Source organism: Ranitomeya variabilis, chromosome 4 (assembly GCF_051348905.1).
Source record: "Ranitomeya variabilis isolate aRanVar5 chromosome 4, aRanVar5.hap1, whole genome shotgun sequence".
NCBI classification, from domain to species: Eukaryota; Metazoa; Chordata; class Amphibia; order Anura; family Dendrobatidae; genus Ranitomeya; species Ranitomeya variabilis.
This window is the reverse complement of record NC_135235.1, coordinates 423,484,978-423,629,156: the sequence shown is the minus strand read 5'-3', so window position 1 is coordinate 423,629,156 and position 144,179 is coordinate 423,484,978.

Genomic DNA, 144,179 nt, shown 5'->3' with positions numbered 1-144,179 from the left:
AATTGTTGCTAAAAATCATTTTTGTGACTAAAAAGTTAAATGTTCATTTTTTCCTTCCATGTTGCTTCTGCTGCTGTGAAACACCTGAAGGGTTAACAAACTTCTTGAATGTGGTTTTGAGCACCTTGAGGGGTGTAGTTTTTAGAATGGTGTCAATTTTGGGTATTTTCAGCCATATAGAACCCTCAAACTTTCTTCAAATGTGAGGTGGTCCCTAAAAAAAATGGTTTTGTAAATTTTGTTGTAAAAATGAGAAATCACTGGTCAAATTTTAACCCTTATAACTTCCTAGCAAAATAAAATTTTGTTTCCAAAATTGTGCTGATGTAAAGTAGACATGTGGAAAATGTTATTTATTAACTATTTTGTGTCACATAACTCTCTGGTTTAACAGAATAAAAATTCAAAATGTGAAAATTGCGAAATTTTCAAAATTTTTGCCAAATTTCCATTTTTTTCACAAATAAACTCAGAAATTATCGACCTAAATTTACCACTATCATGAAGCCCAATATTTCACGAAAAAACAATCTCAGAACCGCTAGGATCCGTTGAAGCTTTCCTGAGTTATTACCTCATAAAGGGACACTGGTCAGAATTGAAAAAAACGGCCAGGTCATTAAGGTCAAAATAGACTGGGTCATGAAGGGGTTAAAAATATTTCCAACATTTCTACTTTACATAAGTGCATTTTTTTAAATAAAAAAATCTTAGGAGGTTATAAGGATTAAAAGTTGACCAGCAATTTCTCATTTTTGCAACAAAATTTGCAAAACCATTTTTTTTAGGGACAACCTAACATTAGAAGTCACTTTGAGGGGTCCATATGACCTAAAATGCCACTCTAGACTGCAACCCTCAAGGTGCTCAAAACCACATTCACATACACATTAATAGTGATGAGCGAATTAGTTCAGAAAACGATTACCAAACATAAATTCGGCAAGAATATGGCACATTCGGATTTGTGAAACCCTATCAAAATTTTAGAAAATCGGTAACATTCGGTAAAAGTGGGGCAAAATATTTGCCTTGCCACAAAAATATTTTCAGCTGTTTATCAACGATAATGATGGTGCATCATGAGCGTTTGGCACGTGTTTGATGAGGAGAGGGGGTTTTCAGAACCCAGAGGTGTGACGTTCTTGTAAGCACAGCAGTAATTTCTTTCCCTAACTTTATGTGTGTACATTGCGGCTAGCCAATCAGGGAGCAGGAAACTCCCACAATGTCCTGACACAAAGGCGTGTGTCATTGAATCATTAGAAAGGTACCAGTGAAAATAACCATATCCAATTATTTAGAATCACTCATGCACAAATTACATAAGAAGGAGAACAAAGAGTTTACTAAATATGCTATTTATTACATCCAAAGGAATTTACATATTAGAAATGGATATTTAATATCGAGTACATATTGTGTGAACTACCCAGGTGAGTAAAATTGACCATTGGTCCACACAGGAAACCAAATGAAATAGGCTAATGCAACATATAAGTAACAGGGGCAGCAACTCAGTGTGATTTCTATCATTGAAACCTATCACTAAACACCCAGTACTCCGTCACTGAACTACCCACCGTTGTATGCCAATCATGTTAAATGCATCAGCCCATATACATATCAAGAGTTAGTAGTGATAATTACCCATTGTTAGTTTTCAGTTTCTGTGGGGACCACGATTCATTTGGTTTCCTGTGTGGACCAATGGTCAATTTTACTCACCTGGGTAGTTCACGCAATATGTACTCGATATTAAATATCCATTTCTAATATGTAAATTCCTTTGGATGTAATAAATAGCATATTTAGTAAACTCTTTGTTCTCCTTCTTATGTGGCTTGTGTCATTGGCTGCTGAAATCATATGTCCCTCTTCATATAAATAGCGGATATGCTGTTTTATTGCCATTTTGACACTGTAACAGCACAGAGGCTGTTCCTGCCACTGCCACTGTTAACAGCAAGATTTCAGCTAGTTAGATAGGCAGTTGTATATCAGTCAGATAGTGTCAGGCTGCTGCAGTGCAGTACAGCGCAACCTCCACCAGAGGGGGCTTGGGAGGAAAGTAAGACTGCACTCACAGGACAGCAGAACAGACGCCACCAAGTGGCGAGAGAGTGGTCAGACAAGCCGAGTCAAAAAAACACTAGATAGCACGACAGTATAATAGGATTAGACAGATGGATAGTCAGAACATAGCCAGAGATCAGTAAACCAGAATGGGCAAATACGGTACAAAAGGGACAAACAGCAACTAAGTAAATAACCAAGCCAGAAGATCAGAACCGGAGAATCAAGCAGACAAACAGACAGAGAAATACTGGGAAAAGGGCAGACAGAGGGAGTTAACAAACACATGACAAGTCAGGGTTCACAGCAGGGCAAATCAAGAGCTACCAGCAGGGTCAGGTTAACACGCCGAAGTACTATAACTGACACTGCCAACAAGATTCATGGGAACTAAATAGCAAACCTGAACCCAGAATGAGGCAGAGCAATGTTAACCCTTGACATGATTCGTCCAGAAAAAAGGGCAGACACTAATAAACCCTGGAATGGATCATGACAGATAGTGTAGCTAGCTAGTGTTCAGTGTGGCTGTAAAATTTACCTTACGGAATTTTTTTGGGGGGGGCATTACTGAAATTCACACACAAAGCCAGCAGGGCACATGTCCTACAAGTGTGTTGTGCACTGCTTCTATTGTGCTCCATGCACAAGTATAGCATTCTAAACAATATTTTTTCAGTAGCTAAATGTGAAGAAGCCTTTTGTATCCCACATTTTAGCTAGTTAGATAGGTGGTTGCATATCAGTCAGATAGTGTAGCGAGCTACTGTCCAGTGTTGTTGTTAAATTTATCTTTCAGCACTGAGGTGCACAAAGAAAGCCAGCAGGGCACGTGTTGTGCACTGCTTCTATTTTGATCCATGCACAAGTATAGCATTCTAATTCAAATGTACCTAGTGAAAAAATATTAAGCAGCCTGCTGTATCCCACATTGTAATTTAGTGCTGTGGTGATATAAAACTGTTTGCAGACCTAAGGTACATTGAAAAAAGTTATAATTTTTTCTGCTGCTAAATGTGAAACAGCCTGCTGTATCCCTTGTTGTCATTTTGTGGCGATGATATGAACCTGACTGCAGACCTAAAGCACATTAAAAAAAAGTTGCAAAAAGTTGCAACCCGCCGTATTACACTTTGTCATTTGTTTGGGTTGAAATTAAGCTGTAGAGGCCTGTTCCAGAAAAATATTTGGCTATTGACGTCATACAGTAAGGGACCTTAAAAATAGTTTGTAGAATCTAGTCTGTTATAGAGGCCTGATCCATAGGCCACAAACAAATTATTCTGTTATTAACATCATACAGTAAGGGACCTGACTTAAAAGTATGAATTTGATACGGTGTGACTACATTAGAAATTTATACCTGTGATTGTGTGTAATAGGGTTGGATCTGCAATAATAGTTTATATGGTTGTATTCACATCGCCAGTACTGTATAGGCTGTGATACCCATTTAACTTATGTATATACTGTCACCCACGGCTGTGCACCCTTGCATTTCTTACATGTGCAACATGGCATGAACTCTGTTTCTCTATGCTCCTTATCCTGGTAATATTTAATAAAGTTTTTTCATTTTTTGTAAATTTTGGGTGTTGTTTGATTGCTTTTTGCTGCAGTTTGTGTATTTATGAGTTGTGATTACCCCAATATAGTTTTTTGATATAACCCATAATATAATATGGAATTTTTCCCTATGGTTGAAAATAGCTGATATGGTATGTGTTCTATGAAGTTGTTATGGTATATTTTTACTGTGTTCTGCACAGGTGTTGTGTTCTTCTGGGACATGGACTTTCGGGCCAAAGACATGGCTTGGCTCGGCCAAATTGACCAGGTATTTGGAGCTGGTGGAGCAGGTTCTCAACCACCAGTGGATCAAACTGTTGAAAACCAGGCCCTTGATATTGAAAGACTGTTGATCAAAAGAACCAGACTCTGGTGGAACCGTGCCTTTCTGGAGAGATACATTTCAAGCAGGTTGATCCCGAGAGATTTGAGGGTACGGGTTACCCCGGCCTTTCCTGTAGAGGATGGCGATTTCATTTCTAAATGGGAGGAGGCATGTGGCACATGTTCGTTTACTCTGATGCAGTTATTGGTGGATCTTAATACCAAGTCTATTTTGGACTTGGATAAAAAGATCGATGAAGTGGAACAAAATTTTAAGGCTAAATGCCCAGTCGATAAAATTAGTGGCTATGAATCTAGGATTGAGATAAGCTTGGATCTATGTGTTAGGAAAATCCATGATGTACTGGCCTCTAAACTAAAGAGAGATACAATGGACTTTGCAAATAGGAGTGTATATTATTGGAGGAAGAATAATCCCCAGGGTTCCAGATTAGTGGGTGCACCCTCAGAAAGTTCGCTCTCTAATGTAAGTGACTCATCTGAGTGGTCAACTTCCTACATGATGACAAGATCTGGATCAAGGACAAAGAGAACAAGAGATACTAATTTCCATCCATATAAACGGACCCAAGCTAGGTCACCAGAATGTAAAAGAAAAACAATCAGGTAATCAATTTGAGCTCTCATATTTTAACTGATACATATTTGTCATTACTAAGCAGGGGCCTTACTTTCTCTCCGACATCAGGGTTCAATACTTTTACGGCAATTAAGGATTTACATCTGTTTGCCAGGACCCTGATGTTCAAGAGACATTTTTTGATCCTCACTTGCAAACTTTTTTTCCTACAGAGGAGGAACAATTAGCGTTACAAGGTTTGGAGGATCTGGCCATGGAGCACAGACTTGGTGAGGGAGGTAAGATCCTTTCATCAATAAGAGTCAAGTAAAAAAAAAATTCCTCTACTATCTACATGTACACCAATTGACCTGTTTGTACAGGTTGTTACTAAAGAATTTATGAATATTCCCAGGGGCATGACTAGAGACAATCTTACCAGGGCTGAACGAGATAGGTTGGAGGTCCTGCAGGGGCTTCCTGATGTAGTGCTGAAGCCAGCCGATAAAGGGGGCAACATTGTAATTTGGCCAAAGTCCCTTTATGAAAAAGAAGCATTTAGACAGTTGAATAACAAAATATGCTATAAGCGCCTTGCCTTTAATCCATTATCATCATTTATGGGCCAACTACTTAAAATCCTAAATGTTGCTGTTCAAAATGAGGTAATTACGAAGGAACTGGCTTCAGCGCTACAAGTACAGGATCCTACAATCTCCACTATGTATCTTTTACCCAAGATACATAAGAATATTGAGGCCCCCCCAGGACGTCCAATCATCTCCGGCTCGTGTAATTATCTTGAAAAAGTCAACTGTTGGATTGACTCCAAACTGCAGCCCCTGGTTGAAAGCCTTCCTTCATTTCTTTCAGATACAGGGGAGTTCCTCAAAAGGGTGGATGGTCTCCACATTGGATCTGAGACCATGTTGGTGACAGGTGTTGTTGAATCCCTGTACACCAACATTAAACATGCAGATGGTCTAGCAGCTACTAAATACTTCTTGGATATGTCAAATGTATCAGTGGAGATCAGTAACCTGATTCTTGAACTCCTAGAATTTTCCCTTACGCACAATTTTTTTACTTTCAAGGGGTCCTTCTTCCTACAGCTCCAGGGCACAGCCATGGGGGCCTCTTTTGCCCCTCCTTATGCCAACCTGTTCCTGGGGCTGTGGGAGAGAGACCTCCCCCTGTCAGATCGGGGTGTGACGATGGACCGCATCCCCTTCTGGGTGCAGTACATCGACAACGTTTTCCTGATCTGGCAGGGGAATTCCATACAACTAATGGAGTTTATGGAAGAGATCAACCTTAATGATAAGAACATTCACATTACTTATCATTGTGATGCCAATAGGGTTGATTTCCTTGACGTGAAAGTATGGAGGGATTCAGAGGATATCCTACAGACAACGATTTTTAGGAAGGAAACCTCTACCAACATGTTGCTACACACCTCCTCCGCCCACCCCAAGCCTCTAATTGACTCTATCCCTATCGGACAGTTCCTGCGTCTGCGCAGGATCTGTTCGAATGATGGTGAATTTAAACGAAATACACAGGATCTCTTTGAAAGATTTCGTGAAAGGGGATATAGCAGACGGGTAGTCAAAAGAGCCTATAATAGAGCTAGATACTCATCAGGTCAATCTCTATTGTACAAAAATAAGGTTCAAAAAACGGATCAAAAAATAAGATTCATTACCAGCTACCATGCACAATTCTCACGAATGAAAGGTTGTCTTCAGATGGCATGGCCCATCCTTCGGACTAATTCTGTTTTGAATCAATTGCTTTCCCCTACACCAAATATTACGATTAGACGGGCCAAGAACCTCAGAGACCATCTTGTGCACAGCCACTACCAGTGTGAACCCAGGCCTACTTTTCTTGATGATAGACGTCCTAGGCGTGGTTGTGTTCCTTGTGGTCGGTGCGTCACCTGCCCCAATATCGACCGTACTATGACATTCTTTAATTCAGCGGATACGAGAGTCTATGAGATTAGGAAACATATCTCATGTACGTCTCGATATGTGATCTATTTTGCCTTGTGTCCTTGCAGACTAATTTACATTGGGATGACCACTCGCCAATTGAAAGTACGTGTTCGAGAACACATATTGGGGATCCAGGCGGCGGCCGACCATGATGAAGAAACCACGCTTAGGACACTACCGCGGCATTTTAAGCAATTCCATGGATGTGATAGTTCCCTACTTATGATAAGAGGGATTGATATGATTGACCCTGGCATCTGCTGTGGTAACCTGGGACAAAAATTGGTGCACTGTGAAACGAGATGGATCTGGGCATTGGATACCATCCATCCAAATGGGCTAAATGAAACAATAAGCTTTGTTCCATTTCTATAGGAATACTTGATTCTCCTTTGTCATTGGTTGTTTGCACATGTTTGTTTTTTATTGTTTTAATTGTATTTATTTATTTTATTTAGTTACCACTCACCTCTCGTTTTTTCTCTTTGAGCTCTGCACCATGGTAATGGGGGAGATGGATATGAAGCCATACGGATTGAGGGATGACCTTATGTTCCAGCATTGCATCATTCTAATGAATTGGAAGTGTCCAGATGAATAGTGATGCCTTTTTATATGTATTTATATGGGAGTAAGATAATTTAATGTGATCTAGGCATTTGTTATTTTGGATAGGACGTTTTATCTAGGTAAACGAGATACGTGAATCCGATATTTTTAAGTGCCATTCCTCTTATTATATATGGTGATTCCATGTCTTCCGTTTGATTACTGCTGATGGTATCTTGCTCTTAATGACAATCGCAGTGTTTCATTGTTTTGGACATTTACATTAATTGTAGGTATATACATACATGATATACTATGTATTTTCTGTATTGTTATCGATAATTGTGTGAAGTTGAATCATGGTCATCCGTGAATGTGGACGTATATTAGATCACTACATGTGACACGTGCACCGGTTATGGGTAAAACCATTTACTTACTTCATGTTGAGTGATATAGCCTATTGTAGAATCATTTTCCACCTGTACGCATGCGCGCTGTGGATCTCGGCTCGCTGGGCGGCTTCCGGTGTCTGTATCGCCATGGTGATTTCCTTCGCCTGGCACTTGACGACGGCGCCGCCTTGCGTCCTATGTTGCAGCGGTGACGCATGCGTCATATGAGGTGGACCCAGCGCGATGTGATTACATGGCCGGCAGTATCACATGACAGCGTCATGTGTCTATGACGGAGGTAGGAAGTATATGTACCAAGATTTACGGATGACTTCTGGTATAATCTTATTGGTGTAAAAAACCAGATGATTACATTGCGACATATGATTGGTGGCTGGTTTCTTTTTATACCCGCACCTTCCCCTTTCCCATCACCCCTTGAAAAAGGCCATCACGCCGAAACGCGCGTCGGGGCGGGTGCACTCAGTGGTGTGGTTGATTCCGTAACCTACTCAGGTAATTATTCACTTAAAAGTATGAATTTGATACGGTGTGACTACATTAGAAATTTATACCTGTGATTGTGTGTAATAGGGTTGGATCTGCAATAATAGTTTACATGGTTGTATTCACATCGCCAGTACTGTATAGGCTGTGATACATTTAACTTATGTATATACTGTCACCCATGGCTGTGCACCCTTGCGTTTCTTACATGTGCAACATGGCATGAACTCTGTTTCCCTATGCTCCTTATCCTGGTAATATTTAATAACGTTTTTTCATTTTTTTGCAAATTTTGCGTGTTGTTTGATCGCTTTTTGCTGCGGTTTGTGTATTTAAGAATAGTTTGAAGCATCTAGTGCACTATAGAGTTCTGATCCACACTCATACAATTCTTTCTTTTCAGACTAACATGATATAGCACACCATATTAAGCTGAAATTTAGCTATTTGCAGACGTGGTGGAGAGTTTAAAATCTAATTTTTGGTTTCTAATACTATGCTTCTACCACACTATCTGAGCAACATGACTGGGAAAAAATGAGACAGTGGTGGAAGGGGAATTAGGCTTGTTGTTCAAGGTGTACGTGGGGTAGGTGGTAATGTATGTCAAAGCACTAAAGAAGCCACATCACATCCTATGCAAAAGACAACTGACAACTTATGTTACTGGACAGGCTACACCACTACCTATTTTTGGCAGATGCACAGCTGTGTATCTTGTCGATGATGCTTAGAAAGAGCATGTACTCGAGTGGATGGCAAATGAAGCTTTAAGTGGCCTCCACCGCAACATCATACCCAGTACAGTCCACAAATGTGGCACCCAAATTCCCCTTGCCTCCTCCCACATCCCATCTATCCAACCAACCATTCAACTTACTATATGGAACCACGGATGGGTGTATTTCAAGAGCTGTTCACACATTCTATGCCATGTTCATCAGAGGTGTACTCAAAAGCTTTGCAGAGTCAAAATGAGGAAATTGCATCGATGCCCAAAGTTTTTTTTTTTAGCTTGGATCCGGGGCAGGAAGAAGTATGGTCTGAACAGCATTGTGACCCTTGTCATCAGACGTTAACCCTTGGGGGGAGATGATCCTGATGAGACTCAGATATCTGAAGCTCACACGGACTGTACTGTGCTGTCAGTGCAAGAAGAGGAGGAGGGTGACTCCAAAGAAGAGAAAAGTGATAACACAGAGGATGATGATGAGGTGTTAGATTCCAGTTGGCGTGAACATAGAAGCACACAGTTGAGTCAGTCATCTGAGGAGGAAGATTTGAAGGTGATGTTGCGCCATCCGTCGCAGACATGTGGTGATGCAGCCATGAAGAGCGATGCATCCTCAGCCACAACTATGCCTCTGACCAGCATCATTCTGGGTCTGCAGCTTGCTGGGGTGGTAAGGGTTGCCTATCCTGGGCCTTTCTTGACACTGCAAAGGATGAGCCAGCTCACGTAATAATAATAATCTTTATTTTTATATAATGCTAACATATTCTGCAGCGCTTTACAGTTTGCACACATTATCTGCCAACTTTGCAAAAAAACTTGAGTCGAGGTAAGAAGTGCAATAATTTGACTACTACATGTATGAACCTTCACATGCACAATCAACATGCTTTACTGTGGGAGTCCCACTGCAAAACAATGCAAACCAGCGGAACTCAACAACCATTAGCTGCCACATCAATCGCATCTGCTGCTTATTCCTCCTCCTCTGTTACCATGCCAACTACTGAGACGCAGGTCTTTAACCGCAGAACCTCAGGTTCATTTTCTGCTCGAGTGACACAGTAACATCTCCGCCTGCACCACTCTCACAATCCAGCAATTTGTCCGATTCACCATTCTCTGCCCCCTCACAGCACTGCAGGAGCCCACGGTTCTTCAGTTGTGGTCATGGAAAAAATTGTTTCCTCCTACGCATGACAAAGCTCAGAGGATGAACTCCACCATTTCCAATTTGTTGGCCACGGAAATGCTGCCTTTCTGCCTGGTGGATACAGATGGTTTTTGAAATCTGATGGTAGTCGCAGTCCCTTGGTATCAATTACCCAGTCATCATTACTTTTCTAAGGCTAGGTTCACATTAGCGTTTGGCTGAGTTGCGGAGGGCTGTGTGCTTCCTCTGTTAAGCTCTGCCTACTTCTGCTTAGCTCCACCTACTTCTGCATGCATCCTGCTATCTTTAACATTTGGTATGCAGGACATGTGGATGTATGCGGATGCGTCGTTTTGACTGCTTAATTTCAACCCAACAAATTGTAATATGGCGGGCTGTCTAATGTTTTGCAACTGAAAATTTTTTAATGTGTGCTAGGTCTGCAGACAGCTTCATTTCACCACTGAACGAATTGATAAGGTGGCATACAGCAGGCTGTTTCACATTTAGCTAGTGAAAAAATATTATTTAGAATTTGTGATGAGTGAGTGTACTCGTTGCTCGGGTTTTCCCGAGCGTGCTCGGGTGACCTCCGAGTATTTGTTATTGTTCGGAGATATAGTTTTCATCGCCTCAGTTGCATGATGTATGGCTTCCAGATATGCTAAATACATGTGGGAATTCCCTAATAAACAGGCATTCCTCACATGTATTCAGCATATCTGGAAGCCGTAAATCATACAACTGAGGCGATGAAAACTATATCTCCGAGCAATAACAAATACTCGGAGGTCCCCCGAGCACGCTCGGGAAAACCCGAGCAACAAGTATACTCACTCATCACTAATTCTAAATAATATTTTTTCACTAGCTGAATGTGCGTGCGGGAAAACCCGATCAACGAGTACACTAGCCCATCACTATTTAGAATGCTTTACTTGTGCATGGAGCACAATAGAAGCAGTGAAAAACACACTTGTAGGACATGTGACCTGCTGGCTTTGTCTGTGGACCTAGGTAATGGCCAAAAAATAAATTCTGGATGGTAAATTTAACAGCCACACTGGACACTAGCTAGCTATACTATATGACTGACATGTAACCGCCTAACTAACTAGCTAAAATCTTGCGCAAATAACAGTGCACACACCAAGAAATACAATGTGAAAAAGGCTTTATTAGAGACACTGAGTGCACAAAAAAAAACACATTAAAAACATTTAAAAGCCATATACACTCACCGGCCTCTTTATTAGGTACACCTGTCCAACCTCTTGTTAACACTTAATTTCTAATCAGCCAATCACATGGCGGCAACTCAGTGCATTTAGGTATGTAGACATGGTCAAGACAATCTCCTGCAGTTCAAACTGAGCATCAGTATGGGGAAGAAAGGTGATTTGAGTGCCTTTGAACGTGGCATGGTTGTTGGTGCCAGAAGGGCTGGTCTGAGTATTTCAGAAACTGCTGATCTACTGGGATTTTCACGCACAACCATCTCTAGGGTTTACAGAGAATGGTCCGAAAAAGAAAAAAAATCCAGTGAGCGGCAGTTCTGTGGGCGGAAATGCCTTGTTGATGCCAGAGGTCAGAGGAGAATGGGCAGACTGGTTCGAGCTGATAGAAAGGCAACAGTGACTCAAATCGCCACCCGTTACAACCAAGGTAGGCCTAAGAGCATCTCTGAATGCACAGTGCGTCGAACTTTGAGGCAGATGGGCTACAGCAGCAGAAGACCACACCGGGTACCACTCCTTTCAGCTAAGAACAGGAAACTGAGGCTACAATTTGTACAAGCTCATCGAAATTGGACAGTAGAAGATTGGAAAAACGTTGCTTGGTCTGATGAGTCTCGATTTCTGCTGCGACATTCGGATGGTAGGGTCAGAATTTGGCGTAAACAACATGAAAGCATGGATCCATCCTGCCTTGTATGGAGCATCTTTGGGATGTGCAGCCGACAAATCTGCGGCAACTGTGTGATGCCATCATGTCAATATGGACCAAAATCTCTGAGGAATGCTTCCAGCACCTTGTTGAAGCTATGCCACGAAGAATTGAGGCAGTTCTGAAGGCAAAAGGGGGTCCAACCCGTTACTAGCATGGTGTACCTAATAAAGTGGCCGGTGAGTGTACATGAAGGCACTCACTATAGGAGCATGCATAAACAGACCAAAAGGGTCCAATAAACCCTACGATAGATAAAACATACTCTACTACATGTGGACACCAATTGACATGCAATAAGTATGTAACAGAATATAAATATGACACCAACAATCCTCAGATACCAGCAATGTGATCCGAGGAATGTGAGCTGTGTTATAATGATATAGATAATAAGAGGCACTTTAATATGGTAATGGTGATATGACAAGACATGGATAAAGTGCATAGTGTAAAGAACATATCTTATGAACATCCATATTAGAAAATGCATATAAAATGGTATAGTTAAACAGCAGCCCATCCATCACACATACATGCCACCATGTGGAGTTCAAAAAGGCCTGATAGTCCCGTCCCAACGCATGTCGCTAGCCCATGTAGATTTGTCAGGGTAAGTCATAATGTGGTCTGTCATGTCAAACTTATATACTAGTAAGTGCACTTACTAATGAACCCGTAATCGCCATGGTCACAGTACATTAATCGAGCCTGTCAAGGCACTACAATCTGCGCAGTAAACTGAATATGCATTCTATGTACAGGGGCAGTAAGTAGGGTTGAGCAACTTTTCATTTTTTGAGATCGAGTCGGATTTCACGAAACCCGACTTTCTCAAAAGTCGGGTCGAGTGAAATCAGCCGATCTTATTGAAAAGTCGGGGTCGGGGATTGGCCAAAACACGAAACCCAATGTAATTCAATGGGGAAGCATACTTTTTTAATATTTGCTTCAGCGCGATAATGTTGAAAAGCCGGTAATTCAATTGCCGGCTTTTCATTTCTCCTGCCTAAACCCGACATGATATGAGACATGGTTTACATACAGTAAACCATGTCATATCCCCCTTTTTTTTGCATATTCCACACTACTAATGTTAGTAGTGTGTATGTGCAAAATTTTGGCGCCGTAGCTATTAAATTTAAGGGTTAAATCGCAGAAAAAATTGGCGTGGGCTCCCGCGCAATTTTCTCCGCCAGAGTGGTAGAGCCAGTGACTGAGGGCAGATATTAATAGCCTAGAGAGGGTCCATGGTTATTGGCCCCCCCTGGCTACAAACATCTGCCCCCAGCCACCCCAGAAAAGGCACATCTGGAAGATGCGCCAATTCTGGCACTTGGCCACTCTCTTCCCACTCCCGTGTAGTGGTGGGATATGGGGTAATGAAGGGTTAATGCCACCTTGCTATTGTAAGGTGACATTAAGCCAGATTAATAATGGAGAGGCGTCAATTCTGACACCTATCCATTATTAATCCAATTGTATGAAAGGGTTAAAAAACACACACACGCATGATTAAAAAGTATTTTAATGAAATAAACACACAGGTTGTTTTAATATTTAATTGCTCTCTCAATCCACCTGAAGACCCTCGCTTGGAAAAATAATAAACCAACAATATAAATACCCTCTGATGAACTGTCACGTCCCACGAGGTAAATCCATCTGAAGGGGTTAAAATAGTTTACAGGCAGGAGCTCTGCTATAATGCAGCTGTGCTCGTGCCTGTAAACCCCGGCGAATGAAGGAAATGTAGGTCAATGACCTATAGTTACCTTCAGTCGCGGTGATGCGCCCCCTGGTGGATGTCCTCATATGACCTGGAGCGTGGGAAAAAGTTCCCAGGCTGCAGTTCATGAGGACATCCAGCAGAGAGCGCATCACTGCGACTGAAGGTAACTACAGGTCATTGACCTACATTACCTTCATTCATTCGCCGGGGTTTACAGGCAGCAGCGAGTGCATTAGCACAGCTCCTGCCTGTAAAATATTTTAACCCCTTCAGAAGGATTTACATCGTGGGACCTGACAGATCCTCGGATGGTATGTATATTGTTGGTTTATTATTTTTAGAGCGAGGGTCTTCAGGTGGATTGAGAGAGCAATAAAATATTACAACAACCTGTGTGTTTATTTCATTAAAATACTTTTTAATAATGTGTGTGTTTTTTTTAACCCTTTCATACAATTGGATTAATAATGGATAGGTGTCATAATTGACGCCTCTCCATTATTAATCTGGCTTAATGTCACCTTACAATAGCAAGGTGGCATTAACCCTTCATTACCCCATATCCCACCACTACACAGGAGTGGGAAGAGAGTGGCCAAGTGCCAGAATAGGCGCATCTTCCAGATGTGCCTTTTCTGGGGTGGCTGGGTGCAGATGTTTTTAGCCACGGGGGCCAATAACCATGGACCCTCTCTAGGCTATTAATATCTGCCCTCAGTCACTGGCTTTACCACTCTGGCGGAGAAAATTGCGCGGGAGCCCACGCCAATTTTGTCCGCGATTTAACCCTTAAATTTAATAGCTACAGTGCCGAAATTTTGCACATACACACTACTAACATTAGTAGTGTGGAATATGCAAAAAAAAGCGGGATATGACATGGTTTACTGTATGTAAACCATGTCTCATATCATGTCGGGTTTAGGCAGGAGAAATGAAAAGCCGGCAATTGAATTACCGGCTTTTCAACATTATCGCGCTGAAGTAAATATAAATATATACAGTATATATGTGTCTCTATGATATATATATATCGATATATATATATCGACTTTGGATTACAGATCGTGTACCGCCGACCCGATCCCAGAGTGGGATCGAGTCAGGTTTCACGAAACCCGACTTTGCTAAAAGTCGGCGACTTTTGAAAAGTGCCGATCTCTTTCGCTCAACCCTAGCAGTAAGTGCTATGCGTGCTGCCGAATGGAAATCATCACCGTGCCTGTGCAATAGGCTACTGTGCGTTCCACATGAACAGGAAGTGGACACATGCATTACACCGACCGGAAATCAATGCCACAGCTGCGCACTTTGCAGATATTTGAAGACACAAAAGAGCACAGTAAAACCAAAAATACTCCGTTGCCAAAAAAATCACAGTAATCATCAAGTGCTAGTAAAAAGATGTAAAAAACAGGGTATTTGGTTGATATGTTTTTTGCAAAAAATGTATACTAAGCTGCGAACATGTGAACATGTTCCTAGAAACTTGTTCACTGTGCACGTAGCCCATGTGTTTCTGTTTCCTGCACTTTGCAGATATGCATTCAACGCCACGAGGTAAATGAATGTGCTCCACCCCACAAAAAGGGGACTCAGAGAACTGGATTACAGCAAAAACAAAGAAAACATTTTCACAAAAGAAAATAATAGATATATGGGCTCAAAGCAAACACGACATCAATATAGATGAAAAAAAGAGGGACAGATATTAAAGATCCTTATTACAGGCAAAAATAAAAAAGGTATTTTATAGAAAGTCATAAAGTCCAGGGAACAAGAAACCTGAGTGAGGCAGGGTGGTGAAGAAATCGCAACACCGCCCCATTCAGGATGAACAAGGTCCCGGGACTTAGATTTAAAGATGTAAACACTGATAAATGTTTACATCTTCAAATCTATGTCCTGGGACCTAGTTAAATCCCTTCAGGCTTTCCATTAGCTACAGAACAGTGTTGCCACCACCTTGCCGGTTATGGTCTTCATCTGCTAGATTGGCTGTAGAGGTAGCGGCGTCTTTCCCCAATAAGCTAGTTCTACTCCATTGCAATTGATGCCACTTTGTTGGTGTCTGACATTAATTTTTGTAACTGTGTATACTTCTGATTGGGTTTCCTTCATGTGTGTTGCCTGTAGCAGGAGGCCTCTGAGACCAGCAGGCCTCCACTTCCTTTGAGTCAACTACCCGTGTTACTATCCTTACATTTTTCTGACAATAGTAGCCTACAAAACTAATATTTGTGCCACCTGAGTATGGCTGAGCATAAAAGCAGGTTGAGCTGTTACATGTGGTATCAGAGCACCCAGCACAGCAGACCTACACCGATGTATCGCCACCTCGTGTTATTTTGAAATTCAATTCAAAGCTATAAATGCAGTTGGAGCGCCCCCAGACGCAGGGCCGCGGGGCACTCGGCACCGGGCCTCTCTGTCTCAGTTCTGGGGTTGTCACGGTGGCTAGACCCGGTCCGTGACCCTGCTAAGGGGCGTCCAATGAAAGTTGTAAGTGGTGGTGCATGGTGAAAGTCGCGATGAATAATGAGGACACAGGGTTGCAGTCTCTTTACCTCTTTACTGAAGGCTTCAAGGTCCTCAATCTAGAGTACGGTTAACAGGGCTGCAAGAGACCGGCAGGTCCGATGGCACCTCCAGAGTTCCCTTTGCAGGTGGAAATCTGTGCCTACCTTCTAGCGCCTGTGTGTTGTAGTATTTCCCTGCTGGTCACCATGGGATAGTCCTCACAACTGCTGTGTCTGTTTCTGATGTTATTTCCCACAACTTATGTCTGTTCTGATCTTCTTCTCCATCCCCCAGATGATATGGATAGGACGCACCCGTATGACGGGAAGGCCTGGAGTTCTTCCGGGACCCTAGCGTCGCCCCTCTCCCACAGTTGCCCCCTATGTCTTCTTAGGTGATTTTGGTGAGACAGCCAACCTAAAATCAACTGTCCTGCCTCTGTTTGAAGTATTGCTTGGAGTCTAATACTTCCTCGGCGTTCTGGCCAACGGCTACGCGCCTAAATAGGATGTTGCCTAGATCTTACAGCACGACTCCTACTGGTGTTATCTCCTTTTTGGCTTTGATCTCGTTTCTCACTCTCCACAATAAACCTCGCTTCTTGTCCTTTCTTGAGATACCGCCGCGATGTAGTGCAGGCGCGTTTCCTTAACGTTCTTTCCTGTTTGCTAGGCCTCTGTCAGGATCCCACCCCTGACAGGGACCCCCCTGAATCTTCCCCTGCAACACCCTCTGCCACAGGATGTTGCTTGGTTCCAACCCAGTCAGCTTTCTGTCTAACTTTCTATCCAACCCCCAGTTTTACCAGATTGTGAGGAGTGGCCTAATACATAGCGCCCTTAGCTCCCCCTGGAGGCCAGACTATGAAGTGTATTGGTGTCTGTGATACCTGGTCTGGTGAACTCCTTCAGTGCCATCAGACGTGCCATCACTCCCCTTAGCGGCGGAGCATCAGTACTGCAACGACCAGGACTCTGGGGCGCTGCACAGTCCTGGACCCAGATATCTCATGTATGGCTGATTGCTGTTGTGCTATTCTAAAATTTGTACTGTGTGTGAGTTGAGGCCACTTTCCTGGTTTCTGCCCCTAATTTGATGTGTTTTGGCAGCTTTTGGGCCCGTTTGAAGGTGTTGGGTATGCATTTGTTTTTGCCTCCCATTGACTCCAATGACGATCGTCAAATATTCGAAGAATAAATCGGTGTATATTGCAAAATCAGCAATCATAATCCAAGGGGAACATTGAAATATTCGCTCATCTCTAGCCCTGACCACAGGAATGATGATCACAAAGAGAGCAATGTGGTAATTGGAGTCAAGGTAAAAAAGAAATCAGTAGTTATTGAAGTATGGCTTGGAACAGATCAACATCACAGGAGAGATCTAAGTGATAAATACACCATCCACAAATAAAAAAAAAATATAGATTACATAATCAATCCAGCCATAATGCAGCATCCCATAGCTGTATATGACCAAGTAATATCAGGCGGGAGCAAGAGTCTGTTATTACCCACACACATTTCGTTTTTACTTGGTACATGTCATGGACTGTTTAAATATTTTCTTTTTGTTTATTATATTAAAATAGAATTAACATACTGTATATTGTAAAGAAATCCATATCTATCAAAGTTTCACAATACCAAGTACAAGGACTACTGCTATGCTCTTCTATCTAAGCTATGCACTGCAAACACATCATCAGTATTTAGCAGTTCACTGGTTAGGAGCAGCAGGAAAGTGGTTTGTGAGCCCATTACAATCTATCCAAATTAAGTGCCTGCTGCTGGGGCCTTGAAGTGCTAAAAACTAGCTTACTTTCTAGAATTATGCTTAACATTATGCATCACAACATGAGTAAACGAAAACGAAAAGGGATGACATTTGATGGTCTACGATCACCCTGGAACAGATTATCCACCATCAATTCAACTTTAAGGAATACAACATTTTACATAGGAATGTGATCACAATGTTTCAGGTTATTTTCCGTTGCCCAGTAGACCTTATAATTTGCTTAACATATTTTGCATGCAAGGACACAGGGGCTTGCAGATGTATCATAGCTTCATTAAAGAGGACTTATCACTTTCACACATATTATGGTATATTGCAGTAACCAGACTGTAGATATAAATTAACATAAAATAAATTACTTTTAGAAGAATTAATAAAAATTACATGAATTATGAAATGAGAAAATCACAATTTACAGTCCCCTCTACTGCATGTCTCACGGCTGTTCAACATCTGCAACACAATCAGTGGTTGCCAAGCAGGCAATCTCTGCATGTGTTGCAGCTGTCGAACAGCTGCGAGACATGCAGCCGCAGGGACTCAAACATAATTTTTGAGCATTCTTAAGACACTCAGCACAAGTTCATGCTTAGAAAACACATTATCCAAGCACTTTTGCTCATCACTATTATGGTGAAGTAGTGAGGTATGGTGAAGATAGATCAAAAAATGTTATATGCCCAAAAATGGTACCAATAAAAACATCAACTGATTCCAGAAAAAACAAGCCCTCACATGACTGTTAGCAGAAATATGGAAAAATTATAGCTTTCAAAATATGGGGATGCAAAAACTATTTTTTGAAATAAAAAGTGTCTTTATTGTGTGACAGCAACCAAACATAAAAATCCAATATGAATATGGTATCGCTGTAATCTCACTGTGCCTCAAAAGTACTTTTCAACCACATATCGGGTATCAGTGAACTCAGGAAAAATTGCACAACAAACTTTGGGGTCCATTTTCTCCTGTTACCATTGTGAAAATACAAAATTTGGGGCTGAAATACATTTTTGTGGGAAAAGTAGGATTCTTTTTATTTTCATGGCTCAACATTATACAGTTGTACTCAAAAATTTACATACCCCGGCAGAATTTTTGCTTTCTTGGACTTTTTGTCAGAGAATATGAATAACACAAAAACTTTTTCTCCACACATGGTTAGTGGTTGGGTGAAGTCATTTATTGTCAAACTGTGTTTTCTCTTTTTAACTCAAAATGACAACCAAAACATCCAAATGACCCTGATCAAAAATTCACATACCCCTTTTGTTAATACAGTGCATTGCCCCCTCTAACATCAATGACAGCTTGAAGTCTTTTGTGGTAGTTGTGGATGAGGTTCTTTATTTTCTCAGATGGTAAAGCTGCCCACTCTTCTTGGCAGAAAGCCTTCAGTTCCTGTAAATTCCTGGGCTGTCTAGCAAGAAACACGCACTTGAGATCTCCTCAGAGTGGCTCAATGATATTGAGGTCAGGAGACTGAGATGGCCACTCCAAAACCTTCACTATGTACTGCTGTACCCAATGACATGTCGACTTGGCCTTGTGTTTTGGATGTTTGTCATGTTGGAACGTCCAAGTACATCCCATGGCCAGCTTCCAGGCTGATGAGTGCAAATTTGCCTCCAGTATTTGCTGATAACAAGGAATGGTGTTCCTTTCATCATATGCCTTGTTGACCTCTCTCCAAATGTAACGTTTATGGTTGTGGCTAAAAAGTTCATTTTTTGGTCTCATCACTCCAAATTAACTTGTTCCAGAAGTTTTGATGCTTATTTCTGTGCTGCATTGTATATTGTACGCGAGATACTTTGTGGCATTTGTGCAGTTATGGCTTTCTTCCGGTGACTCGACCATGCAGCCCATTTTTCTTCAAGTGCCTCCTTATTGTGCATCTTGAAACAGCCACACTGCTAGATTTCAGAGAGTCCTGTATTTCAGCTGATGTTATTTGTGGGTTTTTCTTTGCATCCTAAAAAATTTTCCTAGCAGTTGTGAATGACATTTTTGTTGGTCTACCTGACCATTGTTTTGTTTTGGCATAGCCCCTGATTTACCATTTGTTAACCAAAGTTTGAATGCTGGTGACTGGCATTATCAATTCCTTGGATATTTTTTGCATCCTTTATACAGTTCAAATACCATTTCCCATAAATCCTTTGACAATTATTTTGCTTTCCCTATGACTCATATTTCAGATACATCAGTGGCTGGATGAAAGATGCAAGAGCCTGTCTCATTCTCATCAAGAGAATGCCAAGAGTGTGCAATAGTCTTAGGCAAAATGAAGACCGCGCTCACGGGATATATTTAAAATGGTTTATTTTAGCCTACGCGTTTCAAGAGCGTTCCTGCTCTCTTCCTCAGGGCATGTAATACATAACACAATATGGAGTATATTTATAGAAAAGAAAGGAAGGGGAGGGGCGACCATGCCCCTATATTATAGTACTTGAACAGGTTAAAAACATATATATATGGTAATACAAAGGCAATACACATTAATATCAATAACCTAAAACGAAAATTTATTAAAAAAAACAAACAAACAGAAACATGAAAAAATGAAAAAAATTATTAAAATGAATAAAAAATAAACTGGGAGCTGAGTATAAAAAGGCAGGGATCTCAGGTAGCACAACAAGTATTCGAACCGGGGACCCTTGTATGGTAATTCTATTATTTAAGCTCCTCAAGTCATTGTGCCACCGGTTCCTGATAGGTTCTTCAGTTCAAGATTTTGTTAGGTTAGAGGATATCTGCTATTACATTTAGCCCTTCAGGTTCAAGGGAATTCAAGGTATATATCCAAAAAATTTCTTTCCTATTAAGTGACTGTGTACGATTAGAAACATGTGCAGGAACGTGATCAATGGGGTGAACACGAAATAATAAAGGATTACAATTATGTGCGATATTGAAATGTCTAGAAAGACCATGTTTAAGATAACCTGTTTTAATATTGTGTCGGTGTGAGTTCATACGGAGGTGGAGTGGTTGTGTAGTCCTACCAACATATATCTTGTTGCAAGGACAAGTGATAATGTAAATAACAAAGGAAGTGGTGCAGGTGAAGACATGACTGATTGGAAAAGAATAAGGAAAGGAAGGATGTTTGAATCCTGTACTGGTATGGGCTATAATACCACAACATAGACATTTTTTGTGAAAACATTTAAAAATCCCTGGTTTTTGTGCAACAAATGATTTTTTTTCTTTCATCAAGAAGTCTGCTGGGAGCCAATTTGTTTTTCAGGCTTGGTGCTCTCCTAAAAATAATTTTAGGATGTTGTGGCACCAGTTTACCAAGTATATTATCCTCTCTTACTATATAAAACATTAATCAAAGCATAAGGTGGCTACTTTGAAGAACCTAGAATATAAGACATAATTTCAATTGTTTCACACTTTGTTGTTAGGTATTTAATTCCATATGAGTTAATTCATAGTTTTGATGCCTTCAGTGTGAATGTACAATTTTCATAGTCATGAAAATAAAGAAAAATCTTTAAATGAGAAGGTGTGTCCAAACGTTTGGTCGGTACTGTATATACATATATATATATATATACTAGACTGTGGCCCGATTCTAACGCATCGGGTATTCTAGAATATGTATGTCCCCGTAGTATATGGACAATGATGATTCCAGAATTCACGGCAGACTGTGCCCGTCGCTGATTGGTCGAGGCAACCTTTATGACATCATCGTCGCCATGGCAACCATTATGACATCTACGTCGATACTGTGCCCGTCGCTGATTGGTCGAGGCCTGGCGGCCTCGACCAATCAGAGACGCGGGTTTTCCATTATGACATCATCGTCGCCATGCTGTGCCCGTCGCTGATTGGTCGAGGCCTGGCGGCCTCGACCAATCAGAGACGCGGGATTTCCAGGACAGACAGACAGACAGACAGACGGAAAAACCCTTAGACAATTATATATATATAGATATATATACATATATATATATATATATATATATATATATATATATATATATATATATATATATACACATATACATATATGTACAGTATATATGCCAGTGACACACACCTATATATATGCAGCGCCTCAGAATCCTGGTCATTGCAGTGATGTCATTCTTCCACCAGGGGGAGTGATATTACGTCTGATGGCAATAAAGGAGATCTTCCTACCAGGTATCACAAACCATACACCACACTTCACACTCCAGACCACCAGGGGGAGCCTTGCTCCTATCTACTAGGGCACGCCTCACAGAAGGGTAAAACTGGTGGGCTGGATAGAAAGTTAGAGAGAAGCTGACTGGGCTTTGCCCAGGCAATACCTGTCAGGCAGACAGGGGGAAAGGAGGAACATCGGAGCTGCAGACAGAGGGTTCCTGACAGGGGAGGGATCCTGTCGGAGACCTAGCAAGACAGAACAACATGAAGCTGCGCCTGCCCCACATGTGGCAGCATCCTAAGAAAGGACACGAAGAGAATTGTGTTGTAGAGGGTGAGACACGAAGTTATAGCACAAGGAGATAACACCAGAAGGAGTTCTGCCCTGTAATAGGCTGCCTCCTTCTGAGGTGTGTAGCTGGTGGCCGGAACACCGAGGAAGCAATCGTCTCCAAGCCTTGCTTCAGAGACTGGCAGGACAGTTAATTCCACGTTGGCTGCCCGACCATATACCCAGGAAGCACGGTGGCAACTGTGGGGGCCGGGGCGTCTCTAGGGTCCCTATAAAAAGCCTCAGGCCATCAGTCATACGGGTTTGTCCTATCCATACCATCTGGGGGACAGAGAGGAAGACATAACATCTAGAACATCTGCAACAGTTGTGAGGACCTCACCGAGAAGCTCAGCAGGGAGGTACTACAACACACAGGCGCTAGAGGAAGGCTACTAATTTCCACCTGGATAAGGGGACTCTGGATTTGCCTTCAGACCGACCAGAGTCTGTCTGCCCTGTCATCTGGCGCTCTGGGCAGAGGAAGCCATCTGAAGTCTTCAGTAAACAAGGTAAAAGACTTCAAACCCGTCTCCTCGTTCTTTACTGCACCTTGCCCATATATAAACTCTTTTACTGGACACCCCTGAGGGCCACGGACCGGGTCTGCCACCGTGACATCCCTACCAAACCGAAGGACCCAGTACCGAGTACCCAATTGCCCTTACGTGGGGGCGCTCCATATATATGTATTACATAGATACAGTGCCTTGTGAAAGTATTCGGTTCCCTGGAACTTTTCAACCTTTTCCGATTAGAAATACTACGCCATTTTTCCCATGCTGTCTCACAATTTAGGAAACACCAGCCTTTGTACTGTATATGTTCGGTTATATTCGGCAACTTTGGTGATCGTGAGCTGAACCGAACATTGAAATATTTGTGTTGTGAACTCTATTTCTGGGCTCCCTCTAGTGGTCACAAGCGGTACTGTGTAGTGTTGTCCTTCTGCAGGTTGGCTTCATCAGCTGGTTCGTTATCCTTGATTGGTTTTCTATTTAGCCCACCTGGATACTCAGTTCCTTGCCTGCTATCAATGTATTCAGTGCTCTTCAGATTCCGTGTGTCTACCTTGCTCCCAGTCTCTCCAAGACAAGCTAAGTTTTTGTTTGATCATTTTTTGATTATCAGTGTTCATTATATTTTTAGTCCAGCTCGCTAAAATGTGATTTCTTTGCTTACTGGTTGCTCTAGGGGACTGAGTTTCTCCCCCCACACCGTTAGTTGGTGTGGGGGTTCTTGAAATCTCAGAGTGGATATTTTGTAAGGGTTTTTTACTGACCGCATAGATTCCCTTTTCTATTTTCTGCTATCTAGTATTAGTGGGCCTCATTTGCTGAATCTGCTTTCACCCCTGTGTATGTGCCTTCCTCTTACCTCACCGTTATTATTTGTTGGGGGCTTCTATATCTTTGGGGATTATTTCTCTGGAGGCAAGAGAGGTCTTTCTTTCTCTCTAGGGGTAGTTAGTTCCTTAGGCTCCTTAGTTCGAGACGTCTAGGAATTCAGGCACGTTCACTGGCGACTTCTAGTGTGTTTGGTTAGGTTCAGATTTGCGGTCAGTCCAGCTTGCCACCTCCCTAGAGCTTGTCCTATGTTTGTTACTTAGCTGGAGTAATTTGTGATCCTCAACCACTAAGGATCATAACAGTATAGCAGGCCAAAAAGTGTTTAATGCATCGCAGAAGTGGGATAAAAAGAAGACCTGAGTACATTTTTTTTTTCTTTCTCCTCCCGCTTTTCCTTTTCTGCAGTCTGTTTAGCTTCTTTCATCCCCTTGAACTCTGGGTGGTTTTGAGCTCAGCTGCAGACATGGATGTTCAGACTCTGACTTCTAGTGTGGATCATCTTGCTGCACGGGTGCAAAGTATTCAGGATTTTGTTATTCATAGCCCTATGTCAGAACCAAAGATACCCATTCCTGAGTTGTTTTCTGGAGATAGATCTAGGTTTCAGAATTTTAAGAATAATTGTAAGTTATTTCTATCTCTGAGACCTCGTTCCTCTTGTGATTCCGCTCGGCAAGTAAAGATTGTTATCTCCTTGTTACGTGGCGACCCTCAGGATTGGGCCTTCTCTCTGGCGCCAGGAGTTCCTGCATTGCTTAATGTGGATGCGTTTTTTCTGGCTCTTGGACTGCTTTATGAGGAGCCTAATCTTGAGAATCAGGCAGAAAAAGCATTGCTGGCCCTTTCTCAAGGGCAGGATGAAGCAGAGGTGTATTGTCAAAAATTTCGGAAATGGTCAGTGCTTACTCAATGGAATGAGTGTGCCCTGGCTGCAAATTTCAGAGAAGGTCTTTCTGAAGCCATTAAGGATGTTATGGTGGGGTTCCCCACCCCTACAAGTCTGAGTGATTCTATGGCTTTAGCCATTCAGGTTGATCGGCATTTGCGGGAGCGCAGATCTGCTCATCCTTTGGCGGTATTTTCTGAACAGAGACCTGAGTCTATGCAATGTGATCGAACTCTGACCAGAATTGAGCGACAAAGTCATAGACGTCAAAATGGGTTGTGCTTTTACTGTGGTGATTCTGCTCATGTCATCTCAGCATGCTCTAAACGCTTAAAAAAGGTCGCTAAACCTGTCACCATTGGTACTATACAGTCTAAGTTTATTTTGTCTGTTACTTTGATTTGTTCTTTGTCGTCCTACTCGGTTATGGCCTTTCTGGATTCGGGTGCTGCCCTGAATCTGATGGATTTGTCATTTGCCAGGCACTGTGGTTTTGTCCTGGAGCCTTTGGAATTTCCTATTCCTCTGAGGGGAATTGATGCTACGCCATTGGCTGAGAATAAACCTCAGTATTGGACGCAAATGACCATGTGCATGACTCCCGTTCATCAGGAGGTGATTCGCTTTCTTGTTCTGCATAATTTACATGATGTTGTCGTTTTGGGTCTGCCATGGTTGCAGGCTCATAATCCAGTTTTAGATTGGAAAGCTATGTCTGTGTCTAGTTGGGGTTGTCAGGGAATTCATGGCGATACTCCATTGGTGTCTATTGCTTCTTCCACTCCTTCTGAGGTCCCTGAGTTTTTGTCTGACTACCAGGATGTATTTGATGAGCCCAGGTCCGGTGCCCTGCCCCCTCATAGGGATTGTGACTGTGCTATAAATTTAATTCCTGGTAGTAAATTCCCTAAGGAATGACTTTTTAATTTGTCTATACCAGAGCATGCCACGATGCGGAGTTATATAAAGGAGTCTCTGGAGAAGGGACATATTCGCCCATCCTCTTCCCCTCTTGGTGCAGGATTCTTTTTTGTGGCCAAGAAGGACGGTTCTTTGAGACCATGTATAGATTATCGCCTTCTGAATAAAATTACAGTCAAATTTCAGTATCCTTTGCCACTATTATCTGATTTGCTCGGATTAAGGGTGCCAGTTGGTTCACCAAGATAGATCTCCATGGTGCGTATAATCTTGTGCGCATTACGCAGGGAGATGAATGGAAAACAGCATTTAATACGCCCAAAGGCCATTTTGAGTACTTGGTGATGCCTTTTGGACTCTCTAATGCTCCTTCTGTGTTTCAGTCCTTCATGCATGACATTTTCCATGAATATCTGGATAAATTTATGATTGTTTATCTGGATGACATTTTGGTCTTTTCTGATGATTGGGAGTCCCATGTGAAGCAGGTCAGGATGGTGTTTCAGGTCCTGCGTGCCAATGCTTTATTTGTGATGGCTCAAAATGCCTCTTCGGAGTACAGAAGGTCTCCTTTTTGGGTTTTATTTTTTCTCCTTCTGCTGTGGAGATGGACCCAGTCAAGGTCCAGGCTATTCATGACTGGACTAAGCCCACGTCTGTTAAGAGTCTTCAGAAGTTCTTGGGTTTTGCTAATTTTTACCGTCGTTTCATCGCTAATTTTTCTAGCGTGGTTAAACCTTTGACGGATTTGACCAGGAAGGGCTCTGATGTGACTAATTGGTCTCCTGCGGCCGTGGAGGCCTTTCGGGAGCTTAAGCACCGGTTTTCTTCAGCTCCAGTCTTATGTCAGCCAGATGTCTCTCTCCCCTTTCAGGTCGAGGTTGATGCTTCCGAGATTGGAGCAGGGGCAGTTTTGTCACAGAGAAGTTCTGAGGGCTCTGTGATGAAGCCGTGTGCTTTCTTTTCAAGAAAGTTTTCGCCTGCCGAGTGAAATTATGATGTTGGTAATTGGGAGTTGTTGGCTATGAAGTGGGCATTTGAGGAGTGGCGTCATTGGCTCGAGGGAGCTAGACATCGTGTGGTGGTCCTGACTGATCACAAAAATCTGATTTACCTCGAGTCGGCCAAGCGCCTTAATCCTAGACAGGCTTGTTGGTCGTTGTTTTTCTCCCGTTTCAACTTCGTGGTCTCATACCTGCCTGGTTCGAAGAACGTGAAAGCTGATGCACTTTCTAGGAGTTTTGTGCCTGACTCTCCGGGAGTTTCTGAGCCGGCTGGTATTCTTAGAGAGGGAGTGATTTTGTCTGCCATTTCTCCAGATTTGCGACGAATGCTGCAGAAATTTCAGGCGGATAGACCTGACCGTTGTCCACCAGAGAGACTGTTTGTCCCGGATAGATGGACCAGCAGAGTTATTTCCGAGGTTCATTCTTCAGTGTTGGCGGGTCATCCTGGGATTTTTGGTACCAGAGATTTGGTGGCTAGGTCCTTCTGGTGGCCTTCCTTGTCGTGGGATGTGCGTTCCTTTGTGCAGTCTTGTGGGATTTGTGCTCGGGCTAAGCCTTGCTGTTCTCGTGCCAGCGGGTTGCTTTTGCCTTTGCCTGTCCCGAAAAGGCCTTGGACGCACATCTCCATGGATTTTATTTCGGATCTGCCAGTATCTCAGAGAATGTCTGTCATCTGGGTGGTGTGTGATCGTTTTTTCCAAGATGGTCCATTTGGTGCCCTTGCCTAAGCTGCCTTCCTCCTCCGATTTGGTTCCTCTATTTTTTCAGAATGTTGTTCGCTTGCACGGCATTCCTGAAAATATTGTGTCTGATAGAGGATCCCAGTTTGTGTCCAGGTTTTGGCGAACTTTTTGTGCTAAGATGGGCATTGATTTGTCTTTTTCATCGGCCTTCCATCCTCAGACTAATGGCCAAACCGAGCGAACTAATCAGACGTTGGAGACTTATTTGAGATGTTTCGTTTCTGCTGATCAGGATGATTGGGTGACTTTTTTGCCATTGGCCGAGTTTGCCCTTAATAATCGGGCTAGTTCTGCTACCTTGGTTTAGCCTTTTTTCTGCAATTCTGGTTTCCATCCTCGTTTTTCCTCGGGTCAGGTTGAGTCTTCTGACTGTCCTGGGGTGGATTCTGTGGTGGATAGGTTGCAGCAGATTTGGAGCCATGTGGTGGACAATCTGAAATTGTCACAGGAGAGGGCTCAGCGCTTTGCCAACCGCCGCCGCGGTGTGGGTCCCCGACTTCGTGTTGGGGATTTGGTGTGGCTGTCTTCTCGGTATGTTCCTACGAAGGTCTCGTCTCCTAAGTTTAAGCTTCGCTTCATCGGTCCTTATAAGATCTTGGAAATCCTTAACCCGGTGTCTTTTCGTTTGGATCTCCCGGCATCGTTTGCCATCCATAATGTGTTCCATAGGTCTTTTTTGCTGAGGTATGTGGTACCTGTGGTTCCTTCTGTTGAGCCTCCTGCTCCGGTGCTGGTTGAGGGCGAATTGGAGTACGTGGTGGAGAAGATTTTGGATTCTCGTATCTCTAGACGGAGACTTCAGTATCTGGTTAAGTGGAAGGGCTATGGTCAGGAGGATAATTCCTGGGTTGTCGCCTCTGATGTTCATGCGGCCGATTTGGTTCGCGACTTCCACGCAGCTCGTCCTGATCGCCCTGGGGGTCTTGATGAGGGTTCGGTGACCCCTCCTCAAGGGGGGGGTACTGTTGTGAACTCTATTTCTGGGCTCCCTGTAGTGGTCACAAGCGGTACTGTGTAGTGTTGTCCTTCTGCAGGTTGGCTTCATCAGCTGGTTCGTTATCCTTGGTTGGTTTTCTATTTAGCCCACCTGGATACTCAGTTCCTTGCCTGCTATCAATGTATTCAGTGCTCTTCAGATTCCGTGTGTCTACCTTGCTCCCAGTCTCTCCAAGACAAGCTAAGTTTTTGTTTGATCATTTTTTGATTATCAGTAGTGTTGAGCGATACCGTCCGATACTTGAAAGTATCGGTATCGGAAAGTATCGGCCGATACCGGCAAAATATCGGATCCAATCCGATACCGATACCCGATACCAATACAAGTCAATGGGACTCAGGTATCGGACGGTATTCCTGATGGTTCCCAGGGTCTGAAGGAGAGGAAACTCTCCTTCAGGCCCTGGGAACCATATAAATGTGTAAAATAAAGAATTAAAATAAAAAAAATCGCTATACTCACCTGTCCGACGCAGCCGGGACCTCGGCGATTGTAAGCGGCAGCGTTGTTTCTTTAAAATTCGCGCTTTTACTTGCTTACGTGAATTCCCGGCTTCTGATTGGTCAGGGCGGCCATGTTGCCGGGACTCGGACCAATCACAGCAAGCCGTGACGAAATTACGTCACGGCTTGCTGTGATTGGTCCGCGTCCCGGCAATATGGCGCCGTGACCAATCACAAGCCGTGACGTCACGGGAGGCTGGACACGCGCGCTTTTCAAAATAAGCGCGTGTCCAGCCTCCCGTGACGTCACGGCTTGTGATTGGTTAATGGCGGCCATGTTCCTGGGACGCGGACCAATCACAGCAAGCCGTGACGTAATTTCGTCACGGCTTGCTGTGATTGGTCCGCATCCCGGCAATATGGCGCCGTGACCAATCACAAGCCGTGACGTCACGGGAGGCTGGACACGCGCGCTTTTCAAAATAAGCGCGTGTCCAGCCTCCCGTGACGTCACGGCTTGTGATTGGTTAATGGCGGCCATGTTCCTGGGACGCGGACCAATCACAGCAAGCCGTGACGTAATTTCGTCACGGCTTGCTGTGATTGGTCCGCATCCCGGCAATATGGCGCCGTGACCAATCACAAGCCGTGACGTCACGGGAGGCTGGACACGCGCGCTTTTCAAAATAAGCGCGTGTCCAGCCTCCCGTGACGTCACGGCTTGTGATTGGTTAATGGCGGCCATGTTGCCGGGACGCGGACCAATCACAGCAAGCCGTGACGTAATTTCGTCACGGCTTGCTGTGATTGGTCCGAGTCCCGGCAACATGGCCGCCCTGACCAATCAGAAGCCGGGAATTCACGTAAGCAAGTAAAAGCGCGAATTTTAAAGAAACAACGCTGCCGCTTACAATCGCCGAGGTCCCGGCTGCGTCGGACAGGTGAGTATAGCGATTTTTTTTATTTTAATTCTTTCTTTTACACCTTTTTACATTAATGTTGTTTCGATACCGATATCCGATATTACAAAAATATCGGATCTCGGTATCGGAAATTCCGATACAGCAAGTATCGGCCGATACCCGATACTTGCAGCATCGGAATGCTCAACACTAATTATCAGTGTTCATTATGTTTTTAGTCCAGCTCGCTAAAATGTGATTTCTTCGCTTGCTGGTTGCTCTAGGGGACTGAGTTTCTCCCCCCACACCAACTAACGGAGTGGATATTTTGTAAGGGTTTTTTAATGACCGCATAGATTCCCTTTTCTATTTTCTGCTATCTAGTATTAGTGGGCCTCATTTGCTGAATCTGCTTTCACCCCTGTGTATGTGCCTTCCTCTTACCTCACCGTTATTATTTGTTGGGGGCTTCTATATCTTTGGGGATTATTTCTCTGGAGGCAAGAGAGGTCTTTCTTTCTCTCTAGGGGTAGTTAGTTCCTTAGGCTGGCTCGAGACGTCTAGGAATTCAGGCACGTTCACCAGCTACTTCTAGTGTGTTTGGTTAGGTTCAGATTTGCGGTCAGTCCAGCTTGCCACCTCCCTAGAGCTTGTCCTATGTTTGTTACTTAGCTGGAGTAATTTGTGATCCTCAACCACTAAGGATCATAACATATTTGGCCATCTCTACTGGTGTCTATCAGAGCATATAATTATAGAGTGATATATTGAACAGATATAACACATCTCAAAAGTCATATTTGCGTCTCTTTGGCTACCACTAGATTTTGCCTCAAGCTGAATAAGATGTTGACCCGAAGATGCAGTCAAGATCATTTGTCAAATACCCCATTTGTGCTCTTCCCTTCAATGTATTAAAGGGAACCTGTCACCCCATTGTTTCCGTATGAGATAAAAATACTGTTAAATAGGGCCTGAGCTGTGCATTACAATAGTGTATTTTGTGGACCCCGATTCCCCACCTATGCTGCCAAAATACGTTACCAAAGTAGCCGTTTTCGCCTGTCAATCAGGCTGGTCTGGTCAGATGGGTGTGGTGTCTTCCCCCAGATCTTGCTTAGTTTTCCGTTGGTGGCGTAGTGGTGTGCGCATGCCCAAGTCCAGAATCCACTGCACAGGGGAGGGAAAAGAGTGCGATCTGCGCTATTCCCCTGGTGATCGGTGGGGGCGGCCATCTTCCTGTGGCTGCGCGTGCACAGATCGAGCGCTCTGCTGCCCGGGGCTTCAGGAAAATGGCCGCAGGATGCCACGCGTGCGCAGATGGAGATCACGGCGGCCATTTTCCTGAAGCAGAGATGCTTCAGTATTCAGTTGATGTTGATCTTTAAATAATTTTGTGGGGTTTACATATAATAGCTTAGTTTTTTATTTTAGTCTGCTCTTGCAAAGAAGGACATTTCTGAATTATTCTGTTTGTTTGATACCTTAATAACACAACAAGGATGTATGGAATGTCTAAAATTCAATGAGTTTTCAGGCATAAGCAATTTTTTCTATTAAATTATAACTACTGTAGTTGTCTACTATTTAGCAAATCAGCAACAGTGATATTAAAATCAAAATATGTGAGTAATAACAAGGTTAAAAAAGTCTAAAACAATGGAAAGGTTGTGGAAAAAAGCTGATGTGTTCTGAAGCTTTTTAAATGTTTGGCTGAATTACCCGGCTTATGTGTAAATCATTTAAATGAACTATGAGTCAGGGCCTTTAAGTAAAGGCAATCTCAATAAACCAATTATTCCTGCATTTTAATGTTGGAAATTCACTGACATTTTGTTTTTCATAAAACCTACTTGAATTTAAATGCAGGCACAGACTTGGCAGATGAATGATCCACAGTTAACTTAAACATTTTATGTTTATGAAAACTTTAAAAAAGTGTCAAAGGGGACTTCTTAATGAACAATCCCTATTTGACATTGAGTCAATTTGTATAATGCAGGGATTAGCTTTGGATGTCCCTGTTCTTAACATTTAAGACAATAACAAAGCACTTACATATTAGTTCTTGTCATTAATCAGTGCCCAAAGCAGATCAGAAACAGAGGTTTCTTTTCTACTGTATGCCTTGTGATGTGAAGTATAGGGTAGTAGAGTTTTGCAGCCTAGAATTAGGTCAGGTCACTCAGATCTTCATTACAGATAGGGATAGAAGGGTCAAAATTAAGAGTGTGACTGCAGCATTAAGAAAAAAGGATATAGGAGTGGTTGTCTTATTGGGAAAATATCTGGATTCATTTGAAGCTGATGTCAGTGGATTCAAATTGGGCAAGTTCCCAGTGACCCTATCCACAAAAAGACCCCCAGCAGAGGATGCCTCTATGGATACCATTTTTGCTTGCAAGTGCATTTTTTATTTAAAATCAGTCTCATGCATAGCATGAAACTGAATGTGCCAAAACCAAGTAAGAGTGAAGGCACAGAGCTGTAAGATAATTGCCATGATCCAAGACAGGAGATAGCTTTACTTATAAGCAGACATGCTGCACAGTGAGCTGGTCCTGTACGTTGAAAGTCTGGATTCTTTGGATTTAGTATCTATACTACAGAGACCCAGTGAACTTCAGAGAATTTGCTGAGAGTTCAGTTTCAGTAGTTTTTTTAAGTACAGTTGCTAATAAATCTACCATAAAAACAGTAAAGAAGACTAATCCACGATGGAGTGACTCGGCTATGCACATATCAGAGAAGTAGCACTTATTAGAGGGTCCAGGTGTGCTGCACACTGACTGACTACTGTCTAGCTTTATGTTGTTGTCTGAATAAACACTGATTCAGCTCATTATCAGTTATGGTTATGCAGCTTTACTCTGTGCTTCTTTTTCTATGTTGTGTATAACCAAAAACTGCCATATACATTTTAGATTGCTGTTGACTCAGGTTCATGGTTCAGTCTGCAGCCATCTCAAATGTATCTCTCAATCAAAAGAGGGGTCGTTCGGCGTTCCTGGCAACAGAGTGCTAGCTGATATGGTTAGAATCCTGAAAGTGGAAAATCAATGTAGTAAAATTTGTATTGCAATAAAAAAACAAGGGAAGGTTTCTTGTTCTTATGTAAGAAGGTTTGTCCACTACTGAGAATATTTTTGACAAGGGCAGTGTAAGTCACACTAACAAACTTCTCACCAACTTTTAATGCTTTAGAAAAAGTCCAAAAATGATCCCGCTTAGTATTTTGTGCTAAAACCCACCATTTAGTCATTGTAAGTCCATGAGAATGACTGAAATTTCCTGCAAGGTAGGTCAGCTAAGAATTCAGTTGTACAGATGTGACTTATTCAGTAGCGAATTTCATCACATTGTAATTTTGCAAATCAGCGAGTAGCATTGTAATCCTAGCAGACATGCTTTGCCAAGTAAGGATGGTTGCATGCCCAAACACTCATCTGACAATGAGCACACCCTTAATACAGCGGGTATATTTTTTTCTTAAAGTTTCATGATTAAATTGAGAGCATGTGAAGTTTTGTTAAAAAAAAAATAAAAAAAATCTCAAATAAGAATTGGATTAGTAAAAGAAATCTGGTGGATGCATAGCTTATAAAGCAAAATATATCCTCCCCCAGTGCTGGTCTCTGTACAAAATGAAAATCAGTCTCTTATAATGTGACAATCATTAAAATAAATTAATGCCCATATGCTCTTCTGAAGCTCGGACTGCGTTCATTTTTCTCAATGCCATTTAAAAGTGATGAGTGAATACCAAAGACATTGAAACACTATTATCCATGCAATTTAAAGTTATCTAGGCTGAGATATGGTAAAGTCATTGTACGGCATTTTAATAATTGATGTCTACCAATTCTCTGGAAAGTAATTTGAGAATTTTCTTTGTGTTCATTTATCTGTGTTTTCAGGCACCAATAAAATCAATTTGCATATTTCCGTATATGAGAAGACTTACTAAAAAATGCCCTAAAAGACTTATCTGAAATTGAAACCTATCATTTGTAGTCCCACATGTTTGCAATAAAAATGTAGCTTTGCCTAAATTTTATTTAAAAATTTAAATGAGAAGTTGTTGATTTTGACCATAACTGATTTAAAAAAATATGATGTCAAATAACGAAATATACCTGTACAGTAAAAATGTAAGAAAGTAGAGAAAATAGAGTAGAAAAAAAGGCCAATTAAGTCTAATGCTCTTTAGCCTTTTTGTGATGTTTTCATATGAGTTTTGGCAGTTTTCCTGATTATTGTCCTGGCATGCATGCAGGTGACATTCACAGTAAATATTCTTCCGATAGAATATTGATTATATAATCATGCATGTAAAATGTTTGTGACTACTCTATTATTGCTCTTTAGACTTGTTTAGGGTATGTGCACACGTTAAATATTTGCAGACAGAACTGCATAAAAACGCAACATAAAATTTAGCTTTTGTCACATTTTTTACTTGCGTTTTTAATGCATCTTTTACGCTTTTTCCCATTTATTGGAATGGGTAAAAGTGGATATAAAAATGGTGAAAAATCACATTCTGCAAAATTGAAACTGCATCAAATCTGCAAGGAAAAATAGGCAATGTTTGCACGAGATTTCAAAAATCTCAGGCAATGTGCACACGTTGAGTATTTGGTGTCTTTTTTACCTCAATATTTGTAAGCCAAAATCAGGAGTGGAACAATCAGAGGAAAAGTATAATAGAAACGAGTCACCACTAGTGTTGAGCGATACCTTCCGATATTCGAAAGTATCGGTATCGGATTGGATCGGCCGATACCGGCAAAATATCCAATCTCGCCGATACCGATACCCGATACCAATGCAAGTCAATGGGACACAAATATCGGAAGGTATCCTAGATGATTCCTAGGGTCTGAAGGAGAGGAAACTCTCCTTCAGGCCCTGGGATCCATATTCATGTAAAAAATAAACAATAAAAATAAAAAATATGGATATACTCACCCCTCCGGCAGCCCCTGGACCTTAGCGATGTAACCGGCAGCCTCCGTTCCTAAGAATGCATAGTAAAGGACCTTCGATGACGTCGCGGCTTGTGATTGGTCGCGTGACCGCTCATGTGACCGCTCATGCGACCAATCACAAGCCGCGACGTCATCGCAGGTCCTACACTCACTGCATTCTTAGGAACGGAGGCTGCCGGTTACAACGCTATGGTCCAGGGTCCGCCGGAGGGGTGAGTATATCCATATTTTTTATTTTTATTCTTTATTTTTTACATGAATATTGATCCCAGGGCCTGAAGGAGAGTCTCCTCTCCTCCAGACCCTGGGAACCATACACTGGGAACTTCTGATTCCGATATCACAAAAATATCGGAACTCGGTATCGGAATTCCGATACAGCAAATATCGGCCGATACCCAATACTTGCGGTATCGTAATGCTCAACACTAGTCACCACTTCTCTATTTTTCACCCACTCCTGGTTTTGTCTTAAAATACTGAAATAAAAAACTCAATAAACACTCAACATGTACACGTGGCCTCATTTAACTTTACAGGTACTAGGAAATGGAAATGCCTTAATATTTGTGGTAACATTGAGCAGAAAAAAGTGACAAATGCAGTAAATACCTAACGTGTACACACAGTCTCAGAGAGGCTAAAAAAGGAAAGGAAGCTCACCAGCGTAGCTAAATAAAAAATATTCACTAGAATAGTCCTAAATGGCAGGTATAGTATTCAGCTGGCAAATTTCAGTGGTAATAGACAATAGAAGTTCCGCACATCCATCCGTAGGTATTGTAAAAACATTTAGTCTACTGTTGGCTAATGAAGTTTAGAAAGCACATACAAAAAAATCCCATTAAAAACTGATTTGTTTCAAGCAGTGATCTGCTCTTAATCATAACTCCACTGATGTGTTCACCATTTGAAACGTGTCCGTTTTCAATGTTTTTCTTTTTTTTTGTGCTCTTCTAATGTTCATGGATTAGAACAATAAAATAATGTTATTATATTACCTACAGGTGGATGTGAGGAATTTCTCTTCTACTGTCCTTAGAGAGGCTGTTTGGCTATAAAAACAGTCAACTCTAAGGTTACAAATCCCCTAGATAACAATATTTTTAGTGAATAATAGTCATTTTCTTGAAAAAGTTGAAACCGCGAGTAAGGAAAAGAACTAAAAACAACAAACACATAAAATATGTACAATACCACAGCACGTGGAAGCATGTGGTGGGAAAAGACCCCTAGAAGCCGTGAACCCCTCTGACCAATAAGTAGTGATGCACAAACGGACTGTATAGAAATATTAATGCATATTAGTGCATGACCAGCAATAATGAAAGAAGCCCCTCAGGTTTAATGGTAAACGTACCTGTAGGTTTGTGTGTTTCACATGAAGAGGCTGTGAGTATGCCGGTGGATGTTGCTGTATAGCAAGGCAGAATCCAGACACCACAGTGCCAGGTACGGAGCTGAGCGTGGGGCTGTTAGGCAGAGTGCCCGGCGTCTGGTGTGTAGATGGGGTAGTGGGCAGGCGAATGCGGAAGTGCTGCCACACAGAGGCGCTGTGAGGAGGCTACGTAGAGCCAGGGAAAGCCCCGGCCGGTAGCGTCCCTGGATACGCGCACGAGGGAAGATGGCCGACAGGGAACTGAGCGTGTGACGTCACAGCTGGGGAGCTACGGAGCGGCACTGGGACAAGATTGCTACCAACGCGTTTCAAAGGAACAGCGTCCTTCTTCGTCAGGGTTACCAGATTGTCTATATCACAATCTGCAAGATTAGGAGGAGGAGAATGAAGAGGAGGAAAAAGACGAGAAGCAAGTGAAAGTGGAGAAGGACACAGACACTGAGGAGGCAGGGGATGAGGCAGACTGCAACAGCAAAAATGAAGATGACTATGATGCTGGCCATGAAAAGCACCAATTGCAGGGGGTTATGATAATGAAACAACTGAACCCCCCAGTCTTGCTGGTGAGTGTGTTGAAATGCTTGTAGGATGACAGGCATATTATTACTGTGATGCAAAGTGATAAATGTTGGATAGAAACTCTTTTATACCACTAAGGGCAAAATAGTGGAAGTGTTTTTAGATTCCGATAGATAGCCCAAATTGGCTTACTATCACGAAAAGCTGTGTTACCTGCTCTGTGAAGATTTTGAAAATGCCTGCTTCCCATATGACTGACCAGCAGACTCTGCTGCAGTCTATGCAGACACAAGGTTACCTAGCCTGTGCCACATTAGGGCTATAATAAGCAGTAGAGGCAACATCAGCAACACCTATATTATTTATGACATGGTGGATCACATGTTAGTTCAGCCAATGTGACAATGTAGTGCACTTCAGGAAACAATAACGCACTGTCTGGCAGCTAAACAGAAAAAAAAAAGAAATGAGCAAATACTGTGCTGTAAATCAATAGCAATAGTGCATGAAAATTAATTTAGGGGACAACTAATGATTAGTTAACCATTTGGGGGCTACAAAAATGGAATCATTTTTTTCACTTCTGGTTGAGAGGTCATTACTTCACATTCAAAACACTACATCTGTTTCATCTCCCTAATAGAGATAATGTTTGGACGGCTTATGAGAAAGCTATCGCTTTTTTCAATTAGCAAAGTGAAAACTTCTTTATACCTCCCGAACAGTGATATTTGTTGCACCCAACTGTGTGAAAATGCCACAGCTTCTTCAGTTTTTATGTCCTCTATAAACAAAGTCAATTCATGAATCTGTCTTCCTCTACCCCCAAAGGGATAATTTTTAGACCAATTATACTATGCATGTACTCTAAAAACACCATTACTACAGTAGTAGACTATTGGACACTCGACAGAGTTAAAAATCTGTTTTTTTCTGTTGCTAAATGTAATACAGCATGCCATATCCCACCTTGTCAGTTAGTGGCAATGAAATGTATCCTTGTGCATAGGGTTGAGCGAAACGGGTCGATCATTTTCAAAAGTCGCCGACTTTTGGCTAAGTCGGCGTCTCATGAAACCCGATCCGACCCCTGTGCTTGTCGGCCATGCGGTACGCGACTTTCGCGCCAAAGTCGCGTTTCAATGACGCGAAAAGCGCCATTTCTCAGCCAATGAAGGTGAACGCAGAGTGTGGGCAGCGTGATGACATAGATCCTGGTCCCCACCATCTTAGAGAAGGGCATTGCAGTGATTGGCTTGCTGTCTGCGGCGTCACAGGGGCTATAAAGGGGCGTTCCCGCCGACCGCCATCTTACTGCTGCTGATCTGAGCTTAGGGACAGGTTGCTGCCGCTTCGTCAGAAGCAGGGAGAGCGTTAGGCAGGGTCCACTAACCACCAAACCGCTTGTGCTGCAGCGATTTCCACTGTCCAACACCACCTTCGGTGTGCAGGGACTGTGGAAGCTATTTTTTTTTTTTTTTCCCCTCAGCGCTGTAGCTCATTGGGCTGCCCTAGAAGGCTCCGTGATAGCTGTATTGCTGTGTGTACGCCACTGTGGAAACCAACTGCTTTTTTCAAAGCACATATCCTCTTGTTCCTTCCTTTCTGCACAGCTATCTTTTTTGTTTGTCCACACTTTTTATTTAATTTGTGCATCAGTCCACTCCTATTGCTGCCTGCCATACCTGGCTTACATTACTGCAGGGAGATAGTAATTGTAGGACAGTTTTTTTTTTTTGTTTGTTTTTTGTGGGAGATTAAGATTGGCATTTCTGCTACAGTGCCATCCCTGTGTGTGCCATCTCTCACTGAGTGGGCCATAGAAAGCCTATTTATTTTTTCCGTGATTTGTGTTCTAAAATCTACCTCAACACAAAAACACTACATCAATCAGTGGGAGAAAAATATTGGCCTCAGTCAGGGCTTGTGTGCCACTGCTGTGTGTGCTATCTCTCATTCAGTGGGCTATAGCAAGCCTATTTTTTTTTTTTTTTTTTAATATTATTTGGTTTCTAAAGTCTCCCTGAAAAAAAAAAAAAACCTAAAAAAACAGTGGGAGAGTAATATTGCCCTTTCAGCTTGTGTGCCAGTCTTGACTCCTGGGTGTGCCACCTCTCTCCCTCTCATTCAGTGGGCCATAGAAAGCCTATTTATTTTTTTTTTTAAATATTATTGGGTTTCTAAAGTCTCCCTGAAAAAACAAAAAATACATAAAAAAACAGTGGGAGAGTAATATTGCCCTTTCAGCTTGTGTGCCAGTCTTGACTCCTGGGTGTGCCACCTCTCTCCCTTTCATTCAGTGGGCCATAGAAAGCCTATTTATTTTTTCCGTGATTTGTGTTCTAAATTCTACCTCAACACAAAAACACTACATCAATCAGTGGGAGAAAAATATTGGCCTCAGTCAGGGCTTGTGTGCCACTGCTGTGTGTGCTATCTCTCATTCAGTGGGCTATAGCAAGCCTATATTTTTTTTTTTTTTCTTTTTAATATTATTTGGTTTCTAAAGTCTCCCTGAAAAAAAAAAAAAAACCTAAAAAAACAGTGGGAGAGTAATATTGCCCTTTCAGCTTGTGTGCCAGTCTTGACTCCTGGGTGTGCCACCTCTCTCCCTCTCATTCAGTGGGCCATAGAAAGCCTATTTATTTATTTTTTTTAATATTATTTGGTTTCTAATTCTCCCTGAAAAAAAAAAAAAAAACCTAAAAAAACAGTGGGAGAATAATATTGCCCTTTCAGCTTGTGTGCCAGTCTTGACTCCTGGGTGTGCCACCTCTCTCCCTCTCATTCAGTGGGCCATAGAAAGCCTATTTATTTTTTTTTTTAAATATTATTGGGTTTCTAAAGTCTCCCTGAAAAAACAAAAAATACATAAAAAAACAGTGGGAGAGTAATATTGCCCTTTCAGCTTGTGTGCCAGTCTTGACTCCTGGGTGTGCCACCTCTCTCCCTTTCATTCAGTGGGCCATAGAAAGCCTATTTATTTTTTCCGTGATTTGTGTTCTAAATTCTACCTCAACACAAAAACACTACATCAATCAGTGGGAGAAAAATATTGGCCTCAGTCAGGGCTTGTGTGCCACTGCTGTGTGTGCTATCTCTCATTCAGTGGGCTATAGCAAGCCTATTTTTTTTTTTTTTTTTTTTTTTTTTTTTATATTATTTGGTTTCTAAAGTCTCCCTGAAAAAAAAAAAAAAACCTAAAAAAACAGTGGGAGAGTAATATTGCCCTTTCAGCTTGTGTGCCAGTCTTGACTCCTGGGTGTGCCACCTCTCTCCCTCTCATTCAGTGGGCCATAGAAAGCCTATTTATTTTTTTTTTTTTTAATATTATTTGGTTTCTAATTCTCCCTGAAAAAAAAAAAAAAACCTAAAAAAACAGTGGGAGAATAATATTGCCCTTTCAGCTTGTGTGCCAGTCTTGACTCCTGGGTGTGCCACCTCTCTCCCTCTCATTCAGTGGGCCATAGAAAGCCTATTTATTTTTTATTTAAATATTATTGGGTTTCTAAAGTCTCCCTGAAAAAACAAAAAATACATAAAAAAACAGTGGGAGAGTAATATTGCCCTTTCAGCTTGTGTGCCAGTCTTGACTCCTGGGTGTGCCACCTCTCTCCCTTTCATTCAGTGGGCCATAGAAAGCCTATTTATTTTTTCCGTGATTTGTGTTCTAAATTCTACCTCAACACAAAAACACTACATCAATCAGTGGGAGAAAAATATTGGCCTCAGTCAGGGCTTGTGTGCCACTGCTGTGTGTGCTATCTCTCATTCAGTGGGCTATAGCAAGCCTATTTTTTTTTTTTTTTTTTTTTTAATATTATTTGGTTTCTAAAGTCTCCCTGAAAAAAAAAAAAAACCTAAAAAAACAGTGGGAGAGTAATATTGCCCTTTCAGCTTGTGTGCCAGTCTTGACTCCTGGGTGTGCCACCTCTCTCCCTCTCATTCAGTGGGCCATAGAAAGCCTTTTTTTTTTTTGGTTTTTTTAATATTATTTGGTTTCTAAAGTCTCCCTGAAAAAAACAAAAAAAACATAAAAAACAGTGGGAGAGTAATATTGCCCTTTCAGCTTGTGCGCCAGTCTTGACTCCTGGTTGTGCCACCTCTCTCTCTCTAATTGTGGGCCATAGAAAGCCTTTTTTTTTTTTTTTTTTTAATATTATTTGGTTTCTAAAGTCTCCCTGAGAAAAAAAAATAAATAAATTAGGTGGGAGATTAATATTGACATTAGTGCTTGAGTGACAGTCCTGCGTGTGTGTCATCTCTGTGATTTTGTGCCACAGAAAACAGAGTGTGTAACATTGTGCCTGATTTTCCTTGTGGTCTCACCAACCTGTTAAGGGATATTGAAATCATACTGAAGTTATAGCTCACCGTGTAAGTTGTTTGACAGCAACAAATAAAGTTACTTTGGTTAAGATTTTAAAACAATGAGGAAGTCTGGTGCAAGAGGTCGTCGTGGGCGTTCATTGTCAGCTGGTAATGATGGTAGTGGTAGTGGAGCATCAGGTGGTCGTGGGGATAAAAATATTCCACCTAAGTCTGGAGCTGTGGAGCCAGTTTCGTCGTCAGGCTACACAAGGCCTCGAACGCTCTCTTTTCTGGGAGTAGGAAAACCGCTTTTAAAGGCGGAGCAGCAACAGCAAGTTTTGGCTTACATTGCAGACTCAGCCTCTAGCTCTTTTGCCTCCTCTTCCGAAACTGGTAAATGTAAAAGCAGCGCGTCGCTTGTGGATGTTCACGGTCAGGGACAAGTCGCTTCCTTGTCCTCCTCAGCAAAAACTACAACAAGAGAGAAGGATGCAGCAGGCGACACAACGGGTCACTCCATGGAGCTCTTTACACATACCGTCCCTGGCTTAGAAAGTGAAACATTTAACAGGCCATGCCCATTACAAGTATATTCTGACATGGAGTGCACTGATGCACAGCCACAGCCAGAGTACTATGCTGCTCCTTTGACTCAGACCACCACATTGCCCTCTCAGGGTACAGATCCACAATCAGACCCTGATGAGACTATGTTGCCCCGCCACGAACGCTATACCACCGACCGACACAGTGACACAGACGAAGTTGCACACGAGCTCGAAGAGGAGGTAATAGATGACCCAGTTATTGACCCCGATTGGCAGCCATTGGGGGAACAGGGTGCAGGCGGCAGTAGTTCAGAAGCGGAGGTGGAGGAGGGGCCGCAGCAGGCATCAACATCGCAACAGGTTCCATCTGCCGGGCCCGTATCTGGACCAAAACGCGTGTCAAAGCCAAAACCTGTTGGAGCACAGCGTTGCCATCCGGTTAAAGCTCAGTCTGCAATCCCTGAAAAGGGATCCGAGTCTAGGAAGAGTGCAGTCTGGCATTTTTTTAAACAACATCCAACTGATCAGCGCAAAGTCATCTGTCAAAAATGTTCAACTAGCTTAAGCAGAGGTCAGAATCTGAAAAGTCTAAATACTAGTTGCATGCATAGACACTTAACCACCATGCATTTTCAAGCCTGGACTAACTACCAAACGTCCCTCAAGGTTGTAGCACCCTCGGCCAATGAAGCTAGTCAGCAACGCAACATCCCTTCCGTCACTGTAAGGCCACCATTTTCCGCACCACCGGCAGTATCTGTGCAGGTTTCTTTGCCAGCCAAAAGCAGTCAGGGTCAGGGAATCACCAGTTTTGTAGGAGGAAATATTGCATCTAGGGCACCGGCGGAAACAATACCGTCTCCAACCGTCTCTCAGTCTGCCATGTACACCGGCACACCCGAAAGTTCCACGATCTCCAGCTCTCCAGTCCAGCTCACCCTACATGAGACTCTGGTTAGAAAAAGGAAGTACTTATCCTCGCATCCGCGTACACAGGGTTTTAACGCCCACATAGCTAGACTAATCTCGTTAGAGATGATGCCCTACCGGTTAGTTGAAAGCGAAGCTTTCAAAGCCCTGATGGAGTACGCTGAACCACGATACGAGCTACCCAGTCGACACTTTTTTTCCAGAAAAGCCATCCCAGCCCTGCACCAGCATGTTAAACAGCGCATCGTCCATGCACTCAGGCAATCTGTGAGTACAAAGGTGCACCTGACTACAGATGCATGGACCAGTAGGCATGGCCAGGGACGTTATGTGTCCATCACGGCACACTGGGTGAATGTGGTGGATGCAGGGTCCACAGGCGACATCAATTTAGGGACAGTTGTGCCTAGCCCACGGTCTAGGAAACAGTTGGCTGTAGGCGTTCGCACCCCCTCCTCCTCCTCCTCCTCGTCCTCCTGCAGAAGCTACAGCTCTTCCACAGAACGCAGTCTGCCAACCACTCCATCGGCAGATGACACTGTTGCACACCAGTTGTCCCATTATGGGCCAGCTACTGCCAAGCGTCAGCAGGCTGTATTGGCTATGAAGTGCTTGGGCGACAATAGACACACCGCGGAAGTTCTGTCCGAGTTCTTGCAACAAGAAACGCAGTCGTGGCTGGGCACAGTAGATCTTGAGGCAGGCAAGGTAGTGAGTGATAACGGAAGGAATTTCATGGCTGCCATCTCCCTTTCCCAACTGAAACACATTCCTTGCCTGGCTCACACCTTAAACCTGGTGGTGCAGTGCTTATTGAAAACTTATCCTGGGTTCTCCGACCTGCTCCTCAAAGTGCGTGCACTTTGCTCACATATCCGACGTTCGCCTGTACACGCCAGCCGTATGCAGACCTATCAGCGGTCTTTGAACCTTCCCCAGCATCGCCTAATCATAGACGTTGCAACAAGGTGGAACTCAACACTGCACATGCTTCAGAGACTGTGCGAACAGAGGCGTGCTGTTATTTATTTGTGGGAGGATACACGGGCAGGCAGTAGGATGGCAGACATGGAGTTGTCAGGTGTGCAGTGGTCTAAGATACAAGACATGTGTCAAGTCCTTCAGTGCTTTGAGGAATGCACACGGCTGGTTAGTGCAGACAACGCCGTAATAAGCATGAGCATCCCCCTAATGCGTCTGCTGATGCAAAGTTTGACGCACATAAAGGAGCAGGCGTCTGCACCAGAGGAAGAGGAAAGCCTTGATGACAGTCAGCCATTGTCTGGTCAGGGCAGTGTACAGGACGAGGTAGCGGGCGAAGAGGAGGTGGAGGACGAGGAGGATGATGGGGATGAGTATATTTTTAATGCCGAACCTTTCCCGGGGGCACAGGAATTTGGTTGCGTGTCACGGCCGGGTTCTGGTTTTTTGAGGGACACAAGTGACGTAGATTTGCCTGCAACTGCCCCTCAACCAATCACAACCGGAGATTTGACAACTGGAACTTTGGCCCACATGGCGGATTATGCCTTACGTATCCTAAAAAGGGACACACGCATTACGAAAATGATGAACGATGACGATTACTGGTTGGCCTGCCTCCTTGATCCACGCTATAAAGGCAAATTGCAAAATATTATGCCACATGAGAACTTGGAACTAATATTAGCAACCAAACAATCAACTCTTGTTGACCGTTTGCTTCAGGCATTCCCAGCACACAGCGCACGTGATCGTTCTCACACGAGCTCCAGGGGGCAGCAGACTAGGAGTGTTAGGGGTGCACACATCAGAAGTGGCGTTGGACAGAGGGGTTTTCTGACCAGGTTGTGGAGTGATTTTGCTATGACCGCAGACAGGACAGGTACTGCTGCATCAATTGAAAGTGACAGGAGACAACATTTGTCCAGTATGGTTACTAACTATTTTTCATCCCTTATCGATGTTCTCCCTCAACCGTCATTCCCATTTGATTACTGGGCCTCCAAATTAGACACCTGGCCAGAATTGGCAGAATATGCATTGCAGGAGCTTGCTTGCCCGGCAGCAAGTGTCCTATCAGAAAGAGTATTCAGTGCTGCAGGTTCAATATTAACCGAAAAAAGGACTCGTCTGGCTACCCAAAATGTTGACGATCTAACATTCATTAAAATGAACCACAACTGGATTTCAAAATCTTTTGCCCCACCTTGCCCGGCCGACACCTAGCTTTCCTATGAAAAGCTCTTGCCTGTGAATTACTTTTCTAATGTCTAATTTGCTGCAGCTGATTGTACAGCATACGACATGTTTACACCTCCCTAAATGGCCAAACTCCCCACACGGGGCCGTGGTATCGGGACTTGGCGCAAGCACCCGTGAGACTGCTGTTTGTCTGAAGAGGTGGGTGTGCTCGCTTTTGGTTGACGGCATTGCTACTGGGTCCCTCATAGTACAATGTAGTGTCTCTGGCGGTGGTGGTGCGCACCCAACGTCAGACACACCGTTGTAACATGAGGGGCCCTGGGGCGGTCCCGCCGGCCTCAAGAGAGTTCCCCCCTACCCCAGCTCAAAATGTGCTCTACCACGTGCAAAATTATGTCGCACAGCTCCACCAATCTTTAGTCTATTCGCTGACATCATTCAATGTCTGGCACTGACAATACAAATTTGTAGACATCTATGATGCAACTTAAAGTAGTCTGTGTCTGTGTCCTATATTGGCACCATTAAATAGTTACTGCCAAATTACTATGTCAGAAACTCAGTAGATGAGCCCACCCCTGTACCTAAGTATGCCACCTTTTTTTTTTGTTTTGGTTGTTTTGCGAGACATTAACATCTATTTATATTTTGGGAGTACTGGGACAGACACTCCTTGCACTACTCCTCCACTCACCACCAAGCTGCCTGTGTATCCATGTAACCGCTGTAAAACTGCCATGAGCCTATTGTTTGTTATTTTAGGCCTTTGATAGCCTGTCTGCGGCCCCTACTTGCAATACTCCTCCACTGACCACCAAGCTGCCTGCCCGTGTATCCATGTAACCGCTGTAAAACTGCCATGAGCCTATTGTTTGTTATTTTAGGCCTTTGATAGCCTGTCTGCGGCCCCTACTTGCAATACTCCTCCACTGACCACCAAGCTGCCTGCCCGTGTATCCATGTAACCGCTGTAAAACTGCCATGAGCCTATTGTTTGTTATTTTAGGCCTTTGATAGCCTGTCTGCGGTCCCTACTTTAAATACTCCTCCACTGACCACCAAGCTGCCTGCCCGTGTATCCATGTAACCGCTGTGAAACTGCCATGAGCCTATTGTTTGTTATGTTAGGCCTTTGATAGCCTGTCTGCGGTCCCTACTTTAAATACTCCTCCACTGACCAGACCACTGCTGCCCGTGTACCCCTGGAACCAATTATAAAGTGCCTACAGCCAGCCCATTTTCTTATGTTAGGCCTTTGAAGCCTGTCTGCGGTCCCTACTTTAAATACTCCTCCACTCACCACCACCAAGCTGCCTGCCCGTGTATCCATGTAACCGCTGTGAAACTGCCATGAGCCTATTGTTTGTTATGTTAGGCCTTTGATAGCCTGTCTGCGGTCCCTACTTTAAATACTCCTCCACTGACCAGACCACTGCTGCCCGTGTACCCCTGGAACCAATTATAAAGTGCCTACAGCCAGCCCATTTTCTTATGTTAGGCCTTTGAAGCCTGTCTGCGGTCCCTACTTTAAATACTCCTCCACTGACCAGACCACTGCTGCCCGTGTACCCCTGGAACCAATTATAAAGTGCCTACAGCCAGCCCATTTTCTTATGTTAGGCCTTTGAAGCCTGTCTGCGGTCCCTACTTTAAATACTCCTCCACTCACCACCACCAAGCTGCCTGCCCGTGTATCCATGTAACCGCTGTGAAACTGCCATGAGCCTATTGTTTGTTATTTTAGGCCTTTGATAGCCTGTCTGCGGTCCCTACTTTAAATACTCCTCCACTGACCACCAAGCTGCCTGCCCGTGTATCCATGTAACCGCTGTAAAACTGCCATGAGCCTATTGTTTGTTATTTTAGGCCTTTGATAGCCTGTCTGCGGTCCCTACTTTAAATACTCCTCCACTGACCACCAAGCTGCCTGCCCGTGTATCCATGTAACCGCTGTAAAACTGCCATGAGCCTATTGTTTGTTATTTTAGGCCTTTGATAGCCTGTCTGCGGCCCCTACTTGCAATACTCCTCCACTGACCACCAAGCTGCCTGCCCGTGTATCCATGTAACCGCTGTAAAACTGCCATGAGCCTATTGTTTGTTATTTTAGGCCTTTGATAGCCTGTCTGCGGTCCCTACTTTAAATACTCCTCCACTGACCACCAAGCTGCCTGCCCGTGTATCCATGTAACCGCTGTGAAACTGCCATGAGCCTATTGTTTGTTATGTTAGGCCTTTGATAGCCTGTCTGCGGTCCCTACTTTAAATACTCCTCCACTGACCAGACCACTGCTGCCCGTGTACCCCTGGAACCAATTATAAAGTGCCTACAGCCAGCCCATTTTCTTATGTTAGGCCTTTGAAGCCTGTCTGCGGTCCCTACTTTAAATACTCCTCCACTGACCAGACCACTGCTGCCCGTGTACCCCTGGAACCAATTATAAAGTGCCTACAGCCAGCCCATTTTCTTATGTTAGGCCTTTGAAGCCTGTCTGCGGTCCCTACTTTAAATACTCCTCCACTGACCAGACCACTGCTGCCCGTGTACCCCTGGAACCAATTATAAAGTGCCTACAGCCAGCCCATTTTCTTATGTTAGGCCTTTGAAGCCTGTCTGCGGTCCCTACTTTAAATACTCCTCCACTCACCACCACCAAGCTGCCTGCCCGTGTATCCATGTAACCGCTGTGAAACTGCCATGAGCCTATTGTTTGTTATGTTAGGCCTTTGATAGCCTGTCTGCGGTCCCTACTTTAAATACTCCTCCACTGACCAGACCACTGCTGCCCGTGTACCCCTGGAACCAATTATAAAGTGCCTACAGCCAGCCCATTTTCTTATGTTAGGCCTTTGAAGCCTGTCTGCGGTCCCTACTTTAAATACTCCTCCACTGACCACCAAGCTGCCTGCCCGTGTATCCATGTAACCGCTGTAAAACTGCCATGAGCCTATTGTTTGTTATTTTAGGCCTTTGATAGCCTGTCTGCGGTCCCTACTTTAAATACTCCTCCACTGACCACCAAGCTGCCTTCCCGTGTATCCATGTAACCGCTGTAAAACTGCCATGAGCCTATTGTTTGTTATTTTAGGCCTTTGATAGCCTGTCTGCGGCCCCTACTTGCAATACTCCTCCACTGACCACAATGCTGCCTGGAGTGCCTGCCTGTGTATCCATGTAACCGATGTAAAACTGCCATGACTGCCTACTGTTTGTTATTTTAGGCCTTTGATAGCCTGTCTGCAGCCCCTACTTGCAATACTCCTCCACTGACCACACCAATGCTGCCCGTGTACCCCTGGAACCTATTTAAAAGTTCATAGAGCCTAGTTATATATTTTATTTACTATTAATAAGGCCATGATGGACTACGCTGTACCACGCTACAAGCTAACCAGTCGACACTTCTTTTGCGAGAAAAGCCATCCCAACCCTCCACCAGCATGTAGAAGACCGCATTGTCCATGCACTCTGGCAATCTGTGAGTACAAAGGTGCACCTGACAACAGACGCATGGACCTGTAGGCATGGCCACGGAAGATTACGTGTCCATTACGGCGCAATGGGTTAATGTGGTGGATGCATGGTCCACAGGGGACAGCCTACTAAGTCTGTCTGCAGTCCCTAATTCAAATTGTCCTCCACTGTCTAAATCGGAACTTCCACCTTCTGGCTTTCGGCCTATAGTATCAGAAATTAAACTGCATTTGGCCTTCAACTTTGGTTAGGGCCTACTAACGGCTTCTGCCCCTCCCTGGTGTTGCCCTCAACTAAATAAAGCTGAGCTTCAACCTTCTGCTCCAAATTACCATTTTGAAAAATGCAATAGGCTTTTCAGGCCTACTAAAGGTGTCTGTCTGTGTGCCCCTGCCTGGTGTTGTCCTCAACTAAATAAAGCTGAGCTTCAACCTTCCGGCTCTCATTAAGTGGTTTTAAAAAAAAAAAAATGGTGGTTAGGGCCTACTAACGGCTTCTGCCCCTCCCTGGTGTTGCCCTCAACTAAATAAAGCTGAGCTTCAACCTTCTGCTCCAAATTACCATTTTGAAAAATGCAATAGGCTTTTCCGGCCTACTAAAGTTGTCTGTCTGTGTGCCCCTCCCTGGTGTTGTCCTCAACTAAATAAAGCTGAGCTTCAACCTTCCGGCTCTCATTATGTGGTTTTAAAAAAAAAAATGGTGGTTAGGGCCTACTAACGGCTTCTGCCCCTCCCTGGTGTTGTCCTCAACTAAATAAAGCTGAGCTTCAACCTTCCGGCTCTCATTATGTGGTTTTAAAAAAAAAAATGGTGGTTAGGGCCTACTAACGGCTTCTGCCCCTCCCTGGTGTTGCCCTCAACTAAATAAAGCTGAGCTTCAACCTTCTGCTCCAAATTACCATTTTGAAAAATGCAATAGGCTTTTCAGGCCTACAAAAGGTGTCTGTCTGTGTGCCCCTCCCTGGTGTTGTCCTCAACTAAATAAAGCTGAGCTTCAACCTTCCGGCTCTCATTAAGTGGTTTTAAAAAAAAAAAATGGTGGTTAGGGCCTACTAACGGCTTCTGCCCCTCCCTGGTGTTGCCCTCAACTAAATAAAGCTGAGCTTCAACCTTCTGCTCCAAATTACCATTTTGAAAAATGCAATAGGCTTTTCAGGCCTACAAAAGGTGTCTGTCTGTGTGCCCCTCCCTGGTGTTGTCCTCAACTAAATAAAGCTGAGCTTCAACCTTCCGGCTCTCATTATGTGGTTTTAAAAAAAAAAATGGTGGTTAGGGCCTACTAACGGCTTCTGCCCCTCCCTGGTGTTGCCCTCAACTAAATAAAGCTGAGCTTCAACCTTCTGCTCCAAATTACCATTTTGAAAAATGCAATAGGCTTTTCAGGCCTACAAAAGGTGTCTGTCTGTGTGCCCCTCCCTGGTGTTGTCCTCAACTAAATAAAGCTGAGCTTCAACCTTCCGGCTCTCATTAAGTGGTTTTAAAAAAAAAAATGGTGGTTAGGGCCTACTAACGGCTTCTGCCCCTCCCTGGTGTTGCCCTCAACTAAATAAAGCTGAGCTTCAACCTTCTGCTCCAAATTACCATTTTGAAAAATGCAATAGGCTTTTCAGGCCTACAAAAGGTGTCTGTCTGTGTGCCCCTCCCTGGTGTTGTCCTCAACTAAATAAAGCTGAGCTTCAACCTTCCGGCTCTCATTATGTGGTTTTAAAAAAAAAAATGGTGGTTAGGGCCTACTAACGGCTTCTGCCCCTCCCTGGTGTTGCCCTCAACTAAATAAAGCTGAGCTTCAACCTTCTGCTCCAAATTACCATTTTGAAAAATGCAATAGGCTTTTCAGGCCTACAAAAGGTGTCTGTCTGTGTGCCCCTCCCTGGTGTTGTCCTCAACTAAATAAAGCTGAGCTTCAACCTTCCGGCTCTCATTAAGTGGTTTTAAAAAAAAAAAATGGTGGTTAGGGCCTACTAACGGCTTCTGCCCCTCCCTGGTGTTGCCCTCAACTAAATAAAGCTGAGCTTCAACCTTCTGCTCCAAATTACCATTTTGAAAAATGCAATAGGCTTTTCAGGCCTACAAAAGGTGTCTGTCTGTGTGCCCCTCCCTGGTGTTGTCCTCAACTAAATAAAGCTGAGCTTCAACCTTCCGGCTCTCATTATGTGGTTTTAAAAAAAAAAATGGTGGTTAGGGCCTACTAACGGCTTCTGCCCCTCCCTGGTGTTGCCCTCAACTAAATAAAGCTGAGCTTCAACCTTCTGCTCCAAATTACCATTTTGAAAAATGCAATAGGCTTTTCAGGCCTACAAAAGGTGTCTGTCTGTGTGCCCCTCCCTGGTGTTGTCCTCAACTAAATAAAGCTGAGCTTCAACCTTCCGGCTCTCATTATGTGGTTTTAAAAAAAAAAAATGGTGGTTAGGGCCTACTAACGGCTTCTGCCCCTCCCTGGTGTTGTCCTCAACTAAATAAAGCTGAGCTTCAACCTTCCGGCTCTCATTATGTGGTTTTAAAAAAAAAAATGGTGGTTAGGGCCTACTAACGGCTTCTGCCCCTCCCTGGTGTTGTCCTCAACTAAATAAAGCTGAGCTTCAACCTTCCGGCTCTCATTATGTGGTTTTAAAAAAAAAAATGGTGGTTAGGGCCTACTAACGGCTTCTGCCCCTCCCTGGTGTTGCCCTCAACTAAATAAAGCTGAGCTTCAACCTTCTGCTCCAAATTACCATTTTGAAAAATGCAATAGGCTTTTCAGGCCTACTAAAGGTGTCTGTCTGTGTGCCCCTGCCTGGTGTTGTCCTCAACTAAATAAAGCTGAGCTTCAACCTTCCGGCTCTCATTAAGTGGTTTTAAAAAAAAAAAATGGTGGTTAGGGCCTACTAACGGCTTCTGCCCCTCCCTGGTGTTGCCCTCAACTAAATAAAGCTGAGCTTCAACCTTCTGCTCCAAATTACCATTTTGAAAAATGCAATAGGCTTTTCAGGCCTACTAAAGGTGTCTGTCTGTGTGCCCCTCCCTGGTGTTGTCCTCAACTAAATAAAGCTGAGCTTCAACCTTCCGGCTCTCATTATGTGGTTTTAAAAAAAAAAATGGTGGTTAGGGCCTACTAACGGCTTCTGCCCCTCCCTGGTGTTGTCCTCAACTAAATAAAGCTGAGCTTCAACCTTCCGGCTCTCATTATGTGGTTTTAAAAAAAAAAATGGTGGTTAGGGCCTACTAACGGCTTCTGCCCCTCCCTGGTGTTGCCCTCAACTAAATAAAGCTGAGCTTCAACCTTCTGCTCCAAATTACCATTTTGAAAAATGCAATAGGCTTTTCAGGCCTACTAAAGGTGTCTGTCTGTGTGCCCCTGCCTGGTGTTGTCCTCAACTAAATAAAGCTGAGCTTCAACCTTCCGGCTCTCATTAAGTGGTTTTAAAAAAAAAAAATGGTGGTTAGGGCCTACTAACGGCTTCTGCCCCTCCCTGGTGTTGCCCTCAACTAAATAAAGCTGAGCTTCAACCTTCTGCTCCAAATTACCATTTTGAAAAATGCAATAGGCTTTTCAGGCCTACTAAAGGTGTCTGTCTGTGTGCCCCTCCCTGGTGTTGTCCTCAACTAAATAAAGCTGAGCTTCAACCTTCCGGCTCTCATGATGTGGTTTTAAAAAAAAAAATGGTGGTTAGGGCCTACTAACGGCTTCTGCCCCTCCCTGGTGTTGTCCTCAACTAAATAAAGCTGAGCTTCAACCTTCCGTCTCTCATTATGTGGTTTTAAAAAAAAAAATGGTGGTTAGGGCCTACTAACGGCTTCTGCCCCTCCCTGGTGTTGCCCTCAACTAAATAAAGCTGAGCTTCAACCTTCTGCTCCAAATTACCATTTTGAAAAATGCAATAGGCTTTTCAGGCCTACTAAAGGTGTCTGTCTGTGTGCCCCTGCCTGGTGTTGTCCTCAACTAAATAAAGCTGAGCTTCAACCTTCCGGCTCTCATTAAGTGGTTTTAAAAAAAAAAAAATGGTGGTTAGGGCCTACTAACGGCTTCTGCCCCTCCCTGGTGTTGCCCTCAACTAAATAAAGCTGAGCTTCAACCTTCTGCTCCAAATTACCATTTTGAAAAATGTAATAGGCTTTTCAGGCCTACTAAAGGTGTCTGTCTGTGTGCCCCTCCCTGGTGTTGTCCTCAACTAAATAAAGCTGAGCTTCAACCTTCCGGCTCTCATTATGTGGTTTTAAAAAAAAAAATGGTGGTTAGGGCCTACTAACGGCTTCTGCCCCTCCCTGGTGTTGTCCTCAACTAAATAAAGCTGAGCTTCAACCTTCCGGCTCTCATTATGTGGTTTTAAAAAAAAAAATGGTGGTTAGGGCCTACTAACGGCTTCTGCCCCTCCCTGGTGTTGCCCTCAACTAAATAAAGCTGAGCTTCAACCTTCTGCTCCAAATTACCATTTTGAAAAATGCAATAGGCTTTTCCGGCCTACTAAAGGTGTCTGTCTGTGTGCCCCTGCCTGGTGTTGCCCTCAACTAAATAAAGCTGAGCTTCAACCTTCTGCTCCAAATTACCATTTTAAAAAATGCAATAGGCTTTTCCGGCCTACTAAAGGTGTCTGCCCCTCCCTGGTGTTGTCCTCAACTGAACAAAGCTGAGCTTCCACATTCTGGCTTTCGCCCTATACTATCAGATATTAAACTGCATTTGGCCTACTAGTGTGGTTAGGCCCTTGAAACAGTGTCTGCTGCTCTTGGGTTTGCTACTCCACTGAACAAAGCAATGCCGCCTGTTTAGTCCTGTTACCAATTTTGAACTGCATGTAGCCTACTTTATTCTTTGGCCCTATATCTGTTTCCTCCTCATCCTGCCCATTGCCCAGCCACTGCTAAATGAGTCTGCTGGTACATTGACCTAGACCACTACATTCCCCTTGTACTCTACACAGCCAGAATCTGTCCCTGCTGAAAGTAAGGTTCCCCTTCCCGCATGTTATACCACCTGACACAGGGACAAAGAGGAAGGTGCAGATGAAAGTGCAGGTTCCTTCATCAGGTGGGGGGGCATACTCGTTGGCGACGTCACTGGCACAGGGCCCCTCAGAGTACGCAAAAGTGTCGCTGCTGGTGGGAGGCGCCCCCGCCATGCAAACACACCGCCGTACTTTGAGGGGCCCTGTGCCAGTGGCAATGCGAACGAGTGGGCCCCCCCCCTGCTTGCTCAGGATCACAGCACTTGCAACTTTTAAATACTTACCTTTCCCTGCAACACCGCCGTGACGTAGTCCGCATTTCCTGGGCCCACGAAAAACTTGAGCCAGCCCTACTCCCCCCACAACTTTCCCCCAATTCCCTATGCCCAACTATTATTATACAGTTAATTAAGATTGGCAAGCTTCAGAAACAAGAATGGATGTTTTTGGCATTAAAATGGGCACTGTAGGTGTTTTCCTGGCCTCCACTCACTGCCGACTATGCTTCCCCATTGACTTGCATTGGGTTTCGTGTTTCGGTCGATCCCCGACTTTTAGCGATAATCGGCCGACTGCACTCGACTCGACTCTGGACAAAATCGGGTTTCCCAAAACCCTACTCGATCTTAAAAAAATGAAAGTCGCTCAACCCTACTTGTGCAGAGCTCATGCAGAGTGAAAAAAAAATCTGTAACAAACATAATACAGCAGGCTAGATCTGAGTTTGAAATTGTTTGGAGCATATATTCTATTTTATACAGGCCTCATCCACGCAAAAAATACTTTCTTCTGTTAGTAGCGTTATACAGTAGGGGAGATCTCACTTTAAAAATTTTTGGAGCATACATTCTTTGCTATACAGGCCTCATCCATACTGAAACAATCTTGTGTTACTAACTTGATTCAGCATATTTCGCCTTGTCATTTATTACCGCTGAAATTAAGCTGTTTGCAGAGCTGGTGCAGAGATAAAAATCTAATTTTTAGTTGCTAATGCTATGCTCCTACAGCACTGTCTAAGCAACATGACTAGGAAAAAGTGATACTGTAGAGGAAGGGGAAAAATACGGTGTTCTAGGTGTACGTGGGGTAGGTGGTAATGTTACTGGCAGCACTAGTGAACCAACACTGTTGAGTACTATTCAAACACAATTGACATCTGTTACTGGACGGGTTACTCCACTACCTCTGGCAGCCGCACACCGGTACGCCTTGTTGATTAGGGCTAGAAAGAGCATGTGCTTGAGTGGATGGCAACTGCAGCTTCAAATGGCCTCTCCTCCTCTTCCTGGGTCACGTCTTAACATTAATGAAAGCTCTACTGAACAAACACCATTTTGTCCTATCCAAAGACCATTGACAACATCTGTTACTAGACGGGCTACTCAAATCCCTTTCTTTAGCAGCCGCACAGTGATACACCTTGTAGATCAGGCTCAGAAAGAGCCATAAGGTGCAGATACGGAGTGATGCAACCCCAAAAAGCATTACATCCTTAGCCTCAACTGTGGCATTAGCAGGTCTGCAGCTTGCAGGAATGGAAAGGGTTGCCTAGCCTGGGCCTTTTTTGAGGCAGCAAAAAATGAGCCAACTCACGTTATCTGCCAACTTTGCAAAAAAACTGAGTAGAGGAAAAAAGTGCAACAATTTGACCACTAGATGTATGAATCTTCAAAGTGTAATCAACATGAAATACTCTGGCAATCCCTCTGCATTAAAATATGAACCAGTGGCCCTCATTAATCATTAGCTGCTTCTTCCTCCTCTTTTACCAAGCCAAGTATTGTCATGCAGGTTTCTGACAGCAGAACCTCTGTTTTTTTATCTGCTCTAGTCAGGCTGAGTGAAAACCCATCAGCTGTAACGGAAGCAGACATGCCTGCTGTTTTTAACCAATCTCAGATAACGAGCACACCACAACTATCAATCAACCATAACATCTCCGCCTGCACCTCACTCACGGTCCAGCAGTTTGTCTGGTTCACAGTACTCCACCCTCTCTCAGCACTGCAGCCAGTCCAGGGTCCCGCAAATGTGGTCACGTAGAAAGATTGTTTCCTTCTGCACATGACAAAGCTGAGAGGTTGAACTCCACCATCTCCAATCTGTTGGCCATGGAAATGCTGCTTTTCCACCTGGTAGATACAGATGGTTTTTGAAAGCTGATGGTCATTGAAGTTCCCCGGTATCAGTTGCCCAGTCACCAGTACTTCTCTAAGAAATTTGTGCCTGTGCTGCACAAGCATGTTGCAGAAAACATTACCTATTCCTTGACTAAATCTCTGTCTGCCAGGGTGCATTTCACCACAGACACCTTGACGAGTAAGCATGGCCTAGCGTGTTACATTTCTCTGACTGGGCTTGGGCAACTCTGGTGGCTGTGGGGACAGGGAGGGAAAGGGCTGCACCACAAGTCTTGGAATCCCCAAGGCCTGCAGGACAAACTTCTCCACTGCTTTTGCCTTCTCCACCTCCTCTAGTGCCTCCACCTGTGCCCTTAACATCTGCTTTAATGAGACACGCATTCCAAAAGTGCAAAGCGAATCCCCATCACCTCTGTACTGGGCAGCCAGGGCTCACCACAATCAGGCAGTGATAAATTAAAATTGATATACCTTGGAGATTGCAGTCATACAGCTGAAGAGTTGGGGACAGCTCTCCAGACCAAATTTGAGCAATGGCTAGCTCCTCTGAACCTGGATCCAGGGAAGGCCGTGTTCGATATTGGTGTGAACCTGGTGATGGCCCTAAGCATTGCATGGCTTACATCCTCAACCTGGTGGTACAGTGATTTCCCCAGTGCTATCCTGGCCTGGGTGAGCTCCTGCAGAAAGCATGGAAGCTTTGTGCTCACTTCCACCATTCGCATTCCTCCAGTCATCGACTTGCATCGATACAGAGGTTTTTGTCCAAGCCAGTTAGCAAGTTGATAGGCTATGTGCCAACATGGAGGAATTCCACTCTGCACATGTTGCAGCAGCAGCAGCAACAAGCCCTGATGCAATGTCATGTTGTATAGATTGGGCTAAAGCAGTACAGATGTGGTGCATAAAAATGTTAGCACTGACAATGCCATCATCAGCATCACCATTCCGGTCATCTACATTCTGCAGCAGACTTTGAATAGCCTGCAAGAGGAGGTGGTGGTCCCAGAGGAAGAGGAGGATGCAGAAGGGATAACATTAATAAAACCTGACATATTGGAAACACATTGAAAATTATAGCCCCTGGACCGGGATCTTACTGAAAGTGCAAAAGCTACTCCACAACAATCATTAAATCCTACAGAGAATAAGGAGGGATAACTTTGTCTCAAAATTCCAGAATGTCATCACACAGGCAGGGGCCAAGGGAGGGTGGATTACTGTGATTGAGGGGGACTGCTGATAACAGACAAACTGTTATTGAAGATGCAAGTACAAGGAACAAATGAAGTAGGAAGAGGTGATGGGCAAGCAACTGTCAGTGGATAAAGAGGATAATCATCCCTTCTCTGTTTTTCATGGTTGGCGAAAAGGGATGGAGGAAACAAGCATCAGTATTACCCTGCCATCAACACAGCTTGGGCTTGGACCTTAGAAGAAGAACCCAACATATGAGTGCCTTCTTGTTGCACTATCTGCAACATGATTCCCGTATAGTTATGATTTGAAATAGTGCCGACTAATGAGTTGCCACTCTGTTAGATCTATGTTATAAGACACAATTTTGCCAGAACCTTCATTCCCTGGAAAGGGACCCACGAAGGCTGGATTATTGCAACACACTTTTACACAACCTTAAGAGAGTTTTTCCCAAAGACAGCAATGAGGCACACAGTGTGCATCACAGCTCTGGACTTCCAACCTCCAGCACATCAACTTGTCAATGCTAAAACATTAGCTGCAGGAGCAGTAGTGTAAGTGGCAGAAGCAATTTCTGTGAGTTCTTTGATACATTGTTTAGACCAGCTCATGTACCAGCACGACAGAGTCCAAGTCTGACACGGGTGAACGACCGGAGAGGATGGTGCAGGAGTATTTAGAACTCAATATAAATACCATCAGGGAGTGTTTGGACCCTTTTACATTTTAGTTTTTGAAAATGGATGAGTGACCTTAACGCGCCTCTCATGCCTTGGAGGTTTTATCATGCCCAGCAGCCAACGTTCTCTCAAAATTTGCCTTCAGCGCTGCTGGTGGTGTCCTAACAGATAAGCGCAGCCAGCGGTCCCCTGAAAGTGTAGACTGCCTAACTTTCATCAAGACAAACAAGTCATGGATCTCCAAGGACTTTTGCACCCAATTGCAGACTGTACAGATTAGACGATGTTGTAGTTTTTAGCGTGCTGCATAATTTACAGTCTGTGATTTCTTTAGTGGGGTTTCTCTGCCTGCTTTTACTGCTGCTGCAGATGTTAACACAAATTTGTGGAAATGTGAACACTGCTGGTTGGGTCTCCATCTGCTGGGTTGGCTGTAGTGGAAGAAAAGAGGCTCCCCATTATACTTTTTCTACTCTGGTGAAATTGATACAGCTTTGTTGCTCTCTGCCACTAATTTGTGGGAATGTGAACACTCCTTCATGTGTGTTGCCTGTCGCAGTATGGCTCAGAAACTGGCAGGCTTCCACTACCTTTGATTCAACTACCCGTGTTACTATCCTTACGTTTTTCTGACAATAGTAGTCTGCAAAACTGATATTTGTGCCACCTGAGTGTGGCTGAGCATCAAAGCAGGTTAAGATGTTGCATATGGTATCAGTGCTCCCAGCACAGCAGGGCTACACCAGTGCCTCACCCACCTCATCTTAATTTGAAGTTCAATTCAAAGCTGTACATGCAGGCCCAGACCCTGATATCTCATGCATGGCTGACTGCTGCTGTGCCATTCTAAACTTTGTACTGTGGGTCAATTGAGGCCACTTTCCTGGTGTCTGCCCCTAATTTGAAATATTTTGGCAGTGTTGGGGCCTTTCTTAAGGTATTGTGCATACGTTTGTTTTTGCCTCCCATTGACTCCAATGGCATTCAAATATTCAATGAATTAATTGGCGAATATTGCAAAATCATAATCCGAACAGAACATTGAAAAATTAGCTCATCTCTAAACACATTTTTAGTAGCCGCTAGGGAATGAGCCACTCTGTAGACTAGTTGAAGAGGTGGGTCACCTGCAGCTTCTCCCCACCCTCTGACCTTTAGTGTTAGGTCTTTGACTACATGTGTGAATAAGGTCTTGAATGTGTTTTGCGCACCTTGAGTGGTGCAGTTTTTAGAATGGTGTCGCTTTGGGGTATATTCTGCTATGATGCCCCCAAACTCACTTCAAATGTGAGGTGGTCCCTAGAAAAATGGTTTTGTAAATTTTGTTAGAAAAATGAGAAATCGTTGGTCAAACTTTAACCCTTATAACGTCCTAACAAAAAATGTATGCTTCCAAAATTGTGCTGATGTAAAGTTGACATGTGGGCAATGTTATTTATTAACTATTTTGTGTGACACGACTCTCTGATTTAAGGGTACAAACATTAAAAGTTTGAAAATTGCAAAATTTTCAAAATTTTTGACAAATTTCTATTTTTTTTATAAATAAATGCAAGTTATATCGAATACATTTTACCACTAACATGAAGTACAGAATCAGTGGGATACATTGAAGCATTCTAGACCTATAACCTCATAAAGTCACAGTGGTCAGAATTGTAAAAAATGGCTTGTCATTAAGTACCAAATTGGCTCTGTCTCTGAGGGGTTAAATTTAGATTCATCTGACTACAAAACAGTTTTTCATTTTTCCTCTGTCAATTTTAAATTACCTTTGGTCAAGAGTAGTGATGGGCGAACCCCTGGATGTTCGGGTCCGTTGATCTCTGCCAAACAGTTAAAAAAAAGTTCTGTTTGTGTGCCAGAGCAGTTCCCGAACCCGAACTTGGACTTAATTCAGATAAATGGGGGCCCTAACATCCATTGTTTGCCATGCTATAATCTGCTTAAAGGGAATCTGTCACCCCAAAATTCACCTATAAGCTAAGGCCACCGGCATCAGGGGCTTATCTACAGCATTCTGTAATGCTGTAGATAAGCCTCCGATGTAACCTGAAAGATTGGCCATTGGCCTTAGCTTATAGGTGAATTTTGGGGTGAAAGATTCCCTTTAACAGCACAGAAACATTGGCTTTTATCAGTGGTAAGATTAAAAGTTTCCCTCACCTGTCAGCTTTATCATGGCTGGTTATCAAGAATATAGATGTCTCCATGCTGTTTTTTTTTAAATTATTTAAATAATTAAAACAAAAAATGGCCAGGCATCCCCCCATTTTGCCAGTCAAGCTAAAGCAGTCAGCTGGGGGCTGGTATTGTCAGGCTGGTAAGCAGCCATGGATATTGGCTTCCCCAGTCAAAAAAAGCAGCCCTCAACTGCCCCAGCATAGGCTTGTCTATTAGATGTGTCAATTCTGATGCATTGCGTGACTCTTACCACTAACATCACCGCATTTCAGGGGCTGAGCTCAGGGAACTGAGCTGGGAATGCAGCATCAGTGACCTGTGGTAACCTTGATGACATCACCGCTAGTCACTGATGCTGCGCTCAGAGCAACTCATTCTCCCATGGTTTCCTGCCCGGACTGTCGCATCTTGGCAAGGTTTAAAACCACTTGTCATAGACATAGATTATGGCGTGGGACAGTATGTCGAACACATGAGGGATATCTTTGTTTTTTTAACGTGAGACGAGGGCTTCAATAGAGTGGACGTTGGGTGAATATTATTGTTGTTTATTATTTCTCTTTTTTACAGGGGACAAGGGTTTCAATGGAGTAGGCATAAGGTGAGTATAACTTTAGCTTTTTATCTTTAAAATGGTGTGTATTTTTATTTCAAATAAAATACTTTATTCTTGCTGTGTTTACAATGTAACTATGGGGTTAGAAATGGATAATCTTCTTATAGATGCCTATCTAATACAAACCTGTGGGCTTGATGTCACCTGAAAATACAAAGGTGACATCAGCCCCGCATATATTAACCCTCTTTGTCACTGCCACAGGGCAAGTGGGAGGACCCATGCAAAGTATCAGAAATAGTGCATCTAGTGGGAAGTGGCTGCTATTTTTAGTCTGGGTAAACCAATGTTTTTTTTTTTTCTTTTTGCACAAACCAATGTCTGTGGTCCCTTAGCTGCCTGAGAATACCAGTCCCCAGCTGTCTGCTTTAGCTTGGCTGGTTGTCAAAAATGGAGGGACCTCATGCCATTTTTTTAAATTAATTATTTAAATAATTTTTAAAAAATGGCATGGAGAACCCTCTATTATTGATAACCAACCATGATAAAGTTGACAGCTGAGGGTTACAGTCCACAACTATCAGTTTTGCAATGTTGGTTATCAAAAATAGAATGGAACCCATGCCATTATTTTTTCATGTATTTATTTATATCGCACAGGCGCTGGCTGATGCACACTCCCAACAGTTGGTGACTGCTCTCACTGTTTTGAGTGACAGCAGGTGTAGGTGATGGGAGTAGTAATCCCATTAGCTGGCACCTGTGACTTGAGGTATACCACCAATCACAGCTGAGAGAACCGCAGCGCTCTAACCGATAGTAATGATCTTACTGCCAATCAGAGCGGCGGTGTTTCTCATCTGCATGACAGTGCGGAAAACACTCAATGTTCAGTGGGCCGAATCTGAACAGTAGCATGGACACCCTAGAGAAGTCTGTGTTCGTGGTCCATTCCCAAACATTATGTGATCTTTGAGCACATGGATTTTTACAAAATCTGACTCTTTTGATGATCATATACACTGTAGATGATGAGATATTCAGAAGCATTTTCAATCTTTCACTTATTAACATGTTTTTCTGAAATTGTTCAACAATATTTATTTGCAGTTGTACACATGTTGGGGAACTTCTGGCCATGTTTGCTTTTGAGAGACATGCTCTTTAACACACAGTCATGTGACTTATTTGAAATTATACCCTTCAGCTGTCTTTTTAAACCCTGTACCAACTTTTTAGTTGCTGAAATCAAATTCTAAATGAGTTAATTTTCTCAAATGAAATGGAAAAAAGTATAACTTTCAAATTCTAATCTGTTTTCCATGTTCTTTTGTGAATAAAATATGGTTATCCATGCAATGAGATTACCAAATCACTGCTTTCTTGTTTTCTTTAAATGTTACAGTTTTAGTTGTAAAACAATTAGTTCAGATAGTAAAGATAAATTAACAGTATGTTCTAAAAAATATTTTGTCATTATAAAAAAATATAAAGTAATACGATAGATAGATATTTCTTTTTAAGTTGAGGTACAGTATATTATGAAATGCATAGTATATTACAGAAATATTGCTATCCTTGGGAAAATAAATGTTTCTTACCCTTAATAAGTAATTAGAGAATTTGTTTAACATGATTGATGTTAGTTATAGCACATGATTGTGTAGATCCTTTATTATTTGTTATTGTCCTTTCATCTTAATGTCTGTTTGCACTTTCAAGCCGTCTCCTTATTTGTTGTCTAACTAAAGATATTTACAACATAATGTTAAAATTATCTCCGTATTAGAAAATCCTCATGAAAAACCTGCCACTGAAATAACAGGCTCCATGCATTATGATCTTATAAATACAGAGAGTCTATATGAAAGGTGATTAATAGGGTTGAGCGACTTTCATTTTTTTAAGATCGAGTAGGGTTTTGGGAAACCCGATTTTGTCCAGAGTCGAGTCGAGTGCAGTCGGCCGATTATCGCTAAAAGTCGGGGATCGACCGAAACACGAAACCCAATGCAAGTCAATGGGGAAGCATAGTCGGCAGTGAGTGGAGGCCAGGAAAACACCTACAGTGCCCATTTTAATGCCAAAAACATCCATTCTTGTTTCTGAAGCTTGCCAATCTTAATTAACTGTATAATAATAGTTGGGCATAGGGAATTGGGGGAAAGTTGTGGGGGGAGTAGGGCTGGCTCAAGTTTTTCGTGGGCCCAGGAAATGCGGACTACGTCACGGCGGTGTTGCAGGGAAAGGTAAGTATTTAAAAGTTGCAAGTGCTGTGATCCTGAGCAAGCAGGGGGGGCCCACTCGTTCGCATTGCCACTGGCACAGGGCCCCTCAAAGTACGGCGGTGTGTTTGCATGGCGGGGGCGCCTCCCACCAGCAGCGACACTTTTGCGTACTCTGAGGGGCCCTGTGCCAGTGACGTCGCCAACGAGTATGCCCCCCCACCTGATGAAGGAACCTGCACTTTCATCTGCACCTTCCTCTTTGTCCCTGTGTAAGGTGGTATAACATGCGGGAAGGGGAACCTTACTTTCAGCAGGGACAGATTCTGGCTGTGTAGAGTACAAGGGGAATGTAGTGGTCTAGGTCAATGTACCAGCAGACTCATTTAGCAGTGGCTGGGCAATGGGCAGGATGAGGAGGAAACAGATATAGGGCCAAAGAATAAAGTAGGCTACATGCAGTTCAAAATTGGTAACAGGACTAAACAGGCGGCATTGCTTTGTTCAGTGGAGTAGCAAACCCAAGAGCAGCAGACACTGTTTCAAGGGCCTAACCACACTAGTAGGCCAAATGCAGTTTAATATCTGATAGTATAGGGCGAAAGCCAGAATGTGGAAGCTCAGCTTTGTTCAGTTGAGGACAACACCAGGGAGGGGCAGACACCTTTAGTAGGCCGGAAAAGCCTATTGCATTTTTTAAAATGGTAATTTGGAGCAGAAGGTTGAAGCTCAGCTTTATTTAGTTGAGGGCAACACCAGGGAGGGGCAGAAGCCGTTAGTAGGCCCTAACCACCATTTTTTTTTTTTTTAAAACCACTTAATGAGAGCCGGAAGGTTGAAGCTCAGCTTTATTTAGTTGAGGACAACACCAGGGAGGGGCAGAAGCCGTTAGTAGGCCCTAACCACCATTTTTTTTTTAAAACCACATAATGAGAGCCGGAAGGTTGAAGCTCAGCTTTATTTAGTTGAGGACAACACCAGGGAGGGGCAGAAGCCGTTAGTAGGCCCTAACCACCATTTTTTTTTTAAAACCACTTAATGAGAGCCGGAAGGTTGAAGCTCAGCTTTATTTAGTTGAGGACAACACCAGGGAGGGGCAGAAGCCGTTAGTAGGCCCTAACCACCATTTTTTTTTTTTTTAAAACCACATAATGAGAGCCGGAAGGTTGAAGCTCAGCTTTATTTAGTTGAGGACAACACCAGGGAGGGGCAGAAGCCGTTAGTAGGCCCTAACCACCATTTTTTTTTTTAAAACCACATAATGAGAGCCGGAAGGTTGAAGCTCAGCTTTATTTAGTTGAGGACAACACCAGGGAGGGGCAGAAGCCGTTAGTAGGCCCTAACCACCATTTTTTTTTTTAAAACCACATAATGAGAGCCGGAAGGTTGAAGCTCAGCTTTATTTAGTTGAGGACAACACCAGGGAGGGGCAGAAGCCGTTAGTAGGCCCTAACCACCATTTTTTTTTTAAAACCACTTAATGAGAGCCGGAAGGTTGAAGCTCAGCTTTATTTAGTTGAGGACAACACCAGGGAGGGGCAGAAGCCGTTAGTAGGCCCTAACCACCATTTTTTTTTTTTTTAAAACCACTTAATGAGAGCCGGAAGGTTGAAGCTCAGCTTTATTTAGTTGAGGACAACACCAGGGAGGGGCAGAAGCCGTTAGTAGGCCCTAACCACCATTTTTTTTTTAAAACCACTTAATGAGAGCCGGAAGGTTGAAGCTCAGCTTTATTTAGTTGAGGACAACACCAGGGAGGGGCAGAAGCCGTTAGTAGGCCCTAACCACCATTTTTTTTTTAAAACCACTTAATGAGAGCCGGAAGGTTGAAGCTCAGCTTTATTTAGTTGAGGACAACACCAGGGAGGGGCAGAAGCCGTTAGTAGGCCCTAACCACCATTTTTTTTTTTAAAACCACATAATGAGAGCCGGAAGGTTGAAGCTCAGCTTTATTTAGTTGAGGACAACACCAGGGAGGGGCAGAAGCCGTTAGTAGGCCCTAACCACCATTTTTTTTTTTAAAACCACATAATGAGAGCCGGAAGGTTGAAGCTCAGCTTTATTTAGTTGAGGACAACACCAGGGAGGGGCAGAAGCCGTTAGTAGGCCCTAACCACCATTTTTTTTTTAAAACCACTTAATGAGAGCCGGAAGGTTGAAGCTCAGCTTTATTTAGTTGAGGACAACACCAGGGAGGGGCAGAAGCCGTTAGTAGGCCCTAACCACCATTTTTTTTTTTTTTAAAACCACTTAATGAGAGCCGGAAGGTTGAAGCTCAGCTTTATTTAGTTGAGGACAACACCAGGGAGGGGCAGAAGCCGTTAGTAGGCCCTAACCACCATTTTTTTTTTAAAACCACTTAATGAGAGCCGGAAGGTTGAAGCTCAGCTTTATTTAGTTGAGGACAACACCAGGGAGGGGCAGAAGCCGTTAGTAGGCCCTAACCACCATTTTTTTTTTAAAACCACTTAATGAGAGCCGGAAGGTTGAAGCTCAGCTTTATTTAGTTGAGGACAACACCAGGGAGGGGCAGAAGCCGTTAGTAGGCCCTAACCACCATTTTTTTTTTTAAAACCACATAATGAGAGCCGGAAGGTTGAAGCTCAGCTTTATTTAGTTGAGGACAACACCAGGGAGGGGCAGAAGCCGTTAGTAGGCCCTAACCACCATTTTTTTTTTTAAAACCACATAATGAGAGCCGGAAGGTTGAAGCTCAGCTTTATTTAGTTGAGGACAACACCAGGGAGGGGCAGAAGCCGTTAGTAGGCCCTAACCACCATTTTTTTTTTAAAACCACTTAATGAGAGCCGGAAGGTTGAAGCTCAGCTTTATTTAGTTGAGGACAACACCAGGGAGGGGCAGAAGCCGTTAGTAGGCCCTAACCACCATTTTTTTTTTTTAAACCACATAATGAGAGCCGGAAGGTTGAAGCTCAGCTTTATTTAGTTGAGGACAACACCAGGGAGGGGCAGAAGCCGTTAGTAGGCCCTAACCACCATTTTTTTTTTTAAAACCACATAATGAGAGCCGGAAGGTTGAAGCTCAGCTTTATTTAGTTGAGGGCAACACCAGGGAGGGGCAGAAGCCGTTAGTAGGCCCTAACCAAAGTTGAAGGCCAAATGCAGTTTAATTTCTGATACTATAGGCCGAAAGCCAGAAGGTGGAAGTTCCGATTTAGACAGTGGAGGACAATTTGAATTAGGGACTGCAGACAGACTTAGTAGGCTGTCCCCTGTGGACCATGCATCCACCACATTAACCCATTGCGCCGTAATGGACACGTAATCTTCCGTGGCCATGCCTACAGGTCCATGCGTCTGTTGTCAGGTGCACCTTTGTACTCACAGATTGCCAGAGTGCATGGACAATGCGGTCTTCTACATGCTGGTGGAGAGTTGGGATGGCTTTTCTCGCAAAAGAAGTGTCGACTGGTTAGCTTGTAGCGTGGTACAGCGTAGTCCATCATGGCCTTATTAATAGTAAATAAAATATATAACTAGGCTCTATGAACTTTTAAATAGGTTCCAGGGGTACACGGGCAGCATTGGTGTGGTCAGTGGAGGAGTATTGCAAGTAGGGGCTGCAGACAGGCTATCAAAGGCCTAAAATAACAAACAGTAGGCAGTCATGGCAGTTTTACATCGGTTACATGGATACACAGGCAGGCACTCCAGGCAGCATTGTGCTCAGTGGAGGAGTATTGCAAGTAGGGGCCGCAGACAGGCTATCAAAGGCCTAAAATAACAAACAGTAGGCAGTCATGGCAGTTTTACATCGGTTACATGGATACACAGGCAGGCACTCCAGGCAGCATTGTGCTCAGTGGAGGAGTATTGCAAGTAGGGGCCGCAGACAGGCTATCAAAGGCCTAAAATAACAAACAGTAGGCAGTCATGGCAGTTTTACATCGGTTACATGGATACACAGGCAGGCACTCCAGGCAGCATTGTGGTCAGTGGAGGAGTATTGCAAGTAGGGGCCGCAGACAGGCTATCAAAGGCCTAAAATAACAAACAGTAGGCAGTCATGGCAGTTTTACATCGGTTACATGGATACACAGGCAGCTAGGTGGTGAGTGGAGGAGTATTTAAAGTAAGGACCGCAGACAGGCTATCAAAGGCCTAACATAACAAACAATAGGCTCATGGCAGTTTTACAGCGGTTACATGGATACACGGGCAGGCAGCTTGGTGGTGAGTGGAGGAGTATTTAAAGTATGGACCGCAGACAGGCTTCGAAGGCCTAACACAATAAAATGGGCTGGCTGTAGGCACTTTAAAATTGGTTCCAGGGGTACACGGGCAGCAGTGGTCTGGTCAGTGGAGGCCTAGTGGAAGTATGGACCGCAGACAGGCTTCGAAGGCCTAACACAATAAAATGGGCTGGCTGTAGGCACTTTAAAATTGGTTCCAGGGGTACACGGGCAGCAGTGGTCTGGTCAGTGGAGGCCTAGTGGAAGTATGGACCGCAGACAGGCTTCGAAGGCCTAACACAATAAAATGGGCTGGCTGTAGGCACTTTAAAATTGGTTCCAGGGGTACACGGGCAGCAGTGGTCTGGTCAGTGGAGGACTAGTGGAAGTATGGACCGCAGACAGGCTTCGAAGGCCTAACACAATAAAATGGGCTGGCTGTAGGCACTTTAAAATTGGTTCCAGGGGTACACGGGCAGCAGTGGTCTGGTCAGTGGAGGCCTAGTGGAAGTATGGACCGCAGACAGGCTTCGAAGGCCTAACACAATAAAATGGGCTGGCTGTAGGCACTTTAAAATTGGTTCCAGGGGTACACGGGCAGCAGTGGTCTGGTCAGTGGAGGACTAGTGGAAGGAGGGAGCGCAGAAAGGCTTCAAAGGCCTAAAATAACAAACAATAGGCTCATGGCAGTTTTACAGCGGTTACATGGATACACGGGCAGGCAGCTTGGTGGTCAGTGGAGGAGTAGGGACCGCAGACAGGCTATCAAAGGCCTAAAATAACAAACAATAGGCTCATGGCAGTTTTACAGCGGTTACATGGATACACGGGCAGGCAGCTTGGTGCTGAGTGGAGGAGTAGTGCAAGGAGTGTCTGTCCCAGTACTCCCAAAATATAAATAGATGTTAATGTCTCGCAAAACAACCAAAACAAAAAAAAAGATGGCATACTTAGGTACAGGGGTGGGCTCATCTGCTGTGTTTCTGACATAGTAATTTGGCAGTAACTATTTAATGGTGCCAATATAGGACACAGACACAGACTACTTTAAGTTGCATCATAGATGTCTACAAATTTGTATTGTCAGTGCCAGACATTGAATGATGTCAGCGAATAGACTAAAGATTGGTGGAGCTGTGCGACATAATTTTGCACGTAGTAGAGCCCAGTTTGAGCTGGGGTAGGGGGGAACTCTCTTGAGGCCGGCGGGACCGCCCCAGGGCCACTCATGTTACAACGGTGTGTCTGACGTTGGGTGCGCACCACCACCGCCAGAGACACTACATTGTACTATGAGGGACCCAGTAGCAATGCCGTCAACCAAAAGCGAGCACACCCACCTCTTCAGACAAACAGCAGTCTCACGGGTGCTTGCGCCAAGTCGCGATACCACGGCCCCGTGTGGGGAGTTTGGCCATTTAGGGAGGTGTAAACATGTCGTATGCTGTACAATCTGCAGCAGCAAATTAGACATTAGAAAAGTAATTCACAGGCAAGAGCTTTTCATAGGAAAGCTAGGTGTCGGCCGGGCAAGGTGGGGCAAAAGATTTTGAAATCCAGTTGTGGTTCATTTTAATGAATGTTAGATCGTCAACATTTTGGGTAGCCAGACGAGTCCTTTTTTCGGTTAATATTGACCCTGCAGCACTGAATACTCTTTCTGATAGGACACTTGCTGCCGGGCAAGCAAGCTCCTGCAATGCATATTCTGCCAATTCTGGCCAGGTGTCTAATTTGGAGGCCCAGTAATCAAATGGGAATGACGGTTGAGGGAGAACATCGATAAGGGATGAAAAATAGTTAGTAACCATACTGGACAAATGTTGTCTCCTGTCACTTTCAATTGATGCAGCAGTACCTGTCCTGTCTGCGGTCATAGCAAAATCACTCCACAACCTGGTCAGAAAACCCCTCTGTCCAACGCCACTTCTGATGTGTGCACCCCTAACACTCCTAGTCTGCTGCCCCCTGGAGCTCGTGTGAGAACGATCACGTGCGCTGTGTGCTGGGAATGCCTGAAGCAAACGGTCAACAAGAGTTGATTGTTTGGTTGCTAATATTAGTTCCAAGTTCTCATGTGGCATAATATTTTGCAATTTGCCTTTATAGCGTGGATCAAGGAGGCAGGCCAACCAGTAATCGTCATCGTTCATCATTTTCGTAATGCGTGTGTCCCTTTGTAGGATACGTAAGGCATAATCCGCCATGTGGGCCAAAGTTCCACTTGTCAAATCTCCGGTTGTGATTGGTTGAGGGGCAGTTGCAGGCAAATCTACGTCACTTGTGTCCCTCAAAAAACCAGAACCCGGCCGTGACACGCAACCAATTTCCTGTGCCCCCGTGAAAGTTTCCGCATTAAAAATATACTCATCCCCATCATCCTCCTCGTCCTCCACCTCCTCTTCGCCCGCTACCTCGTCCTGTACACTGCCCTGACCAGACAATGGCTGACTGTCATCAAGGCTTCCCTCTTCCTCTGGTGCAGACGCCTGCTCCTTTATGTGCGTCAAACTTTGCATCAGCAGACGCATTAGGGGGATGCTCATGCTTATTACGGCGTTGTCTGCACTAACCAGCCGTGTGCATTCCTCAAAACACTGAAGGACTTGACACATGTCTTGTATCTTCGACCACTGCACACCTGACAACTCCATGTCTGCCATCCTACTGCCTGCCCGTGTATCCTCCCACAAATAAATAACAGCACGCCTCTGTTCGCACAGTCTCTGAAGCATGTGCAGTGTTGAGTTCCACCTTGTTGCAACGTCTATGATTAGGCGATGCTGGGGAAGGTTCAAAGACCGCTGATAGGTCTGCATACGGCTGGCGTGTACAGGCGAACGTCGGATATGTGAGCAAAGTGCACGCACTTTGAGGAGCAGGTCGGAGAACCCAGGATAAGTTTTCAATAAGCACTGCACCACCAGGTTTAAGGTGTGAGCCAGGCAAGGAATGTGTTTCAGTTGGGAAAGGGAGATGGCAGCCATGAAATTCCTTCCGTTATCACTCACTACCTTGCCTGCCTCAAGATCTACTGTGCCCAGCCACGACTGCGTTTCTTGTTGCAAGAACTCGGACAGAACTTCCGCGGTGTGTCTGTTGTCGCCCAAACACTTCATAGCCAATACAGCCTGCTGACGCTTGGCAGTAGCTGGCCCATAATGGGACAACTGGTGTGCAACAGTGTCATCTGCCGATGGAGTGGTTGGCCGACTGCGTTCTGTGGAAGAGCTGTAGCTTCTGCAGGAGGACGAGGAGGAGGAGGAGGGGGTGCGAACGCCTACAGCCAACTGTTTCCTAGACCGTGGGCTAGGCACAACTGTCCCTAAATTGATGTCGCCTGTGGACCCTGCATCCACCACATTCACCCAGTGTGCCGTGATGGACACATAACGTCCCTGGCCATGCCTACTGGTCCATGCATCTGTAGTCAGGTGCACCTTTGTACTCACAGATTGCCTGAGTGCATGGACGATGCGCTGTTTAACATGCTGGTGCAGGGCTGGGATGGCTTTTCTGGAAAAAAAGTGTCGACTGGGTAGCTCGTATCGTGGTTCAGCGTACTCCATCAGGGCTTTGAAAGCTTCGCTTTCAACTAACCGGTAGGGCATCATCTCTAACGAGATTAGTCTAGCTATGTGGGCGTTAAAACCCTGTGTACGCGGATGCGAGGATAAGTACTTCCTTTTTCTAACCAGAGTCTCATGTAGGGTGAGCTGGACTGGAGAGCTGTAGATCGTGGAACTTTCGGGTGTGCCGGTGGACATGGCAGACTGAGAGACGGTTGGAGACGGTATTGTTTCCGCCGGTGCCCTACATGCAATATTTCCTCCTACAAAACTGGTGATTCCCTGACCCTGACTGCTTTTGGCTGGCAAAGAAACCTGCACAGATACTGCCGGTGGTGCGGAAAATGGTGGCCTTACAGTGACGGAAGGGATGTTGCGTTGCTGACTAGCTTCATTGGCCGAGGGTGCTACAACCTTGAGGGACGTTTGGTAGTTAGTCCAGGCTTGAGAATGCATGGTGGTTAAGTGTCTATGCATGCAACTAGTATTTAGACTTTTCAGATTCTGACCTCTGCTTAAGCTAGTTGAACATTTTTGACAGATGACTTTGCGCTGATCAGTTGGATGTTGTTTAAAAAAATGCCAGACTGCACTCTTCCTAGACTCTGATCCCTTTTCAGGGATTGCAGACTGAGCTTTAACCGGATGGCAACGCTGTGCTCCAACAGGTTTTGGCTTTGACACGCGTTTTGGGCCAGATACGGGCCCGGCAGATGGAACCTGTTGCGATGTTGATGCCTGCTGCGGCCCCTCCTCCACCTCCGCTTCTGAACTACTGCCGCCTGCACCCTGTTCCCCCAATGGCTGCCAATCGGGGTCAATAACTGGGTCATCTATTACCTCCTCTTCGAGCTCGTGTGCAACTTCGTCTGTGTCACTGTGTCGGTCGGTGGTATAGCGTTCGTGGCGGGGCAACATAGTCTCATCAGGGTCTGATTGTGGATCTGTACCCTGAGAGGGCAATGTGGTGGTCTGAGTCAAAGGAGCAGCATAGTACTCTGGCTGTGGCTGTGCATCAGTGCACTCCATGTCAGAATATACTTGTAATGGGCATGGCCTGTTAAATGTTTCACTTTCTAAGCCAGGGACGGTATGTGTAAAGAGCTCCATGGAGTGACCCGTTGTGTCGCCTGCTGCATCCTTCTCTCTTGTTGTAGTTTTTGCTGAGGAGGACAAGGAAGCGACTTGTCCCTGACCGTGAACATCCACAAGCGACGCGCTGCTTTTACATTTACCAGTTTCGGAAGAGGAGGCAAAAGAGCTAGAGGCTGAGTCTGCAATGTAAGCCAAAACTTGCTGTTGCTGCTCCGCCTTTAAAAGCGGTTTTCCTACTCCCAGAAAAGAGAGCGTTCGAGGCCTTGTGTAGCCTGACGACGAAACTGGCTCCACAGCTCCAGACTTAGGTGGAATATTTTTATCCCCACGACCACCTGATGCTCCACTACCACTACCATCATTACCAGCTGACAATGAACGCCCACGACGACCTCTTGCACCAGACTTCCTCATTGTTTTAAAATCTTAACCAAAGTAACTTTATTTGTTGCTATCAAACAACTTACACGGTGAGCTATAACTTCAGTATGATTTCAATATCCCTTAACAGGTTGGTGAGACCACAAGGAAAATCAGGCACAATGTTACACACTCTGTTTTCTGTGGCACAAAATCACAGAGATGACACACACGCAGGACTGTCACTCAAGCACTAATGTCAATATTAATCTCCCACCTAATTTATTTATTTTTTTTTCTCAGGGAGACTTTAGAAACCAAATAATATTAAAAAAAAAAAAAAAAAAGGCTTTCTATGGCCCACAATTAGAGAGAGAGAGGTGGCACAACCAGGAGTCAAGACTGGCGCACAAGCTGAAAGGGCAATATTACTCTCCCACTGTTTTTTATGTTTTTTTTGTTTTTTTCAGGGAGACTTTAGAAACCAAATAATATTAAAAAAACCAAAAAAAAAAAAGGCTTTCTATGGCCCACTGAATGAGAGGGAGAGAGGTGGCACACCCAGGAGTCAAGACTGGCACACAAGCTGAAAGGGCAATATTACTCTCCCACTGTTTTTTTATGTATTTTTTGTTTTTTCAGGGAGACTTTAGAAACCCAATAATATTTAAAAAAAAAAATAAATAGGCTTTCTATGGCCCACTGAATGAGAGGGAGAGAGGTGACACACCCAGGAGTCAAGACTGGCACACAAGCTGAAAGGGCAATATTACTCTCCCACTGTTTTTTTAGGTTTTTTTTTTTTTTTCAGGGAGAATTAGAAACCAAATAATATTAAAAAAAAAAAAAAAATAGGCTTTCTATGGCCCACTGAATGAAAGGGAGAGAGGTGGCACACCCAGGAGTCAAGACTGGCACACAAGCTGAAAGGGCAATATTACTCTCCCACTGTTTTTTTATGTATTTTTTGTTTTTTCAGGGAGACTTTAGAAACCCAATAATATTTAAAAAAAAAAATAAATAGGCTTTCTATGGCCCACTGAATGAGAGGGAGAGAGGTGGCACACCCAGGAGTCAAGACTGGCACACAAGCTGAAAGGGCAATATTACTCTCCCACTGTTTTTTTAGGTTTTTTTTTTTTTTTCAGGGAGAATTAGAAACCAAATAATATTAAAAAAAAAAAAAAAAGGCTTTCTATGGCCCACTGAATGAAAGGGAGAGAGGTGGCACACCCAGGAGTCAAGACTGGCACACAAGCTGAAAGGGCAATATTACTCTCCCACTGTTTTTTTATGTATTTTTTGTTTTTTCAGGGAGACTTTAGAAACCCAATAATATTTAAAAAAAAAAATAAATAGGCTTTCTATGGCCCACTGAATGAGAGGGAGAGAGGTGGCACACCCAGGAGTCAAGACTGGCACACAAGCTGAAAGGGCAATATTACTCTCCCACTGTTTTTTTAGGTTTTTTTTTTTTTTCAGGGAGACTTTAGAAACCAAATAATATAAAAAAAAAAAAAAAAAAAAAAAAAATAGGCTTGCTATAGCCCACTGAATGAGAGATAGCACACACAGCAGTGGCACACAAGCCCTGACTGAGGCCAATATTTTTCTCCCACTGATTGATGTAGTGTTTTTGTGTTGAGGTAGAATTTAGAACACAAATCACGGAAAAAATAAATAGGCTTTCTATGGCCCACTGAATGAAAGGGAGAGAGGTGGCACACCCAGGAGTCAAGACTGGCACACAAGCTGAAAGGGCAATATTACTCTCCCACTGTTTTTTTATGTATTTTTTGTTTTTTCAGGGAGACTTTAGAAACCCAATAATATTTTAAAAAAAAAAAAAGGCTTTCTATGGCCCACAATTAGAGAGAGAGAGGTGGCACAACCAGGAGTCAAGACTGGCGCACAAGCTGAAAGGGCAATATTACTCTCCCACTGTTTTTTATGTTTTTTTTGTTTTTTTCAGGGAGACTTTAGAAACCAAATAATATTAAAAAAACCAAAAAAAAAAAAGGCTTTCTATGGCCCACTGAATGAGAGGGAGAGAGGTGGCACACCCAGGAGTCAAGACTGGCACACAAGCTGAAAGGGCAATATTACTCTCCCACTGTTTTTTTATGTATTTTTTGTTTTTTTCAGGGAGACTTTAGAAACCCAATAATATTTAAAAAAAAAAATAAATAGGCTTTCTATGGCCCACTGAATGAGAGGGAGAGAGGTGGCACACCCAGGAGTCAAGACTGGCACACAAGCTGAAAGGGCAATATTACTCTCCCACTGTTTTTTTAGGTTTTTTTTGTTTTTTCAGGGAGACTTTAGAAACCCAATAATATTTAAAAAAAAAAATAAATAGGCTTTCTATGGCCCACTGAATGAAAGGGAGAGAGGTGGCACACCCAGGAGTCAAGACTGGCACACAAGCTGAAAGGGCAATATTACTCTCCCACTGTTTTTTTATGTATTTTTTGTTTTTTTCAGGGAGACTTTAGAAACCCAATAATATTTAAAAAAAAAAATAGGCTTTCTATGGCCCACTGAATGAGAGGGAGAGAGGTGGCACACCCAGGAGTCAAGACTGGCACACAAGCTGAAAGGGCAATATTACTCTCCCACTGTTTTTTTAGGTTTTTTTTTTTTTTCAGGGAGACTTTTGAAACCAAATAATATTAAAAAAAAAAAAAAAAAAAAAATATAGGCTTGCTATAGCCCACTGAATGAGAGATAGCGCACACACAGCAGTGGCACACAAGCCCTGACTGAGGCCAATATTTTTCTCCCACTGATTGATGTAGTGTTTCTGTGTTGAGGTAGATTTTAGAACACAAATCACGGAAAAAATAAATAGGCTTTCTATGGCCCACTCAGTGAGAGATGGCACACACAGGGATGGCACTGTAGCAGAAATGCCAATCTTAATCTCCCACAAAAAAAAAAAAAAAAAAAAAAAAAAACTGTCCTACAATTACTATCTCCCTGCAGTAATGTAAGCCAGGTATGGCAGGCAGCAATAGGAGTGGACTGATGCACAAATTAAATAAAAAGTGTGGACAAACAAAAAAGATAGCTGTGCAGAAAGGAAGGAACAAGAGGATATGTGCTTTGAAAAAAGCAGTTGGTTTCCACAGTGGCGTACACACAGCAATACAGCTATCACGGAGCCTTCTAGGGCAGCCCAATGAGCTACAGCGCTGAGGGGAAAAAAATAAATAAATAGCTTCCACAGTCCCTGCACACCGAAGGTGGTGTTGGACAGTGGAAATCGCTGCAGCACAAGCGGTTTGGTGGTTAGTGGACCCTGCCTAACGCTCTCCCTGCTTCTGACGAAGCGGCAGCAACCTGTCCCTAAGCTCAGATCAGCAGCAGTAAGATGGCGGTCGGCGGGAACGCCCCTTTATAGCCCCTGTGACGCCGCAGACAGCAAGCCAATCACTGCAATGCCCTTCTCTAAGATGGTGGGGACCAGGATCTATGTCATCACGCTGCCCACACTCTGCGTTCACCTTCATTGGCTGAGAAATGGCGCTTTTCGCGTCATTGAAACGCGACTTTGGCGCGAAAGTCGCGTACCGCATGGCCGACAAGCACAGGGGTCGGATCGGGTTTCATGAGACGCCGACTTAGCCAAAAGTCGGCGACTTTTGAAAATGATCGACCCGTTTCGCTCAACCCTAGTGATTAATACTGTTTTTCAAAGCAATTTCAAAGCAAAGTTGACATTTCTAAAATATTAGAGTAATATGGATTTTTTGTGCTTATTGAGCATATCTGTATTTTATTTTTTATTCTGCATCCTGCATTACTTTCTTTTCTGTATCTGTATTTAAAATTCAATACACAGTTTTTCATGGTGTCCCTGAGTTGAACTCTCCACAACCATTTAGACGACACTAGCAAAGAAAACTGAATGAAAATGAGAATCAATGCATACGCATAACTTTCTGCAATACAAAGAATGGACAAAATGTTCTAGCTTTTAGTTTGATTTCTTGAAAAATAACTTTTTTGTTTTCTTTAACCCATAGTAGTCAGTATAATTAAACGTCACAAACATTTTCATATATGTGATTGATGTCTACACTTCGAGCACTGTTTTTTTTTTGTTTTTTTTTAAGGATCAGAATGATCCAGAAAGATGTAAATAAAGCTACTTGAATGTGAGTAAAGTAAAGGAGATGTAGAAAACGGGCTGTAGGGAATATTTCCGTAACATGGAAACCCACTATTTTTTTTGTGGCAGACGTGAGTGGAAGCTACAGGACATTTTTATCTGTAATTTTTAGTTTTTGATTGGTTATTATTTTTTTACCCCTTTCACTGCGAGTGAAAAAGTAAAAAAACAACTTTATTCTACATATATGATATGATCACAGTGATCCCAGATTTGTAGTTGTGTCCTGAAATATTTGGACATTGACACAAGTTTTGTCATGGTTTACCAAAATATATTCAAGATATAGTTATATATAATCAATATGGTCTTAAAGTGCATAATCTCAGTTTAATTTGAAGATATTAACATCATAATAAGTAAGGGTTTCAGAATTACAACTCATTAATATGTATCTGCCTCTATTTAAAGGAACCAAAGATAATTGGACTTTTATCTCAAATGATCTTTTTCCCCTTTTTGACATCCGACGTACTATCCCATCCATTTGGGCTGGGCTCGTCTGACCATGGACAGTATAGTACATCATAGCTGATCGGCCGCACATGGTGGTGTGCTGCCATTCAGGGCTGGGTGTCAGCTGATTGAAATAGTTGACATCCGGCACTAAGTGCCAGGAGAAGTCTCTGATTGCTCCCGGCACTATAACCCCAGAACACTTCGATCAAACATGATTTGATTTTTAAATATTTGTTTTTTAAATAATTGTAAAAATATTTTAAAAAATAATAATAAATAATAATAAAAAATCAATATTTATTCTATCATTAAATGAATATTTGAATTAAAAAAAATCTAAACAATAAAAGTGCACATAATTGATATTGCCACATCTGTAATGACCCAAACTCTAAAACTGTCCAACTAGTTAACCCCTTCATTGAACACCATAAAAAAAGGCAAAAAAACAGTGCTAACAATGCTTTATCATCATTCCACCAAACAAAATGTGGAATAACACGCGATCAAAAAGACAGATATAAATAATCGTGGTACCGCTGAAAACGTCATCTTGTCCCGCAAAAAACAAGCTCTATACAGCTCCATTACTGGAAAAATAAAAAAGTTATAGCTCTCAGAATAAAGCGATGCAAAAATTATTATTTTTTTTGTATAAAATAACTTTTATTGTATAAAAGCGCCAAAACATAAAAAAAGAATTAAATGAGTTATCGCTGTCATCGTACTGACACGAAGAATAAACTGCTTTATCAATTTTAACACACACGGAACAGTATAAACACCCCCCCAAAGAAATTCATGAATTGCTGGTTTTTGTTAATTCTACCTCACAAAAATCGGAATAAAAAGCGATCAAAAAATGTCATGTGCCCGAAAATGGTACAAATAAAAACGTCAACTCATCCCACAAAAATCAAAACTTCACATGACTCTGTGGGCCAAAATATAGAAAAATTAGAGCACTCAAAATGTGGTGATGCACAAACTATTTTTTAAATACAAAGCATCTTTTATTGTGTGACAGCTGCCAAACATAAAAATACGCTATAAAAACCTAATAAAAATATTAAATCAAACCCCCCTTTATCACCCCCTTAGTTAGGGAAAAATAATAAAATAAAAAAAGTACTTATTTCCATTTTCCGATTAGGGTTAAGGTTAGGGCTAAAGTTAGGGTTAGGGTTGAGGCTAAAGTTTGAGTTAGAGTTGGGGATAAAGTTAGGGTTAGGGCTAAAGTTAGGGTAAGGGGTGGGGCTAAAGTTGGGGTTAGGGTTTTGATTACGTTTATGGTTGGGATTAGGGTTGGGATTAGGGTTAGGGGTGTGTTAGGGTTAGGGGTGTGCTTAGAGTTGGTATTAGGGATAGGGATATGTTGGGGTACGGGGTGTGGTTAGGGTTATGGTTAGGGTTAGGATAAAAGTAAGGGGTGCTGGGGTTAGAGTTGGAGTTAGAATTGGGGAGTTTCCACTATTTAGGCACAACAGGGCCTCTCCAAACTCGACATGGCATCCGATCTCAATTCCAACCAATTCTGCATTGAAAAAGTCAAACGGTGCTACTTCCCTTCCGAGCTCTGCTTTGCGCCCAAACAGTGGTGTACCCGTATACCCCTACAGCATACTCAGGACAAATTGCACAACACATTTTGGGGTCCAATTTCTCCTGTTACCCTTGAGAAAATACAAAATTGGGGGCTGAAAAATCATTTTTGTTGAAAAAAAAAGATTTTTCATTTTCACAGCTTTGCGTTATAAACTTTAGTGAAACAGTCGGGGGTTCAAAGTTCTCATATGGGGTATCAGTTTAATCTGGACAAATTGCGCAACCACTTTTGGGGTCCAAATTCTCCTGTTACCCTTGGGGAAATACAAAATTGGGGGCAAAAATATTGTTTTTGTGGAATTTTTTATTTTTATTTTGACGGCTCTGCGTTATAAACTTTAGTGAAACACTTGAGGGTTCAAAGTTCTCACAACAAATCTAGATAAGTTCCTTGGGGGTCTTGTTTCCAATATTGGGTCATTTGTGGAGGGTTTCTACTGTTTAGGTACATCAGGGACTCTGCAAACACAACGTGATGCCCACAGACCATTCCATCAAAGTCTGCATTCCAAAACGGCGCTCCTTCCCTTCTGAGCTCTGCTATGCATCCAAACGATGGTTCCCCCCATATATGGGGTATCAGTGTACTCAGGACAAATTGCACAGCAACTTTTGTGGTCCAATTTCTCCAGATACCCTTGGGAAAATAAAAAATTGTAGGCTAAATATCATTTTTGTGGCAAATAATGATTTTTTTTATTTTCACGGCTCTACATTATAAACTTTAGTGAAACAATTGGGGGTTCAGAGCGCTCACCACACATCCACATAAGTTCCATGGGTGGTCTAGTTTCCAAAATGGGGTCAATTTTGGGGGGTTTCCACTGTTTAGTCATATCAGGGGCTCTCCAAACGTTACATGGCATCTGATCTCAATTGCAGCCAATTCTGCGTTGAAAAAGTCAAACAGTGTTCCTTCCCTTCCGAACTCTGCCATGCGCCCTAACAGTGGTTTACCCCATTTATGGGATATCAGTGTACTGAGGACAAATTGCACAACAACTTTTGGGGTTCAATTTCTCCTGTTACCCTTGGAAAAATTTAAAAATTGGGGGCTAAAAAATCATGTTTGTGAAAAAAATAAGATTTTTTATTTTTACTGCTCTACAGTATAAACTTCTGTGAAGCATTTGGGGGTTAAAAGTGCTCACCACACATCTAGATAAGTTCCTTAACTCCTTCACCCCCAAGGGTGGTTTGCACGTTAATGACCAGGCCAATTTTTACAATTCTGAACACTTTTCCTTTATGAGGTTATAACTCTGGAACGCTTCAACGGATCTTGGCAATTCTGACAATGTTTTCTCATGACATATTGTACTTCATGATAGTGGTAAAATTTCTTCGATATAACTTGCGTTTATTTGTGAAAAAAACGGATATTTGGCAAAAATTTTGAAAATTTTGCAATTTTCCATCTTTGAATTTTTATGCCCTTAAATCACAGACATATGTCACGCAAAATACTTAATAAGTAACATTTCCCACATGTCTACTTTACATCAGCACAATTTTGGAACCAATTTTTTTTTTGTTAGGGAGTTATAAGGGTTAAAAGTTGACCAGAAATTTCTCATTTTTACAACACCATTTTTTTTTAGGGACCACATCTCATTTGAAGTCATTTTGAGGGGTCTATGTGACAGAAAATACCCAAGTGTGACACCATTCTAAAAACTGCACCCCTCAAGGTGCTCAAAACCACATTCAAGAAATGTATTAACCCTTCAGGTGTTTCACAGGAATTTTTGGAATGTTTAAATAAAAATGAACATTTAACTTTTTGTCACACAAAATTTATTTAAGCTCCAATTTGTTTTATTTTACCAAGGGTAACAGGAGAAAATGGACCACAAAAGTTGTTGTACAATTTGTCCTGAGTACGCTTATACCCCTTATGTGGGGGTAAACCACTGTTTGGGCGCATGGCAGAGCTCGGAAGGAAAGGAGCGCCATTTGACTTTTCAATGCAAAATTGACTGGAATTGACATGGGACGCCATGTTGCGTTTGGAGAGCCCCTGATGTGCCTAAACATTGAAACCCCCCCACAAGTGACACCATTTTGGAAAGTAGACCCCCTAAGGAACTTATCTAGATGTGTGGTGAGCACTTTGACCCAACAAGTGCTTCACAGAAGTTTATAATGCAGAACCATAAAAATAAAAAATCATATTTTTTCACAAAAATGATCTTTTCGCCCCCATTTTTTTATTTTCACAAGGGTAAGAGAAGAAATTAGACCACAAAAGTTGTTGTGCAATTTGTCCTGAGTACGACAATACCCCATATGTGGGTGTAAACCATTGTTTGGGTGCAGGGCAGAGCTTGGAAGGGAAGGAGCGCCATTTGACTTTTCAATGCAAAATTGACTGGAATTGAGATGGGACGCCATGTTGCGTTTGGAGAGCCCCTGATGTGCCCAAACATTGAAACCCCCCACAAGTGACACCATTTTGGAAATTAGACCCCGAAGGAACTTATCTAGATGTGTGTTGAGCACTTTGACCCAACAAGTGCTTCACAGAAGTTTATAATGCAGAGCTGTAAAAATAAAAAATCATATTTTTTCACAAAAATGATCTTTTCGCCCCCATTTTTTTATTTTCCCAAGGGTAAGAAAAGAAATTAGACCACAAAAGTTGTTGTGCAATTTATCCTGAGTACGAAGATACCCCATATGTGGGGGTAAACCACTGTTTGGGCGCATAGCAGAGCTCGGAAGGGAAGGAGCGCTATTTTACTTTTCAATGCAAAATTGACTGGAATTAAGATGGGATGCCATGTTGCGTTTGGAGAGCCCCTGATGTGTCTAAACATTAAAACCCCCCACAAGTGACACCATTTTGGAAAGTAGACCCCCTAAGGAACTTATCTAGATGTGTTTTGAGAGCTTTGAACCCCCAAGTGTTTCACTACAGTTTATAACGCAGAGCCGTGAAAATAAAAATTCCTCTTTTTTTCACAGAAATGATTTTTTAGCCCCCAGCTTTGTATTTTTACAAGGGTAACATAATAAATTGGACCCCAAAAGTTGTTGTCCAGTTTGTCCTGAGTACGCTGATACCCCATATGTGGGGGGGAACCACTGTTTGGACGCACGGCAGAGCTTGGAAGGGAAGGAGCGCCATTTGGAATGCAGACTTAAATGGATTGGTCTGCAGGCGTCACGTTGCATTTGCAGAGCCCCTGATGTACCCAAACAGTAGAAACCCCCCACAAGTGACCCCAAATTGGAAACTAGACCTCCCAAGGAACTTATCTAGATGTGTTGTGAGAACTTTGAACCCCCAAGTGTTTCACTACAGTTTATAACACAGAGCCGTGAAAATAAAAAAAAAAATTTTTTCACAAAAATGATTTTAGCCCCCAGTTTTGTATTTTCACAAGGGTAACAGGATAAATTGGACCCCAAAAGTTGTTGTCCAATTTGTCCTGTGTACGCTGATACCCCATATGTGGGTGTAAACCACTGTTTGGGCGCATGGCAGAGCTCGGAAGGGAAGGAGCGCCGTTTGGAATGCAGACTTAGATGGATTGGTCTGCAGGTGTCACATTGCATTTGCAGAGCCCCTGATGTACCTAAACAGTAGAAACCCCCCACAAGTGACCCCATATTGGAAATTAGACCCCCCAAGGAACTTATCTAGATGTGTTGTGAAAACTTTGAACCCCCAAGTGTTTCACTACAGTTTACAACGCAGAGCCGTGAAAATAAAAAATCCTTTTTTTTCCCACAAAACTTATTTTTTAGCCCCCAGTTTTGTATTTTCCCAAGGGTAACAGGAGAAATTGGACCCCAAAAGATGTTGTCCAATTTGTCCTGAGTACGCCGACACCCCATATGCTGGGGTAAACCCCTATTTGGGTACACGGGAGAGCTCTGAAGGGAAGGAGCACTGTTTTACTTTTTCAACGCAGAATTGTCTGGAATTGAGATCGGATGCCATGTCCCGTTTGGAGAGCCCCTGATGTGCCTAAACAGTGGAAACCCCCCAATTATAACTGAAACACTAATCCAAACACACCCCTTACCCTAATCCCAACGGTAACCCTAACCACACCCCTAACCCTGACACACCCCTAACCCTAATCCCAACCCTATTCCCAACCGTAAATGTAATCCAAACCCTAACCCTAACTTTAGCCCCAACCCTAACTGTAGCCTTAACCCTAGCCCCAACCCTAGCCCTAACCCTAACCCTAGCCCTAACCCTAGCAATAACCCTAACCCTAAAACTAACCCTAGCCTAACCCTAACCCTAACCCTAGCAATAACCCTAGCCCTAACTCTAGCCCTAACCCTAGCAATAACCCTAGCCCTAAACCTAACCCTAGCCCTAACCCTAGCAATAACCCTAGCCCTAACCCTAGCCCTAACCCTAGCCGTAACCCTAACCCTAGCCCTAACCCTAGCCCTAACCCTAACCCTAACCCTAGCCCTAACCCTAACCCTAATCGGAAAATGGAAATAAATACATTTTTTTTTATTTTTTTATTTTTCCCTAACTAAGAGGGTGATGAAGGGGGGTTTGATTTACTTTTATAGCGGGTTATTTAGCGGATTTTTATGATTGGCAGCCATCACACACTGAAAGACGCTTTTTATTGCAAAAAATATTTTTTGTGTTACCACATTTTGAGAGCTATAATTTTTCCATATTTGAGTCCACAGAGTCATGTGAGGTCTTGTTTTTTGCGGGATGAGTTGACGTTTTTATTGGTAACATTTTCGGGCACATGACATTTTTTGATCGCTTTTTATTCCGATTTTTGTGAGGCAGAATGATCAAAAACCAGATATTCATTAATTTCTTTTGGGGGAGGCGTTTATACCGTTCCGCGTTTGGTAAAATTGATAAAGCAGTTTTATTCTTCAGGTCAGTATGATTACAGCGATACCTCATTTATATCATTTTTTTATGTTTTGGCGCTTTTATACGATAAAAGCTATTTTATAGAAAAAATAATTATTTTGGTATTGCTTTATTCTCAGGACTATAACTTTGCTGATGATGCTGCATGGCAGCTCGTTTTTTGTGGGACAAGATGACGTTTTCAGCGGTACCATGGTTATTTATATTCATCTTTTTTATCGCATGTTATTCCACTTTTTGTTCGGCGGTATGGTAATAAAGCGTTGTTTTTTGCCTCGTTTTGTTTTTTTTTTCTCACGGTGTTTACTGAAGGGGTTAACTAGTGAGGCAGTTTTATAGGTTGGGTCGTTACGGACGCGGCGATACTAAATATGTGTACTTTTATTGTTTTTTTTATTATTTAGATAAAGAAATGTATTTATGGGAATAATATTTTTTTTTCTTTATTTAGGAATTTATTTTTATTTATTTTTTTACACATGTGGAAAAATTTTTTTTTTACTTTTTTACTTTGTCCCTGGGGGGGACATTACAGATCAGTGATCTGACAGTGTGCACAGCACTCTGTCAGATCTGCGATCTGCTGTGCAGGGCTGCAGGCTTACCAGCGCCTGCTCTGAGCAGGCACTCGGTAAGCCACCTCCCTCCCTGCAGGACCCGGATGCCGCGGCCATCTTGGATCCAGGACCTGCGGCGAGGAGGGAGGTAGGAGACCCTCGGAGCAACGCGATCACATCGTGTTGCTCCCTGGGTCTCAGGGAAGCCCGCAGGGAGCCCCCTCCCTGCGCAATGATTTCCTATACCGCCGGCACACCGCGATCATGTTTGATCGCGGTGTGCCGGGGGTTAATGTGTCGGGGGCGGTCCGTGACCGCTCCTGGCACATAGTGCCGGATGTCAGCTGCGATATGCAGCTGACACCCGTCCGCGATCGGCCGCGCTCCCCCCGTGAGCGCGGCCGATCGCGTATGACGTACTATCCCGTCGGTGGTCATACGGGCCCACCCCACCTCGACGGGATAGTACGTCAGATGTCAGAAAGGGGTTAAGGGGTCTACTTTCCAAAATATTACACTTGGTAAAATAAAACAAACTGGATCTGAAAAAAAGTTAAATGTTCATTTTTTTTAAACATTTCAAAGATTCCTGTGAAGCACCTGAAGGGTTAATAAACTTCTTGAATGTGGTTTTGAGCATCTTGATTTGTGCAGTTTTTATAATGCTGTCATTTTGGGGTATTTTCTATCATATACACCCCTCAAAGTGACTTATGAATTATTTTGTGTGACATATCTATGTGATTTAAGGGCATGAAAATTCAAAGTTGGACAATTACGAAATTTTCTAACTTTTCACCAACTTTCTGTTTTTTTCACAAATAAACGCAAGTCATATCAAAGAAATGTTACCACTATCATGAATTACAATATATCTTGAGAAAACAGTGTCAGAATCACCAGGATCCATTAAAGCGTTCCAGATTATAACCTCATAAAAGGACTGTGGTCAGAATTGTAAAGAATTAGCCTTGTCATTAACATGCAAACCACCAGTGGGGTGAAAGGTTCAATAGATAGCGATTTAATGCATGGATTATTCACTCATTAATTCTATGAATTAAGAAAGTAAGAGTTCTGGGCTGATTCCAAGTTAGACATTTGCATTTGGAAGCTGTTGCTGTGAAACCTCAACATAAGGACAATCCTCACAGGTGGCACCTCAATCAATCACTCTTGTTTCCCCAGCGTCAAAAGTTTCCAAACTCCTAACTGACTGTGGGGATCCTCAGATGGGCCATTCTGCAGAGCTGTTCACACATTCTATTCCATGTGCATCAGAGATCTGGTATGAAGAATCACAGAATCCAGAGAAGGAAAGGATCTGCACTGATGCCCAAAATGTATTTATGTTACATTCGGGGCTGGACGAAGCAGGGTCCCAGCAGAATTCAGACCTTCATCACCAGATGTTAACCACCAAAGGGGGAGGTGATTCTGATGAGACTCTGACACCAGAAGCACACTGTATTGTGGTGTCAAGGCAGGAAGAGGAGGAAGGTGATTATGAGGGTGAGGAGTGTGAGAACAGAGGGGATGATAGTGAGGTTGTTGATCCCACATGGTGTGAATCCAGAGATATGCAGCTCATTAGCTCAGCAGAGGAGGAGGAAGATAAGGTTATGTTGCATTTACCACACACACACAAAGAGATGCAACCGCGACAAGCACTTCATTCTCAGCCCCATCTCTGGCTGTGGCCAGCACTGCTCATGAGTAGGGTTGAGCGACTTTCATTTTTTTAAGATCGAGTAGGGTTTTGGGAAACCCGATTTTGTCCAGAGTCGAGTCGAGTGCAGTCGGCCGATTATCGCTAAAAGTCGGGGATCGACCGAAACACGAAACCCAATGCAAGTCAATGGGGAAGCATAGTCGGCAGTGAGTGGAGGCCAGGAAAACACCTACAGTGCCCATTTTAATGCCAAAAACATCCATTCTTGTTTCTGAAGCTTGCCAATCTTAATTAACTGTATAATAATAGTTGGGCATAGGGAATTGGGGGAAAGTTGTGGGGGGAGTAGGGCTGGCTCAAGTTTTTCGTGGGCCCAGGAAATGCGGACTACGTCACGGCGGTGTTGCAGGGAAAGGTAAGTATTTAAAAGTTGCAAGTGCTGTGATCCTGAGCAAGCAGGGGGGGCCCACTCGTTCGCATTGCCACTGGCACAGGGCCCCTCAAAGTACGGCGGTGTGTTTGCATGGCGGGGGCGCCTCCCACCAGCAGCGACACTTTTGCGTACTCTGAGGGGCCCTGTGCCAGTGACGTCGCCAACGAGTATGCCCCCCCACCTGATGAAGGAACCTGCACTTTCATCTGCACCTTCCTCTTTGTCCCTGTGTAAGGTGGTATAACATGCGGGAAGGGGAACCTTACTTTCAGCAGGGACAGATTCTGGCTGTGTAGAGTACAAGGGGAATGTAGTGGTCTAGGTCAATGTACCAGCAGACTCATTTAGCAGTGGCTGGGCAATGGGCAGGATGAGGAGGAAACAGATATAGGGCCAAAGAATAAAGTAGGCTACATGCAGTTCAAAATTGGTAACAGGACTAAACAGGCGGCATTGCTTTGTTCAGTGGAGTAGCAAACCCAAGAGCAGCAGACACTGTTTCAAGGGCCTAACCACACTAGTAGGCCAAATGCAGTTTAATATCTGATAGTATAGGGCGAAAGCCAGAATGTGGAAGCTCAGCTTTGTTCAGTTGAGGACAACACCAGGGAGGGGCAGACACCTTTAGTAGGCCGGAAAAGCCTATTGCATTTTTTAAAATGGTAATTTGGAGCAGAAGGTTGAAGCTCAGCTTTATTTAGTTGAGGACAACACCAGGGAGGGGCAGAAGCCGTTAGTAGGCCCTAACCACCATTTTTTTTTTAAAACCACTTAATGAGAGCCGGAAGGTTGAAGCTCAGCTTTATTTAGTTGAGGACAACACCAGGGAGGGGCAGAAGCCGTTAGTAGGCCCTAACCACCATTTTTTTTTTAAAACCACATAATGAGAGCCGGAAGGTTGAAGCTCAGCTTTATTTAGTTGAGGACAACACCAGGGAGGGGCAGAAGCCGTTAGTAGGCCCTAACCACCATTTTTTTTTTAAAACCACTTAATGAGAGCCGGAAGGTTGAAGCTCAGCTTTATTTAGTTGAGGACAACACCAGGGAGGGGCAGAAGCCGTTAGTAGGCCCTAACCACCATTTTTTTTTTTTTTAAAACCACATAATGAGAGCCGGAAGGTTGAAGCTCAGCTTTATTTAGTTGAGGACAACACCAGGGAGGGGCAGAAGCCGTTAGTAGGCCCTAACCACCATTTTTTTTTTAAAACCACTTAATGAGAGCCGGAAGGTTGAAGCTCAGCTTTATTTAGTTGAGGACAACACCAGGGAGGGGCAGAAGCCGTTAGTAGGCCCTAACCACCATTTTTTTTTTAAAACCACTTAATGAGAGCCGGAAGGTTGAAGCTCAGCTTTATTTAGTTGAGGACAACACCAGGGAGGGGCAGAAGCCGTTAGTAGGCCCTAACCACCATTTTTTTTTTTTAAACCACATAATGAGAGCCGGAAGGTTGAAGCTCAGCTTTATTTAGTTGAGGACAACACCAGGGAGGGGCAGAAGCCGTTAGTAGGCCCTAACCACCAATTTTTTTTTTTTTAAAACCACTTAATGAGAGCCGGAAGGTTGAAGCTCAGCTTTATTTAGTTGAGGACAACACCAGGGAGGGGCAGAAGCCGTTAGTAGGCCCTAACCACCATTTTTTTTTAAAAACCACTTAATGAGAGCCGGAAGGTTGAAGCTCAGCTTTATTTAGTTGAGGACAACACCAGGGAGGGGCAGAAGCCGTTAGTAGGCCCTAACCACCATTTTTTTTTAAAAACCACTTAATGAGAGCCGGAAGGTTGAAGCTCAGCTTTATTTAGTTGAGGACAACACCAGGGAGGGGCAGAAGCCGTTAGTAGGCCCTAACCACCATTTTTTTTTTTAAAACCACATAATGAGAGCCGGAAGGTTGAAGCTCAGCTTTATTTAGTTGAGGACAACACCAGGGAGGGGCAGAAGCCGTTAGTAGGCCCTAACCACCATTTTTTTTTTTTTTAAAACCACTTAATGAGAGCCGGAAGGTTGAAGCTCAGCTTTATTTAGTTGAGGACAACACCAGGGAGGGGCAGAAGCCGTTAGTAGGCCCTAACCACCATTTTTTTTTTTTTTAAAACCACTTAATGAGAGCCGGAAGGTTGAAGCTCAGCTTTATTTAGTTGAGGACAACACCAGGGAGGGGCAGAAGCCGTTAGTAGGCCCTAACCACCATTTTTTTTTTTTAAACCACATAATGAGAGCCGGAAGGTTGAAGCTCAGCTTTATTTAGTTGAGGACAACACCAGGGAGGGGCAGAAGCCGTTAGTAGGCCCTAACCACCATTTTTTTTTTTAAAACCACATAATGAGAGCCGGAAGGTTGAAGCTCAGCTTTATTTAGTTGAGGGCAACACCAGGGAGGGGCAGAAGCCGTTAGTAGGCCCTAACCAAAGTTGAAGGCCAAATGCAGTTTAATTTCTGATACTATAGGCCGAAAGCCAGAAGGTGGAAGTTCCGATTTAGACAGTGGAGGACAATTTGAATTAGGGACTGCAGACAGACTTAGTAGGCTGTCCCCTGTGGACCATGCATCCACCACATTAACCCATTGCGCCGTAATGGACACGTAATCTTCCGTGGCCATGCCTACAGGTCCATGCGTCTGTTGTCAGGTGCACCTTTGTACTCACAGATTGCCAGAGTGCATGGACAATGCGGTCTTCTACATGCTGGTGGAGGGTTGGGATGGCTTTTCTCGCAAAAGAAGTGTCGACTGGTTAGCTTGTAGCGTGGTACAGCGTAGTCCATCATGGCCTTATTAATAGTAAATAAAATATATAACTAGGCTCTATGAACTTTTAAATAGGTTCCAGGGGTACACGGGCAGCATTGGTGTGGTCAGTGGAGGAGTATTGCAAGTAGGGGCTGCAGACAGGCTATCAAAGGCCTAAAATAACAAACAGTAGGCAGTCATGGCAGTTTTACATCGGTTACATGGATACACAGGCAGGCACTCCAGGCAGCATTGTGCTCAGTGGAGGAGTATTGCAAGTAGGGGCCGCAGACAGGCTATCAAAGGCCTAAAATAACAAACAGTAGGCAGTCATGGCAGTTTTACATCGGTTACATGGATACACAGGCAGGCACTCCAGGCAGCATTGTGGTCAGTGGAGGAGTATTGCAAGTAGGGGCCGCAGACAGGCTATCAAAGGCCTAAAATAACAAACAGTAGGCAGTCATGGCAGTTTTACATCGGTTACATGGATACACAGGCAGCTAGGTGGTGAGTGGAGGAGTATTTAAAGTAAGGACCGCAGACAGGCTATCAAAGGCCTAACATAACAAACAATAGGCTCATGGCAGTTTTACAGCGGTTACATGGATACACGGGCAGGCAGCTTGGTGGTGAGTGGAGGAGTATTTAAAGTATGGACCGCAGACAGGCTTCGAAGGCCTAACACAATAAAATGGGCTGGCTGTAGGCACTTTAAAATTGGTTCCAGGGGTACACGGGCAGCAGTGGTCTGGTCAGTGGAGGCCTAGTGGAAGTATGGACCGCAGACAGGCTTCGAAGGCCTAACACAATAAAATGGGCTGGCTGTAGGCACTTTAAAATTGGTTCCAGGGGTACACGGGCAGCAGTGGTCTGGTCAGTGGAGGCCTAGTGGAAGGAGGGACCGCAGACAGGCTTCGAAGGCCTAACACAATAAAATGGGCTGGCTGTAGGCACTTTAAAATTGGTTCCAGGGGTACACGGGCAGCAGTGGTCTGGTCAGTGGAGGACTAGTGGAAGTATGGACCGCAGACAGGCTTCGAAGGCCTAACACAATAAAATGGGCTGGCTGTAGGCACTTTAAAATTGGTTCCAGGGGTACACGGGCAGCAGTGGTCTGGTCAGTGGAGGCCTAGTGGAAGTATGGACCGCAGACAGGCTTCGAAGGCCTAACACAATAAAATGGGCTGGCTGTAGGCACTTTAAAATTGGTTCCAGGGGTACACGGGCAGCAGTGGTCTGGTCAGTGGAGGCCTAGTGGAAGGAGGGACCGCAGACAGGCTTCGAAGGCCTAACACAATAAAATGGGCTGGCTGTAGGCACTTTAAAATTGGTTCCAGGGGTACACGGGCAGCAGTGGTCTGGTCAGTGGAGGACTAGTGGAAGTATGGACCGCAGACAGGCTTCGAAGGCCTAACACAATAAAATGGGCTGGCTGTAGGCACTTTAAAATTGGTTCCAGGGGTACACGGGCAGCAGTGGTCTGGTCAGTGGAGGCCTAGTGGAAGGAGGGACCGCAGACAGGCTTCGAAGGCCTAACACAATAAAATGGGCTGGCTGTAGGCACTTTAAAATTGGTTCCAGGGGTACACGGGCAGCAGTGGTCTGGTCAGTGGAGGACTAGTGGAAGGAGGGAGCGCAGAAAGGCTTCAAAGGCCTAAAATAACAAACAATAGGCTCATGGCAGTTTTACAGCGGTTACATGGATACACGGGCAGGCAGCTTGGTGGTCAGTGGAGGAGTAGGGACCGCAGACAGGCTATCAAAGGCCTAAAATAACAAACAATAGGCTCATGGCAGTTTTACAGCGGTTACATGGATACACGGGCAGGCAGCTTGGTGCTGAGTGGAGGAGTAGTGCAAGGAGTGTCTGTCCCAGTACTCCCAAAATATAAATAGATGTTAATGTCTCGCAAAACAACCAAAACAAAAAAAAAGATGGCATACTTAGGTACAGGGGTGGGCTCATCTGCTGTGTTTCTGACATAGTAATTTGGCAGTAACTATTTAATGGTGCCAATATAGGACACAGACACAGACTACTTTAAGTTGCATCATAGATGTCTACAAATTTGTATTGTCAGTGCCAGACATTGAATGATGTCAGCGAATAGACTAAAGATTGGTGGAGCTGTGCGACATAATTTTGCACGTAGTAGAGCCCAGTTTGAGCTGGGGTAGGGGGGAACTCTCTTGAGGCCGGCGGGACCGCCCCAGGGCCACTCATGTTACAACGGTGTGTCTGACGTTGGGTGCGCACCACCACCGCCAGAGACACTACATTGTACTATGAGGGACCCAGTAGCAATGCCGTCAACCAAAAGCGAGCACACCCACCTCTTCAGACAAACAGCAGTCTCACGGGTGCTTGCGCCAAGTCGCGATACCACGGCCCCGTGTGGGGAGTTTGGCCATTTAGGGAGGTGTAAACATGTCGTATGCTGTACAATCTGCAGCAGCAAATTAGACATTAGAAAAGTAATTCACAGGCAAGAGCTTTTCATAGGAAAGCTAGGTGTCGGCCGGGCAAGGTGGGGCAAAAGATTTTGAAATCCAGTTGTGGTTCATTTTAATGAATGTTAGATCGTCAACATTTTGGGTAGCCAGACGAGTCCTTTTTTCGGTTAATATTGACCCTGCAGCACTGAATACTCTTTCTGATAGGACACTTGCTGCCGGGCAAGCAAGCTCCTGCAATGCATATTCTGCCAATTCTGGCCAGGTGTCTAATTTGGAGGCCCAGTAATCAAATGGGAATGACGGTTGAGGGAGAACATCGATAAGGGATGAAAAATAGTTAGTAACCATACTGGACAAATGTTGTCTCCTGTCACTTTCAATTGATGCAGCAGTACCTGTCCTGTCTGCGGTCATAGCAAAATCACTCCACAACCTGGTCAGAAAACCCCTCTGTCCAACGCCACTTCTGATGTGTGCACCCCTAACACTCCTAGTCTGCTGCCCCCTGGAGCTCGTGTGAGAACGATCACGTGCGCTGTGTGCTGGGAATGCCTGAAGCAAACGGTCAACAAGAGTTGATTGTTTGGTTGCTAATATTAGTTCCAAGTTCTCATGTGGCATAATATTTTGCAATTTGCCTTTATAGCGTGGATCAAGGAGGCAGGCCAACCAGTAATCGTCATCGTTCATCATTTTCGTAATGCGTGTGTCCCTTTGTAGGATACGTAAGGCATAATCCGCCATGTGGGCCAAAGTTCCACTTGTCAAATCTCCGGTTGTGATTGGTTGAGGGGCAGTTGCAGGCAAATCTACGTCACTTGTGTCCCTCAAAAAACCAGAACCCGGCCGTGACACGCAACCAATTTCCTGTGCCCCCGTGAAAGTTTCCGCATTAAAAATATACTCATCCCCATCATCCTCCTCGTCCTCCACCTCCTCTTCGCCCGCTACCTCGTCCTGTACACTGCCCTGACCAGACAATGGCTGACTGTCATCAAGGCTTCCCTCTTCCTCTGGTGCAGACGCCTGCTCCTTTATGTGCGTCAAACTTTGCATCAGCAGACGCATTAGGGGGATGCTCATGCTTATTACGGCGTTGTCTGCACTAACCAGCCGTGTGCATTCCTCAAAACACTGAAGGACTTGACACATGTCTTGTATCTTCGACCACTGCACACCTGACAACTCCATGTCTGCCATCCTACTGCCTGCCCGTGTATCCTCCCACAAATAAATAACAGCACGCCTCTGTTCGCACAGTCTCTGAAGCATGTGCAGTGTTGAGTTCCACCTTGTTGCAACGTCTATGATTAGGCGATGCTGGGGAAGGTTCAAAGACCGCTGATAGGTCTGCATACGGCTGGCGTGTACAGGCGAACGTCGGATATGTGAGCAAAGTGCACGCACTTTGAGGAGCAGGTCGGAGAACCCAGGATAAGTTTTCAATAAGCACTGCACCACCAGGTTTAAGGTGTGAGCCAGGCAAGGAATGTGTTTCAGTTGGGAAAGGGAGATGGCAGCCATGAAATTCCTTCCGTTATCACTCACTACCTTGCCTGCCTCAAGATCTACTGTGCCCAGCCACGACTGCGTTTCTTGTTGCAAGAACTCGGACAGAACTTCCGCGGTGTGTCTGTTGTCGCCCAAACACTTCATAGCCAATACAGCCTGCTGACGCTTGGCAGTAGCTGGCCCATAATGGGACAACTGGTGTGCAACAGTGTCATCTGCCGATGGAGTGGTTGGCCGACTGCGTTCTGTGGAAGAGCTGTAGCTTCTGCAGGAGGACGAGGAGGAGGAGGAGGGGGTGCGAACGCCTACAGCCAACTGTTTCCTAGACCGTGGGCTAGGCACAACTGTCCCTAAATTGATGTCGCCTGTGGACCCTGCATCCACCACATTCACCCAGTGTGCCGTGATGGACACATAACGTCCCTGGCCATGCCTACTGGTCCATGCATCTGTAGTCAGGTGCACCTTTGTACTCACAGATTGCCTGAGTGCATGGACGATGCGCTGTTTAACATGCTGGTGCAGGGCTGGGATGGCTTTTCTGGAAAAAAAGTGTCGACTGGGTAGCTCGTATCGTGGTTCAGCGTACTCCATCAGGGCTTTGAAAGCTTCGCTTTCAACTAACCGGTAGGGCATCATCTCTAACGAGATTAGTCTAGCTATGTGGGCGTTAAAACCCTGTGTACGCGGATGCGAGGATAAGTACTTCCTTTTTCTAACCAGAGTCTCATGTAGGGTGAGCTGGACTGGAGAGCTGTAGATCGTGGAACTTTCGGGTGTGCCGGTGGACATGGCAGACTGAGAGACGGTTGGAGACGGTATTGTTTCCGCCGGTGCCCTACATGCAATATTTCCTCCTACAAAACTGGTGATTCCCTGACCCTGACTGCTTTTGGCTGGCAAAGAAACCTGCACAGATACTGCCGGTGGTGCGGAAAATGGTGGCCTTACAGTGACGGAAGGGATGTTGCGTTGCTGACTAGCTTCATTGGCCGAGGGTGCTACAACCTTGAGGGACGTTTGGTAGTTAGTCCAGGCTTGAGAATGCATGGTGGTTAAGTGTCTATGCATGCAACTAGTATTTAGACTTTTCAGATTCTGACCTCTGCTTAAGCTAGTTGAACATTTTTGACAGATGACTTTGCGCTGATCAGTTGGATGTTGTTTAAAAAAATGCCAGACTGCACTCTTCCTAGACTCTGATCCCTTTTCAGGGATTGCAGACTGAGCTTTAACCGGATGGCAACGCTGTGCTCCAACAGGTTTTGGCTTTGACACGCGTTTTGGTCCAGATACGGGCCCGGCAGATGGAACCTGTTGCGATGTTGATGCCTGCTGCGGCCCCTCCTCCACCTCCGCTTCTGAACTACTGCCGCCTGCACCCTGTTCCCCCAATGGCTGCCAATCGGGGTCAATAACTGGGTCATCTATTACCTCCTCTTCGAGCTCGTGTGCAACTTCGTCTGTGTCACTGTGTCGGTCGGTGGTATAGCGTTCGTGGCGGGGCAACATAGTCTCATCAGGGTCTGATTGTGGATCTGTACCCTGAGAGGGCAATGTGGTGGTCTGAGTCAAAGGAGCAGCATAGTACTCTGGCTGTGGCTGTGCATCAGTGCACTCCATGTCAGAATATACTTGTAATGGGCATGGCCTGTTAAATGTTTCACTTTCTAAGCCAGGGACGGTATGTGTAAAGAGCTCCATGGAGTGACCCGTTGTGTCGCCTGCTGCATCCTTCTCTCTTGTTGTAGTTTTTGCTGAGGAGGACAAGGAAGCGACTTGTCCCTGACCGTGAACATCCACAAGCGACGCGCTGCTTTTACATTTACCAGTTTCGGAAGAGGAGGCAAAAGAGCTAGAGGCTGAGTCTGCAATGTAAGCCAAAACTTGCTGTTGCTGCTCCGCCTTTAAAAGCGGTTTTCCTACTCCCAGAAAAGAGAGCGTTCGAGGCCTTGTGTAGCCTGACGACGAAACTGGCTCCACAGCTCCAGACTTAGGTGGAATATTTTTATCCCCACGACCACCTGATGCTCCACTACCACTACCATCATTACCAGCTGACAATGAACGCCCACGACGACCTCTTGCACCAGACTTCCTCATTGTTTTAAAATCTTAACCAAAGTAACTTTATTTGTTGCTATCAAACAACTTACACGGTGAGCTATAACTTCAGTATGATTTCAATATCCCTTAACAGGTTGGTGAGACCACAAGGAAAATCAGGCACAATGTTACACACTCTGTTTTCTGTGGCACAAAATCACAGAGATGACACACACGCAGGACTGTCACTCAAGCACTAATGTCAATATTAATCTCCCACCTAATTTATTTATTTTTTTTTCTCAGGGAGACTTTAGAAACCAAATAATATTAAAAAAAAAAAAAAAAAAGGCTTTCTATGGCCCACAATTAGAGAGAGAGAGGTGGCACAACCAGGAGTCAAGACTGGCGCACAAGCTGAAAGGGCAATATTACTCTCCCACTGTTTTTTATGTTTTTTTTGTTTTTTTCAGGGAGACTTTAGAAACCAAATAATATTAAAAAAACCAAAAAAAAAAAAGGCTTTCTATGGCCCACTGAATGAGAGGGAGAGAGGTGGCACACCCAGGAGTCAAGACTGGCACACAAGCTGAAAGGGCAATATTACTCTCCCACTGTTTTTTTATGTATTTTTTGTTTTTTCAGGGAGACTTTAGAAACCCAATAATATTTAAAAAAAAAAATAAATAGGCTTTCTATGGCCCACTGAATGAGAGGGAGAGAGGTGACACACCCAGGAGTCAAGACTGGCACACAAGCTGAAAGGGCAATATTACTCTCCCACTGTTTTTTTAGGTTTTTTTTTTTTTTTCAGGGAGAATTAGAAACCAAATAATATTAAAAAAAAAAAAAAAATAGGCTTTCTATGGCCCACTGAATGAAAGGGAGAGAGGTGGCACACCCAGGAGTCAAGACTGGCACACAAGCTGAAAGGGCAATATTACTCTCCCACTGTTTTTTTATGTATTTTTTGTTTTTTCAGGGAGACTTTAGAAACCCAATAATATTTAAAAAAAAAAATAAATAGGCTTTCTATGGCCCACTGAATGAGAGGGAGAGAGGTGGCACACCCAGGAGTCAAGACTGGCACACAAGCTGAAAGGGCAATATTACTCTCCCACTGTTTTTTTAGGTTTTTTTTTTTTTTTCAGGGAGAATTAGAAACCAAATAATATTAAAAAAAAAAAAAATAGGCTTTCTATGGCCCACTGAATGAAAGGGAGAGAGGTGGCACACCCAGGAGTCAAGACTGGCACACAAGCTGAAAGGGCAATATTACTCTCCCACTGTTTTTTTATGTATTTTTTGTTTTTTCAGGGAGACTTTAGAAACCCAATAATATTTAAAAAAAAAAATAAATAGGCTTTCTATGGCCCACTGAATGAGAGGGAGAGAGGTGACACACCCAGGAGTCAAGACTGGCACACAAGCTGAAAGGGCAATATTACTCTCCCACTGTTTTTTTAGGTTTTTTTTTTTTTTCAGGGAGACTTTTGAAACCAAATAATATTAAAAAAAAAAAAAAAAAAAAAATATAGGCTTGCTATAGCCCACTGAATGAGAGATAGCGCACACACAGCAGTGGCACACAAGCCCTGACTGAGGCCAATATTTTTCTCCCACTGATTGATGTAGTGTTTCTGTGTTGAGGTAGATTTTAGAACACAAATCACGGAAAAAATAAATAGGCTTTCTATGGCCCACTCAGTGAGAGATGGCACACACAGGGATGGCACTGTAGCAGAAATGCCAATCTTAATCTCCCACAAAAAAAAAACAAAAAAAAAAAAAAAACTGTCCTACAATTACTATCTCCCTGCAGTAATGTAAGCCAGGTATGGCAGGCAGCAATAGGAGTGGACTGATGCACAAATTAAATAAAAAGTGTGGACAAACAAAAAAGATAGCTGTGCAGAAAGGAAGGAACAAGAGGATATGTGCTTTGAAAAAAGCAGTTGGTTTCCACAGTGGCGTACACACAGCAATACAGCTATCACGGAGCCTTCTAGGGCAGCCCAATGAGCTACAGCGCTGAGGGGAAAAAAAAAAAAAAATAGCTTCCACTGTTCCTGCACACCGAAGGTGGTGTTGGACAGTGGAAATCGCTGCAGCACAAGCGGTTTGGTGGTTAGTGGACCCTGCCTAACGCTCTCCCTGCTTCTGATGAAGCGGCAGCAACCTGTCCCTAAGCTCAGATCAGCAGCAGTAAGATGGCGGTCGGCGGGAACGCCCCTTTATAGCCCCTGTGACGCCGCAGACAGCAAGCCAATCACTGCAATGCCCTTCTCTAAGATGGTGGGGACCAGGATCTATGTCATCACGCTGCCCACACTCTGCGTTCACCTTCATTGGCTGAGAAATGGCGCTTTTCGCGTCATTGAAACGCGACTTTGGCGCGAAAGTCGCGTACCGCATGGCCGACAAGCACAGGGGTCGGATCGGGTTTCATGAGACGCCGACTTAGCCAAAAGTCGGCGACTTTTGAAAATGATCGACCCGTTTCGCTCAACCCTACTCATGAGTGTGCAGTTTGCAGGTGCCACAAGGTTAGCCTAGCCTGGGTTTTTTTTTAAACCACAAAGGATGATCCAAAACACGTTAATTGTCAAATTTGCAAAGAAAACTTCAGAAGAAGGAAAAATTGGAATAATTTGACAACTACATGCATGAAATGGCACATGCGCAATCAACATGCCTTAGTGTGAGAATCACACTGTGTAAAAATGTGGACTAGCGGACCTCACCAACCACCATCCATCTCATCAACCCGATCTGCTTCTTCTTCCTTCTATGCCACCATTACAAGTCATCTCACACAGGTCTGTGACTGCAGAACCCACGATTGTTTACTAGTGATGGGCGAGCACTAAAATGCTTGGGTGCTCGTTGCTCCGGTTGAACAAATTGGACTACTCGGGTACTCGGCCAGAACAACGAGCCCAATGTAAGTCTATGGGAAACCCGAGTATTTTTAGCGCGATCCCCCCCTAAGGTCCTTTTAAGGCCTAAAAACGTCTGAAAATTATGGAAACACTGCTCAAATGACACAGGGACCTCATGGGATCGCCCCTGGAAGCATTCCTGACTCCTAGTTCACAGCCTTAATCATTTTTTTCCGAGATTCATGCCATTTTTCCCGGTGACGCATAAAAAACAAGTGAAAATGAAACTAAAACATGTTTTGCTTGGAATTATGTCAAGGTACATCCTTTGCAGGTTTATGACTTGCCTGTAAGGCCAAATATTTAACCCCAGATCGAAAATTTCCTCTCCCACTTAAGCTTAGTTCAGACTCTGCGTTTTTGAAGCGTTTTTCAACTTTAACATTGCTTTCAACCACTACAAATGCATTCACTGGGAAATGTCATTGTAACATTTAACAACCCTAGCTGGCCATGTGGTGTGTGACACATAAGCAGACCCATCTTGTTTCATTTACGAAGGAGGGACTCTTAAAGTCACAGAGCCTATTTTTACTGGTGCATCAGGTGGCATTAATCTTCTTAACCCCTTCCTGACATCCGACGTACTATCCCGTCGAGGTGGGGTGGGCCCCCATGACCGCCGACGGGATAGTACGTCATAGCCGATCGGCCGCGCTCACGGGGGGAGCGCGGCCGATCGCGGCCGGGTGTCGGCTGCATATCGCAGCTGACATCCGGCACTATGTGCCAGGAGCGGTCACGGACCGCTCCCGGCACATTAACCCCCGGCACACCGCGATCAAACATGATCGCGATGTGCCGGCGGTGCAGGGAAGCATCGCGCAGGGAGGGGGCTCCCTGCGGGCTTCCCTGAGCCCCCCGCAGCAACGCGATGTGATCGCGTTGCTGCGAGGGTCTTACCTCCCTCCCTGCCTGCTCCAGACCCGGATCCAAGATGGCCGCGGATCCGGGTCCTGCAGGGAGGGAGGTGGCTTCACAGACGCCTGCTCAGAGCAGGCACTGTGAAGCAGCCTGCACCTCTCGCAGATCGGTGATCTGTCAGAGTGCTATGCAAACTGACAGATCACCGATCTGTATTGTCCCCCCCTGGGGCAAAGTAAAAAAGTAAAAAAAAAAAATTCCAAATGTGTAAAAAAAAATAAAAAAAAATATTCCAAAATAATGAAAAAAAAAAATATATATTATTCCCATAAATACATTTCTTTATCTAAATAAAAAAAAAAAAACAATAAAAGTACACATGTTTAGTATCGCCGCGTCCGTAACGACCCCATCTATAAAACTGCCCCACTAGTTAACCCCTTCAGTAAACACCGTAAGAAAAAAAAAAAAAAACGAGGCAAAAAACAACGCTTTATTACCATACCGCCGAACAAAAAGTGGAATAACACGCGATCAAAAAGACATATATAAATAACCATGGTACCACTGAAAACGTCATCTTGTCCTGCAAAAAACAAGCCGCCACACAGCATCATCAGCAAAAAAATAAAAAAGTTATAGTCCTGAGAATAAAGCGATACCAAAATAATTATTTTTTCTATAAAATAGTTTTTATCGTATAAAAGCGCCAAAACATAAAAAAATGATATAAATGAGATATCGCTGTAATCGTACTGACCCGAAGAATAAAACTGCTTTATCAATTTTACCAAACGCGGAACGGTATAAACGCCTCTCCCAAAAGAAATTCAGGAATTGCTGGTTTTTGGTCATTCTGCCTCACAAAAATCGGAATAAAAAGCGATCAAAAACGGTCACGTGTCCGAAAATGTTACCAATAAAAACGTCAACTCGTCCCGCAAAAAACAAGACCTCACATGACTCTGTGGAGCAAAATGTGGAAAAATTATAGCTCTCAAAATGTGGAGACGCAAAAACTTTTTTGCTATAAAAAGCGTCGCTGGTTTCACACTTGCGTTTTTGTCTGCAGCGTTTTTTGCACAAAAAAACGCATGCGTTTTTTCCCTATATTTAACATTGAAAACGCATGCGTTTTTTTTGTACACGTTTGGTCGCGTTTTCAAACGCATGCGGTTTTTTTCTGCATGCGTTAATTTTCAGAAATACAACCTGCAGTATTTTCTTGCGTTTTTAAGCACATGCGTTTGTTTGCGTTAAAAACGCATGCATTTTTATCGAAAAAAAACAGAAAACACACTGAAAAGCCACCCACCACCATCATTGTGATAAAGGGATCCAAACCCTAACCCTAACTCTACCCCTAACCTCACCCCTAACCGTTTAATGAACATTTTCTGACAGTCATAGTGCCACGTATTTCAGTGCCACGTATTTCAGTGCCACGTATTTCAGTGCCACGTATTTCAGTGCCACGTATTTCAGTGCCATGTATTTCAGTGCCATGTATTTCAGGGCAACGTATCACATATTTCAGTGCCACGTGTTTCAGTGCCACGTATTTCAGTGCCACGTATCACGTATTTCAGTGCCACATATTTTAGTACCACGTATTTCAGTTGCACGTGTTTCAGTGCCACGTATTTCAGTGCCACGTATTTCAGTGCCACGTATTTCAGTGCCATGTATCACGTATTTCAGTGCCACGTGTTTCAGTGCCACGTATTTAAGTGCCACGTATCACATATTTCAGTGCCACGTATTTCAGTGCCACGTATTTCAGTGCCACGTATTTCAGTGCCACGTATTTCAGTGCCACGTATTTAAGTGCCACGTATCACATATTTCAGTGCCACGTATTTCAGTGCCACGTATTTCAGTGCCACGTATTTCAGTGCCACGTATTTCAGTCACGTTTAGGGTTAGGGGTAGGGGTAGGGTTAGGGTTAGGGCTAGGGTTGGAGGTAAAGTTAGGGTTGGGGCTAAAGTTAGGGTTGGGGCTAAAGTTAAGGTTGGGGCTAAAGTTAGGGTTAGGGTTTGGATTACATTTACGTTTGGATTAGGGTTGGGATTAGAATTATGGGTGTGTCAGGGCTAGGGGTGTGGTTAGGGTTACCGTTGGGATTAGGGTTAGGGGTGTGTTTGGGTTAGGGTTTCAGGTAGAATTGGGGAGTTTCCACTGTCCAGGCACATCAGGGGCTCTCCAAGCGCGACATGGCATCCAATCTCAATTCCAGCCAATTCTGCGTTGAAAAAGTAAAACAGTGCTCCTTCCCTTCCGAGCTCTCCCGTGCGCCCAAAAAGGGGTTTACCCCAACATATGTGTTATCAGCGTACTCGGGACAAATTGAACAACAACTTCTGGGGTCCAAGCTCTCTTGTTATCCTTAGGAAAATAAAAATTTGGGGGGCTAAAAATCATTTTTGTGGGAAAAAAAAGATGTTTTATTTTCACGGCTCTGCGTTATAAACTGTAGTGAAACACTTGGGGGTTCAAAGTTCTCACAACACATCTAGATAAGTTCCTTGGGAGGTCTAGTTTCCAATATGGGGTCACTTGTGGGGGGTTTGTACTGTTTGGGTACATCAGGGGCTCTGCAAATGCAACGTGACGCCTGCAGACCAATCCATTTAAGGCTGCATTCCAAATGGTGCTCCTTCCCTTCCGAGCTCTGTCATGCACCCAAACAGTGGTTCCCCCCCACATATGGGGTATCAGCGTACTCAGGACAAATTGGACAACAACTTTTGGGGTCCAATTTATCCTGTTACCCTTGTGAAAATACAAAACTGGGGGCTAAAAAATCATTTTTGTGAAAAAAAAAAAGAATTTTTATTTTCACGGATTTGCGCTATAAACTTTAGTGAAACACTTGGGGGTTCAAAGTTCTCAAAACACATCTAGATAAGTTCCTTGGGAGGTCTAGTTTCCAATATGGGGTCACTTGTGGGGGGTTTGTACTGTTTGGGTACATCAGGGGCTCTGCAAATGCAACGTGACGGCTGCTGACCAATCCATTTAAGTCTGCATTCCAAATGGCGCTCCTTCCCTTCCGAGCTCTGTCATGCGCCCAAACAGTGGTTCCCCCCCACATATGGGGTATCAGCGTACTCAGGACAAATTGGAAAACAAATTTTGGGGTCCAATTTATTCTGTTACCCTTGTAAAAATACAAAGCTGGGGGCTAAAAAATCATTTTTGAGAAAAAAAAATATATATATTTTCACGGCTCTGCGTTATAATCTGTAGTGAAACACTTGGGGGTTCAAAGCTCTCAAAACACATCTAGATAAGTTCCTTAGGGGGTCTACTTTCCAAAATGGTGTCACTTGTAGGGAGTTTCAATGTTTAGGCACATCAGGGGCTCTCCAAACGCAACATGGCGTCCCATCTCAATTCCAGTCAATTTTGCATTGAAAAGTCAAATGGCGCTCCTTCCCTTCCAAGCTCTGCCATGCGCCAAAACAATGGTTTACACCCACATATGGGGTATCAGCGTACTCAGGACAAATTGCACAACATTTTTTGGGGTCCAATTTCTTCTCTTACCCTTGGGAAAATAAAAAATTGGGGGCGAAAAGATCATTTGTGTGAAAAAATATGATTTTTTATTTTTACGGCTCTGCATTATAAACTTCTGTGAAGCACTTGGTGGGTCAAAGTGCTCACCACACATCTAGATAAGTTCCTTAGGGGGTCTACTTTCCAAAATGGTGTCACTTGTAGGGAGTTTCAATGTTTAGGCACATCAGGGGCTCTCCAAACGCAACATGGCGTCCCATCTCAATTCCAGTCAATTTTGCATTGAAAAGTCAAATGGCGCTCCTTCCCTTCCAAGCTCTGCCATGCGCCCAAACAATGGTTTACACCCACATATGGGGTATCAGCGTACTCAGGACAAATTGCACAACATTTTTTGCGGTCCAATTTCTTCTCTTACCCTTGGGAAAATAAAAAATTGGGGGCGAAAAGATCATTTTTGTGAAAAAATATGATTTTTTATTTTTACGGCTCTGCATTATAAACTTCTGTGAAGCACTTGGTGGGTCAAAGTGCTCACCACACATCTAGATAAGTTCCTTAGGGGGTCTACTTTCCAAAATGGTGTCACTTGTAGGGAGTTTCAATGTTTAGGCACATCAGGGGCTCTCCAAACGCAACATGGCGTCCCATCTCAATTCCAGTCAATTTTGCATTGAAAAGTCAAATGGCGCTCCTTCCCTTCCAAGCTCTGCCATGCGCCAAAACAATGGTTTACACCCACATATGGGGTATCAGCGTACTCAGGACAAATTGCACAACATTTTTTGGGGTCCAATTTCTTCTCTTACCCTTGGGAAAATAAAAAATTGGGGGCGAAAAGATCATTTGTGTGAAAAAATATGATTTTTTATTTTTACGGCTCTGCATTATAAACTTCTGTGAAGCACTTGGTGGGTCAAAGTGCTCACCACACATCTAGATAAGTTCCTTAGGGGGTCTACTTTCCAAAATGGTGTCACTTGTAGGGAGTTTCAATGTTTAGGCACATCAGGGGCTCTCCAAACGCAACATGGCGTCCCATCTCAATTCCAGTCAATTTTGCATTGAAAAGTCAAATGGCGCTCCTTCCCTTCCAAGCTCTGCCATGCGCCAAAACAATGGTTTACACCCACATATGGGGTATCAGCGTACTCAGGACAAATTGCACAACATTTTTTGGGGTCCAATTTCTTCTCTTACCCTTGGGAAAATAAAAAATTGGGGGCGAAAAGATCATTTGTGTGAAAAAATATGATTTTTTATTTTTACGGCTCTGCATTATAAACTTCTGTGAAGCACTTGGTGGGTCAAAGTGCTCACCACACATCTAGATAAGTTCCTTAGGGGGTCTACTTTCCAAAATGGTGTCACTTGTAGGGAGTTTCAATGTTTAGGCACATCAGGGGCTCTCCAAACGCAACATGGCGTCCCATCTCAATTCCAGTCAATTTTGCATTGAAAAGTCAAATGGCGCTCCTTCCCTTCCAAGCTCTGCCATGCGCCCAAACAATGGTTTACACCCACATATGGGGTATCAGCGTACTCAGGACAAATTGCACAACATTTTTTGCGGTCCAATTTCTTCTCTTACCCTTGGGAAAAAAAAAAATTGGGGGCGAAAAGATCATTTTTGTGAAAAAATATGATTTTTTATTTTTACGGCTCTGCATTATAAACTTCTGTGAAGCACTTGGTGGGTCAAAGTGCTCACCACACATCTAGATAAGTTCCTTAGGGGGTCTACTTTCCAAAATGGTGTCACTTGTAGGGAGTTTCAATGTTTAGGCACATCAGGGGCTCTCCAAACGCAACATGGCGTCCCATCTCAATTCCAGTCAATTTTGCATTGAAAAGTCAAATGGCGCTCCTTCCCTTCCAAGCTCTGCCATGCGCCAAAACAATGGTTTACACCCACATATGGGGTATCAGCGTACTCAGGACAAATTGCACAACATTTTTTGGGGTCCAATTTCTTCTCTTACCCTTGGGAAAATAAAAAATTGGGGGCGAAAAGATCATTTGTGTGAAAAAATATGATTTTTTATTTTTACGGCTCTGCATTATAAACTTCTGTGAAGCACTTGGTGGGTCAAAGTGCTCACCACACATCTAGATAAGTTCCTTAGGGGGTCTACTTTCCAAAATGGTGTCACTTGTAGGGAGTTTCAATGTTTAGGCACATCAGGGGCTCTCCAAACGCAACATGGCGTCCCATCTCAATTCCAGTCAATTTTGCATTGAAAAGTCAAATGGCGCTCCTTCCCTTCCAAGCTCTGCCATGCGCCCAAACAATGGTTTACACCCACATATGGGGTATCAGCGTACTCAGGACAAATTGCACAACATTTTTTGCGGTCCAATTTCTTCTCTTACCCTTGGGAAAATAAAAAATTGGGGGCGAAAAGATCATTTTTGTGAAAAAATATGATTTTTTATTTTTACGGCTCTGCATTATAAACTTCTGTGAAGCACTTGGTGGGTCAAAGTGCTCACCACACATCTAGATAAGTTCCTTAGGGGGTCTACTTTCCAAAATGGTGTCACTTGTTGGGAGTTTCAATGTTTAGGCACATCAGGGGCTCTCCAAACGCAACATGGCGTCCCATCTCAATTCCAGTCAATTTTGCATTGAAAAGTCAAATGGCGCTCCTTCCCTTCCAAGCTCTGCCATGCGCCCAAACAATGGTTTACACCCACATATGGGGTATCAGCGTACTCAGGACAAATTGCACAACATTTTTTGGGGTCCAATTTCTTCTCTTACCCTTGGGAAAATAAAAAATTGGGGGCGAAAAGATCATTTTTGTGAAAAAATATGATTTTTTATTTTTACGGCTCTGCATTATAAACTTCTGTGAAGCACTTGGTGGGTCAAAGTGCTCACCACACATCTAGATAAGTTCCTTAGGGGGTCTACTTTCCAAAATGGTGTCACTTGTAGGGAGTTTCAATGTTTAGGCACATCAGGGGCTCTCCAAACGCAACATGGCGTCCCATCTCAATTCCAGTCAATTTTGCATTGAAAAGTCAAATGGCGCTCCTTCCCTTCCAAGCTCTGCCATGCGCCCAAACAATGGTTTACCCCCACATATGGGGTATCAGCGTACTCAGGACAAATTATACAACAACTTTGGGGGTCCATTTTCTCCTGTTACCCTTGGTAAAATAAAACAAATTGGAGCTGAAATAAATTTTGTGTGAAAAAAAGTTAAATGTTCATTTTTATTTAAACATTCCAAAAATTCCTGTGAAACACCTGAAGGGTTAATAAACTTCTTGAATGTGGTTTTGAGCACCTTGAGGGGTGCAGTTTTTAGAATGGTGTCACACTTGAGTATTTTCTATCATATAGACCCCTCAAAATGACTTCAAATGAGATGTGGTCCCTAAAAAAAAATGGTGTTGTAAAAATGAGAAATTGCTGGTCAACTTTTAACCCTTATAACTCCGTCACAAAAAAAAATTTTGGTTCCAAAATTGTACTGATGTAAAGTAGACATGTGGGAAATGTTACTTATTAAGTATTTTGCGTGACATATGTCTGTGATTTAAGGGCATAAAAATTCAAAGTTGGAAAATTGCAAAATTTTCATAATTTTCGCCAAATTTCCATTTTTTTCACAAATAAACGCAAGTTATATTGAATAAATTTTACCACTAACATGAAGTACAATATGTCACGAGAAAACAATGTCAGAATCGCCAAGATCCGTCAAAGCGTTCCAGAGTTATAGCCTCATAAAGGGACAGTGGTCAGAATTGTAAAAATTGGCCCGGTCATTAACGTGCAAACCACCCTTGGGGGTGAAGGGGTTAAAGGGCCATTATGAACCAGTGGGTTTCCTAAGCTGCTGTAGCCTATGCTGTGAGTGGATGGGCTGCCAAGAATTACGATGCACCACAATATCCCTGTCATAAGATGTCCAGGGGGGACTCCTGAAAAAGTGTTGCATTGAATTCAAAGCCTGCCCTGCTACCAATTCATATTCACCCCAATAAGCCTTTGAACCCACATAGTGGATGGGCCCATGAAAATCCACTTCACAATATGCATTTTGTACTCCGTACTCCTTTGTTTTCCACATTGGCGGCAAGGCCAGCCCTGCTGCAGAGTCACATGCACCCCATTAGGCCTTGGAACCCACGTAGTGGATGGGTCCAGGAAAATCCACTTCACAATACACATTTTGTGCTCCATACTCATTTGTTTTATACATTGGAAGGAAGGCGAGCCCTGCTGAATAGTCAGTCATATGCTCCCCATTAGGCCTTGGAACCCACATACTGGATGGATTCAGGAAAATCCACTTCACAATATGCATTTTGTGCTCCATACTCCTTTGTTTTATACATTGGCGGGAAGGCGAGCCCTGCTGAATAGTCAGTCATATGCTCCCCATTAGGCCTTGGAACCCACATACTGGATGGATTCAGGAAAATCCACTTCACAATATGCATTTTGTGCTCCATACTCCTTTGTTTTATACATTGGCAGGAAGGCGAGCCCCGCTGCATAGTCATATGCACCCCTTTAGGCCTTGGAACCCACATACTGGATGGGCCCATGAAAATCCACTTCACAGTATGCATTTTGTGCTCCATACTCCTTTGTTTTATACATTGGCAGGAAGGCGAACCCTGCTGCATAGTCATATGCACCCCATTAGGCCTTGGAACCTACATACTGGATGGGCCCATGAAAATCCACTTCACAATATGCATTTTGTGCTCCATACTCCTTTGTTTTATACATTGGAAGGAAGGCGAGCCCTGCTGCATAGTCAGTCACATGCATCCCATTGGGCCTTGGAACCCACATACTCGATGGACTCAGGAAAATCCACTTCACAATATGCATTTTGTACTCCCGTACTCCTTGGTTTTACACATTGCCGGCAAGGCCTGTCCTGCTGCATAGTCATATGCACCCCATTAGGCCTTGGGACCCACATACTGGATGGGCCCATGAAAATTCTCTTGTATTTTTAATGGTGTGATGGTTCCCTCTTTGCACAATTATTTACAGTAAAATTTGGCAATTTTATTTGATATGTTTTTAACACTAAGGTTCAGATACGGCTTTAAAAAAGGCTAATACTTGCAATACAAGGCAATTTTATTGCAAACTACAAAATTCAAGGAATAGTATGATTGAATAGTGTGAGTGCGTACACTTTTGTATGTGTTAACATACACAGGTTAATAAGTACATATAAGGATTAAATAAATATAGTGATTACGCATATATGAAGATTAACTACATACAGTATACTTAGATCATCATCACCGAGAGGCTTTTAAACATCATGCGTCTGGAATATCAGAGAAGTAACACCAAGACAGAGAACCCCTGAGATATTATGTACACTGCATGGGCGTCCCCAATTATGCAGGTATCAGCACACTGTACATGTACAGGTACCCCAGTTTTGGCATCTGTCTTAGTCATGTTTCTCTGGTCTTATATAGTGAATAACACTATGTAGTAACTCTAGTTTCACCCACACCTTCAAGTGGCCACTTTTTAAGGTCGGAGGAAAACTAAGATATTATGGATTCATCAGATGAGGGGCCATAAACCCCTAGAAAATTAAAGCCACAAGGATTTAGATCGAACCACCCCTTGCATAGTTTCAGTAAACCTTAATGTTTTACAATGACAAACAGCAAACAGATAGAGGCTTAGAACTGTTTGTGAATTGAATAAACAAACATTTCTCAAGATTGTGTCACTATGAGCATTGTCTGTCACATCTGTAAATGTTTTACAAGAAATGCAGCTATGTCATTGTCTGAATGCATTGGGTATACAGTATTTTAATCTTGGTTACAAATCGCCATTTGTATATTCGTCATTTGTATATTTGAGGTAGCCAAAGTTAAGGCTCTCAAGGAAAGAAACTAATATAGTGGGCAAATAATTTTAATGAACTACTGAGCCAAACTAACAGCATTGCTTTATCAAATTTATATGAAGTGTATTGTGTCCAATGTTAGCAACCAGGCAACACAAAAAGGAGCTTTTCAAGTGAGCTCTTTAAGGTACACAAATGTTATGAAGTGTTTGCCAACAAGGATGTGGTTTCACCAATGTGGGGTACCTTTTTTAAAAATATACTAGTGCCATCACAGCCCCTCTTGCCCAAACTTCACCAGCCTATAACAGTTCAAAGCACATTCACCCTGGTGATCTAGTGGCAGTTATTCAAGAGACATTGCAGGAGACAGATTTAAGAATTAGGCCCAGTGTAGTGTTGTGTGTCTCTGAGACTTGTAATGCAGTGCATGATAGGCCAAACAATTCCCCAATGGGGGTACCTTTTTTAAAAATAGACTAATGCCATCACAGGCCCCTTGGCCAAAGTTCAACAGCCTATAACAGTACAAAGCACATTCACCCTGGTGATCTACTGGCAGGTACCGGACAGATTGCAGGAGACCGAGTTAAGAAGTAGCCCCAATGTAATGTCATGCCCAATTCCCAAATGTGGGGTCATTTAAAAAAAAATAAGAGTGCCATCACAGCCCCCTTGCACAAAATGCACTATACAGAACACGTTAACCCTGGTCATCCAGTGGCAGGTAAAGGACACATTGCAGGAGAGAGTTAAGAAGTAGGCCCAATGTAGGGGTGTGGGTCTCTTAGACTTGTAATGGAGTGCCTGGCCTGACAAGCATTTGCTCATAGGTGGTTAATTTGAAAAAAAATGTTCATGTGCATCCTAGACACGCTTCCCCCAAAATTGACTTTCTGTAGCAGCAGGGAACACATGAACCCTGGTGTTCTAGTGGTGGAATATGAAGAGACATTGCTGAAGGCCTCATTAAAACATAGGCCCAATGTAAAGGATTGTGTCTCCTACACTTGTAATACCCATACACTAAGTGCATGGGCTGACAAACATTTCCCCATGAGGGTGGCAATTTTTCAAAAAAATTGTTTACAGGCATCATAAACACATTGCAAAAAAAAGGAAAACAAGGGGTTGGCGCAGAGTAAACCTAGGTGCAGGTATTTGCTGCAAAACAGACACTTCCACAACACATGTCAAATAAAAAAATATATAAATAGCATAGTTTGCGCAAATACCTTATGAAGAGACCTAACAAATTTATTATAAAGTCCATACAAATTTAAAATAAATCTATCTACACAATAGTAAAAAGCCTCATAATGATATACAAGAAAGTTTTAAAATCCAAGTTCATTAACTCCAGGGGAAAAAAGCAGCAGTTTATGGCATAGAGTCCGCCACGTTAGTTCTATCCGAGACAGCTAAAACTGTAAAGTGGTTTCCTACACAGTTGCTGCTGGGAAGGTGCAGGTTTGTAGTAAAAATATGGGAACATACATGATTAATAACAGCGATGGCTATGGGAGGTATGAGATCCAGGATACAGCCTACAATGATTAGTCATTTAACCACCACCAATTACCAGAATGTTGTATGTTGAAGAATTGTACACTAGCGCTTCACGCTAGGGTTTGAAAGAAAATTGAAAAAAAAAGAGCTGCTGGTGATTAAAACAGGATCTGTGTTTAACCTGTTAGTGGGAAAAGCTGCTTAATAATAATTCAAGATAATCACCGTGCTAATTATAACAGAACTAACATGGATTGAACTAATATAAGTGGTATATACGGATATTTTTTTGGTGTTGTACTCACTTCATTGGTATTTGTGTTGTGCGTTGCTAGGAATCCGTGCAGGGAGTCTGTTTGTGGTAAACGTGATACCTTTTGAGTATTGCTTCTTTGGACCACAAAGATTCCCACTAATTAAATACATTTAAATTCACATTAGTTGTGTTGTGGAACAGTGATTACAACCTGCTTCAATAATAACAATTTGGTATACTCACTATGAGTTTTGTTGTTATTTATGTTATTTAAATGACCTGTTGGTGTTCCAATATGCAGGTGATTTGTTGTGCCAACCAGGATCGATCAGCTGTTAAAGAGCCTAGAGTGTGTCTTGTAAATCTACTTGCAGGAAGATATTTGCTTAATATAATGGATTAACAACGATGTTGATATGTTAGGATAAGCAAATAGATGTAACCTGTTAATGCTCTCAGGCTGATAGTACTCACTGTTTTAATCGTTGGTGATACAGAGGATGAGGATCCTGTTCTGTATGTTTGTGCAGATCCTCAGGCCTTTACTGTGCAGCGTCGGCTGCAGACAGATGGCCGCAGGGTTATGGAGTGCCGGATACCTCGCGTGCCCCGGCCGGAGACAGCGCTGAGGTTTGCGGCGAAAAAAGGGGCAGAGCCTAGGTGACCTCACAGAACTAGAGGGGACGGGTGCCCGGGAGGAACAGCTACCAACACGTTTTCAAGGGAAGCTATCCCTCTTCATCAGGGTTGAAGGTATCACGCTTACCACAAACAGACTCCCTGCACGGATTCCTAGCAACCCACAACACAAATACCAATGAAGTGAGTACAACACCAAAAAATTATCCATATATACCACTTATATTAGTTCAATCCATGTTAGTTCTGTTATAATTAGCACGATGATTATCCTTAATAATTATTAATTACCAGAATGTGTTTCATGCTCGTCAGAAGATCGGTGTAACAGATTCGCGTGTTTGACTCGGCCAAAAAAATGCAGGTCCAAAATGTGTTGGCAACCAAAAGACGCACGTGTGTGTCTAAAGGGCAAAGCACAACATGTCCGTGAGATGCTGAATTATAGAAATCAGAGCAGTGTTGGAGGAAAACCCAACAAACTGAGGGATGCTTGTGAAAAACTAAGTTTAAAGAGGAGTGCACGAGGAGAGGGACAAGGCGGGTCATCTCCTTTCTACAATACTGGTGGCACTGAGAGACTCCACTCATATAGTTGCTTTGAAGGGAAAGGATGGGTCGGAGCATACTGGTTGCGGGGCAATTTTGGAGGTGATGACGGAGTATTATTCGAATCTTTGTAAATCGTGGGTACAACCAACAATAGAGGAGGTGGATGATTTTCTGGAGGAGGTTCAGCTTCATATACTTTGAACGGTTGATCAGGGACTTCTTGAAGAGCAGTTTCAGTTGGAGGAGCTTGACGCCGCACTGGCCTCTATGCCTAATGATAAAGCCCCAGGGGTGGATGGTATCCCAGGGGAGGTGTAAATAAAATGTAAGACTAGGTATTGCTTCCCGCTTTGTTGGGGGTGTATGCTGCTGGTCTGGTGGAGGGTGAGTTGTCGTGGTCCATGCCTGAGGCAATAATTGAAGTGTTGCCAAAACAGGGTAAGGATCCGACTTCTTATATCCCAATCTCATTATTAACCATAGATATCAAAATCTTGGCTAATTGTCTTAACAAGGTGATAACGACACTAATAAACCGGGAACACTCCGGTTTTCTGCCCAATATTTCTACAGCATGTAATCTTAGACGATTGTTTCTCAATATGCAGGTAAAGTCAGACAATATGGGTCAGAGGGTTGTGGTGTCTTTAGACGCATCTAAGGCTTTTGATTGCATGGAATGGCGTTATTTGTGGTCGGTGTTAGGGGTTGAGTTTCCCCCTCTGCACAGGGGGAATCTCGGGCCATCTCCGCTGCGGTCTCCCATTCTTCTCCTGCCGCAGTGGAGCCTGCTCAGCGGAGACGTTGGTCCCAGCGTCTCGCTCAGGCTGACTCTATACAAAGAGTTACTGCTGTTTCTCCTGCTTCTGCCATTGAAGCCAGTGTTGGGCAGCGGCGAGCAGATGCTTCTGGGACTAAGTCCTGCTTTTCCCGTTCTGAGCATGCCCAGGGTAAGATCTCTCAGTGGAGATCGAGGGTCACATGTTCAGATACTGCAGTCTAATCTATTGGTCCTTCTAGAAAGGTCCTGTAGGTGTGCAGGTTCTGTAGCAGCCTTTCATTGGTCTTCCTAGGAAGGTCCTGTACGTGCTGCAACTATTTAAGGCTCGCATGGCAGCACGGCCATGCGCTAGTGTCTTTCTAAAGTTATGTGCTTTGCGCCAGTGTGGTCATGTGAGTGTGTGTTCAGGGACCCGGCTGAAATAAGCCCCTAGAATGCTGGCACCTCCAGCGAGGAGATTGTGTGTGTATGTATTCAGGGACCTGGCCGAAATAAGCCCTTAGAATGCTGGCACCTCCGGCGAGGAGTTATGTGTGCATGCATGACCACTGACTGCTCTCATTTGGGTAGTTAGCCTGTGCCTCTGTGAAGTCAAACAGGACACAGAGCTTTGCTTTCTCGGCTACTCTGTGAAACTAACAGAGCTAGTTCATACTGCCATATAGTGCCGCTGTTTACTAGCAGCAGGTTCTCCTGCACGGTGGACCCCGGGCTGCAAACGCATCTACTTCAATAAAACATTTATATTTACTCGGTGTGTTCCGCTAGCCCTAACAGTCGGTTATGAAGGCTATGAGTTTTGGCGACAGGTTTATAATTTGGGTGCAATTGTTATATGCCTCTCCAAGAGCCAGGATACGGGTAAATGGGCTCTTGTCAGGGGATTTCCCTTTGTATAGGGTAACGTGGCAGGGGTGCCCCTTGTCTCCTCTATTGTTTGCAATTGCTGTTGACCCCTTGGCGGCGGCGATACGGAGGTATAGGGAAATTTGTGGCTCTTTCCGGATTATCTATTAATTACGTCTGTGTTGTTGCCCATGGATGTGGCGGCTCGTCTGACACTAGACCCTGGGGTTCCCTTAAGGGTGGTACATGAGTGTAAATATCTGGGCATCATGGTTTCGAGCAAAATAGAGGACTATGTGATGCTCAACCTGACTCCTATGCGCTGCTCAACCTGACTCCTATGCTTGGGAAGTTCCAGCAGAAGATTGGGGCCTGGAAGAAGCTATTTCTGTTGGTGGCAGGAAGAGTACATTTGCTCAAAATGATATTTATGCCTCAGCTCCTATACATATTGCATAATGCTCCAGTGTGGCTGCCTCAGAGTAAATTTAATTGGATCAATACTGTATGTAGGGACTTAGTTTGGAAGGGTGGCCTGGCGTGTATCAAATTGGAACATCTGCTAAGGGCGATGGATGAGGGTGGTCTGGCGGTCCCCAATCCATGGATTTACTATTTAGCATCTCAATGCCAGCATATGGTAGGTTGGGGAGAACTGGACCAGAGCGTTTAAGCGGGGATAATCATTGAACACGTGGTAGGGAAAGGCCCATTGTTAGCCAGTCTGGAAGCAGGCAGATTCAGAATTAACCCCAAACAATTCCCAACAATAGCTATGATGGGGAAAGACTGGCCGAAAATTAAGTATTGGAGGGGAGTAATGAAATTTACGAGATATAAGCCGATTTGGTTTGATCCTAGGTTGGCAGAGCTCATGAGATTGCGGGGTTCGGTCAGTGGAGGCGCATTGGCATTTGTCTCGTGTCTCAGTTGCTTGATGGGGATTTTATTAAAACATTCGAGACACCTAAATTAGGACTGAGTTTCCTTTGTCCCAGAAGATGTTCTTTGAATATTTGCAGTTGAGACACGCCCTAAATTGTCAAAAGGAGGGGTCGCGCGTGATTCTGCAGTCCGATAGCTTGTTGAATCTTATCGGGCCTCAGAGGAGTATGAGAGGGGTTCGGTACCATGATGTACAGGTGTCTGATGGATACCTTTTTATTGAAACATCCATTAAGGCTAAATGAAAAAGGTGTGGTGGACGTGGGTCCTTTGTCAGAGTCCCAGTGGGAGTCTATACTTTAATACATCCCCAGGGCATCCTTGAGTGTGGCTAAGAGGGTGTCGGACTTATACCTGGTGTATAGGGTTTACAGGACCAAGGCATGGATGAGGAAGGCAGGACTGAGAGGTGCTCAAAATGCCCAAGGGATGATGGATGGATGAGGATGATGCAGATTTAATACATATGATGTGGTCCTGCGCTCGCCTCCAACCCTTTTGGGTGAAGGTGATTAACTTTATTCAAGAGGTGACAGGGGTAAATATGTTGAGTAACCTGCTGACTTGCCTTCTGGGTTGTATGAATGATGTTGCTACGGATGAATGTGTAAGGTTGATTATTGCAAGATTGTTGTATGCTGCGAGAAAGCTTATTGCGATTTACTGGTTGGATGAAAAACGTTGAGGGAAAAAGGAATTTACTAATAACATTAATTTTATTTTCCTCATGGAAAGGAATATCTGCATTAAGAGAGGTCAGAATACAAAATGTGAAAATGTGTGGGGCGGATGGATGGATTACCCAGGCGTGGCGTCTGCTGATTTATTGCAGAGTAGAATGGGGGTACTTTAGTTGCTTCTGGAGGGGACTTTAACATGTACTGTTGTAAAATTTTCAAGAGGTGATGTTGTCAGTTGGATATATTGGATAATGGGTAAGGGACTAGGGTGAGGGAGGGTTGGTTATGGGGTAAGGGTCCTGTTTTCGTAAAATGAAAATTAAAATGTATTAATCGGTTTTGTATTAGTGGGACCTGTCTGGAAAATGTGTCAGACTGTGTTACTGCGTGTCATATGCTTTAATACAAAATTATTTGATTTAAAAAAAGAGGAGTGCACTGTTCATAACTATAAACACACACATGACACAAGCTTCTTCATCTTCACCCACACATATTACCAATAATATCCAAATGTCACAGTCAAAAATTATTTGTTCTAGTGTAACAAACACTGTTAAAGGAATGGCACTAAGTGTAGATAACCACGACCCTGGGAAACACCAGATTTCCTCTTTACAAGATATGGACGATGATGGTATTGATGACGACTTTGAAATTAATTTACCACAAACACACCAAGACAATGAAGATCACAGCTGCAAAAAATGTGCAAAAAAAAGGCAGTGAATGTCTGGAAAATCATTTTCTCTTGGGAAAACTTTCCCTCTTACTAAAGTGGTACCGAATGATGCATACACAGTTCTCAAGTCTATTTAGCCTGATATGGTTGAAAGATGATGTATTCTGTTTTGTCCATGTCCACTTTTTGAAAGCAAGCATAAAAGAAGGATAAAATAGCGGCAAGACGTGTGATTTGGATCAGTAAGGAGGTAATGTCAGGTACAGATAGGTAGATCTGCATGTCATCGGAGTACTGATGATATTGCAAACCGTGCCATTACATCAGCTGTCCCAGGCCGAAGATGTAGATGGAGAAGAGTAGGGGTCCTAGAACTGAGCTTTGGAGAACACCGAAAGACCGTGGTCGAGGTAGGGAGGTGGTGTGGGAGAGGGAGACACTGAATATCCCCGTAACACTCAGGTTGTTTTTTAAAGTCTCTGCCGATAACCCCCAGAAGGCCATTTACACCAACAGCCAGGCCCGCATCAGCAGGTAGCAAAACTCCCATCCTAACAACCACAAGCATGATCAGGTACATGGCAGCAAAGCACCCGACTTTGTTGGTTGCACATAAGGCTCAATGAACAGTGTCTGCGGGTGAGACCACTGCTTCTTCTAATGTTGTGCATGCAAGCAAATCCCCTGTCTATGGTGCATGCAAAGATGCCTCACGCCCTGCATCTGCAGTTGCACACAAACTCAACTAGCACCATCAACAAGCACGTCCACGTCCTTGTCCCAGCACAGCATTCAGTTGTCCATACCCGATTCTTTGGAACGCAAGCAGAAATAAGCAGCCAATGCCACAGTACTAAATTCACACATTTCTCGTCTGCTTGCACTCGAAATGTTGCATTTTATGCCTGTGTGAGACCTAAGCTTTCAGCAACCTAATGGTGGTTACCATCACAAGGTACTTGTTACCCAGCTGTCACAATTTTTACTTGTCTGCCGTCATGACATTCGACAAGCAAGCACATATCCCACAACATTACCCGGGCCCTCTACAATGCTGTTACAGGAAAAGTGCACCTAAACACGGACAGTTGGACAAGTGCATGTGGGCAGGGATGGTACATCTCACTGACGGTACACAGGGTTAGTGTAGAGGAAGCCATCAACCAGTCGGACATTGGGAGATCATGTTGCAGATGTATGGAGACAGGTTGTGGAAAGCTTTGTCTGTCATAGTTAGCATTTTGAACTGTAGCCTCTGGGCAATTGGAAGGCAGTGTAGGGCCTGGCAGAGAGGACAGCCTGGGGAATAACAGAGGGACAGGTGGTTTACTCGAGCATCAGACTTTAGGATAGATTGGAGTGGTGCAAGAGTGCGAGAGGGGAGGCCAGAGAGTAGAAGGTTGCAATAGTGGAGGCGGGAGATGATGAGGGCGTGCGCTAACATTTTTGCAGTTTCTTGGAATGTACGGATCCTGGAAATATTTTTGAGTTGTAGTGGCCAAGGGCTTGGATATGTATCTTGAAAGAGAGGGCAGAGTCCAGGATCACCCTGAAGCCCCGAACATGCGGGACTATTTGTACCGGTGTGCTGTCCCAGCATTACACAGGCACATCTCCCACAACATTACCCATGCCCTCCACAATGCTGTTATTGGGAAAGTCCACCTAACCACAGACATGTGGACAAGTGCTTGTGGTCAGGGACTGTACATCTCCCTAATGGCATATAGGGTTAAGATAGTGGAAGCCCGGACACAATCCAACCTTGGGATGGTGCACGTCCTCCCAACCCCGAGTATTGCTGGCCCTATGTCAATATGGGTTGCCACCACAGTCGACAGATCCTGCCCCTCCTCCTCCTTCGCATCCTCTTCATCCTCCATCTCCGAAAGTAACACATCAGTCACAAGCTGGAGGCACTTCAGCACTGCCTCAGGCAATCGGCAACAGGCTGTGCTAAAGCTAATATGAGTTGGTGACAAACCGCACAATGATGATGAGTTGTAGACAGCTCTGAAAGAGCAGGCAGATCTGTGGCTGACACTACTGAACCCACAGCCAGGCATGGTCGTGTGTGACAATGGCTGGAACCTGGTGGCTGCTCTATAACGAGGCAAGCTCACACATGAGCCATACCTGGCCCATGTGATTAACCCCATTGTTCAACGTTTCCTGGAAAGCGACATGGAGGTGTCTGTCCAGCTAGGAAAAGTACGAGGCTCTGCGTACCCATTTTAGAAAGTCAGCTACAGCTTCATCCATCCTTGCCGTGATTCTGCAGCTCTTGCAGCTTTTGGCTCACCGACTGGTGTGTGATGTCCTCCTCGTGCATTGGAACTGTACACTGCATATTTTGGAAAGGATTTGTGAGCAGAAGAGGGCAGTTGTTGACTACCAACATCAACAAGGCCATTGGTATTCAGTTCTGACTTCACACATAAGAGCTCAGGAGTGGACATGGATGTCAGACATATGTACTATCCTCCAAAACTTTGAGGAATTCACCAAGATGGTGAGCGGCAATGACATCATAATTAACATCTCCATCCTGCTTGTCTGTGTTCTAATATAAATATTTATACTTACTTATATAGCGTCAATATATTTACAGTTTGAAACACAACAGTCCTAAGTAAAAATGATAACAATAATACAATAATTAAACAGAAATAAAACAACCCTGCTCATGACAGCTTACAATCTACACTAAGGAACAACGAGAACATTAATTAAACCCCAAAAAACCACCCTACTCGTGACACCTTGCTATCCTCAATGAGGTGGGGGAGATAAAAACTACAGGGGAATATATTTACAAGGATGTATTTATTGTTTTGGAGGCTGGAGGAGAAGGAGGAGGAGGAGAGCATGGTCAGTTGTCCTCTTGGTGATGACACAGAAGTATCGACTGTTACCAGTCTTGCACGCATGCCTGAGTTTATGTTCCGCTGCCTTTCCCGTCACCCTCGTATTCTATAAATTTTGGGTGACAGGGAATACTGATTGATGACACTTCCAGACCCACGCTACAAGGGGAACTTTATTTCTCTTATTCCAGAGGCAGACAGGTGTAGTACAATATTGGAGGACCATAGGGACCTTCTTGCTGAATTATTAAAACAATTCCCATCTGAAAACGCTGGCAGAAGAGGTCACAGTTTGTTGGCCAAGCAAGTATTACAGGTGAGAGAGACACAACTCCAATCCAGCAGAGGCAGTGGAACACTGACAAAGGTCGTGGAGAGTTTTCTCACACCCTCCTATCGCCCTGGCCCTGAGGCGTGGAGGACTCTCACAAGGAGTGCTTTGTTTTGGAAAATGCTGAGGGAGTACCTTGCTGACCGTACCAACATCCTCTGTCATTCCTCTGTGCCCTTTAATTATTGTTTTGCAAAGCTGAACACGGAACATGAACTGTATCTCTACTGCGAACTTGCCCTGTACTCACGGTCAAGGAGCGCACGGTGCCTCGCTTTCTGGCAGGCAATGTGAACATGGCTCCTCCCTTTCTGGCATTAACGCGTTTATTGGCGGGAGCACACGCCTTCGTAATACAGAGACAGAGTACAACACCGCAAAAGCATTCACACTCTGCTCCTCAGACTTTCTATGTGCGCAGTGACTGCCTCTGTGCAGAAGATGATGATGGTGGTAGTTGGAGTTGGAGCATTTAACACAGTCATGAAGCAGCCTTAGCAACTTCAAAGAGAAGAATTTTTTACGAGATACCACACTGTTCGATATGTGACCTGTATTTGTTAATTTTGTAAACTAAAATAGTGTACCGAACTAGGGTAACATACATCAAATACAGCTGAATGTAGGCCTGAATTTCCACATTTTGTAGGCCACAAATACATCAGACGTCTGACAGCGATAACACACTGGCAAATATGTGTCTTTTTTTAATTTGAAAGCTAAATAGTGCTGTATAGAATTTGAGTATCAGACAGCCAAAAAAGGGTTAAACCGGCCCACAATGCCCAAACTTGGAGCACGCAGATATATGAGGGCTGTCATGGAAATACCACACTGGCAAATATGTGGCCTGTTTTCTGGGTCTGATCTGCAAAATAGCGCTATATAGAATTTGAGTATCACACAGCCACAAAGTAAGTACACCGGCCTCCAATGGCAAAACTTAGAGCACAGAGATATATGACAGCTGTAACGGAAATACCACACTGGCAAATCTGTGGCCTTTGATTTTTTTGGGATGCTAAATAGCGCTGTATAGAATTTGAGCATCACACAGCCACAAAATAAGTACACCGGCCTCCAATGCCCAAACTTAGAACACAGAGATATATGATGGCTGTAACAGAAATACCACACTGGCAAATCAGTGGCCATTGAACTTTTTTGGATGCTAAATAGCGCTGTATAGAATTTGAGTATCACACAGCCACAAATTAAGTACACCAGCCTCCAATGCCTAAACTTAGAACACATAAATATATGACGGCTGTAACGGAAATACCACAAAGGCAAATCTGTGGCCTTTGCATTTTTTTGGATGCTAAATAGCGCTGTATAGAATTTGAGTATAATACAGCCACAAAATAAGTATACCAGCTTCCAATTACCAAACTTTGAGCACAGAGATATATGACGGCTGTAATGGAAATACCACACTGGCAAATCTGTGGCCTTTGCACTTTTTTAATGCTAAATAGCGCTGTATAGAATTTTAGTATCACACAGCCACAAAATAAGTACACCGGCCTCCAATGACCAAACTTGGAGCACACAGATATATGAGGCCTTTTTCAATGAATTTAAAACACCAAAAAAAAAGGGGGCACAAGGGTAGCACACACAACTATGCTGCATATGCCTGACAAACTATCACTCTTCAACAGGCCTCAGTCTGACAGAATAGACTGTATATTTTTTTTTTTTTGGGGGGGGGATTTGTGAAAAAAAAAGGTATATAGACAGTAAATAGGCCCCAGCAGCAGGCAGTTATGGAGCTTTTGGGAAGGATGCAGTGGGAGCAATGGACGCACATACAATGCCTGCAGGCCTTGCACTGATGTGGATATGCTGTGCCCTGCCTACCTAGTGCTGCAATATTGGTGCCCACGAATTAGCCCTCATAAAGGACTGTTGGTTTCTCAGGAGTTGTGGATGTAAGAGTTGCAGACCTACACTAACTCTAAAACCATGATTCTGACCCTATCTCGGCAGCAGCTCTCCGTACTCTCGCTGAAACAGGAACAGAATGCCGCGAGCAGAGCGGCGCCTGGTCTCTTATACTCGGGATGATGCTGTACGGCCCAGCCAATCACTGCACGACCACAACAAAGATGGCTGCGGCATTTCATGGCCTGGCAGACAATCCCTGCACCATGATTGGGTCTCTAAAGTCCGCCAAAAATGCTGGGTGGAGACTGCAGTTACTGCCGAATAATCCCGGAAATGCTCACTGCTCGGCGAGTACCCCGATACTCGGGCGAGTAACGAATAGTGGCGAGCACGTTCGCTCATCACTATTGTTTACCCATCATCATCGTGGTAAGAGCCAGTCAACTGTTATGGAAGTAGAGATGACTGCTGCTTTTGTGTCACCTAGCACAGCACATCTTTATCAATCCACCATAACACCATTCATCCTACTGTTGCCAAAACTAAGAGCTTGAACTCCACCATCTCCAATCTGTTGGCAACAGAAATGCTGCCTTTCTGCCTGGGGGATACAGACAGCTCCTGAAAATAGATGTTCATCGCAGTCCCCCAGTACCAGTTGCACAGTCGCCATTATTTCTCTAAGAGCAAAGATGTTCCTTGAAAAAATATTCTGTCTGCCAGAGTGAATGACGCCACTGACACCTGGATGAGCAAATATGGGCATTACGTCTCATTCACTGGGCACTGGATGACAATGGTGGTTGTGGGGACAGGCGATCAAGGGACTGCCCCACAAGTCTTGGAATCCTCAATTCTTGCAGAACAAACCTTTGTATCTAACAGTACCTCCTCTGCTTTTGCTTCTTCAACTTCCTCAAGGGCCTCCAGCTGTGCCCTAATCCTCTTGCTTAATCAGACACGAATGTGTTCCAACAGTGCAGAAAAAAATCTCCCTCACCTTGATACTGCGCAGCCATGGCTCACCACAATCAGGCAGTGTTTTAATTAATATGCCTTGGAGATCGCAGTCACACAGCTCAAGAGTTGTAGACAGCTAACCAGGCTGAGTTGGAGCAATGGCTGTCTCCACTAAACCTGGAGCCAGGGAAAGCCGTGTGTGATAACGATGCATACCTGGTGGTGGCCCTACACAGTGGCAACCTCACACATGTGCCTTGCATGGCTCACGTCCTCATCCTGGTGGTATTGCAGTTTCTCCACCACTATCTTTGCCTGGATGCACTGCTGCGGAAAGCATGGTCGCTGAGTGCACACTTCCGCTGATCGCACCCGCAGGTCAACGACTTGCATCGCTTCAAGGGTCTTTCTGCCTACCTACATGTTGCAGCGGCTGTGGCAGCAGCGACAATCCCTGGTGCAGTATATCCTTTTTGCATTAGCTGGGACAACACAGTCCAGATGTGGTGCAAAGCAAAGGACAGCATCCAAAACGTGCGTTGGAGAGGACGCACGGACACGGTTAGCCCTGTCTGCCAGCAATTACAGATAAACATGCAATAGTTCAGTACATCTACTACATATACATGTGTCACCCACCAGCTATTTTCTTGTACTCAGTATCAGTGATGAGTGAATTTGTTTGGAAAACAATCGCCTAACATAAATTTGGTACGAATATGGCACATTCGGATTTGTGATCGTAACCACAAGATAAATGTAAAAAAATCTGTAACATTCAGTAAAAGTGTGGGAAAATATTTGCGTTGCCACAAAAGTATTTTCAGCACTTTAGCAATGATAATGGTGGTGTATAAAGAACCTTTATCACATGTTTGATAAGGGGAGAGGGTTTGCAGAGCTCAGAGGCGCGGCGTTCTTGTAAAGTCTTTTTTTTCCTATCTTTATGTGTGCACATTGCTGCTATCCAATCAGGGCACAGGAAACACCCACAATGTCCTGAAACAATGGCTTGTGTCATTGGCTGCTGAAACCAAATGCCCCTCTCCATCTAAATAGCGGACATCTTGTTTTAGCGCTATTTTGACAGTATAACATCGCAGAGAGGCAGCTCCTGATGCTGCCACTGTTAGCAGCAAGATTTTAGCTAATTAATTAGGCGGTTGTATATCAGTCAGATAGTACGGTGGAGGTCAGATTCCCTGCTTTGATGCGGGCTCCGGCAGTGAGTCCGCATCAAAGCTGGGACATGTCAGCTGTTTTGAACAGGTGGAATCGCAATTCACCTGCCACTATAAACTAGTTAAATGTTGCTGTCAAACGCTGACAGTGGCATTTAACTAGAGCTTTGGCCATCGGGCCGGAAATGAGCGCATCGCCGACCCCCGTCTCGTGATCGGGGGTCAGCGATGCTTCAGCATAACAACCAGAGGTCTCTATGGTTGTTGATGCCGGATTGCTATGAGCATCACCCTGTGGTCGGTGCTCATAGCAAGGCAGTAAATCTACTACATAGGAGCGGTCTATGCATCACTCCTATGGAGCAAAGCCGATTAAGTTGTGCCAGTTTCTAGCCTCCTATGGAGGCTATTGAAACATGAGAAAAGTAAAAAAAGTTTAAAAAAATATGAAAAAAATAGAAAAATATAAAAGTTTAAATCACCCCTCTTTTGCCCCATTCAAAATAATACATTATAAAAAAAATCAAACCTATACTTATTTGGTATCGCAGCATTCAGAATCGCCCGATCTATCAATAAAAAAAGGATTACCTGATTTCTAAACGGCGTAGCGAGAAAAAAATTTGAAATGCCAGAATTACGGAATTTTTGGTCGCCACGACATTGCATTAAAATGCAATAAGGGGCGATCAAAAGAATGTATCTGCACCAAATGTATTATTAAAAACGTCAGCTCGGCATGTAAAAAATAATCCATCACCCGACCCCAGATCACGAAAACTGGAGACTCTATGGGTATCAGAAAATTGTGCAACTTTTTTTTTTTTAGCAAAGTTTGGAATTTTTTTTACCACTTAGATAAAACATAACCTAGACATATTTGGTGTCTATGAACTCATAATTACCTGTAGAATCAAAATGGCAGGTTAGTTTTAGCATTTAGTGAACCTAGCAAAAAAGCGAAACAAAAAAAAAAAATGTGGGATTGCACTTTTTTGCAATTTCACCCTACTTGGATTTTTTTTTCCCGGTTTCTAGTACACGACATGCTAAAACCAATGATGTCGTTCAAAAGTACAACTTGTCCTGCAAGAAACAAGCCCTCACATGGCCACATTGACAGAAAAATATAAAAGTTATGGCTCTGGGAAGGAGGGGAGCAAAAAATGAAAATGCAAAACTGAAAAAGGGCAAGGTCTTGAAGGGGTTAAGGTCTAAAAAGTCTGAAAATTATGGAAACACTGCTCAGATGACACATGAACATCATCGGGATCACCCCTGAAAGCATTTCTGACTCCTAGGTCACAGCTGTAAACAATGCTGTCACAGTTTCACGCCATTTTTACAGATGCACCAAAAAACACACAAAAATGAAAACAAAATGGATTTTGCTGGGAAATATGTTAAGGTACATACTTTCGAGGGTAATGACTTGTATATAAGGGAAAATAATGAACCCCAGACCAAAATGTTCTTCCACCACTTGGGCTATGTTCACACGCAGCGCTTTTGATGCATTTTTCAACTTTAACATTGCTATCAACCAACACAAATGCATTCACTGGGAAATGTCATTGTAACATTTAACAACCCTAGCTGGCCATGTGGTGTGTAACACATAAGGAGACACATCTTGTTTAATTTATGAAGGAGGGACTCTTAAAGTCTCAAAGCCTATTTTTAGAGGGTAATCAGGACGCATTAATATTCTTAAAGGGCCATTATTGAACAGTGGGTCTCCTAAGCTGTTATTACCTATGCAGTGAGTGGCTGGGCTGCCAAGAATTACGACGCACCCCAATACCCCTTTCATGAGAGGTTCAGGAGGGTTTCCTGAAAAAAATGTTGCATTGAATGCAAGGCCTGCCCTGCTATCAAGTCATATGCACCCCAAGAATCCTTTGAACCCAGGTACAGGATGGCAACAGGAAAATCCACTTCACAATATTCATTTTGTACTCCCATACTGTTTTCTTATGTATTGAATGCAAGGACTGCCCTGCTACCAAGTCATATGCACCCCAATAACCCTCTGAACCCAGGTACTGGATGGCCACAGGAAAACTCACTTCACATTATTCAGTTGGTCCTCCCATACTGTTTTCTTATGTATTAACAACAAGGCCTGCCCTCCTACCAAGTCTTATGCACCCCAATAAGCCTTTGAACCCAGGTACTGGATGGCCACAGGAAAACCCACTTCACATTTTTCAGTTGGTCCTGCCATACTGTTTCCTTATGCATTGAATGCAAGGGCCGCCTTGACCCAAATTTGCACGCACCCCAATCCCCTCTTGGACAAAACACGGAGGAGGGCCCAATAAAAAAAACTGTCACATTGCAAAGGAGCGGGTCTCCTATACTTGTAATGCCCATACATACGTAGTGCATGGGCTTACAAACATTTCCCCATTGGGGGTACATTGTTTAAACATTTTTTATGGAAATCATAGACAACCTTGCCAAAAATTTACTGTCTGTAGCAGCACGGAACACATGAACTCTGGTGATCTAGTGGTGGAGAATGATGAGATGTGGAGGAAGGCCATACTAGGCCCAATTTAAAGGAGCGGGTCTCCTAGACTAAGTGTATGGGCTGACAAACATTTCCCCCTGGGGAAGTAAAAATTTTTTGGGTTTCAAATTAGCAACGGGCATCATAAAAACTCCCTTGCCCAAAAATTTTGTGACTTTTGCATTATGGAATACGTCAACCATGGTGTTATAGTGGTTGTGGATCATGAGGATGAGGATAAGGATGAGGATAACACCAAATAGACCAAATCAGGAAGCATATACCATGTGTGGTTATGAAGAGGTGCATGAGAATACACCTCCAGAAAAAAGACAATGTATTTGAGGTTACATTTCGCTGTTTTCCTTCGGTTGTGTACAGAAGCCTTGCCCAATCCAGCCCTTGTTCATTTTTATAAGAGTTAGCCTGTCAGCAATTTTCAGTTGACAGGCAGATGCGCTTATCAGTTATAATTCCACCAGCAGCACTAAAAACCCGCTCTGACAGAAAGCTAGCAGCAGGGCAGGCCAGGACATCCAAGGCATAGAGAGCCAGTTCATGCCACGTGTCCAGCTTAGATACCCAATAATTGAAAGGCACAGAGGAATCCCAGAGGATGTTTGTATGATCAGCAAGGTAAACCCTCAGCATCTTCCCAAATATTGCACATCTTGTGAAAGCACCACTTGCCTCTGTGCCGGCGCGATGGTAGGGTCTGAGAAAACTGTCCCAGAAATTTCCCCGTGGGGGGTACAGTTTTAAAAAATATTTTATGGGGATTATAGACACCCTTGCCAAAAAAATTGATTGCCTGTGCTGGATTATACTTCTGTCTGTCTCGCATGTACTCCTTGTTGTACAACAAACTCTGATGTCTGCTGCCAGCGTTCTCAGATGGGAATTGTTTAAGTAATTCCTTCTGGTACTGCAACATTTTAGCACATCTGTCTGCCTCTGGAAGAAGAGATTGAAAGTTGTCCTCATAGCGTGGGTCTAGAAGTGTCACCCACCAGTAATGAGTGTCACCAAAAATTTTAATAATGCGAGGGTCACGGGAAATGCAGTGCAATAAAACGTGAGCCATGCATGCCAGACTGCTAACAGGCAAGACTTCTGTGTCCTCACCAACAAGACGACTGACCATGCTGTCATCCTCTTCCTCATCCTCCTCCTACCTGTCCTCAGGCCATCCATGCTGAACAGACAGTATGACAGCTGTGCTTGTAGTAATGTCTACAGTGCATGAAAGTAGCATCTCTTCTTCATCCTCCTCCTTTTCCTCATTGTCTACCAATCCACATTGGGACGACATGAGGCTGGGCTGAGTGTAATCACCCTGTATGTTTCCTTGCTCCATGTCCTCGTGCTCCGCCTGCAATGCATCCTCTTTAATTGTGAGCAGAGAGGTTTTCAGAATGCAGAGAAGCGGGATGGTGATGCTAATTATGGTGTCATCGCAGTTCACCATCTTGGTGCTGGCCTCAATGTTTTGGAGGATGGTAGATATGTCTGACATCCATATCCACTCCTGAGGTTTTATGTGTGGTCTGAAGTGAATAACAACAGCCTTGTTGATGCTGGTAGTCAATAACTGCCCTCTTCTGCTCACAAATATTTTCCAACATATGCAGTGTAGAGTTCCAATTCGTGGGGACATCACACACCAGTCGGTTAGCCGGAAGCTGCAAATGCTGCTGAAGCACGGCAAGGGCGGCTGAAGCTGTAGCTGACTTTATAAAATGCGCAGCCAAGCGAGGTGCTTTCACTAGCAGATCCGGAAGCTCCTAGTAGGTTTTGAGAAAACATTGAATGATGAGTTTAAGCTCATGGGCCAGGCAAGGTAAGTGTATGAGCTCACCTTGCCTCAGAGCCACCACCAGGTTCCGGCTATTGTCACACATGACCATGCCTGGCTGTAGGTTCAGCGGTGTCAGACAAAAATCTGACTGCTCTTTCAGCACAGAGTCCACAATTCTTCAGCATTGTGCAGTTTGTCACCTAAGAAAATTAGCTTCAGCACAGCCTGTTGCCACTTGGCTGAGGCAGTGCTGCAGTGCTTCCAGCTTCTGATTGATGTGCTCATTTCAGAGATGGAGACTGAAGGGGAGGAGGAGGAGGTGCAGGAGCTGTTGACTGTGGGGGCAACCTTGATTGACATAGGGCCCGCAATCCTCAGTGTGGGCAGGATGTGTTCCATCCCAAAGTCCGACTGGGTCCCGAATTCCACTATATTAACCCAACGTGCCATCAGTGAGATGTACAGTCCCTGCCCACAAGCACTTGTGCACGAGTCCGTGGTTAGGTGGTCTTTCCCAGTAACAGCATTGTTGAGGGCACGGGTAGTGTGGTGGGACCCATGCTGGTGTAATGCTGGTATGGCACACCAGAAGGAATAGTGGCGACTGGGGACTGAGTACCTTGGGACGGCTGCCGCCATCAGTTTGTGGAAAGCTTCCATCTCAACGAGCTTAAAAGGCAATATTTAAAGTGCAAGCAGACGAGAAATCTGAGAATTTAGTACTGTGGCCTGTGGGCGTTGGCTGCGTATTTCCGCTTGCATTCCAATAACTGGGGTATAGACAACTGAAGGCTGCACTGGGACAAGCACATGGACGGGCTTGAAAATGATGCTGGTTGACTGTAGGCAACAACAGGTGCAAAGCATGAGGCATCTTCACATGCACCATGGACTGGAGATTGGCTTCTATGCAAAACAGTGGAAGAATCAGTGGTGTTACCTGCAGATAGTGTTTCTGGAGCCTGGGGTTCGGCCCACAAAGTCAGGTGCTTTGCTGCCATGTGCCTGATTATGCTGGTGGTGGTCAGGCTGGTAGTTTTGCTAACCCTGCTGATGCAGGCATGGCAGGTGCTGCAAATGGCCTGTTTGGGGTTATTGTCAGAGTCTTTACAAAATAACCAGACTCGGGAAGATATAACAGTTGGAATGGCAACTTCAGTCATGTTGGTGTTACGGGGAGCGGATGCACGCCTTCTGTCTGCGGCCACCACACTGTTTCTTCCTGCCTGTTGGGTTGCTGTGCCTCCTTCTTCATGTATGCTGCTGTTCTCACTCTGCATGTCCTCCTGCCAGGTTGGGTCAGTTACTATGTCATCCACGACCTCGTGTTCCACATCTGCACCCTGCTCCTCCTCATGACTTTCTGGCAATTGTGTCTCATCATCATCCACCTCTAGTGACACTTTCCCACCATAGCCTTGGTGTGACCATGGCTGCTCAAATAATTGTCCACTTCCCTGTCCCTTACCCTTTGCCTTGCCCATTTTAAATGGACTACTGACATATTTAAAAAGTTTAATACAAATGGATTAATTTTGAGAAAACTTATATGTGATCAGAGTGCCAAAAAACACATGATATGATATATGGTCAATGCATATTATAATAAATAATAAATAAAGTGCTAAAGTGCTATACATATCAATGAGTAAATGACAGCCAAAGAATTCTTGGGCTGTCATTTACTCATTGATATGTATATCACTTTAGCTCTTTATTTATTATTTATTATAATATGCATTGACCATATAGCATATCACACATTTATTAGTTCAATTAATCTAATTTTTATATTTGGGGTGGTGTATGGCCTGCACGTGCTGTCCTTTTATATGACTGATTCATGCTAATGTCCACATAGCTCTATTTAGACTTATATAGTTCTTTCCCTGTAACCCTTTAAATGTAGTTAGTGTGATGTATATTCTTCCCTCTTTACCTCCGTTCCTCAGACACTACAGTCACACTCCCCTCCGTTACCATATACTTAGCGGCGTGCGCGCTCCATCGCTGGTGGTTTACCACGTCGCTATGGAGACGCGTCCAGTGACGTCGCTGACTCCGCCCCCCGGCTTGACGTGTCGGACGGGGAAGCAGAGTGGTGACATAGGACGCTGACCTGCGCGTGCGCTGTGACACTATTCAGCGATGTGAGCGCCATTACAACGCCGCTGCCACTAATGAAAGACAGGGCTATAAAAAGCCCTGACACTGATAACCACGTATACACTCCCCCGGAAGAAGCAAGACGCGAAATGCGCGTTGGGGCCTTCAGGACTGCACGTGCAGGTTATGTATTGCATCCATCTTTTCTATTGTTAATATGAGCTTAACATAGGGCATGGTGTGATTACCAGCCCCCTATGCACAGCACCTTTATGAGTGCAATTATTTATTTAATGGCAGTAATGTTAACTGGTTTACAAAGCACTAAGCACTTTACTTTATGCTTACCCATTTCTGGTATTGGTCCATGCATATTATGGTAAGGGGATGGTGACGCCTACTAACAAGTGACATATAGTAATCAGTCTGGATTGATCTTGAACAGCAATATATTCTGTCCATTAATTGACTATGTTAAATGTTTCTGTGCATATTGATTCTCCTAACACATGGTATGGTTGTTGTACATGGCCTTGCTCCTGCGGTTATATATTGCATGTGTATTTCCCAGAGGACGGTATAAAATACTTTTATATATATCAAAAGATAGTTGTCTTTTTAATTAACATTTAATAAAATTTTTGCTGATTTTGGATACCTTTGACATTTGCTTCCGCTGGTTTCTTCTTTTTTGGTATTTTCATATATACTGTATAGACCAAGGGTAGCAGACAAAAAACTGGAATGTATGCCTAAAAAGCAAGGATTTCGACACCGCAGACCACAGATAGAACAGGCGTCTGACTGGGATAACAGACTATTTCAATATGTAGCCTGGATTTAAAAAAAAATAAATTAACAACTAAATACTGTATAGGCCAAGGGTAGCAGACAAAAAACTGGAATGTATGCCTAAAAAGCAAGGATTTGGACACCAAAGATAGACCGGGTGTCTGACTGAGATAACAGTCTGTTTCAACATGTGGCCTGGGTTTTTTTTTTTTTTAAATTTAACCACAAAATACTGTATAGAACAAGGGTAGCAGACACACAAAAAAGTGGAATGTATGCCTGAAAAGCAAGTATTTGGAGACCACAGATAGACCAGGCATCGGATGGAGATAACAGACTGATCAAAATGTGGCCTTGATTTTTTTGGGACCACCAAAATTGTGTCAATAAGTAGGCTATGACACTAAAAAATAAAAATTGGAGTACTAAAATTGTAAAATATTTAGCACAATGATATGCGATGAGTGTGGAGTACAAATCACAGTGATAAATATAAGAAATGTAGCTAAATATTTTTGGCCCAGCTACAGATTTTTTGGTCAACAAAATGGTGTCCAAAATTGATGTAAGACATTCCAAAAAATACTATAGTACCAAAAAAAAGGCCAGAATTTTCTGCGCACTCACATCTGATGCCTGGGACAAAAAAAAACTAATTTAAATTGTTATATTTTCACGGTATTGAAATGACCTGGCTGTAGTCCGCAGCGTGACTAAGCAAAGAAATGTAGAAAAAAGGGGGATATGGATATATACTCACATACAATGCATGCATGCCTTGCACTGATGTGGATATTTGCACATAGACTCCCCTGCCTACCTAGCGCTGCAATCTATGTACCCCTGTATTAGCCCTAAAAAAGACTGTTGGTTTATCAGGATTTGTGGATTGAACACTAGTAGACCCACACTAACTAATAAAAGTAAGAATCTGACCTTATCTCAGCAGCAGCTCTCCCTACACTAGCTGAGTCCGGAGCAGAATGGGTTTTATGGGATTAGTTGACATTTTCAGAATATCACCTTTTAACTGCTCTTTATACTATTTTTTTTTGTGGAAGCATGATGAAAACATTTTTAGCTTGGTTTTTAATTATTTTTAATTACTGTGTTCATCATGTGTCTTAAATATTGTCAGTTTTACAGTATGCACCATTTTGGATGTGGAAATGCCAATTATGTGTACTTTTTTGTTTGTTTTTATATGAAAATTGTGCTTTTAATTGTGAAAAATGTTTCATTATTTATTTATTTTATTTTTCCACATTGCAATAAACTTTTTTTTTACATATTTACTTAGTTCCGCAATGGCCCTTGAACATTTTACATTCTTATTACAGATTTAGTGCACTGCAATACTTATATGTCGATAATTCTATTCTGGATGTGCACATTTTTAGGAGATATGGAGACCTCATGAGTGGACCTCAGAATATTTTGTTTTTGACCCATGACACCCAAGTCCATCACTGTAGATAATACATATATGTGGCACTGGCAGCATGGTGGCTCAGTGGTTTGTAGTGATGAGCTGAACGTATTCAGATAAGGTGTTAAGGGTTCAAATCCCACCAAAGACAACATCTACTAGGAGTTTTTATGTCCTCTCATTATTTCCGTGGGTTTCCTCCCACACTCCAAAGACATACTGTTCGGGAATCTATATTGTGAGCCCCAATGGAGACAGTGTCAATAATGTTTGTGCAGCACTATATGCATGAGTAAAATAAATATTTTAGGGCAACAATTATCAATTTTTCTACTAAATCTGAAGTTTTTGGATTATTACGACTACAATACAGAAAGCATTTTTGGTAACTTGTACGTTTCACAGTAAAAGATTATTATACCTACATTCAGTGACTCAGACCTTTTCTCTTTAGAGCAATATTATCATACATTTATCGTACTTCTCAAGGAGCACAATTTCACCCACATAGTGCTCTTTAGATGTAAATAGCAAAACTCATCTTGTTATGTGAAAATAAGTTTTTAACTTTGTATTTTTTGAGTCATTGAACAGAATATTTCAAAGACTGCTTCACAGAATATCTGAATGGCAGTAACAAACTGAATAAACAACTGCAGTAATTATTTAATTATGTACAGCCAAACAGAAGTGACAGTTTAATCAACAAATAAAATTATTACAGAATATATACCGGTAATCAAGGAGTATGCTTTGATATGTTCTACTTTTAAACTTCTCCATCAATTCTTAAACAGAAACTATTGTCTGATTTATGTTGCCCAAACCGCAGGCAGCTTGAATGAGATCATGTCTGCATAATTACAGCCAGATATATTTTTTTTTACAAAATTTTATGTCTAGTGTTGAGCGATACCTTCCGATATGCAAAGGTATCGGTATCGGATTGGATCGGCCGATATCCAAAAAGTATCGGATATCGCCGATACCGATACCCGATACCAATGCATATCAATGGGACACAAGATATCGGAATGAAGCCACGACGTCATTGAAGGTCATTCACTCCTTGCATTCTTAGGAAAGGAGGCACCGCTAAGCGCCAGGGTCCGCCGGAGGGGTGAGCATATCAATATTTTTTATTTTTATTATTTATTTTTTACATGAATATGGATCTCAGAGCCTGAAGGAGAGTCTCCTCTCCTCCAGACTCTGGGAACCATACGCACCGCACACTTCCGATTCCGATTTCCGATATTGCAAAAATATCGGAACTCGGTATCGGAATTCCGATACAGCAAATATTGGCCAATACCCGATATTTGCAGTATCGGAATGCTCATCACTAGTTATGTCATTTCAGCCACAATTTACATAAAGATCTGGCCCATAACTGGAGACAGGAATAGACAAATAGACTTGTTCTGCCTTTGGCCAACTTCTCTAAGCACCACTGTAGGTGACTGATAGTTCTTCTCCATAGGGAAAGACTTGTCAATCACCTAGCGGGGTGTGGGGAGAAACTGGCCAGGGGAAGAGCTAAACTAGTCTCATTTCCCACTATGGTCCCTGGTCGGATCTTCGCATCTTTAAAATATTTTTTCCCCAAACACTGTAGCATTTCAGAGAAAACAATATCTGGCTGCAATTGTCCAGCAAATCTGTTATTCTTACTGTCTGGTTTGAGCTGCATGAATCAGCTGACAGGCTTACTTTAATAAAAAAAGAAGTTGCACAAAAGTGACATCTTTAGAGAGGGGTGAACCCGAACAATAAAGTTTGGCATCTGTACTAAACACCTACTGCTCGGACATGGACTCCAAACATGGACTTCACTAGGATGTCCGTGTTACTGTTTGGGTTTGGCCTCCCGAATACTAGGTATTTGCTGCGCTTCTGATCGTCTGTAAAATCACGTTCGCTGGTCAGACAGCTGCAGTTCTCACGCTGTTAAATGACAGCATGAGCTTGCAGCTGTGATCGGAGGTATGAAGTTTACCTCCGGTCATTGATGTTGGCTGATGGGACTATTCATCTGCCGGAGCCCACGCTGTAAATAAATAATAAAAAAAAATTGTCATGGGTTCAACCTGTAATTTTGATAACCAGCCAGGCAAAACTCATAGCTGAGGGCTGCAACCCTCACCTGTCAGCGTTAACAAGGCTTGTTATTAAGAATAGATGGGTTCCCAAGCTGTTTTTTTAAATTATTTAAATACATAATTTAAAAAAAGATGTGGGGTCCCCCCTTTTTGACAACCAGCCAAGCTTAAGCAGACATTTGGGGGCTGGTATTCTCAGGCTGGTAAGAGGCCATGGATATGGCCTCCCAGCATAAAAATAGCAGTCTGCGACAAATCTGGCGCTTTGCCCTGCTCTTCCCACTTGCCCTGTAGCCGTGGCAAGTGGGGTTCATATTTGTGGGGTTGATGTCACCTTTGTTTTTTCAGGTGGCATCATGGATTAGTAATGGAGACACCTCTCCATTACTAATCCTATAGTTACATGGTCAATAAAGACATAGCCATGATAAAGTCTTTTATTTGAAATGAAACACACTTTTCCTTTTTTTTTACTTAAAAATAACAAACACAGTTATACTCGCCTAATGCCTAATGCCACTGAATCCCTCACAGCAATTCTTGTCTGGGGGATAAATCATATCATATCATATGATTTTTTTTTATCTAATAGTGAAAAGTTCATTGTTGGGAATTGTCAGTTCTCGGCGAATTTGAAGAATTTGCAGTACGATTTGCGCAAAACACCAATAAATCCATGCCACTATTTTACACATTAAGGAAGATTTAATCTGTTGCAGATTTGACTGACATGACATTAGGCATGATTGCACAGGTTTTTTTTTTATAAGACCTGGCATTTATCCCTTCACATGGTATAGCAAAGCCATTCAAGTATAACTATTATAGCCTGTATAAAAGCTCTAAGCAGGTAATGCTTAGGTTATTGCTGATTTTAATATTGTGTGAGCTTAGAATTCACAGATCCAAGATAGCGATAGGAAGAGAAAGGCTCTACAACATTTGACTAATACTTTAGTCAGCAATATTTTGAATTGCTGTAGCAATGAAGATGAGATTAGAAGTCTGCAAATAATACAGATATTCAATATGAACAGAGGGAGGAGAGATAGGAGAGGTGCCAAAATCTGTGCCAAATTCACTTGAAGGAAATCTGTCTGCAGACTTTTGCTATATAATCTGAGCACAGCATAACAGAGCAAGAAAGTCTGATTCCAGGGATGTATCACTTACTGGAAAACTTGGTGTTGTTTTCATAGAATACCTGTTTAGTCTGATGGAGATGTAGCATAGCAAAGAATTAAACTGTGTATAACCAGGCCAGCATTCCTGACTGGCAGCTTCCTGTGTACACTTTTCAAAGTGAACAAACTTACTCAGTGGTGGGTATGGGTTTACATGTATTGACTGGTCTGGGCTGTGCTGAGACCTAGTTCTGTAGTGATATCTTCTTGCTGATAAAGTGCTAATTGGATTAAGTCTACGGCTCATAAGTAGAGATGAGTGAATATTTTAATGTTCTGTTCAGATTATGATAGCTGAATTTGCAATTTTCGCAGATGTACTATTTGAATATTCACCGAACATAACCAAGTGCCATTAAAGTCAATGGAAGGCAAAAACAAACGCATACACAACACCTTCAAACGGCCCCAAAAGATGCCAAAACATATAGTATCAAATGAGCGATAGACACCAGGAAAGTGGCCTCGGTTCACCCACAGTACAAATTGAAGCATGGCATGGCAGCAACCAGCCATGCATTAGGTATCAGGCTGTGGGCCAGCATTTACAGCTTTGAATTGAAAGTCAAAGTAAAACAAGGTGGGTGAGGAATCGGTGTAGGCCTGCTGTTCTGGGAGTCCTGATGCCACATGCAACAGCTCAACTTGCTTTCATGCTCTGCCACACTCAGGTGGCATAAATAAGTTTTGTAGACTACTACTGTCAGAAAAATCTAAGGATAGTAGTAACATGGGTAGTTGACTGCAAGTAAGTGGAGGCCAGACAGACTCGGGGGCCTACTGCTGCAGGCAACACTCATGAAGGAGACGCAACCAGGAGTCTACACATTTACAAAAATTATTGGCTGACACCACCAAAGTGGCATCAATTTTACAAAAGTAGAGGTAGTATAACAGGGATCAACATCTCTTACACTACAGCCAACAGCCCACCCATCACATGGACACCCAACCAGGAGTGTTGACATTTCCAAAAATTAAGGCCTGACACTACTGAAGTGGCATCAATTTCACCAGAGTAGAAATAGTATTATAGGGACTGACAGGTCTTCCGCTACAGCCAACCCAGCAGATGGAGACCAACCATGACTGTTCAAATTTCCACAAATTTATGTTAACAGCAACTGCAGGCACAGAAGCCACAATAAAGATGTCACAGCATGCAGCACACTAAAAAATGCCACATCGTCTAGTCTGTACAGTCTGCGATTGGGGTGTAAAAGTCCTTGAAGATCCATGACTTGTTCATCTTGATGAAAATTAGGCTGTCTACACTTTTAGGGGACAACTTAGCTGCAATTATCTGTCAGGACACCAACAGCAGCACTGAAGACATGTTCTGAGAGAACGCTAGCTGCTTGTCATGATAAAATCTTCAAGGAGTGTAAGGCGAGCTCAGGCCACTCATCCATTTTTGAAGACCAAAATGTGAAAGGGTCCAAACCCTTCCTGATGATATTGACATTCAGTTCTAGATACCTCTGCACCATCCTCTCCATTCGTTCACTACGTGTAAGACTTGGACTCTCTAAAAAAAATGTCAAAGGACTCACTGAAATTGCTTCTTCCGCTTACACTATGAAGCTGCTGCTGCTAATGTTTTGGCATTGACAAATTTACAAGCTGGAGGTTTGAACTCTATAGCTGCGATGCATACAGTGTGCCTCATTGCAGTCTTGGGAAAAAAATCCCTTAAAGGGAACCTGTCACCCCCCCAGGTGTTTGTAACTAAAAGAGCCAACTTGTGCAGCACTAATGCTGCATTCTGACAAGGTGGCTCTTTTAGTTCTTGTTCCTGGCACTGCTGAAATAATTGTTTTTGAAATTTGTCCCTCATACCTTGAAATCGCCACGGGGCAGGTCTTTCCCCCCCTAATCCAGGCGCCTCACAGCCGTCACTCATGGCCTCTGCGCGCCAGGCGCCGCCTCCTCTTCCTTCATTAGCGTCCCCGGCACCTGTGCTGTAAGTTCGAAGGGCAGCGCAACTGCACATGTCCAGAAAAGGAAAAAAAACAGCGCAGGTGCCGGGAATGCTAATGAAGAGGAGGCGGCGCCCAGCGTGCAGAGGCCATGAGTGACGGCTGTGAGGCCTCTTGATTAGGGGGAAAAGACCTGCCCCGTGGGGATTTCAAGGTATGAGGGACAAATTTCAAAAATGATTATTTCAGCAGTGCCAGGAACAAGAACTAAAAGAGCCACCTTATCAGAATGCAGCATTAGTGCTGCACAAGTTGTCTCTTTTAGTTACAAACACCTGGGGGGGTGACAGGTTCCCTTTAAGGGATTTTTTTTCCCAAGACTGCAGTGAGGCACGCTGTGCACATCGCAGCTGAAGAGTGACAGAGAAAATGATGTTGCATCAAGTTGAGAATGTGAGCCATGCAAGGCACGTGTGTGAGCTTGCCTCGTCGTAGGGCTGCCAACAGGTTCGCAATGTTATCGGACAGCCAATAATCAAACTCAGCCTGGAGAGCTGTCCACAACTCTTCAGCTGTATGACTACAATCTCCAAGGCATAACAATATTAATACTACCTGATTGCGATGAGCCCTGGCTGCGCAGTTTGGAGATGGTGGGGATTTGCTCTGCACTGTTGGAACACGTGTCTCATTAAGGCAGAGGTTAAGGGTGCAGGTGGAGGCCCTAGAGGAGATAAAGGAGGAGGCAGAAGCAGTGGAGGAAGTGTTAAATGTAGAGGTTTGTCTTGGGGATTTCAAGACTTGTGGAGCAGCACCTGCCCCAACAACCAGCAGAGTGCCCAGTCAGTGAGATGTAAAGCCCTTGGCCATTCTAACTCCTCCAAGTGTCAGTGGTGAAATGCACCCTGACAGACAGAGATTTAGTCAAGGAATGTTTGATGCTGTCTGCGACATGCTGGTGTAGCGCAGGCTCAGCTTTATTAGAAAAGTAATGGTGACTGGGCAATTGGTACTGGGGGACTGCGATGGCCATCAGGTTTTGGAAACCATTGGTATCTTCCAGGTGGAAAGGCAGCATTTCCGTCACCAACAGATTGGAGATGGTGAAGTTCAGCCTCTTCTCTTTGTCATGCGTAGGAAGAAACATTCATTTATGTGACCACAACTGCGGACCTGTGGGCTGGCTGCAGTGTTGAGAGAGGGTGGAGTGTGGTGAGCCGGATAAACTGCTGGACCGTGAGAGAGGTGCAGGCAGAGTTGTTACAGTGGATTGATAAAGTTGTGGTATGCTCGTTCTCTGAGATCGGTCAAAAACTGAAGGAATATCCACTTCTGTTATAGCTGACAGCGGGCTCTCAGTCAGCGTGACTGGAGAGGGTGTAATGAATGGAAATGGAGGCACAGGTATTGCAGTTTTTGTGGAGCCACTGGACCACTGTCTGGGGCCTTTGAAAGGGGCGTGACTATGCAAGCCCCAGACACCCGTAGTAAGACCTCTCAAACAGGGTCAGATTGGAATGCCCGAGGGATGCAGGTGCTACCTTCAGTTAGACCCCAGACACATGGAAGCTGACCCAGCAGAATAGGAGGACTGGCAGGTATTGTGGATAGTGAAGGACTCTGCTGATGGTAAGCGGAAGAATCAGGTAGCGAGCTCAAGTGGGTAAGAACTGGAGCGGGTAAGAACTGGCACAGGGAATTCAGGCGACATCCTAGGAGACGTAGAAAGATGGCTGGCACACTGAGGAGACAAACAGAATTAGCAGGTGACTGGTGGAAGACAGACAAAAAGGTACGGGGAACCTGGGAATAGCAACAGGGAACACTTGTTGCTCAGGCACCTCCTCTAGGGTAGGGGTACCTGAAAAAATACCAGTTACTTAGCCATTGGTTCAGACCCTTTTTGAAAAGGTGCGCTGTCTCTTTACAAGACTAGGAGTGCGCACACCCTCAGGCCGGTGCCCAGAGACCTGCAGGCTGCGCACCAGGAAGCAGCAGCAGAGGAAGGACAGAGGAAGGACACATGGGACCGAAGCTGAAAACCTCAGTGGAGATCTCTGACAGGTAGCAGGGAGCGGACCAGGAGCGGGTACCCTACCCGAGCTTGGGTGCTGGTGCTACAGCGGGTAAAGGACCCAAGGTTCTGTGGTCGAAGACCTGCATCTCAATATTTGGCATGGTAGCTGAGGAGGAAGAAGCAGCAGTAGCAATTGGTGTTGTGGCTGATGATTGTTGAGGTCCGCTGGTCCACATTTTTCTGCAGTGGGATTCTCAAAGTAATGTATGTGGATTGTGCATGCGAAGGTTCATACATGTAGTAGTCAAATTATTGTACTTTTTAACTCTACTCAGCTTTTTTTGCAAAGTTGTCAGATTATGTGAGTTGGCTCATTCTTTGCAATGTCAAAAAAGGCCCAGGCTAAGCAACCCTTGCCACCCCTGCAAGCTTCAGACCTGCAGATGCTGCTGGTCACAGCCATAGTTGTGGCTGGGGATGCATTGCTCATCGTGGCTGCATCACTACATTTCTGCGACAAACGGTGCAACTTAACCTCCTCGTCTTCCTCCTCAGATGACCTATTCAGCTGTGTGCCCCTATGTTCAGGCCAGCTGGGATCACATTCCTCGCCCTTGGAGTCACCCTCCTCCTCTTCCTGCAGTGACAGCACAGTACAGTCCGCGTGAGCCTCGGATATCTGAGTCTCATCAAGATCACCTCCCCCCAGGGGTTAACATCTGATGACGATGTTTAAGATGCTGTTCGGACCCTAATTCGTCCTGCCCCGAATCAAAGCTAAAACAAATGTGAGCATCAGTGCAGTTTTCCTCCTCTTGACTTTGTGAAGCTTTTGAGTACACTCCTGATGAACATGGCATAGAATATGTGAACAGCTCTTCAGACTCACCCATCTGTGGTTCCGTGCAGTCAGATGTATGGATGGAGACTTGGAATGCAGGGGGAAGAAAGTGGAAATTGTGTGTCTCCTCTGTGGACTGTACTGGGTGTGATGATAAGATAGAGGAAAAGGAGGAGAGGCCACTTGAAGCTGTGCTTGCCATCCACTCCAGCACATGCTTTTTCTGTGCCTCATCATCAAGGCATACTGCTGTGTGTCTGCCAAAGAAATGAAGTGGAGTAGCCCATCCAGTAACAGAAGTTGTCAGTTGTCTTTGCATAGGATGTGACTCTGTTGATTTACTAGTACTTTCATAAACATTACCACCTATCAGATGTACACCTTGAACACCAAGCCGAATTCCCCTTCCACACAACCTCACTTTTTCCCAGTCATGTTGTTCAGATAGTGTGGATAGATCACAGTATTAGCAACAAAAAATTTGATTTTAAACTCTGCACCACCTGCAAACAGCTGAATTTCAGTGACTGTAAATTTCAAGGTAAATTATGGCATGCTGTATAGTGTTAGTCACAGAAGAAAGAATTGTTTTACTGTGAATGAGGCCTGTATGACAAAGAAGATATGCTACTAACAATTGGAAAGTCAGATGTTTCACACTGTATGACGTTAGTAACATAAGAATTTTTTGGTGGCCACTGGATCAGGCCTCTACAGCTTAAATTCAACCCAACAAAATGACAAAGTGTGATATTGTGGGCTGTCTATCTTTTTGCAACTGAAAAATTATATTTTTTTTAATGTGCCTTCAGTCTGCAGGCAGTTTCATATCACCAAAGCACAAAATTACAAGGTGGGATACAGCAGGCTGTTTCACATTTACCTAGTGAAAAAATATTATTTAGAATGATATTATTGTGCATGAAGCACAATAGAAACAGTGCATAACACACTTGTAGGACATGCACCCTACTGGCTTTGTCTGTGGACCTTAATAATGGCAAAAAAATGCTGGAAGGTAAATTTAATAGCCACACTGGACACTAGCTAGCTACACTATCTGATATATAACTACCTAGCTAACTAGCTAAAATCTTGCTGCTAACACTGCCAGCATCAGGAGCAGCCTCTCTGTGCAAAATGTGTCAAAATGGCACTAAAACAAGATATCTGCTCTTTATATGGAGAGGGACATGGAATTTCAGCAGACCATTGTGTCAGGACATTGTGTTTCCAGCACCATGATTGGCTAGCCGCAATGTGCACACATAAAATTAGGGGAAAAAATTATTACTTACAAGAACACCGTGCCTCTGAGCTCTGGAAACTCCCCCCTTATCAAACACGTGCCAAACGCTCATGATACACCACCAATATCGTTGCTAATATTTTTCCGATTTTATAAAATTTTGCTTGTGTTTTCAACCACGAATCCGGTTGTGCCATACTCATGTCGAATTTATGTTTGGCAATCATTTTCCGAACAAATTCGCTCATCACTAATTATTACAGATATGTGTTCTAGCCAAGAAAACCGTCAATAGAACTCACATGTGAAAAAAATGTCTGAATGAACATTAGGGGAATTTTTGATCAAAAAATCAATAAACTAGGAAATGCCTAATGCATCGTCTAAAACGGTCAAGAATTGTATTGTTTGAGTGCACAAATCCCAAAATAGCACATGCTAAACAGTATCAGTCCACCTTAGGAAGCAAGATAACATCCTTACCATATACCAACAGAATGTATAGAAATGTTGTTATGAGTAGTGTTGAGCGATACCGTCCGATACTTGAAAGTATCGGTATCGGAAAGTATCGGCCGATACCGGCAAAGTATCGGATCCAATCCGATACCGATACCCGATACCAATACAAGTCAATGGGACTCAAGTATCGGACGGTATCCCTGATGGTTCCCAGGGTCTGAAGGAGAGGAAACTCTCCTTCAGGCCCTGGGATCCATATTAATGTGTAAAAGAAAGAATTAAAATAAAAAATATTGCTATACTCACCTCTCCGAGGGATCCGGCAGCGTTGTTTGCTTAAAATTTGCGCGTTTCCTTCCTTACGTGAAGTCCCGGCTTGTGATTGGTCGCGTGCCGCCCATGTGGCCTCGACGCGACCAATCACAGCAAGCCGTGACGTAATTTCAGGTCCTTCAGGATTTTAAAATTACGTTCCGGCGTTGTGATTGGTCGCATCGCGGTCACATGGGCGACGCGACCAATCACAAGCCGTGACGTCACGGGAGGCTGGACACGCGCGCATTTTAAAATGCGTGCTTGTCCTGCCTCCCGTGACGTCACGGCTTGTGATTGGTCGCGTCACCCATGTGGCCGCGACGCGACCAATCACAGCAAGCCGTGACGTAATTTTAGGTCCTTCAGGATTTTAAAATTACGTTCCGGCGTTGTGATTGGTCACGTCGCGGTCACATGGGCGACGCGACCAATCGCAAGCCGTGACGTCACGGGAGGCAGGACAAGCGCGCATTTTAAAATGCGCGCGTGTCCAGCCTCCCGTGACGTCACGGCTTGTGATTGGTCGCGTCGCCCATGTGACCGTGACGCGACCAATCACAACGCCGGAACGTAATTTTAAAATCCTGAAGGACCTGAAATTACGTCACGGCTTGCTGTGATTGGTCGCGTCACGGCCACATGGGCGGCACGCGACCAATCACAAGCCGGGACTTCACGTAAGGAAGAAAACGCGCGAATTTTAAGCAAACAACGCTGCCGGTTCCCTCGGTAAGGTGCAGGCTGCGTCGGAGAGGTGAGTATAGCAATATTTTTTATTTTAATTCTTTATTTTACACATTAATGTTGTTTCGATACCGATACCCGATACCACAAAAGTATCGGATCTCGGTATCGGAATTCCGATACAGCAAATATCGGCCGATACCCGATATTTGCGGTATCGGAATGCTCAACACTAGTTATGAGCCTTAATAGTTTTTAAAAATTGAAAAAAAAAAATCTAATCTAAAACAAGGTAACATTCACTACCATCCTTCCTTAATGAAAATAACTCAGGCCAATTTTTTTGTTCTGATTTTCTACTCATTGCTGATTTGAAACATAAGTCAACATTGAATAATGCTCATGCTCTTGGCTTGGAAAAACATTGGGAAATCAATTTCATTTCTAATCAGCAGGTACCATTAATCAATGTAGGACACAGTCCAAATTGCTTTCACTGGCTGATTTTTTTCTTCTCTTTTAACAGGCCGAATGTTTACACAGTAAAATGCATATAGAACTAGCGTGGGAATTATCTTGTCTCAAGTAATTTTGGCTTTTTCACTGGACTATTTATTTACGAGATGTAAAAAATTTTTGTGTACACATTAATGTGCTCAACTGTGTTAGTTCTACATCTTGCTGAATTGTTTTTTTTACTCAATGTAAAAAAATCTACTATATCACGAAATGTACAGTTTGTTCTTTCCAAAATTTTCACATTGTAAATAGTTGCAGATAATCTTTAAGCTTCTTCCTTAAGCTTTAAAAATCATAATTGTAGGCGATTGTGTTTTCTACAACTCACTTTCTTACTTTTTACTATTACAATACATTACTTTTGGTGAAGTTTTGTATGATGCACTGGTGCCACCTATGGCTAGAACCTAATCAAAAAAAAAAATTCAGTTTAAAGACCCCTTCAATGTCCTTGGTTTCACATCAAAAATTCTCTTTGTTCTCACTTCATCTAGTTTGCCCCTCATTAAAACTAAAATTAGCAAAGAAGCGAATGTGAGATATTTGATAAAAAAAACCTTGTTTTCCTCTTATCAGAATGTGAATATGTACAGCTCAAGTTAGTGTATTGCAGCGTCTCCCTCATCAAAGCGCTTTAATATATTTCTGCAAAGAACATTCTCTGTAAAATATTATTTTATTTCCAGTCTTAGTTCAAGTTTCCTCAAGGCCTGTAACAGAACAGTTAAGATTATTTAAAGGAATATTTTTATTGCATGGCTCTCTTATATACAGTTCTGGTAGCTGATAGCTACATGCAATGAATAATTCCTGTGATTTCTGTGACTATAACATTAATAATTATCATTACTGTTATTCATTTATTTAATAGCATTGTTAACTTCCTGGGCTGTATTCTGCAAAGATGCAAATTGGTTTATACACATAATTCAAATAAATAAGAATGAAAAGTGCTTACTGAGTGACATACTGGTAACATACAAAAAAGATGTCTTGATGAAGAAAGTTAACTCTTAATATTTAACACAACAAAAGCCATGAATTTGTATACCGTATATACTCGAGTATAAGCCAAGATTTTCAGCCCACTTTTTTGGGCTGAAAGTAACCCTCTCGGCTTATACTCGAGTCAGTGTTGGCGGGGGAGTCGGCGGGTGAGGGGGAGTGGTGCGGTGAAATACTCACCTGCTCCTGGCACTGTCCCTGCATGTCCCATTGTCTCCGGGTAGCTCTTCCTGTGTTCAGCGGTCACGTGGCACCGCTCATTACAGTAATGAATATGCACGCATATTCATTACTGTAATGAGCGGTATGTGACCGCTGAACACAGGAAGATGCCTCCGGCTCCCGGAGACCATCTGACAGTGAGACGCTGCCAGGGGACCGCGCCGGGAGCAGGGGAGTATATCAGGGGAGGTGAGCATTGCACGATAGTCACCTTCCTCTTTCCACCGCTGCGCGCTGCTCTGTCTTCAGTCCTCTGGCTGTGACTGTACAGGTCAGAGGGCGCGATGACGCGATTATTGTGCACCGCCCTCTGCCTGAACAGTCAGTGCGGAGGATAGAAGACAGAGCAGCGCGCAGTGATGGAACGTGGAAGGTGACTATCGCAAGTGCCGGGGGCCTGAGCGAAGAGAGGTGAGTATGTGATTTTTTTATTTTAATCACAGCAATAGCAAATGGGGCAAATGTATGGAGCATCTTATGGGGCATATATGACGAGCATCTTATGGGGCATATATGAGGAGCATCTTATGGGGCATAATGTGTGGAGCATCTCATGGGGCCCCTACTGTGTGGAGCATCTCATGGGGCCCCTACTGTGTGGAGCATCTCATGGGGCCACAATGTATGGAGCATCTCATGGGGCCATAATGTATGGAGCATCTTATGGGGCCACAATGTGTGGAGCATCATATGGGGCCATAATGTGTGGAGCATCTTATGGGGCCATCAACCTTTATGCAGCATTGTATGGGGCAAATGTTTCTATGGAGCATCTTATGGGGCCATTATTAACCTTTGTGCAGCATTATATGGGGTATATTTTAATATGGAGCATCTTATGGGGCCCATCATGAACTGTATGGAGCATTATATGGGGCTCCTGATTCAATATGGATATTCAAAAACACTTAACCTACTGATGTCTCAATTAATTTTACTTTTATTGGTATCTATTTTTATTTTTGACATTAACCGGTAGCTGCTGCATTTCCCACCCTAGGCTTATACTCGAGTCAATAAGTTTTCCCATTTTTTTGTGGCAAAATTAGGGGGGTCGGCTTATACTCGGGTCGGCTTATACTCAAGTATATATGGTACTTATGTGTCGAGTTACAGTTTTCTACATCAGGATATCTTTATGCATTGTGATATTTTTGTTGTTTTTAGAAAGGCTCCCTCAATACATTCATGATTAATAATGTTAAAGGGGCTTATCCGGTGAAAGCAAATTATCACCTAGCCACAGGATACTAATAGGTTGCAGTCCTAACTGCTGGGATCCACACCAATTGGCAAAATGGGGAACTTATTTTTTTTGAACAGAGTGGCAGTGTGGATGCTCAACCACTGCTCCATTTATTCCCTATGTAGCAGCCGAGCATTGAGCTTTTATTTTTCTGGCAGCCCCATAGAGAGTGAATGGAATGATGGTGGGTGGGGCATCCAACCTATAATGGCAACTAGGAATGGGGATAAAAATGCTCATTCAGGGATGACATTTCCCTACTCTTTCTGTTGCTGGGGTCAAAGTGATCAATAAATTATCACTAGTGTTGAGCGATACCGTCCGATACTTGAAAGTATCGGTATCGGAAAGTATCGGCCGATACCGGCAAAGTATCGGATCCAATCCGATACCGATACCCGATACCAATACAAGTCAATGGGACTCATGTATCGGACGGTATTCCTGATGGTTCCCACGGTCTGAAGGAGAGGAAACTCTCCTTCAGGCCCTGGGATCCATATTAATGTGTAAAAGAAAGAATTAAAATAAAAAATATTGCTATACTCACCTCTCCGACGCAGCCTGGAGCTTACCGAGGGAACCGGCAGCGTTGTTTGCTTAAAATTCGCGCGTTTCCTTCCTTATGTGAAGTCCCGGCTTGTGATTGGTCGCGTGCCGCCCATGTGGCCGCGACGCGACCAATCACAGCAAGCCGTGACGTAATTTCAGGTCCTTCAGGATTTTAAAATTACGTTCCGGCTTTGTGATTGGTCGCGTCGCGGTCACATGGGCGACGCGACCAATCATTTAATAATTTTAATAATTTTAAAATGCGCGCTTGTCCTGCCTCCCGTGATGTCAC